Source organism: Megascapheus bottae, chromosome 17, assembly GCF_031878675.1.
Source record: "Megascapheus bottae isolate mThoBot1 chromosome 17, mThoBot2.hap1, whole genome shotgun sequence".
NCBI lineage: Eukaryota > Metazoa > Chordata > Mammalia > Rodentia > Geomyidae > Megascapheus > Megascapheus bottae.
The window spans coordinates 18,482,140-18,583,439 of NC_143525.1; the positions used below are offsets into that span (position 1 = coordinate 18,482,140).

Here is a 101,300-nt window from a genome sequence, read left to right on the forward strand (position 1 = left end):
TCACAAACATTGATACCCTTTCCCATGTCTTGGTCCCCATTTTCCTCTACTTACCCCGCCCCTCAACTTGTTTTCCCCCTTCCCTATCCTATTTCAAATAACCAAATAAGCATGTATACAATATATCAGATAACAAGGTGAAATAACAATGTGAGATAACCAAGGGACAGCATAAGAGATGAGAGATAGGGGCCAGGAGTTTGGCCTAGTGGTGGAGTGCTTGCCTAGCATGCGTGAAGGCCCGGGTTCGATTCCTTGGTACCACATACATAGAGAAAAGCCAGAAATGGTGCTGAGTCTCAAATGGTAGAGCTCTAGCCTTGAGAAAGCCCAAGGACAGTGCTTAGGCCCTGGGCCCAAGCCTAGGACTGGCAAAAAAAAAGAAAAAACCAACAACAAAAAAAGAGATGAAAGATAATATAGTACATTAAGGACAACAATCACTCCATTATGTGGCTGTTGTTTCTACATCCTGGAGGTCCTTTCATAGCATCATTTTATATGGCCTTATGTATCTAGGTTTTGTTTTATTGTAAATCTCTGCTAGGAGAGCCCAAGGTTTCTACTGATTATGACAAATGAGGGAAACCATTGAGCCTATGTTCCTTTGAGTCTGGCTTACTTCACTTAATATGATTTTTTCTAAATCTATCCATTTCCTTACAAATGGGGATATGTCGTTATTTCTTACAAAAGCACAGAATTCCATTGTGTATAAATACCTCATCTTGTGGATCTACTCAGCAACGGAGGGACATCTGGGTTGGTTCCGTATCTTTGCTATGGTAAATAGTGCTGCAGTGAACATCGTTGTGCTAGTGATTTTAGTATGTCCTTGTTTCTGGATGAGTGGGTAAATGCCAAGTAGTGGAATTGCTGGGTCACAGGGAAGTCTTTTGAGGAACTTCCATGCTGTTTCCATAGTAGTTTACACTCCTCCCAACAGTGTAGTAATGATCCCTCCTGGCCACATCCCCTCCAGCATCTGTTGTTATTGGATTTCTTGATCATGGCAAGTCTAACTGGACTCAGGTAGAATCTTGGAGTTGTTTTGATTTGCATTTATTTTATGGCCAGAAATGTTGAGCATTTCTTCATGTGTCTATAGGCCATTCTTATTCTTCAGAGAAGACTCTCTTTAAGTCTTTGGCCTTTTAATGGGATGTTTGTTTCTTTGGAGATTAGTTTTGGAGTGATTCAATTTTTTGAGCTGTTGATGTATTTTAGATATGCTGCATTTCTCCTGAGGACTTTAAAATAAGAACAACACTAAATTACCTTAAGGGTGCCTGCATTATAGATCATGCATCCTTTTCCTATAAGTGTGGAACAATGGAAAGTATGTAGCCCAATGATAGTGATCACTGTGTTACAACTCCATACTAAAAATGGTCAGGAAATCTAGAGAAAAGCTTCCCTCAGAAGACCTGTGTCTCACCTGAATGGACCATAAATCAGGGAACAGGATGTTCTTGCTGACTGGCCATGGATATGGGCATACCCTGGGGTAGGGCTTTAACCCAGCAATTCAGTCACAACAGAATCACAGGAAGTGGTGGTTCATCCAAAACTAAAGGGGAAGTTCTGTTACCAGAAACTCTGGTAAGATTAGGAAAAGGGGATCAAAGACTGAAATTGAACTAAAGTTTAAGCACCAAATTAATAGTTATTCACCTGTTCGTGGATGCCATAAACCTAGAAACCAATCAAATTCTCTTCATCCATAGCACTTTGCCAATGCTTTTTTTTTTCCATCTGCAGTCTCAGTGGGATCCTAGGCCCTGGCTCCATCCTCAGGAGGCGGGACCCAAATGTGGAGGTGATGCCAGAGGCCCAGGCCGCGGCTTCCCTTTGGTGGTGGCCTGGAAACCGCGGGTAGCCTGCCTTAGGGTGGGGCTGCGGACTGCGGTGGGGAGCGTTTGGGGCCCACTCCCTGCGCATCTCCCTGCTTTCCCTGGCCCCTGGCTACCCGAAGACAGCCTGGCATCTCGAGCCCGCAGCTCTTCTTCCTAAGCTGCGCCCCAAAACCCGCCCTCAGCGCACCCACCCGCAGCTGAGAGCCCCGCCCCCACTCCGCCCCCCTCCTAATCTGACCTCAGCCTGCACCACCATTAGATGCACCTCCACCACTTTAGTCACAGCTCTGCTTCTGGCTTTTTGGTGATTCATAAAAGATAAAAGTCTCGCGGAATTCTACCTGGCTAGGCTTTGGGCCCCGACCCTCAGGTCTCAGTTCTCCTGAGTAGCTAGGATTACAAGCATGAGCTAGGGGCTCTGAGCTTGACTTCTCTAGTTAAACCTCCTGAAAAGAATCGTGAATCAAACGTCACTTTCCACAAGCACCTACAACCTCAGTCTCTGGGAATGAAGCTGAAGCCCTCCACCCTGTCAGCCCACCCTCAGGACTGTCCTCAAAATGCACAAGCAGAGAAGCTCTAGACTCTGTGGCCATGTGGCTGGTTAAAGGGATTATGCTCAGAGATAGGCCTTCTGGGTCAGATGGAGGGGCTGGGCGGAGTCGCCCGCCCCCAGCCTGCCGCGTGGCTCCACCCCCAGCGTATCACGTAGCCCCGCCCCTCGCAGGCCCCGCCTCTCGCTCCCTTTGAAACGCGCGGGCGCGCCTCGCGCAAGCGCAGTACCGCCCAGCCCGGTGGCTCCTGTGAGGTACCTGCCGGATGGCGGAGTTGGTACCTTTCGCGGTTCCCACCGAGAGCTACAAAACCTTGTTGGTGTGGGCGCTGAGCCCCGGCCCCACGGCCGAGGCCTTGCAAGTGAGCCGGGCCCAGGTGGAGGGAGGAGTGGAGAACCGCCCACCCGCTGACTGGGGGACCCGGGGCCGCAGTCCTGCCTCTGCCCCCGGTGCCTCAGCGCCTCCACGCAGGGGCCTTGGGGCCGGGGACCCCACGGCCTCGACGGACACCCAGAGGCGTGGCTCGTGTTGCTTCTCGGCCACAGGTTGCTGCCCTGTAGTCAGAGGAGAAGTCGCTCCCGCGGTGGTGGCTCAGGGTTTGGGGAGGGGTGTGGTTCTGAGGTGGGGGTGAGATGTCGTGCACTAACTGGGCGTGGGGACCCCCCCCCCAGCTTTCTCTGTTCACAGTGTTCTCCCGGTTTGGCCTTCTGTATTCAGTGCGGGTCTTCCCAAACGCTGCAGTGGCCTCTCCTGGGTTCTCTGCCATCATCAAGTTTTATTCAGCCGGCGAGGCCCAAAGAGCCCAAAAGGCTTGTGATGGAAAGCTGCTTTTTCAGGCCTCTCCTGTGAAGGTGGGTCCGATCTCGTGTGTGCACGTTTAAGTGGATATACTTAGGTTTGCACCCAAGGCCTACTGCCTGCTAACTCTACTACTTGTGCTGTGTTCCCAACAAAGATAAAAATATCGAATTCTAACTCCACAAGAACGAAGAGTTAAATTCAATAATAAGCTAGTATTCCTGTGGCATTTTGCTCTGCAGAATGCTTCCATCTGTATTACCACATGGATTCTCTAGTCCCAGCTTTTTTTAGATGAAGAAATGCAAACCCCAGGGGACCGTGAATTTGGCTTAGTGGTTGAGTGCTTGCCTAGCATGCATGAAGGCCTGGGTTTGATTCCTCAGTGCTACATAAACAGAAAAAAGCCATAATGTTGCTGTGGCTCAAATGGTGGAGTTCTAGCCTTGAGCAAAAGAAGCTCAGGGACAGTGCTCAGGCCCTGAGCTCAAGCCCAGGACTGGCAAAAAAACAAAGTTACTGATATAAAGATGGATGGCACTTTTTGTTGCCTTTTCATGTAGGAAATCTTCACCAGACACCTTCTTTTATTTCATGTGGATTTAAGATGTGAGTTGAATAACTTGGTTGTTACTCAGAACATAAAGGATACTTTATTATCATTTCACTGAAAACTGTCAGAAATCCCATCAATCCCCCCAAAAGAGAAACCTTCCTTAATGTGTTAAAGAAATGTTTGTTAGCATGCCAAATGATTCCAATTTTCAGAGTTCCAGAAAAACATCTCTTCATGTGCAACCTCCTTTCTCTTTCATAAATATTCAAGTGGTTTCATTCAATATGTCAGTTTATGAGTATAATATGACAGTTTATAAGTACAATTCATCTTAGTGTCACCTCTTCCATGATTCTGCACCATCTCTTCCAGCCCCACCTATTCCCTAGTTACACATATGCACATTGAATGTTTTCACTGTATTTATCCACGTTTCTCTCCATTTCTCTGCCCTCCTCTTAGTGACCCTCCCCCTTCAATCTCTTTCCCCCCCCTGGTATTACATGTTTTGGCTACCTGATACTCATTTTGTTTTTCACGGTCCTAGTAATTCCTAAACAACTGTTCCTGACTTGGCTGCCTGCTCTTGTCTATATTGTTTTTCTTACCAGTTCAACTGACTGAATCAACTATTCTCAGTACTGGCCTTGAGAATTCTTCCTCCATGGCTGTACACAGATTTCTTAATTTATGTCCAAAGAGTGAAATCTTCATCAGATTTTCCTTAAATTTTGTAATGAGATGCCTATTTTTGTCTCTGACCATGTCTCATAGCCACTTAAACTTAAAAATGGTACCAGAAAGATTACAGAATAAGCAGTACAGACTTTTTTAGGTGTTCTTTGGACACTGAGATCATATCATAAGCTTTAGGTTTTAAGGAATTTACAGGTAAAACCTATTACTGCTATAGTGATAAAGAAAATGTTCAAGTCAGTATATAGTTGGAGAAACCATTCATATTAAACACTGAGGTTACTACTTCACATTTTTCTTTTCTTTTCTTCTTTCTTTTTCTTTCTTTCTTTTTTTTTTCTTGTCATTTGTGGGGCTTAAACCCTGGACCTGAGCACTGTCCCTGAGCTCTCCAGCTGAAGGCTAGTGGTCTACCACTTTGAGGCTCAGCACTACTTCCGGTTTCCAGGTGCTTAACTGGAGATGTTATCTCATGGACTTTTACTGCCTGGGCTGGCTTTGAACAGTGATTCTCAGATCTCAGCCTCCTGCATAGCTAGAATTGCAGGTGTGAGTGACCAGTGCCTGGCTTAGCTCACATTTTTATCTAGTTTCACTAGTAATATTTTTTATACTTGTCAAGTAATGTTTTTCCATTCTCTCTCTCTCTCTCTCTCTCTCTCTCTCTGTCTCTGTCTCTGTCTCTCTCTCCCTCTCCTTCCTTCCCTCCCTCCCTCCCTCCGTCCTTCTCTCTCTTCCTGCCTCCCTCCATCCCCCCTTCTGTCTCTGCTTTTGATAAATACAGAAAACGCAAAGATGTTTTAAAATAAGATCAGTGAATAACTTAAGACACCTTAAGAGGGCTCCGTGCGTCCTCTGAGGCACAGAGGAAAAAGGTCATCCTGAAGGACTTTGCAAAGCTATTGAGGGTGACAACATCTATATGTTAATGTACCATCAAGAGGCTCTGAGTCACTCTGACGCTTCCTGGTTGTCCATAAAATCTCCTTTGTGACTCCCCATACACATCAGCCTAACAACAGTACTGCATATTAGCCAAAGTTTTCTCCTTTATAATGTGCAGCTTCGGTTGGAGATTCTTTATTTTTTTTCTTTTGTTTTTTTTTTTTTTTTTGGCCAGTCCTGGGCTTGAACTCAGGGCCTGAGCACTGTCCTTGGACTCTCTCAAGGCCAGAGCGCTACCGCTTGAGCCTCAGCACCACTTCCAGCTTTTTTCTATATATGTGGTACCAAGGAATCAAACCTGGGTCTTCGTGCATGCTAGGCAAGCACTCTACCACTAGGCCAAACTCCTGGCCCGATGATTTCACATTTTTAATATACATTCTTCATTCATTCACCCAATCAGTGCCTTGTCATCCTCTGTTAGATGGCATGAATTTCTTACTTGATCCTTAGAATAATTAAAGAATGTGATAGTGGTACCTTAGCTTATAAAACAGTGCTTGAGGAAAATGATTCACAAACAAATCAATGAGAATTTAATGCTGTGACCTTATTTGTGTTCTTCAAATTTTATGATAATAATAATTCAATATTTAAGATGGAACTCATGACTGGGCACTGGTGACTCAAGCCTGTAATCCTCCCTACTCAGGAGGTTGAGATCTGAGGATCACAGTTCAAAGCCAGCCTGGGCTTGAAAATCTGTGAGACTCTTATCTCCAATTAACCAACAGAAAATTGGCAGTGGCACTGTGGCTCAAAGTGGTAAAGCACTCTGTTTGAGCTGAAGAGCTCAGGGACAGTGCCTAGGCCCAGGGTTCAAGCCTCACTACCAGCCAAAGAAAATGAATGAGAGAGAGAGAAGGGCGGGGAAGAGGGAGAGAGAGAAGGAAGTAGTGAGAGTTTAACCGTAAAGTTATCTTCATTAAAAAAAAGAACTTTCTTAGTACAGTTGATCTAATATTTTCAGTTATATAAGAATATTATTTCTTATAGAGGGGATTAATATTGGGGAGTGGGGCAGCTTGAACTCTGGGCCTGGGTGCTGTCCCTAAGCTCTTCAACTCAAGGCTACTGCCCTACCCCTTGAGCCTCAGCACCACTTCCTGTTTTCTAGAGGTTAATTGGAGATAAGAGTCTTGGTCTTTAGTTAGTGCCTGGGCTGGCTTTGAATCTTGATCCTCAGATCTCAGCTTCCTGAGTAGCTAGGGTTACAGGCTTGAGCCACCACATCCGGCTTCACGTCTGCTTTTTAGGTCCTTAACCTGGAGTTACTGAATGAATAGGCTGAAACAATTGCATTTCTTTGCTTACTTGCAGCCTATATGTTTCCTGCATGGATTCTTTTTTTTTTAGTTGCTTTCATCATCACTGTTAATCATCCATGCTCAGAAAATCCTTCCAATTAATCATGGACCCTACTAATGATGATGGACTATACTGTGGAATTAGAGCAATAAAGAACATTTATTTAGGGCCCATGTGTATGCAAAATAATATGCTTTTCCTATCCCATGCAGTACTCACATCCATTCTATGAAATCAAGATGAATTTCAAGTGTATCCCAAATGAAAAGTCTGGCAGACTGTATTTATGGCTGTATCTTTTGAAACTACAGGTTCGTCTTGGTACTAGACATAAGGCAGTTCTACATCATACTCTTCCCTTGACCAGCTCACGATGCCAAGAACTGGCAAATTACTACTTTGGTTTCCAAGGATGGTCAAAAAGGATCATCAAGGTAAATCTTGTAAATTTTTCTTGCCTAAAATCCCTTTGCAGTATATTTAATTCTGGGACGTCAGACAAAAAAGGATGAACTGGGCTGTGAGGAGTACATGTAAGAGGGCACCTACACTTGAGGGTGAATAGATACTTCTGAGTGGACTCATTATACACAATTTTCAATGATCATATCAGTCAGTTAACCTGTAAATCATATAACATTCCTGTAGAGTATAATAATAATAATAAAGATGCCTGTATCTATTAATTCATTTGTAAATCTTTCTTAATTTTGTACTAAAAGACAACTCAGCCACTAGCTGAGATCCCTGGAGTTTAGTTTTATTTCTCTACAGTGAAATCCTCACAGGTCCAAAGGATGTGGCTCAGTGGTAGAACACTTTGCCTAATATGTATGAGGCCCTGAGTTTGATCCCCAGCACCATAAACACAAAAGAAAAGTCCTAGGAATGACATGTAATTTTTATTCCTAATAGCTTCAAGAGCTTTCTGACCTTGAAGAAAGGGAAAATGATGACCTTGTGGTACCACTGGAGAAGCCAAGCCTGAAATTCTTCTGTGTTGTGGAGGTGGTGCTACCTCTGTATGAGTGCAGGAGTTATGGAGTTGGCATTGCAGAGGAGACTCTGGAAGAAGGTCAGCTTCCTGAGCAGGGAGGGAAGAAGGGATGATCTCACTTTTTTTCTTCTTTCTGTTTGTTTTGTTTTGTTTTGTTTGTCTTTCATGGGGCTTGAACCCTGGGCCTGGGCGTTGTCCCTGAGTTCTTCAGCTAAAGGCTACTGCCTTATCCCTTGAGCCACAGCGCCACTTTCATTTTCTCCTGGTTAATTGAAGATGAGAGTCCCACCAACTTTAGTGCCCAGGCTGGCTTTGAACTGTGATCTCAGCCTCCTGAGTAGCTAGAATTACAGGCATGAGCCACTACACCCAGCTTCTTTCTGTCTTAAAGTCACTTTTCAGCTATGTATTAGGTCCTTATTAAGCTACTAAAGTCCTAGGTAGGCTTTCTATGCCTTCCAATATAGTTTCACCTTAGGCAGTACCTGACAATCTTTGCAACTAAAACCTGAGATCTGGCCTTCTGCCAAGAGCTTAAGAAGACAATGGAAAGACTATTTCTGTAGTTCTTGATTAGAACTTGCTTTATGCTGAAATAATTATTCCATACAGATTTCTTGTACTTATTGCAGCAAAATAATTATCTCAACCAAATCATGATCTAACGATTTTAATAAGCATTTGTATAAATGTTATTTGCCTAGCCCTAGAAGGGCTTGAGCTAAAAAAAAAGTCAAATATGGATACCTAGAAAGGAAATTTCTAGTGATGCTGAATGTAGTCTAAAATCTGTGGCCTTCCACGTAAGGTTTTTAAATTTTCTTATATAAAGAATTTATTAACATTGATTTTTATATCACATGTCAAGTGACGTATTTACCAAACAAGTATTCAAGAAGGGAATCAGTGTTGTAAGACAGAGGCAAAGATGTTTGTGAGCAGTGCAGAGCAGAGCAGAGCAGAGCAGGCTCCTAGGGCTGATGCGTAGGTCCTAGCCTAGTCATAGGCTCTTCCACAGAATCTTTTAATTTGTGTGATTCCAGCCTGATTCAAGAAGGTAAGGTTGTGTAGAAAATATGCTTTCTATCTGTCACTTTTCAGTCTGTCATTAATGTGAGGTTGGTACAAAGTCTTGACTTGGATCCTCATTCAAAAACATCAGGAACTTCCAGCATAGGGTGAGGCAGTGAAAATAGGTCCCACCAAGATGTACCTCCAGTGGAGCCATTCAGCCACACTTGGTGTTGTATCTACTTTTTATTATCAAGAGAATGATCCAGATATTTATTTATATAAATATATTTCTCTGTATAAGATCATACAAATAATATATATATATGTGATTATGTATCATGTACTATGGTACATAATAGATTGTATACAATGTATATAGTTTATGTATCATATATTTAATGTTTTATGTAGAATGTATATTACATATAAATATATCCATGACAATATATCATGAATATATTTTTATTTTTAAAACAGAATAATTATCACTCATGGGTATTTTGTCTGTTTGGCTGGATGTAGGACCCTTAACATTCCTTATGAAAAGAAAGGCAGCACAGAAGCATGCTATTCAGAGGGCTCTGTCAGATGCCTTCCAGAAGCTGTGCATTGTGGTTTTAGGTAAGACACTCTTGATTGTTGTTGGAGAACTTCATTTTGAAAAGCTAATTGGATAAAAATATGTTAATGTTTCCATTTACTAAGTAATTTCATAACAAGGTTCTCAAAGTTGTCTTTTTTGGATTTTTTTTAAAGGCAACAACAAATATACCCAATTTGTAGATGTAGGATAGCCTTCCATGGTTCATGGAGAAAGTGTTTGACTTAGCTAAGTCTTCTTCCTCAGTGGCTCATCTGTCATACAGAATAGTGATTATAAGATTTGTACAGCTCACTCTGCTTCTTACATTTTTAATACATTTTAATATGTGTTGATACTGGGGCTTTACTCAGGCCTTCATGCTCTCACTTGGCTTGTTCATGTCTAGCTGGTGCTTTATTACTGGAGCCTCATCTCCATTTCTGAGTTTTTGCTGGTTCATTGGAGGGAAGAGTCTTACGGAGTTTTCAGGCTAGCTCTGAACCTTAAATCTCAGAGGCTTATGTCTCTTGAATATCTGAGATTAGTGGTGTGAGCCACCAGCACTTGATACAACCTATAAAATTTTACATTTAGAACTGATTTGTTAGGTATCTCTAAAGACGAATTCTTTAATCTGAGAATAAGTCTAGAACCTTATCTATATTATAAATTATTACTTTTTTTTTTGCTAGTCCTGGGGCTTGAACTCAGGGCCTGAGCACTGTCCTTAGGCCTTTTCCTCAAGGGTAACGCTCTATCACATGAGCCACAGCGCCACTTCCGGCTTTTTGTTGTTTTTGGTACCAAGGAATTGAACTCAGGTCTTGTTTCATGGTAGGCAAGCACTCTACCATTAGGCCAAACTCCAGGACCTACATTATGCATTATTTTGTAAGAATAAGTAAGATGGTTTATCATGTGTATGTATTAAAATATAATTTTCATTTTACTCTCTGAATAGATAAATATATCCTGCTGAATCTAACTCAGTTTCAGCAGATATGGTGGCACATGGTATTATGCCAAAATTTAGGAGACAGCTGTGATTGGAGTATTAGGAGTTCAGGACCAGCTGGGGCTATATCACAAATTCAAACCACTATATGCTTCTAAGCAATAATAATAATACATGTCAGCTTCCATTTTCATTTATGACACTGACAAATTGGATGGATGAATACAGTTCTTATAATAATGAGTTGATTTATGTGAGCCCTGAGAGTGGTCATGCTGTTGAATGATTTTCTACTCCCTAGTTCTGTACGGGTAGGAATGTTACAGGCTGTGCCAAAAGGAATTTTAGGATTAACAGAAAAGTATCAAACAGTCGGGCACAGTGGCTCACGCCTGTTATCCTAGCTACTCAAGAGGCTGAGATCTGAGGATCTTGGTTCAAAGCCAGCCCAGGCACTAAGTAAAGACCAAGACTCTTATCCCCAATTAATCACTAGAAAAGGGGAAGTGGGGCCATGTCTCAAGGGGTAGGGCAGTAGTCTTGAGCTGGAGAGCTCAAGGACAATTCCTAGTCCCAGGGGTAGAGTGGTGGCCTTAAGCCAAAGAGCTCAGGGACAGTGTCCAGACCCAGAGTTCAAACCCTATGATTCATGAAAGAAAGAAAGAAAGCATGAGAGAGAGAGAGAGAGAGGGGGAGGGGAGAGAGGGGGGGAGGGAGGGAGGGGAGAGAGGGAGATAAGGAAAAAGAAAAGTATCAAACAATGATTTTTCCCACTTCACAAGTCCTGAAAGCTTAGATTGAGAAATCCTACTGAATTATCAGAGCCCTATTTGCTTCTAAGAGGTAGCCTTGATTGGCTTCAGCCTTTCAACCTGGGCAGCTACCTCTTTCAGTGAAAGTCTGATTTATCTAGTCAAAGGTAGAATTTCCATCAATAGCCTCTCCCTTAATCTTTAAGAACTTCCCCCCACACACACACACACACAAAAGGAGTCTAGTTTATACCAGACATGGTAGTATACACCCCTAATCCCAGTACTCAGGAGACTGAAATAAGATCAAGAGTTCAGGGGCCAGGAGCGTGGCCTAGTGGCAGAGTGCTTACCTAGCATACACAAAACCCTGTGTTCAATTCCTTGGTACCACATACACTGAAAAAGTCAGAAGTGGTGCTGTGGCTCAAGTGGTAGAGTGCTAGCCTTCAGAAAGTTCTAAGACAGTGCCCAGCCCCTGAGTTGAAGCCCCAGGACTGGCCCCCCCAAAAAAGATCAAGGGTTTGAGGACAATTTGGGAGTGACTCCCAGGTTAGTTTGGACTACATGATGAGACACTGTTTACAAAAAAAAGAAAAAAGAAAACAAAATCACTGGATGGTGGTGTCTCATACCTATAATCTACTAAAGCGATTAAGATCCAAACATCACAGTTTGAATCCAGCCAAGTAATAAAGATCTTCTATCTCCAAAATAACCAGCAAAAAATCAGACTGGAGTTGTATCTCAAATGATAGAGCACCAGCTGAACAACCAGATTAAGAAAGCACAAAGCCCTGAGTTTAAATCTTTCTAGGTAGTTTACTTTTCCCTGTTTTGTAATGGTATTCCTTGTGTAAAATGAAATCACATTAGACCAAAAACTTCATAGCTATAGTTTAAGGAAAATTGCATTGTGTATTATTTATGAGGTAGTGTAGTTTCTGCCAATGAAACTTTCCATTGCTTTTTATAAATATCTGTGCATTTTTCCCAGGGGAATTTTGGTACTTTGGGAGTTGAACATTGTTCCATTGTTCTAACATGGATTATCTACTAGTCTAGTGGAATCTATATCAGTTCTGAATTCACTTAGACCTTCACCTAATACCTTATTTTTCAATTATTTGACCTTTTTAATATTCCATTGTCATTTTTATGGCTTCTTATTGCTAAGATTACAAAGTTTTGGAACCATACATAGTTGATAATCATTTGTATTTCAAAACAAATAGCTATGTTATAAGTTAGTAAGATGGTGATATTTTTAGCAAAATGCTTTCCTTCTCTGCTTTTTGAAATCACTGCCTGATGACAGGCATAGTGGTATACACTTACAATTTCAGAAATCAAGGAGTTCAGGAAGGCTGTTCAAGGCCAGAATAAGCTGGACCCTTGGATCCTATATCAGAGAAGAAAAAAATAAAGTCATCAGTGAGGGGATGACCCCTTAGACATAAAGCTTTAGAACAAGAAAAATTCTAAACTAAACATCATTAACTTTCTTTCAGAAAGTGGTAAAATAGCTGTGGAGTACAAACCCAGTGAAGAGATGGAAGATGTCGGAAATGAAGAACATGATTTAATTCAAGTAGGTGGAAAGGAAATCTCAAGGGTTCAATAAGTAATGTAGCCATAATTCAAAACAAGCATCAGATTTAGAAGGTTGAAAAGTGGTGCCACAATTAGGTTAAGGCTGTGTTGATACAAGGTGAAATGGGGATTTTTTTCCTAGGGAAATGTGAAGGGCTATCTCAAAATCAAATTCTCTGTCACAGACTGAGTTGACTGTCTGCCCAAACTCCTCCTGCGGGAGTTTTGGAGTCATCACTAATTCTCTGCTAGACCTAGCTAACAAAGTAGTGTATTATCATACCTGTTTGTGAGACTTCAGAGGAAATGACAACATAATGTGTATTCTTTTGCCTGCACCATAACTTGCTCTCATTTTGCAGGTCAATTGTAATTCTTGGAAGCCATATTGCCATGGGGAGGAAGATCTTTCTGATTTCAGCTTGGAAGAAGAGGACCTGAGCTGCCAGGATTGGACCAGCACTGCTGAATGTCCCTAGAGGCCCTGCCCGAAACTGTGTTGGGAAGTTCTGCCATGGCCAACCAAATGGGCTTTTGGCATCAAGGGACATCCTGATCTGTAGCCCAAATCCTGCCTTCCTGTGGTGGACTGTTCCTGCAGGAGGCCAGTGGTCTTTCTGCTTAGAGAAGATGGGATTCAGAACTTTCACTAGTGTAGAATCCAACTAGGTACAAACATGAAAAAGATTTCTGTTTCATAAACAAAGGTGACAGTTTCAGTGTCATCAACCAGTGACCAAGCAGAGTGAGGGACCCCAGGTTGTCAGGTCACCATAAAGAACCTGCCATAATGGTTTGTCTCTTGCAAATACCATGTCCTTTGACCTACTTTCCCTTGCTGCATCCCTTCACTACAAAACTGCCCCAATGGGCCTGAAATCTGACGTAGCCAAACTCCAATCCCACTGGACCTACTGAGCCCTGGTCTTCATCCTCTGCTCATCTCCCACAACAATGATGAATGACATGGCAGACCACAGCAGCTATGATTACCTGGGAAACTCAGCTCCCACCCATATGTTTGCTCTCGCCTCAGGAGTTCACTGACAGTTTGCTCTCATTCCTGAGAATGGATTCTGCTGGACAGCTACCTCCAGGCCACATCTGTTTCTCATCTAGGTCTGCCAGACAAGCTGAAGCTGCAGGACAGATTCCCAGGATGCTGCCAGTGCTAGGTGAGGATCACATGCAGGCAAACCTCTGGCTCACCTCCTCAAAAGTAATACACAGACTTTTGCTATAGAAGAGTTTGAAAATCACAGCACATTTGAATCACTTATTCAATCAAGACACAGAATTCAAAAGGAAAATGATTCACCATTTAGCTCTATGATCTGAAGAATGACCTACTTTGGCATCAGCAGTGTCAACAAGTTCATGAGTATATGATTTCATGGTAGAAACCGGAAAACACTGCCAAATCTCAGTTTCAGAAACACCTGTTGCAAAATAATTTTTGAGATCTAAGTATGAATATGATTTATCAAGAACATCCTGGTATACAACCCAAATCCCTCCTTGATGGGGAATAGGAGCCCTGTAGGAAGACGTCCCTTCTCGCCGGAAAGGATTGTAGAGATCCAATTCCAGTACTCAGCCTTTTAAAATAAAAGTTTCCATTTTCTGAACAAACATTACCATGTCATAAGCCAATGGCCTGGTAGAGATCTCAGGACCACAAGTAATAACCTACCAAAATACTTAGTCTCTTACTACTAGCACTGACTTCGTCCCTATGATGTATTTGATGTATCACTTCTCATGACAAAGCTGCTATTCATAACACTACAGTGTGGCTGTGAGTTCAGAACAAGCCAGTTCCACTGTCCATTCACAGTCAGTTCTGACCTAACTCTGATCTTGCTGGACCTACTGAGTCAGAGTGCCTTCATATTTCACCTATCTTTCACTCATGTTGAAACACTAGGTTAACCTGGGAGGCTTTGTTTTCCTAGGATTCTCTGCTCCATCTCAGATGTCTGCGGGAACTCAGGAGCCGACTCCCAGAATGCTCACATTACGCAGGACAGATGCTGCTGCACAGCGACCTCCTGGGTCAGGTCAGTTTCCTGCTTCTCCTCAGGATCTCCCAGAGGAGTTGAGTCTGCAGGACAAACTCCCAGAGACAGTGCCAGAGCCAGGTGAGGACCACAAGCAGGCCATGCCTCGTCCACTCAAAAGTGACACACAGCACATTGCTCTAGCTGAGGTTTCAGAACAGCCATCACTGCAAATGCATGTTCCACCTCTGTACACTCAGAGAGCACAAGAAAAACCATTTGTTTTTTCACCCCAGACCTTGAAAAAGGATCTAGTCAGGACGTGGCTACATAGGCAGAGACGGCAAGTACATGAGCTTCTGGTAGGAACTGAAAACCAATTTGCAGAATCACAGCTAGATCCCAGTATAAATATGGCTTATGGTGACAGCATGCCTCAGAAAGCCCAAGAGAAGGTAGATGAACTTCTAGAACTCCTCGAGCAAGGTGAATCTTCTCAGTTCCAGCTGCACACCCATTCTCAAAACCTGGGGACTCCTGAGAAGCTCCAGTCCCTTGTGGCTCAGGCAGAAACCCTAGCACAACAGCGTGTTAACAAAGAGGTTATTATGCCATTGGTGCATGAGGATGGACGTGTTCCATTTCCAAGCAGCAATAAAACTCAGCATTCAACCTCACCAAATGTTACAGTTCAGCCTGCAGTTGTGCAGTTTACCTTCCCCACTCCCATGAGACCTAATGAAATCATAGTTCAGTCTCCACGATGTCATCTGTACCATTACAGGACAATCCTGGCAAACCTCCAGGGATGAATGATGTTGAGATTACAAGTTAAACTGAACAGGAGGTCCTCAGTTGTCTCTCTCTGGTGCTTTGAAAGAGGTCAAAGCTCAGCAATAGATGAACAATCTCTATCAAGGAATCTCACCACAGCCTGAAGAGTTTCCTCAGTGACCCTCTCTTAAGTCAGCAAGAGATCACAACTCTGCTCCCCGAAGCCCCTGAGTGTGCTGAACTTCCACCAAGCCCACAAGGACTCCCAGGTCAGTCACCAGAATTCAGTATAGACTATAATTTTCTTCCACCTTCAGATAGCTGGGGATTTTCAGCTCTAGGTCTGGATTTGATATTTAGAAGTCATAATGAACTAAATTCTCCTAAATCACAGTGAAACATGGATCTGGAGTTGACAATAACTCCACAGACTACAATTGCTAATGAACAAGTTGAATTTTCTCTAACCTAGTCTGGTTTCCCTTCCCATGCTCCTAAAGTCCCTTAAAATGTTCAACCCCTTTAAGTGCAGCAAGAGACTACAACTCAGACTTCAGGAAGATGCTTGTATACGTCCTCCAGTGACCTCATGTCATTTTGCAGAACTTCCTGAATATGTTGAATATTCTGCACTTCAGCAAGAGACTACAATGCAAATTGCCATTTCCCACAAGCAGGAAAATACTTCCATGACCCCCTCCAATGACCTTTCTCAGAACTTTCTGAGAAGGCGGAACTCTTTAGTGCTGCACCCAGTTTCATTCAGCCTTTAGTGCTCCCAGTGTACATAGAACATTCTTCCACTCAAAATATGGGTCTGTCTCAGCCTGCAAACTCCCTGAGAAGGTGAAACCCTCTTCAGTGCCTTCCATTGGATGTAGAATTTTCTTCAGGATGTGGGTCCAGCTCAGCTTCATTGCCACCTCACGAGACGGCAGCACAACTGGCAGTGCATTATGAGATGACAGTTCCCATACCAGACCCAGATCCAGCTCAGAGCCCAGTATTGCCCAGTGAAGGAGACAACAATTCCTTCTGCAGAACACCCTGATAAGATACACACAGATAAGATTCAGTCTCAGCATCCAAATCTGAAGTCCATCCAAATCTTACTGAAGTCACAGTTCAGCCTTTTGATGTGGAAATTACCTTAACCCCAGAATCTAATATGGAGGTTGGATTTTCTCCAACCATACAGGAGACCTTAACTGACCATTCAACACCATCCACGAAGTTTACATCCTACACCCCTTTTTCCATCACAGTTCCTGCTGTAACCTAGAGTCTAATGACACGCAAGGTCACATTTCAACCAATGGGCCTACTGCTTTCCACAACTTCTGGAAACACTACTGAGGCTAAATATTCTTCATCCCTGAAGAAGACTACAGTTCCTCAAGTGACATTTCCACTTCAGATTAAGCATCCAAACCTGAATCCACAATGGACTAAAAGATTAAATTTTCTTCAACTATGTATCTCTGGAGGAGATCACAACTAAGCTGCTACAGGAGAGCACAGCACAGTCCCTGCAGGAGATTTCATCTCAGCCTGGGTCTTTTTTGCTTTTGTTTTTTAAGAAATCTTGGTTACAGTTTACTTTCATAACTGGCACATTTCAGCCTTTACATACAATACAGTTTTTATAGCACATGTAAGTGAAATTAAGATAAATATATGTTAAATAAAATTTTATTTGTTAGAAACCTAATAACTTTATTGGTCAATGGAGTATAAAAAGTATGAAATCTGAAAAGTATATCTTTAGGATTTGTTTTTCTTTTTTAACTGAGGTAATTAAATAAGGTACACGAAGCCAGGAGACTTATGTGACTTACGTATGATAGGCACTGTTTTACTAATCTGAACTTTTCATGAACAATACAAGATATCACACAAGTAAATTTCAAGTTAGCCGATGATAGCTCTGATATGTCCAGTTAACATTCATTGCATTCACTTGAAGAGTGAGCGCCTAACTGCTTAAATATCTGCAAGGGAGAGCTGCAAAGAGCAACACTGAAGGACCGGGAGTGTGGCCTAGTGATTGAGTTCCTGCCTAGCATGCATGAAGATCTAGGTTCAATTATTGGGTACCACATATATAGAAAAGGTGGAAGTGGTGCTGTGGCTCAAGGTGTAGAACACTAGCTTTGAAAAAAAGCCCAAGAACAGTGTTCAGGCCCTGAGTTCACTCCCCCAAGACTGGCAAAAAAAAAAAAAAGAGAGAGAAATATTGATTACCAAGTGCTTCAGGGAGCAAAGAGTGGTTGCTTTTTCAATGTCAGTCTTTTCTAATGGTGAAACTTAAAAAAATTCCTGACAATATTACACAGGGTACTTCACTTAATCAGCCAGAACTTTATTCTTTATTTTCCAGCAGTATATATACCTCTGAAGGTATGAGTTAGCTGTGGGCAATATGAACCTTTGAGGAATAAAAGTGTCAAGCTAAGTGTGTATGTGTACACACATACATACACATGTATATATTTACACACACACACACACACACACACACACACACACAGTTTTTGCTTTTGTTGTTGTTGTTGTTAATCATGGGGCTTGAACTCATGGCCTGGACTCAAGGTTAGAGCTCTATCACTTTGAGCCACAGTACCACTTCCAGTTTTCTGGTGGATAATTGAAGATAAAAGTCTGATGGACTTTCAGGCTGGCTTTCAAGCACAATCCTTAGATCTCAGCTTTCTGAGTAGGATTATATGTGTCAGCCACCTGCACCCAGCTTTGCTTCATTTTTGTCCTTTGTCGATGGGGTCCAGAGATCTATACTTATACGTTAATGTTTACATTGCTTTCTAAACTAATGAACTACATTTTCACATAATTGTTTCAAATATATAAATGAGTATACAGAACATCACTACATGGCATGAAAAATAATTATGTGATTCATCAGACCTTCTAGGCTCTAAGGCAATGACCAATTATGTATTGATTTATTGTGGTCCCGCTACCATTCAGGCTCTCAAACATTTCAAATATATCTTTGAAGAAAATAGGAAACTCTTCATGGAATCAGCTTTTTGCTTCTTCTATCATGAAATACATTACAATCTCTCTCTCTCTCTCTCTCTCTCTCTCTCTCTCTCTCTCTCTCTCTCTCTCTTTCTTTCTCTCTTTCCCTCTAGATAGATAGATAGATAGATATGTATGCATATATATATCTCACATTAGCATGTTTTTTTTTTCTGCTGGTCCCGGGCTTGAACTCAGGGCATGAGCCCTGTCCTTGAACTTTCTCAAGGCTAGAGCTCTACCTCTTGAGCCTCAGCACCACTTCTGGCTTTTTTCTATGTATGTGGTACCGAGGAATCGAACCTATGTCTTCGTGCATGCTAGGCAAGCACTCTACCACTAGGCCAAACTCCCGGGCCCTCACATTAGCATGTTTACCACCATTCTTTTTTTAAAAAAATGTGTACCAATAATAAAGAGATAAACCGTGCCCAAACACTATGCCTGGATTGGAGCAACAAGATGATGAGTAAGACAGGGACCTACTCTCTAAGACCTAATCAGTATATTGATGTATATACATACATTCATATACATATATATACACACATATACATAGCTTAAACTTTGAGCTTATATTTGATGAGAATACACAAGAGTATCTAACTATTCTCCTTCTTTCTTGAATTACTTCCAAAATCTACCAGTAGCTATAGTTGTATGTTTCATTGATAATGATAATTGAAGATGAGTCTTTTAAATGTGGGCAGAGTTAATTGAGTAAGCAAGTCCAAATCCAAAAGTTTATTATATATATATATGTATATATATATACTATGTCCTGCAGTCTACTATGTATTCATCCTCATTAGATATCTATTAGATTTGAATAGATTGTCAGTGCAGTATTTTCCTCCTTCTAGAGATTTGTCCTATGATAAAATACAATCTTTTAGAAGATGTGCTTTGAACCTTCGCCTTTTTTGAAGTTTATGTGTGTTGCAAATAGAACATCATTAAATATTGAACTCATTTTTAAATACAATGAAAAATTTGCTAGTGGAAAGTTAGTAAAAGTATGTAGCATATCTTTTTAACTCTAGAGAAGATGAACATGAGAATCATTACAGGTCATACAGAATCACTACAAAGCAGCAATTCTTGGTCAGTGGACTTTGTACCCAGGAGACATTTGACAACTGTGGCTGTGCTATGGGCAGCTAGCCAATGGGCAGACATATCTAGAGGGATGTTGGTGTTCCTTCTTGTGTTCCACAATATACTGGACAGGACTCTTTAGCAAAGAACTTTGCAGCCTCAAATGTCATATGAAAATCTGCTCTCCATAAACAAAGATTACTTGACACTGCATGTGCAAATGTGAAAGTGTAAATCACAAGCCAGTATTGTCCACAGGAAGAGTTCTTTAAACCATGGGGAAAATAACAAACTTATGGTTCCTTGCATGCAAATCACTGAAATAAATATTTTGAAAGAATGTCCTTTTCTCCTTCTTTGGCTTATGTGTTTTTCTTTCTTTCTGTAGAAATTCTGGTTGCAAGTGACTCACAAAACTGAGCTGTGGAACATTTCAGGCGTGACATAGGATAGAATTTTTATACCAGAGGTAAGTGAAATAGAAGATAAATGGATACTTGATAAAACCATATTTATGTGTTAGAAATCTAATATCCTTATTAGCTGGGCATAAGGTCTATGTGAACTCTAAAATACGTGGCTTTGTGCATTCATGAGGCTGGGAGACTTGTATGACTTACAAATACATGCTCTGTTTCCCTAATCCTGAACTTTTCATAGACAACAGCAGGTACCACTCAAGTAAACTTCAAGTTAGCTCTGTCATGGGAACTGATAGCAGCTCTGGTATGTGTGAAGCTAACATTCATTGCCTCTCTGATATGTGTGGTGCTAGCATTCATTGCCTCTCACTTGAAGAGTGAGCGCCTAACTGCTTCAATGTCTGTAAGGCAGAGCTGCAAAGAGCAGCAGTGAACATCAAGTTCTCCAGGGAGCAAAAGGGTAGCTGCTGCTTCTCAGTGTCAGTCTCACCATTAGAATGGTGAAGCAGAAATATTTCCTGACAATATGCCATAGGCACTTCTCTCCCCAGTCAACCAGAACTTATTGTTCAATAAGTATACACCTCAGAAGTTGACTTACCTATGAGCAACAGGAACCTTTGAGGAACATAAGTGTTCATGATAAACTATGTAATTGAGGAAAAAAATCCGGAGCCAGTGCTAGTGGCCCAAACTGTAGACCTGGCAACTAAAGCTAAGATCCGAGAAAATAATTTAAAGCCAGTCCAGGTAGGAAAATCCATAATACTCTTATTAACCACAAAAGGCCAGAAGTGGGGCTGTGAATCAAATGGTACAGTGCTAGCCTTGAGCAAAAAGACTAAGGAATAGAGCCCAGACCCTGTTTTCAAGCCCAGTACTGACACAATAAAATAAATATTTAACATAAAAAAATTGGGCTTGGTATTCTGGAAAGCAATGTGGAGGTTTCTTAAAGAACTAAAAATAGACCTTCCCTATAATCCTGCCATACCACTCCTGGGCATCTATCCTGAACATCATAACCCAGGATATGATAAGGACACCTGCTCAGCTATGTTCATCTCTGCACTATTCACAGTAGCCAGGTAATAGAAACAATCCAGATTCCCTACTGCAGATGAATGGATACAAAAAATGTGAGACACACACACACACACACACACACACACACACTCACACAATGGAATTCTACATAGCCAGCAGACAAGATAAAATAATGGCATTTGCAGGGAAGTGGATAAATCTGGAGCGAATCATGTTGAGTGAGACAAGTAAAGACCAAAGGAACAAAAGGCACATGGTATCCTTATATGTGGCTATTAGATCCACACAATATTTCTGTACCCAATGCTATGGACATGGTGGTATTGGAAATATAAACACAACTACATAGACATAAAAATGTATGACTCTATAGACAAATTTTTTTTTGCCAGTCTTGGGCTTAGACTTAGGGCCTGAGCCCTTTCCTTAGGCTTTCTCAAGGCTAGAGCTCTACCACTTGAGCCTCAGCACCATTTCTGGCTTTTTTCTATGTATGTGGTACCGAGGAATTGAACCTGTGTCTTCATGCATGCTAGGCAAGCACTCTACCCCTAGACCAAACTCCTGGCCGACAAAATGTTTTATTACATAGATTAATATGTATCTATGACATATAAAACCCTCAGCCTAATTTTAAATATGTTCTAAAATCTAAGTGCCAGTGATTGTATATGGATATTTCCTTCTTGAATACTTGTTTATTAAACACATCATTTGAAATATGATGTAAAAATCAAGGTTAATAAAGTCTTTTATAAAAAAAAAAATTGGGCTTGGGAATGTGGCTTGGTGGTAGAATGCTTGCATTTAGCCCTGAGTTCCATTCCCCAGTACCACATAAACAGAAAAGGCCAGATGTGACACTGTGGCTCAAGTGGCAGAGGGCTAGGCCTTGAGCAAAGAAGCTCAAAGACAGTGCGTAGGCCCTGAGTTCAAGCCCCAGGACTAGTTAAAAAAGAAAGAAAATGTGTTCAATGTTAAAAAAAAAGAATGTCAAATGGGGGAAGAGGGAAAGGCTGTCAATTAGAGGGGCCAGTGGACAACAGGCCAGATGTTAGTAATGAAGGGGCATTGCACTGGGAGGAAAACGCTCCAGGAACTGGGTCAAGTGTGTTGGACAAGAGGTATTGAGTAGAAAACAGGAGCCATGTCCTTTTCAATCACAGAGAAATGAAAGTTCCACTGGTTAGGTCTGTCACATTCCTGCTGGATGATAAGATGCATCTAGGATGAAATAGGACTCCTGTCCTCATTTGCACATTCTTTATTTCTTCCTGTTGCCACCACTTCATGTTATTTTCTTCTTTTCTCATTCATAAGCAAAGCTGTCCAGAGTGTAGGGGTAAGTTCCTTTTTGAGATCTCTCTCCCCCCCTCTCTCTTTCTCTCTCTCTCTTTCTCCCTCCCACTTCACTCTCCTCTCTCTCTCTCTCTCTCTCTCTCTCTCTCTCTCTCTCTCTCTCTCTCTCTCTCTCTCTCTCTCTCTCTCTCTCTGCCAGTCCTGGGGTTTGAACTCAGGGCCTGGGCACTGTCCTTGAGCACTAGCCTTACTACCCTTGAGGCTAGTGCTCTACCACTTGAGCCACAGCACCAGTGCTGGCTTTTTCTGTATATGTAGTAACCAAGGAATTGAACCCAGGTCTTCCTGCATGCTCGGCAAGCACTCTACTGCTAGACCAAACTCCCAGCCTAGAGTTCTTCTCTTGCTTATCAAGCCCAGTTCCTTCATTACTGACTTTCATTTGCAAACTGAGGACCAGAATAAAGAAATGTGTGTGTGTGTGTGTGTGTGTGTGTGTGTGTGTGTGTGTGCGCGCGCGCGTGTGCATGTGTGTGTCTTCTTAAAGCAGTTCCTGAGCAAAGAAAACAGGGGTTTAGTCTTTCCACATAAATTTGTAGACTCAATAAGAATGTGCTAAGTGCTAGAAGAAAGAAAAGCATAGCTTTTCCCTTTAGGCATTCAAATAAAGCTAGAGTAGCAGAGATATCAAAAGTATTATAATGTATAGTGAACTTATGGAGAGACTTAATATGAGTATCAAGATCAGAGAGAGGATCAGATCTTTGTAATTCTTCCATACACATTATTTTGGAAGTAAAAGAGATAGCTCAGGATCTGGGAGCATGTCCTAGTGGTAGAGCATGGCTTAGCATTTGCAAAGTCCTGGATCCAATTTCTTGGTACCACATACACAGAAAAAGCAGGAAGTGGTGCTATGGGTCAGGTGGTAGAGTGCTAGCCTTGAGAAAGCCCAAGGACAGTGCTCAGGTTCTGAAGAGGAGGAGGAGGAGGAGGAGGAGGAGGAGGAGGAGGAGGAGGAGGAGGAGGAGGAAGAAGAGGAAGAGGAGGAAGAGGAGGAGGAGAAGGAGAAAGAGAAAATGGAAGAGGAAGAGGAAGAGAAAGAGAAAGTGGAAGAGAAAGAAAGAGAAAGAGAAAGCTCAGGACATAGCCTAGTGGTAGAGTGATTGACTAGTATGCTATTGAATCTGGGTTGTCACCTTGACCAAAGAAAAGAAAAAATGAGTGAGATTAAGGGTCTGATAAAGAGAGAGAAAGTAATGATGGAATGAAAACATAATGCCAGATTCTAATCATTTTTGTCTACTTTGGGAAAATGTGCTACAATCGAGGTGACTAAAAAATACCTGTACAGAGCCAGGAGTATGACCTAGCAGTAGCCTGCCCCACAACCAACAATAACAAAAATAAAATAAAAGCTAAAAAATAAAAGACACTATCAAAGGAATGCCCTGCAAATTGGCACCATCAATAATGTCTGAACAACAGTTGTTATCCTGGACCACTTATGGCTCTGTGAACTGTAACCATGTCATTTGACAAGTTTGAATACTCACTAGTTTCTACATATGTATTTCACAGGCCAGTAAAAAGGCAACAAAAGTTAAAACAGATTTCTAGCTTTTAATGTGAATGCTTTTAAGTAAAATTATAAAACCACTCACCTGTATTTGAGCACCATTTCCTAAGCAATTTTTTTTACCAACAAAAATGTAGATTAGGGCTGGTCCAAGGAGCACACAGCTATAATCCAAAAACACTTGACAAGACAGAAATTGAGGATATTAGGTTCTGCATTTTAAGGCCAGCCTAGAAAAACCAGTTGTCTAGACCCTATCTGAAAAAAATCACGAAAAGTCAAAAGGGCAGAGAACATGCCTCAAGCAATAGAGCTGAGTTCATAGCCCTAGTATACCTACCCAAATCAAAATAAAACAAAACTGAAAAGAGAGCAGATATAGACAAAAATAAAATAGAATATATTTTATGGGATTTAAGGTATTAGTCTTTCACTCATTTTGGTGGACACATATCGAGTAGCACATATCGAGATGTTCACTCTGAGTGAATAGCCTGCTCTCTCCACCACCAAACTATTCTTGAGGAAACTTTGGAGTCATCACTGACTATGGTAAACCCAGCTAACACAGTAGCATATTATCAATCATGGAGCCAGATGATAGGACTTTAGACATTGTGGATAAATTCTCAAGCTTACCACCCTAATAAGCTCACTTATGCCGGGGCCAACCAGCAGCAAACCAGGGTTCGCAGATTGGGGTTCCTGAAATAGGGGGCAAGGACTAGGAAGAAATAGAAGAGAGACAGACACACGGGGTCCAGGATGTCCGCAGTCCAGGTAAAGACTGCCGCGTTTATTTTTTTTCTCCAGCTTCTTCCCTCCTTGAGACCCAGGGAACTTCCAGGTGTTACATTCATATGGTAAATCTCAGGTCATTTAAACAGAATAAGGCCAGAAAACAATAAGACAATAAAGCCATTGTCTGATGCAAATCAAGGTACAGTTTGATTCCACTCTGGCTCCCAACATATCCCCCGTTTTTATTTTAAAAGAAACACAAGTGCAAGTTTTACTCTTTTCTATACCTCTAATTTATCCTGTCACATTTTCCAAAAATGACTTTGGTCCCTTCGTCTAACGGGGATTGATGGGCGGAGATTCAGCTTCTGTGACTTCTTCAAGCTGACTTAGGGGCGTTATCTCTGTGCTTGACCAGGGACCTTAAGAAGCCTAGCCTGTTTTGTTAAGGGGTTGCAAGGATTAGATATTAGGAACAATAATTTACTCCAAACTAGAGATCATATTTAACATTTAACAACTGCACAAACCATCTTTGGCTACAATAGTGTAGCTTACATAGCACCCATTTGCAAAGGCTTTTTCTTGATTGGGGAACTAAATTTCTGCAACCTTAACAATGCTTCAGTTGTCAGATCTAAACAGATTAATAGAGACACAAGCCTCAGATCCACAAACTTTTCCTGAATTTGTGGCTGGTGCCAAAAAAAAATAAAATAAAATAAAAATTTCGCTCAATTAGGACTTTAAACTACCCACTATCACAGAAGATTGACAAGTTCCTGCCCAGTTATGAAAGGCACGGGAATTAGTAAGGCATGCTTACAAACTATTCTATGACCTCCCGGTGATACTCAATATCTACTGGTTGTTGTTCCCTTTTCAAGATCTCACTTAGACTCTCTTGGGCTGCGGCATATGGCTCAGCCTCAGGTTTTTCAGAAGAGTCCTTTAACTCATAAATTTCCCTTAATTCAAGATTAAGTTCAGCATTCTCATGTTGAGGATCTATGCATTCACTTACTAAATTCCATACATTAATAGCCTCTACTGGGGTCTTTTCGGGCCATATACATTATAATATTCTTGAATTCTTTTTCCTATCTGCTGCCAGGTTTTTTGGAATTCCTCCTCTATAAACCTCGGGCATGCCTCCTCGACAAACTGTAGGAAGCTCTGAAGCACCCCTTTTTTCACCCACGTTCCGTGGGCTTCAAGTAGGCCTGTTAAGATCGGTACATATGACCTATGGCTATTAACTTGACCCATAATTTTTACTCCTGACTATACACTCTCTTAAGATCCTCTCTTAATAGTCCTATGATGTGTTACTCACCACAGGGAGGGGTCCTTCACCTTCGTCCCAGATTTTCAGGGTCCCTGTTCGGGCGCCAGTTGCCAGGGCCAACCGGCAGCAAACCAGGGTTCGCAGATTGGGGTTCCTGAAATAGGGGGCAAGGACTAGGAAGAAATAGAAGAGAGACAGACACACCGGCTCCGGGATGTCCGCAGTCCAGGTAAAGACTGCGGCGTTTATTTTTTTCTCCAGCTTCTTCCCTCCTTGAGACCCAGGGAACTTCCAGGTGTTACATTCATATGGTAAATCTCAGGTCATTTAAACAGAATAAGGCCAGAAAACAATAAGACAATAAAGCCATTGTCTGATGCAAATCAAGGTACAGTTTGATTCCACTCTGGCTCCCAACACACGTATTTTCTGGAAACCTACAATGAAGGGGAGAAAAATAATATCTCAGAAAGGGACTTTAGGCTCCCAGAACTGGACTGGCATTTCTGCATAATTCCTGAGATCCCAACCATGTCATTTCCTTGGGTAGTCTGTCATGCCCCCACCTCACCAGATGCTGGCATCTGGGGACATCCAGGTCTGCAGCCCAAATGCAGCCTAGCTGAGGGAAGAGGGACCCTACAGGAAGAAGTGACCCCTGCTCTCAGGAAGAGGAGATCCGGGCCCTGGCCCTGTAAGAAAAGACTTGCTGCCATCCAAAAGCCTAAGCCTTTCTGTTTTATGAACAAAGGTATCAGTTTCATAAACAAACATGTCATAAACCAGGGGTGGGGCAGAGAACTCAGGGCACCAGATAGGAATCTACCAAAATACTTTGTATATTGCCACTATTAGTGACTTCCCTTGACATATCCCTATTGCCTACAAGGTGCCTTTTGCCTACCATTTCCCCGATGTATACCTTTGCAGCAGAGCTGCTATTCATATTGCTACAGTTGTGGCTGTCAGTTCAGACCAGGCCGATTCCACAGTGGACCCACAATCGGTTCTGGCCTAACATTGATCGTGCTGGACCTACCGAGCCCGGGTCTTCACCCTCTTCTTACATCTCACCTGAACTTTCTCCCATGCTAAAACGCCAGGTGGACCTGGGAGGCTTTGATTATCTAGGATCCTCTGCTCCATCTCAGATGTCTGCGGGACCTCAGGAGCCCACTCCTAGGATGCTCACATTGCGCAGGACAGATGCTGCTGCACAGCAACCTCCTGGGTCAGGTCAGTTTCCTGCTTCTCCTCAGGATCTCCCAGAGGAGTTGAGTCTGCAGGACAGACTCCCAGAGACAGTGCCAGAGCCAGGTGAGGACCACAAGCAGGCCATGCCTCGTCCACTCCAAAGTGACACACAGCACATTGCTCTAGCTGAGGCTTCAGAACAGCCCTCACTGCAAATGCATGTTCCACCTCTGTACACTCAGAGAGCACAAGAAAAACCATTTGTTCTTTCACTCCAGACCTGGAAAAAGGATCTAGTCAGGACGGGGCTACTTAGGCAGAGACGGCAAGTACATGAGCTTCTGGTAGGAACTGAAAACCAATTTGCAGAATCCCAGCTAGATCCCAGTATAAATATGGCTTATGGTGACAGCATGCCTCAGAAAGCCCAAGAGAAGGCAGATGAACTTCCAGAACCCCTCGAAGAAGGTGAATCTTCTCAGTTCCAGCTGCACACCCATACTCAAAACCCGGGGACTCCTGAGAAGCTCCAGTCCCTTGTGGCTCAGGAAGAAACCCTAGCACAACAGCATGTTAACGAAGAGGTTATTATGCCATTGGTGCATGAGGATGGACGTGTTCCATTTCCAAGCAGCAATAAAACTCAGCATTCAACCTCACCAAATGTCACAGTTCAGCCTGCAGATGTGCAGATTACCTTCACCACTCCACGTCAGCAACAGACCCCAGCCCAGCCTCCAGGGAGACCTCAGCAGGAAGAACTGTCAACTACCCAGCAAGAGGTGCCAGGTCAGCCTTCAGAGCTCCCAGGGTTTGGAGAACTTTTGGAAAGCCACCTGGAAGCCCCAGCTCAGCCTGAAAAGCCTTTGGAGGAAGTCACACCTCCAGTTGAGCATGAGGCTCCTGTTCAAGCTCCTGAGTCCCCCGTGGAGGGAATAGATACAAGTCGACCAAACCACCAGCTGACAGTTCACTCTCCAGGAGAGGCCCAAGCTCACCATGCCAACGTCTCCTATGTTACAGATAAGCCCCCAGATGTGACAATTACCTTCACTTCAGTGCCTACCCAGGAGATTGAGTCGTCTCTGGCCCCCAGTGAGGCTCTGGCTGGTCCTGCAGGTTATGGAGAAGAGGTAGAACCCTCTTTCAGTGAGCAAGAGCAAGCATCTCAGCCTTCTGAGCCTCTTGGGGAGAATCAGCCTTCTGGAATGCAGCCTGCAGCCCCACCTCAGGCTTCAGAGCATGATGGGGAGTTTGAATCTTCTCTAACCCAGCAGGAACAACCAGCTCAGTCTTCTGAGCAGCATGAATGGACAGTTTCACCTTCAGGTCTGAATGAATCTCAGCATTCAAACTTGGGTGTGACTGGTAAACCTCCAGATGTGGTGATTACCATAACACCACAGCGGATGGTTGAGTGGGGGAGTTCTCCAAACCCCAATGAGGCCCAAGCTTATCCCTCTGTGCCAGTGAATGATATGGGATTTTCTGTAACCCAGCAGGAGCTCCCAACTCTGCCACCAGAGCCTTCAGAAGTAGTTGTACCTGTATCACTTCAAGAAGAGACTGTACCTCCAGTTGCACAGGAGAAGCCCTCTGTCCAACTGGAAGCCACAGCAGAGAATACACAGACCTCTGATGAGGTTAAACCTCCATTCCAGCCTGTAGGGGTGGAAGTGCCACCTCAGCCTCCAGAGTTTCCTAATGAAATTATAGGTCATCAAGAACAAGTTCCACCTACAACGTTGCAGCACAATATTGTTAAGCCTCCAGAGATGAATGATGTTGAGATTACAACTTCAAATGAACAGGACGTTTCTGATCAGTCCTCGTTGATCTCTGAACAGTCTGGTAGTTTGAAAGATCAGAATGAAATCATAACTCATGAGCCAAAACCCCCTGCAATGGACGAACAATCTCCAGACTATCAAGGAATGTTGCCACAGCCTGAAGAGCTTCCTGAGGAACCCTCTCCAGGCCTGCAAGAGATCACCACTCAGCTCCCCAAACCCCCTGAGAATCCTGGACCTTCATCTAGCCTGCAAATACTGCCAGTACCCCATATGGACTATAGTTATCCTCGACCTTCAGGTAACTGGGAAATTTCACCTCTGGATCTGGAAATGATGTTCAAAGTTCATAATGAACTAATGTCACCTAAAACCACAGTGAAACATGTGGATCTGGAGTTGACCATAACTCCACAGACTACAGTTGCTTATGAACAAGTTCAACTTTCTCCAACTCAGTCTGGTCTCCCTTCCCAGCCTCCTAAAGTCCCTGAAAATGTTGAACCTCCTTCAGTCCAGCAAGAGACTGCAACTCACACTCCAGATTTCCACAAGCAGGAAAATACTTCTGCAACTCTTCTAGTCGCTCCATCTCAGCCTGCACAACTCCCTGAGAACATGGAACCCTCTCCAGTGCTGCAGCCAGCTTTATCTCAGTCTTTAGAGACATCAGTAGATGTAGAACTCTCTTCAACTCAAGATGTCAGTCCAAATTTGGCAGCACAACCTCCAGTACATTTTGATATGACAGTTCCCACACCAAATCCAGAACTAACTCTGAGCCCAGTATTGCCCAGTGTCACATCTCAACCTTTGGACGTGGAACTCACAATTACTCCAGAACTCTCTACTACTGGTAAACCTTCTAAGAACTTGAAAAAGCGTCCTCAGATAACAATTCAACCTGTGGACATCCAACTGACAGTAACTGTACAAGCTATTGTTGAAGATGAACTTTCACCAACAGTAGATGAGGCCCCAAGTCAGTCTACAAAGCCACCTACGGAGGTTGTATCACAACCAGAAGAAAATCAGGGGCTGACAGTTCTCATAACAGGTGAGAATGAAACTCAGCATTCCACATTGCCCAATGTGACATTCCAACAATTTGATGTGGAAGTTACAGTAACTCCAAACCCTGCCACAGAGTATGAACATTTTTCATCTGTGAAGGAGACAGCAACTCCTTCTGCAGAACCCTCCGAGGTAACCCTTCTACACCCAGATAAGATTCAGTCTCAGCATCCAAATCTGACTGAAGTCACAGTTCAACCTTTTGATGTGGAAATTACCTTAACCCCAGAATCTAATATGGAGGTTGGACTTTCTCCAACCATACAGGAGACCTTAACTGACCATTCAACACCACCCACGAAGTTTACATCCCCAGCCCCATTTTCCATCACAGCTCCTGCAACAACCCAGAGTCCAGTGACACACAAGGTCACATTTGAACCAGTGGACCTACTGCTTTCCGTAATTTCAGAACCCACTTCTGAGGCTGAATATTCTCCATCTTTGTCGGAGACTACAGCTCCTCCTCAAGTGACATTTCCACTTCACATCCAGGATGGAAATCTAACTTCACAACCTACAACAAAGATTAAACTTCCTTCAACTATGCAGAAGGTCCCAACTGAGCCTTTGCAGGAAACCTCAAGTGAGGCTCTGCAGGAGACCACTACACAGCCCTGGCAGGAGATTTCAACTCAATCTCTGCTGGAGACTCCAACTCAGCATGTGCAAGAGATCCCAACCCAGACTACTGAGAAGCTTCTGTCTCACCATCTGCAGGAGACCACAACTCACCATCCACAGGCAACTCCAACTCACCATCCACTGGAGATTTCAACTCACCATCCGCAGGGGACCCCAACTCACCATCCACAGGGGACCCCAACTCACCATCCACTAGAGACCCCAATTCAGCATCTGCAGGAGACTTCAACTCACCATCCACAGGGGACCCCAACTCACCATCCACAGTGGATCCCAATTCACCATGCACTGGAGACCCCAACTCAATATCTGCAGGAGACTTCAACTCAACATCTGCAGGAGACCCCAACTCAGTATCTGCAGGAGACCCCAATTCAACATCTGCAGGATACCCCAACTCAGCATCTGCAGGAGACCCCAACTCACTATCTGCTGGAGACCCCAACTTATCATTTGCAGGAGACCCCAACTCAGCATCTGCAGGAGACCCCAACTCAGCATCTGCAGGAGACCCCAACTCACTATCTGCTGGAGACCCCAACTTATCATTTGCAGGAGACCCCAACTCAGCATCTGCAGGAGACCCCAACTCAACATTTGCAGGAGACCCCAACTCAGCATCTGCAGGAGACTTCAACTCACCATCCACAGGGGCCCCCAACTCACCATCCACTGGAGATTTCAACTCACCATCCACAGGGGACCCCAACTCATCATCCACAGGGGACCCCAACTCATCATCCACAGGGAACCCCAACTCACCATCCACTGGAGACCCTAACTCAGCATCTGCAGGAGACTTCAACTCACCATCCGCAGGGGACCCCAACTCACCATCCACTGGAGACCCCAACTCAGCATCTGCAGGAGACTTCAACTCACCATCCACAAGGGACCCCAACTCACCATCCACTGGAGACCCCAACTCAGCATCTGCAGGTGCCTTCAACTCACCATCCGCAGGGGACCCCAACTCACCATCCACTGGAGACCCCAACTCAACATCTGCAGGAGATTTCAACTCACCATCCACAGGGGACCCCAACTCACCATCCACAGTGGATCCCAATTCACCATCCACTGGAGACCCCAACTCAACATCTGCAGGAGATTTCAACTCACCATCTGCAGGAGACCCCAACTCAGCATGTGCAGGAGACCCCAATTCAATATCTGCAGGACACCCCAACTCAACATCTGCAGGAGACCCCAACTCAGCATGTGCAGGAGACCCCAACTCAATATCTGCAGGAGACCCCAACTCAACTTTTGCAGGAGACCCCAACTCCGCATCTGCAGGAGACCCCAACTCCGCATCTGCAGGAGACCACAACTTACCATCTGCAGGAGACCACAACTTACCATCTACAGGACACCCCATCTCAGTATCTGCAGGAGACCCCAACTCAATCTCTGCAGGAGACTCCAACTCAACCTCTGCAGGAGACCCCAACTCAGCATATGCTGGAGATTTCAACTCAGCATCTGCAGGAGACCCCAACTCAGCATGTGCTGGAGACCTCAAATCAGCCTGTAGAGGCAATCCCAACTAAGCATCTTCAGAAGACCACAAGTCAACATCTGCAAGAGACCCCAACTCAGCCTGTAGAGTCAATCCCAACTCAGCCTGCAGAGGAGATCTCAACTCAGCCTGTAGAGGAGATCTCAACTCAGCCTATAGAGGAAATCCCAACTCAGGAGATGACAAGTCAACATCTGCTGGAGACTTCAACTCAGCATCTGCAGGAGATTTCAACTCAGCTTGTAGAAGTGATCCCAACTCAGCCTGTAGAGGAGATCTCAACTCAGCCTATAGAGGAAATCCCAACTCAGGAGATGACAAGTCATCATCTGCTGGAGACTTCAACTCAGCATCTGCAGACTTTCACTCAGCATCTGCAGGAGATTTCAACTCAGCCTGTAGAGGTGATCCCAACTCAGCCTGTAGAGGAGATCTCAACTCAGCATCTGCAAGGGACTCTAACTCAGCATTTAGAGGAGATCCCAGCTCAGCCTTTGGAGGAGACCACAATTCAGCATCTACAGGAGGTGCCAACTAAACTTCTGTGGAACACTACAACTCAGGCTAAGCAAACAACCCCAATAAAGCCTCAGCTGAAAACCTCAACTCAGGCTAGGCAGAAGACCTCATCTCAGCCGCTGTTGAAGCCCTCAACTGAACCTCAGTGGAAGACCCCAGCTCAGCCTCCACAGCCACAGTTGGAGACTGTGGCTAAACCTCCAACATCAGAATTTCAGCCAATGTCACCAACTACAAAGGCTGCACCTGGTACCACCCTGAAGAATACTGCAACTCTTCCTCCAAAGCACAGGGAGGTGACACTGCCACATCCACACCAGTTTCACACTCAGCATCCAACCCTGACTCAAGTCACAGCTAAACCTTTGAGTCTGGAACGACGTACTAGAACTCATTTTTCAACAACATCCACCACAGAAAATGCTTTAGCTGTGCAAACTGAACAGAATGCTCTTCCAAGCACCAACTTATGTGAGCTCTGTAACTGCCAAGACCAGACACTGTCCTGTGTGGATCTCAGCCCAGGGCAGAAGCTCCGCCACGTTCCCGTGCCAGATATCAACCCCAAGAAGCAACTTTTCACTGTCTTGCAAGTATCACTTACCTCCTCTGTGCTGGGCATTCTGCCTGACATTCTTGTCTCAAGATCTTCCTCTTCTCTCCAAACCACATTGAGTAATGTTTACCTTTGTTTTTTTCTTTTCTTATTATGTTTGGTCAGTCCTAGGGCTTTGATCTCAGAGCCTGGGCACTGTTCCTGAGCTCCTCTGCTCAAGACTACTGCTTTACAACTTTGAGCCACAGTGCCTCTTCCAGTTTTCTAGTGATTAATGGAGATAAGAAGGTCATGGGCTTTTCTGCCTGGGCTGGCTTCAAACTTCAATCCTCAGATCTCAGCTTCCTGAGTAACTAGGATTACAGGCATAAGCCACCCTTACCAAGCTGGCTTTTACTTTTCTCCTTTCCTCCTCCTCCTCCTCCTCCTCCTCCTCCTCCTCCTCCTCCTCCTCCTCCTCCTCCTCCTCCTCCTTCTCCTCCTCCTCTTCCTCCTCCTCCTCCTTCCTTCCTTCCTTCCAGTTGTGGGGCCTGGGCTCTGTCCCTAAGCACTTTGTGTTCAAGACTAGCTTTCTACCACTTTGAACAATAACACTACTTCCTATTTTTCACTACTCAGCTTTCCTTGTTCTCCTCTTTGTATTGTATTCATTCTCCAGATTTTTGTTTGAGGTTGTCCTTTGTCTTTTTCCAAGAAGATACTGAGTCACAGAAATTCTCATGCACATAGAAAATCATAGCATTCTTCTCATAGAGAGGAATCACTCTCTGACAAAATTTCAGTGGGAGTATAGCAAACAGTACTGCACACTTTCTGTCCTGAATGACGATGACAGTGCTAGAAGCAAAGCAGTCAGGAAGGAAAACAAATTTTTAATAATGAGATCAGTGTTGGATATTTTTATTGGTAAACAGAAGGCTAAGGTTGAATGAAAAAGTCCACCTAGGCAGATGAACAGACTTAAATTTTCTGCACTTCACTACCAAACAAAGTATATACAAACTGAGCAGACTGATATTTTTAGTACTGAGAAGAGTTGGGTAGATTAAGATATTTGAATAGCTAGTACTAAACATGTGCTTTTGCCAAACAGTGGTATTGGTGAGGCTCAGATGTGAGGATCATGAACAAAAAGCCAGCTACAGTTGGAAACTTTGTGAGGCTTGTATTTCAAAATGACTACTAGTGAGCCAGAAGTGATAGAATACTATTCTTGAGCAAAACAAGAGCTTAGAGACAGGGCGGAGGCCCCAAGTTTAAGACCCAACAGGAGCACAAAGTTTTTTTCAACCCATGTTTGTTTTTCTTTTTTTTTTTGTTTTGGTCAACAATGGGGCTGGAACTCAAGTTATGGGAGCTGTCACTAAGCTCTTTTACTCGAGGCTAGTGCTTTACCACTTTGAGCCAAAGCTCCATGTCTGGTTGGAGATAAGAGTCTCACACAGTTCCCTCTGCAGGCTGGCATCAAATGATGATCCTCACATCTCAGCCTCCTGGGTTTCTCAGATTACAGGCATGAGCCACCAGTGTGCGGCCCACACATGATTTTATGAGTACATTCCATCTTCCAAAACAAAATCACAAAAGCTGGGTTTTGCACTACATGCCTTCATTATGCACATTTGAGAGGGAGAAAAGGAATCTAGAGTTCAGGGCCAGTCTGGACTTTATCAGGTCTTGTCTCAAAATCCAAGGGCTAAGCGGAAAGCTTAGTACAAGGCCTTGTACACACAAGAATCTGAGTTCAATCACCAGCACTCAGACATGCACATGCAATAATACACACATACACACATAATTTATAGAACTATATGGAATAAAATATAAAAGCATGCAGTTCTTCCATCTACATTTTATCACTCCATCTTACCTGCCATACCTCAAATAAGATTAAACGCTCTTAACATTTTCATGTGCATTGTTCTTTCCGATGTCTGGCATTTTATTTTTCTGATGAGTCAATAAAACTTAACTCTTATCTCATTGAATCCTGCTTTCCCCTCTATGCAGCATGTTTCAGAGATCATCTTTCCTCAACAACACTCATTCCTCTAATTTCTAATATTCCTTACATCTACAAATCTACTTCCTTCTACCACCTCACCTTTTTTAAGAGCACTTAAGCAAAGCTTTGGTACTATTTGACAAAAGGATTTTATTTCTATTTGCTAATAATAACATTTGCTCCTTTTTTTCCGTTACCATTTTCTAATTGATTTAGAAGTTACTTTAAGCACAAATGATTTGGGAAAATATTATCTAGGGTCATTGGAACTATATATGCAAGAGATTGAACAAACAGAAAATTAAGCTTCTGTTGAGGAGTCTCTTGTTCCAGTGGGTCCACTTTTTTTCTTTATTGGGCAAACTGGGAAGCTCATAGCTTCAGAAAATAGAAAAATTTTTTCTGTATTTGATGCCTCATGAGGTTACAATGATTTATTCTGATCTTTCTTTTCCTACTTATTTATGAATATAAACTGTTTCTCCATAGAATTTTCCAAGGAAATGATATTTCTTATATTGAAGAAAAGGTATGGAGATGGTACCGTTGGACAGAGAAACTGTGAGTATATTCTTCCAAATATAAATACAACACTGTACTGTTGGACCCTTCTTGGTCCAGAATTTTGAAGAGAATACCTCTGAGAAAATCCATTGCTCCTCTATACCCTAATCAACCTCTACTGACTGAAATTCTGCAGTTGTTTTAAACATTAAATCTATAGGTACTCAGGGTATTAATAAGTGGCAGAGTGCTAGTCTTGCATGCATGATGAAGCCTTATAGCTATCATGCAAAATAAGTTTCATGGATCCTCTTTGAATTAAGTATATGGCAAGTTGAAGTTATTCTCTGTTGTACAAGTGAGGCATTCTTGCATTCATCATGGATACAAATGAAATAACAGAGGAAAAAGTATACCTGAAATGAGTATAGTAGAAAAATCTATTTTCCCAGGCAGTTTTGTACTATTTTATTATATATAATTTATTACATTTACATATAGTAGAATAGGTTTGTGGTATCATTTTCTTACTGCCTGTTTACTTCTTATAGAAATGGTAACATCGTGCATCTTGCATATATCATGCTATCTGCTTTAAATGTTAACATTCCTGTACATATATAAAAGATTATCCTATTCCTTTCATCTTCTGCATGATATTTCATAGTGTGGATGTCTCATGCTTGATTTAGTACCTCCCATAGTATTTATAGACCATGCCCAGTTAGCTTGTTGCATTCATGGCTACAATGAACATTCACATACATGCTACTTTGTGAACCATCATTCTGTGGACATGAAATGGTAATTGTCCTCAAGAAAGTTGTGCCACAATATACTCTAGGCAACAGAAAATGCCAGCCTTCTTTTTTCCATACTTTCTCTATTCAATATAGTCCCCAATGCTCGATGAATTTAGATCCAGAAATGACCTTTTTATCTTCCAGAATTCTCAGCGAAAATCGCCTCACTGAATTACATAAGGATACATTTGAAGGCCTCCTATCCCTTGAATATTTGTAAGTTAGTAAGTTTATCACATCATTAATATTTGTGACTAATTATGTATAAAATACATATTCAAATTAATTACTGAAATCTCTGTAAGTTGTGGAAGTAATTCTGTCTGTCTCAGCTCATCTCTAATAAATACTTGCTATTCATTATGAGTTTAACTATACAGACACCACATAGATGGGGGAAAAGTGTCCTGAGAAAAATGGTAATAAGACCTCGGCAATGGCTCAGCAATTGCTGATACTCATAAGAGAATGGTCTAAAAATACACAGATTGTCCAGGCACCGGTGGCTCATGCCTGTACTCCCAGCTAATCAGGAGGCTGAGCTATGAGGATCTTGATTCAAAGCCAGCTGGCACAAGAAATTCCGTGAGACTATTATCTCCAATTAACCACTAGAAAACTGGAAGCGGTCCTGTGGCTCAGTGGTAAGGCACTAGCCTTGTTAAAGCTCAAATACAGTGCTCAGGCTCTGAGTTCAAGCCCCAGGACTGGCCAAAAAAAAATAGAAGAGAGTATCAAGAGATTTAGATAACACACAAAAAAATTATTTGCATTATCAACCCTTCTATGTTCTAAGGTGATGTCCAGTTTGTTTTTGTTTTGTTTTTGCCAGTCCTGGGGCTTAAAGTCTGGGACTAGGCCCGGCCTATCCCTGATCTTTGTTTTCTCCAGGCTAGCATTCTACTAATTTGAGCCACAACACCACTTCTGGCTTTGTCTGTTTATGTGGTACTGAGGGATCTGACCTATGGCTTTCTGAATACTAAGCAAGCACTCTAACACTAAGCCACATTTCCAGCCTGATGGCCAGTTTTTTGTTTGTTTGTTTGTTTGTATTTTGTCAGTCCTGGCTTGAACTCAGGGCCTGCACACTGTCCTTGGGCTCTTTCAAGACTAGAGCTCTGCCACTGGAGCCCCAGCACCACTTCTGGCTTTTTCTATGTATGTGGTACCAAGAAATCGATCCTAGGTCTTTACGCAAGCTAGGCAAGCACGCTACAACTAGGCCAAACTCTCAGCCTCCCAATGGCAAGTTTTATATTGACTTTTTGAGGCCTTTCTGCCCCAAATCTTTCAAATATGGTTTAGAGGAAAATTTCTGTGAATTCATCCATCTGCTTTTCCTACCATGAAATGCATTACAAGATATTTATATCACACTAGCATGTATATCATCATCATTCACCAATGAAAAGGAGATAAAATTGACTGTGCCTAGATTGGCACACAAAGATGAGTAAATCAGGGACCTACTCTAAGAATTCACGGGTTTAAATGCTCAAACCACAGTGCATGCAGCAGAGGGCAAAAAAGGTGGACTTCCAGCAAAGAGCTGAATGTGGGGTATGGTTCAAGTGGTAGAACATTAGATTCTGAGTAAAAAAGCCTAGCCACAGACCAAGGCCCTGAGTTCAAGCCCTAGTATAGGCCTATATATTATACATAGAAGAGGAATGCAAGGAATATGTTACCTGTCTTATATATACAATATGTATAAAAAATAGGACTTGCTGGGTAGATTAGCTCATACCTGTAGTCCTAGCTACTCAGGAGGCTGAGATCTGAGGGCCAGGGTTCAAGCCCCACACCTCCCCTGCTCCCCAGCACAAGAGGACAAACATCACACACTGCCGTGAGTCTGTTGCCTGATATTTATGTTTTCATTTTTAACTGTCCCTCAGCGGTGATTTCTAAATAATTATTGTTTTCATTGAGCATGGTGGCTCAGACCTGTAATACTAGCTACTCAGTAGGCTGAGACCTCACGATCAAAGTTCAAAGCTAGTCCAAGAACTCACTGAAGATTGAGAGAAGCTTTTCTCCACTTAACCTCCAAAAAATGGGAAATGAGGCGTGGCTCACGGGTAAGGCAGTAGCCTTGAGCTGAATGGCTCAGGGACAACGTCCAAGCCCAGGGGTAGGGTGGTAGCCTTCAGCTGAAGCAGCTTAAGAGTTCAGGCTCAGAGTTCAAGCCTCATGACCCACAAAAAACAGTATCTAGGACTTTACAGTATAATTATATACGGAACTCAAACCTTTGGACTTATAAAATCAAGTCTGATGAGAATATAAAATATTATCTAATTCTTCTACTCTTTTCATTATCTAAAATTTTTCATTATCTAAAATTATATATTTCCTTGATGGTAATCACTATAAAGAAGTGTAACTCCTTTAGGTGTGCTCAAACTTAAGGAAGTTCAAATCCAAATCCAAACATTTATTGTTTAAAACTGTTGTAGGTTCAATATTATATGACCTAAAGTTTCATACTTATTCACTCTCAGTAGTATCTAATAGTTTTGAGTGCAATATTTTCCTCTTGCTTTTTTCTAGAGATTTGTCCTGCAATAAAATACAGTCAATTGAAAGATATACATTTGAACCATTGCCTTTTCTGAAGTTTGTGTAAGTTGCAAAGAGAACTTTATAATATCACATATTTCAGCTCATTTTGCAACAGAATTAAAATGGTGAGAGTGAAAGGTCACTATATATATGTGTGTGTGTGTATATATTTGTGTGTGTGTATATATGTGTGTGTGTCTGTGTGTCTGTGTCTGTGTCTGTGTCTGTGTGTCCGTGTCTGAAATTGTTTTAGACCAGCAAAGTTGAATATGAATACCATTACAAGTCAGACAAAAGTCATTGCAGTGGTTCTCAGTGAGTCGACTGCACTCAGAAGACATTTGGCAACTGTGGATATGTTATAGACATCTAGTGGGCACACATGTCTACAGGGATGCATGTGTCCTACTTGCATGTATAGGATAAGGCCCAAAGAACTATACAGCCCATTATGTAATGGGAAACCTGTTCTTTGTAAATGAAAGTCACTTCACACTGCATGTGTAAATATGGAGGCATAAATAACCAGCTAGCATTGTCCATAGGAAGATTTCTTTAAAGCATGGGGAAGTAAAGAATCATGTTTCATTGTCTGTAAATTAGAATCACTGTGATACGAAAAAGTTCTGAAAGAATGTCTCTTTTCTTTCTCCTGTGGTTTATGTCCTTTTTTTGTTTTTTAGAAATCTTGGTTGCAATCTAATCACAGAACTGAGCTTTGGAACATTCCAGGCATGGCATGGAATGCCATTTTTACACCACATGTAAGTGCTATAGAAGATAAGCATGCAAATTAGACCCTATTTATGTGTTGAAAACCTAATATCCTTATAATCTGGGTGTAAGAACTACATGAACTCTGAAGGTATGTCTTTAGGATCCAGTCACTTTTTCCAATTTTTAAAAGTATGTTCATTGTTATTATTACTTAGTTTTTTTGTTTTTTAGATTTTTTTTGGGGTGTCATGGGGCTTGAACTCAGCCTGGGCTGAAGGCTACCACCCTACCCCTGGACCTGGGCAATGCCCCAAAGCTCTTCAGCTCAAGGCTACTGCCCTACCCTTGAGCCAAGTCCCACTTCCCCTTTTCTAGAGGTTAACTTCACATGAGTCTCAGGTTCTTTTTTTGCCTGGGCTGGCTTTGAACCGTGATGCTCAGATCTCAGCCTCCTGTGCAGCTAGGATTACAGGTGTGAGCCACCGCTTCTGACTTATTAAGTAGTTTTACTAAAGTGTTGCAGTTCCATGTCAGGTTAGGAGGATAGTGCTTCTTGACAATGTCACCCCTTCCTTAGTTCTCCCCCACTTTCCCCCTCTCACCTATAGTCACCTGTTACATAGTTTATAGTTTACATTGTATACTCTGAATACAATGACTGCATTTGTTCACTCCTCCAACCAAAGCATAACAAAATTTGTTTCCATTTCAATGGTATTGGTTTTGATGAACAGTACTTTAGTTGTTCAGAGGAGGTATCCCACCTGCCTTTAGTCAGTTTTTGTGTGTGTAAATGCATTCATTCCCATACATGTTATCATGCCTAGTTATATTTTTACGTCTAATTTCCACATATGAGAGACAACTTGTGTGCTATCTCTCTGAGCCTGGCTTACTTCATTCAACTTTGTTTATCTAGGTCCATCTATTTCCCTGCAAATGACACAACCTTATTCTCTCTAATGATGAGTAAAATTCTATTGTGTGTAAATGCCACATTTTCTTGATCGCTACTCATCTGTTGAAGAACATTTGGGCTGTTTCCATAACTTGGCTATTGTGCAGCAGAGAAAATGAATGTGCAAGTGTCCTTACCATATGCTGACTTGTGATGTTCTGGGTAGTTGCCCCCAAATGATAATCATTCATTATTTTTTTTTCAAATAAGGGAACAAAATAAGGTATACAAGACTAGGAAGCTACAGCAGAAGACAGCAAGCAAGTAATCTTCAAATGGTCTCTGACATGGGAGGCAATGGCTGCTCTAATATGTGTGAAGCTAGCATTCATTGCTTTTGCATGGTCGAATGAATGCCTGACTGCTGAAATGTCTGGGAGGCAGGCATGCAGAGAGAAACACTGATGAATAATTCCTCCCTGTTCTCTAGCATTGCTTTTCTATTGAGAACTGTAGGTGCACAGACTTAGCATGCTTCTGGTCATCACTTTTGGTTTGTACTAGGATCCTGACTTACTTTCTGCTATCAGTGCCTTTTCTACTCCTATACTCTCCACAGACTTTCCTAGAATTGTGAGCAGTTTCCACAGGAACTCTCCTTTAGGGATTGTAGTATTGACTTAGAGTAAGGACACGTTTCAAACCAAATAAATGAATATAAACTTTACATGAAGATGAATTCATACTGAAAATGTTGATAATATCAATTTCACTTCATTTATCAGAATTCTCAACCGTAATCCTCTAACAGCTGTTGAAGATTCCTATCTTTTTAAATTGGCAGCATTAAAATACCTGTAAGTATTTCAGAGATGATTTTCATTCTTCTTGATTATGTTTTTCAAAGGCTAAATATTTTTCAGTGAGCCTAAGAAGTAGCACTGTGGTTTTCTTTTTTTTTCTTTCGTGCTGCATTTAAGGCTTGAAATCAGGGTCTGGGTGCTTTCCCCAAGTTGTTTCTGCTTAAGGCCACTACTCTACAACCACAGCTCCACTTCTAGATTTTTTTGGTAGTTTAGTAGAGGTAATAGTCTCACAAAATTTACTGCCCACATTGGCTTCCAACCCTGATTCTCAGATCTCAGCTTCCTGAGTAGCTAGGATTACAATGATAGGCCAGCAGCACCAAACTTGAAAGTCAGTTTAGTTAATAGGTAATTAATTTTACCTAATATGTAATTAAATAAAATGCTATTGGCAAAGGAAAATTCTAAAAAAGTATAAAGGACAAAACAGTTAGAAGGACAAACACTTGTAGAAACATAACTTTTCACAGAAAGCAAAGAAGAATAAATGCTATATTATTTTTATCTTTATCTTTATCTTTTCTTTTCTCTTTCTTTCTTTCTTTCTTTCTTTCTTTCTTTCTTTCTTTCTTTCTTTCTTTCTTTCTTTCTTTTTTGCCAGTCCTCTGGGCCTGGGCACTGTCCTTGAGATTTTCCAAGACTAGGGCTCTAACCTTTGAGCCACAGAACCACTTCTGTTTTTTTCTGTATATGTAGTACCAGGGAATTGAAAGATATTTCTTTTTGCCAGTCCTGGCAATGAGCTCAGGGCCTGAGCAATGTCCTTGAAGTTTCTCAAGATTAGAGCTCTACCACTTGAGCCTTGGCGCTACTTCCAGCTTTTTTCTATGTATGTGGCACCAAGGAATGGAACCCCGGTCTTTGCGCATGCTGAGGCACGCACTCTACCACTAGGCCAAACTCCTGGCTCCTGAAGGATCTTTTATAAGAACAGAATATTTGAGTTGGGGTTTCATCACAAATATCTGGCTTTCTCCTGCAGAGACATGGGAACAACCCAGGTACAACTTACAACAGTGGAGAATGTCCTCATGTTGACTCTTGCATTGGAAAAACTGTAAGTCAATTGCTTTTAGGTTTGTATCACTTTGTTGTTTTTATCAGGTTTATTTTATTGCTTTCTAAGGTCAGGTTTATCAAGGTGACATTTTGGTACAGTTAACTTCACACTTTTTTTTTTTTTGCCAGTCCTGGGCTTGAGCTGAGGGCCTGAGCACTGTCTTTGGATTTTCTCAAGGCTAGAGCTCTACCACTTGAGCCTCAGCACTATTTCTGGCTTTTTTCTATATATGTAGTACCAAGGAATCAAACCCGCGTCTTCGTGCATGGTAGGCAAGCACTCTACCACTAGGCCAAACGCCCTGCCAAAACTTCACATTTTTTTGTTTGTTTTTTAAGAATTTATTAATGTTGATTTTTACATCATATTTTAAATGACAAGTTTAACAAACAAGTGTTCAAGGAGGGAATCTCTATTTATAATCACTGGGACTTAGTATTTAGAACTTAATCAAAATTAGGCTAAGGGTTTGTATGTCATAGAAACATATTAATTTAAGAAATAAAATAGTATGTCTATAGAGTCAATGGTTTTTATGTTTATATAGTTATGTTTATATTTCCATTACCATGTCCATAGTTTTGGGTATGCAGTTATTGAGTCCTCGCTCTTGTACTCTTTGGATTTAATAGCCACATATTAGGGATACCATGCACCTTTTGTTCCTTAGGTCTTGACTTGTCTCACTCAACATGATTCGCTCTAGGTTCATCCATTTCCCTGGGAATGCTATTATTTTATCTTGTCTGTTGGCTATGTAGAATTCCATTGTGTATATATACCACATTTTCTGTATCCATTCATCTGCAGTAGGGCATCTGCATTGTTTCCATCGCCTGGCTATTGTGAATAGTGCAGAGATGAACATAGCTGAGCAGGTGTCCTTGTAATATCTTGGGTCACGATGTTTAGGATAGATGCCCAGAAGTGGTATGGCGGGATCGTAGGGAAGGTCTATTTTCAGGTCTTTAAGAAACCTCCACACTGCTTTCCAGAGTTGCTGAACTAGTCTACATTCCCATCAGCAGTGTAGTAGGTTTCCTTTTTCTCCACAACCCCGCCAGCAATTGTCTGAGTTCAAAATCTTGGCCATTCTTGTTGGGGTACGGTGGTATCTTAGGGTTGTTTTTATTTGCATTTCCTTTATGGCCATGGATGATGACATTTTCTCGTATGCTTTTCTGCCATTTTAATCTCTTCTTCTGATAAGTCTCTCCTTAGTTCCCTTGTCCATTTAGTGAATGGTTTATCGGGTTTTCGGGGGATTAGTTTCTTGAGTTCCCTGTAGATACTAGATATTAAGCATTTGTCAGATGTATTGTTGGTGAATATCTTTTCCCAGTTGGTTGGCTGTCTCCCTACTTTTGCAACTATGTTTTTGTCTGTACAGAAACTTTTTTTTTTTTTTTGCCAGTCCTGGGCTTGAGCTCAGGGCCTGAGCACTGTCCTTGGACTTTCTCAAGGCTAGAGCTCTACCACTTGCCTCAGCACCACTTCCGGCTTTTTTCTATGTATGTGGTACCGAGGAATCGAACCTGGGTCTTCATGCATGCTAGGCAAGCACTTTACAACTAGGCCAAACTCCCGGCCCCTGTACAGAAACTTTTTATTTTTAGGTAGTCCCATTTATCGAGTCTCTCTCCAATCTGTTGTGACCCTGGGATTCTGTTCAGAAATCTTTTGCCTATGCCTACAAGTTCCAGTGTCTCTCCTACTTTATCATGTAGCAGTTTCACGGTTTCCAGTCTGACGTTGAGGTCTTTGATCCACTTTGAATTAATGCTTGTGCATGGCGACAGGCTAGGGTCAATTTTTAGTTTTCTGCATGTGGTTGTCCAGTTTTGCCAGCACCAATAATTGAATAGGCTGTGTTTGTTGCACTGTATATCTTTGGCTGCTTTGTCAAATACAAGTTGACTATAGGTATGTGGTTCTGTTTCTGGGTCTTCTATTCTGTTCCACTGATCTTCTGGTCTGTTTTTGTGCCAATACCAAGCAGTTTTTGTTATTATGGCTCTATAGTAGAGTTTGAAGTCTGGTATTGTAATACCACCAGCATTGCTCTTTTTGCCTAGAATTGTTTTGTCTATTCTATGTCTTTTCTTGTTCCATATGAAACTTTGGATTATATCTTCTATTTCCGTAAAGAATGTCTTTGGGATTTTGATGGGGATTGCATTGAATTTGTATATCAATTTTGGGAGTATAGCCATTTTCACTATGTTGGTTCTCCCTAGACATGAGCATGGGATGTCTTTCCATTTCCTAGTGTCCTCTTTAATTTCTTTCGTTAGGCTTTTATAGTTTTCATAGAATAATTCCTTTACATCTTTGGTTAAGTGTATTCCTAAGTATTTTATTCTCTTGGGGGCTATTGCGAATGGGATCATTTTCTTGATTTGGCCTTCTGTTTGTGTATTGTTGGTGTACAAGAAGGCTACTGACTTCTGAAGGTTAATTTTGTATCCTGCCACTTTGCTAAAGTACAAAACTTCACACGTTTTAAGTGTAAAGTTTGATGCGTTCACCTAACTATAACCATTATCACCTTCCCATCACCCACAAAAGGCACACAGTCAGGCCTTTTGCAGTCAATCCACTCCACCCACTACCACTCCTGGAAACCTCCTATCTTATCAGCCACTGCAGTTCCACCTTGTCTAGAACATCTTGGAAAGGAAAACATAGAATTTGTAGTTTGGGAAGATTTGGCTTCTGTCACATCACAAAATCCTTAGCATGTCCCACTCGCAGTTTATAGGATTGCAATTGCTCCTATCTTGCCCTGATCCTTCAATTTCATTTTCCATTGCCAAAATTGCATAGCCAAATGACCCCCAAATCCCTAAAAGCTGACTATCATATTCTTTAATCTGTGAGCCACTCCCAGTCACTGTCCTGTCATATGGGTTATTTGCTAGACATCAGAGTGAACTGATACTCTACAGCCTGAGCTATTTACACAGAGGAGACTCAGTCTTTTGTTTTCAGAAATGGACTTTGAGAATGAAGTTGCTGGCAACTTCTAAATCCTGACCCAAGAGCTTTCTCTCTGTGTTCCTCTGATAGTAGCCTATGACCTGGGCCCAGATGGGGTATCTCAGCCATCAGGCTCATTCCCAAAGCTTCCCTCATTGTGATCTCTTTGCTAGTGTAATCAGTGTAAAGTGACCACTCAGTAATCATGACCCTCTTCAGCAGAAGCTAGATCCTTTATTTTCTGAAATGGCTGTCTGGCAATGAAGTTGCTCTCCTTGGGCAGAAGGCCAACTCTTTCTGCTCTGTGCCTATGTGTGTGGGCTGCCAGCCTCTTGGAAACAAGCTGGGTGTCACAGAACACACTGAGGGCTTCTCTATTTCCAAGCCTGGATGCAGGCTGTTTGAACCTAGATAATGTAATCTAATTGGTCCCAGGCACAAGATGGAAGATCAGTGTTCCCCAAGACATGGAAAGCAAAACAGGCTCGTGCCTAATGCTGCCCTGTAAAGATTATTGCTGGGGGGGGGGGAGGAGTGTGGCCTAATGGGAGAATACTTGACTAGCATGCATGACGCGCTGGGTTGGATTCCTTGGTACCACACACACAGAAAAAGCCAGAAGTAGCACTGTGATTTAAGTGGAAGAGCACTAGCCTTGCACAAAAAGTGTCCAAGGACAGTGCCCAGGCCCTGAGTTCAAGCACCAGGACTAGTTTATTCTGTTCATGTGGTACTGAGGAATCAAACCCAGGGCTTTGTGCATGCTAGGCAAAAACTCTACCACTAAGCTGCATTCTAATTCTATCATTCCTCTGCATAGATTAGGTTGCATTATTATATTACAGGAGACCACCCAATCTTTTTAAGTATCACAGTGTATTAATGGATTCTTCTTTACATTATTTATACCCTAGTAACATTTTATTTTATTTTATTACAATTTATTATTATTATGGTAATATTGACATTCAGTGGAAGCACAGTTACAAGAATCAGGAATGAATCATGAGTGTTCTTTTTAAACCATGTCACCACTTCTATCATTCTCTCCAGGTCTATTATCAATTAGTCTGTGTATGTGGGAAGCAAGCATTCTATTATTGAGCTGCATGTATAGCGTTCCTTGACCTTCTTAAATTTGGTGTGTGTGTGTGTATGTTTGTGTCTGCATATGCACAGACCCCACCTGGGTCTTTAACTCAGTGGCTGGGCACAGTTTTCTTCATTTGTGCTCCAGGCTAGAGAACTACCACCTCAGCCACAGCTCTGCTTCTAGTTTGTTGTTTTTTTTTTTCAGTGTTTAGTTGGAGTCTTAGAGACTTTCCTCTCAAAGTTGGTTTGGAACCTTGAATTACAGATCTTAGCTTGGATTATGGGCATGGGCCATTGCCCCTGCCATTTATTCCTTTATGTGCTCAGTTACTACTTTTTGGACAATGTGATCCTTTCCTTTCTAAGCACATAATATGGAAGAGCTAAGCAGTTTTTACCCTGTCTCATTTCTAATACTACTTCAAACAGAAACCAAAACAGGGATCTCTGAGGTTGACGGCTTTGCCAACTCTTCTTAGACATCCTCCTTCCTGTGCCCTCACAACTCAGAGGCCTTTGAGTTGATAGGAGATGCTTCTGAGATGAACTTACAAAGCTAAGTGTAGCAGTTCTAATCTGTTAGTTTATGTGCTTTAGAAGCACATCCATTCCTATGCTGAACCTTCTGCTGGGTGCCTCTCTCTTCCTTCCTGTATGTTTTCAATATTAAAGGGATGTTGTTTACCAAAGGGGTCCTCTTCAACTATCCAGGCCATGTTTTATTGGTTTTTTTCTTGCCAGTTTTGGCTTGAACTCAGGGCCTGAGCACTGTCCTTGGGCTTTCTCAAGGCTAGAGCTCTACCACTTGAACCTCAGCACCACTGCCAGCTTTTTTTTTTCTATGTACATGGTATCGAGGAATCAAACCCAGGTCTTCATGCATGCTTGGCAAGCACTCTACCACTAGGCTATACTCCCAGCCCATAGGCTCTGTTCTTTAACAGCTCTTTCCTGTATTATTGAAAAGAGTTATTTGGTGAGCAAATACAACAGTTGTAGTCCTTAGACACTGTGTTCAAAATCAACTATGCCACTTGTGGGTAGAGACAGGAGGGAAAAATGAGAAGATAGTGAGGGAAAGAGTGATATTGTCCAAAAAGAATGTATTTATTTCTGACTTATGTAATTATAAGATCTCTATACATCACCTTTATAATAACCATTCAAAAAAACTTAAGACAAAAAACCCTTAAACCCAGAAGGGTTTATTGGCTTTGCTCTGGCTCTTCTCTCACTTAGTAGCCCCTTCCCCATTAACTAAATTCTTGGTGTTTCCAATTATAGGGTCTTGCCATATAATATGGCAAGCTGTCTCTGCCAATTTAAAAAGAATATTGAGGTTATCTGCAAGACAGTCAAGCTACATTGTGACAGTGCCTTGCTGACAAACATCACACACTGCCGTGAGTCTGTTGCCTGATATTTATTTTTTCATTTTTAACTTTCCCTCAGTGATGATTTCTAAATAATGATTGTTTTCGCTGAGCATGGTGGCTCAGACCTGTAATCCTAGCTACTCAGTAGGCTGAGACCTGAGGATTAAAGTTCAAAGGGAGCCCGGGCACTCATTAAAGACTGAGAGACTTTTATTTCCAATTCACCTCTAGAAAATGTAAAGTGGGCTTATGGCTCAGGAGTAAGGTGGTAGCCTTGAGCTGAGGAGCTCAGAGATAACGACCAGGCCAAGTTCATGCCCCATGACCCACCAAAAAAATGTTTTCTTTTGATTCATTTATTTAGTAATCTTACCTGTTTCTTTGCTTAACATCATGTATTCAGTAGTGATTATATAGTAGAATAATTTAATTGTCCATATGCATAAGAGCCAAGAAAAGGAAATACAAGAAAAAATGGAGATGATTGAGGGCTACATTCCGGATACTGTTGTCTCTGCCTGGTCCTCTGCATTCCAATAATTATTTATTCAAATGGTGCAAAGTAGACTGTACAATTCTTTAAGTCTCAAAAGTTCTTTGCCTCTGTGACAGGTACTTGCTTCAATTTCAGCCTATCTACAGAATAGTAAGGTGTTCAAAACAGTTTCTCTGAATATTGATAGAATTAAGTCTCCAAAAACATGACTGATGTCATATGCAGTAGCTCAATGCAGGTTTTCACAGGTGATTGAGGGCAAACTATGTCATACACTCTCTATTTAGATACCATTATTGCTAAGTTTTCAAAACCATTTTTCACTACCACCATTATTTCCTTCCATATCTGTGATGGGCAAAGCATGGAGTTTTTTTTTATGTTTTACGGCTGAAGGAAAATATTAGTTCAGAGAAATCCAGTACCAAGACCCATGCCCAAGACTTTAATCCCCAAATGCGCACTCACCAGAGTCCAGAGTTCTTCCTTCTTCACCACCTAACCTCCTTCTGTGACCTTCACTACCAACAAAAATAGTTTAATTCTTCTAGGCACAGGATGGCACACTAAATTTTCCTGTTCTTTAATGCTTTGGATGCTTCCTAAATAACACTGGAGGGTTTCAAATGAAAAGTAGCTTTTTCAGCCCCATGTTGTAATTTATGCCAATAACCACAGCTACTCAGAAAAGAGAGATAAGGGTATTCATGGTCCCAAGTAAGCTTGGAAAAACATCTAGCAAGATCCCACCACAGATCACTCTTGTGGCATATGCCTGTTATCCTCAGCTATAAACAGGAAGACTGATGTTAGAGGCCAGCTTGGGCTAAGAGAAACAGAAAACTCCAACCAAACAGTACTAAACCCAAAAGGACACCGGTGAGATTGGAGCGGCTAATGCCGCCGAGCCAGCACAGAGACATGAGTTCAAATCCCAGTAATGCAAAACAAAAATGTATCTTTTTCCTTTGTATAATTCAAGCCATATTTAGTCAGAGTTGCTATTACTCTATTGGTTTCTTACCCATGGTACAGCCACATACAACCCAGGAACTGAAAATCAGTTAGCATATCCCAACCCTCTGTCCAAATTGTATTCCTACAGTGTAGAGCCTATTATTAGGGAAACAGGACATATAGAATCAAGAGCTAAAGTGAAGGTACTGGGCAGGTAGGTGGAACAAAGTCCAGTTAACGACCTCTTATTAAGAAGAGCTGGACCTGTAGGCTACCATCTGCCCTTGCTATCCTAAGGACCATGCTTTGTCATGGTTGCCTGTGTGGTAGGAAGAAAACAGCACATGGAAGAAGTGCAGAGAAGAAGCCTGTCCTCCTGCAGCTGTGGCAGGACAGGATATGGGGGATGTGCATGTGGAGAGGCATGGCTCTTCTACAGAGAAGCTACTTGGGATGAATATTCATTTTGACTACTAGGCATGTGGGATGTTCTTTTCTAACAGAATTCCTATATTTCATACAAAATTATGTGTTCAGATGTTCTGAGTGAGTAACTACTTTGTTAAGGCTTGTCTAATTTCTCCTTGTTGTTGCCATTTCATAGGCTTAAGTTTGGGCTTATTTTTACCCCAGTATGTGACACTCCAATCTTTCTGACCCTTAATGTATTCAACTGGGTTGTGAGGTGATGGAGTGACAAGAAACTATTAGCCTTCTCTTTTCAAAGCAGTGTCTTCCTTTCTGACAGTTGAAGAAGCATCAATAGGGAACCCAGAAGGAACATTCATGAAGGTGCTAAAATCCCGCAAGAAGAATACCAGCACCGAGCTGACTATTGAACCAGAAAGGGAATATTCTGACAAAAATTATGTTTCATACTCAGGACTCATGAATGAGCAGACAGAAATTACTGACAGGAATGATATTTTTACTGCACTAAGTTATATATTGGCCTATTTCTCACAAGGACATGTAGGAGATAAACATTCAACAGAATTACCCTTAATTAAACTGCTTTTCTCAAATGTGCAAAATGAAGACAACTTCAAAAATGATTTAAAACTCAATACAGAGATTGCCCCAGTTGTGCAGGCATCTGACACCTCTATGTATAAAACTAAACTAACGAAGTGGCCAAAAAGCATACAGAAAAGGCACTTCAAGGAAGTGAGCAGGTGGATAAAACAGAGTGCCCAGAATCCTGGGGAGAACACGGTTAAAAAAAAAAGAAGACTTAAGAAACCTCCATCAGGGGAGCTGGAGCCACCTCATGTGGCTCAGGAGCCCAAGAAATTGTTGGGAAACTCGTTGCACACAGAGCTCTCATTCATGAAACATAAGGCAGTAGGATCTTCTCTCCAGAATCATGACTCACACAGCAGCGACTCCTTTTCCACCACTCTAAAATCCCCACATGAGGTCAGAAAAAAAGACAGAGAGTTAGCCTACAGTATGTTTGTTTTGGAAGAGGCAAATTCTAAAGTTAAAAATATGGAGCATTCTAATCCAGTCATCTATTCCAAGAAAAATTTCCGTTTTCATAAGACTGGCTCTCCTGTGGCCCACAGAATACCCAAGGCCAAACTGAGTAGAAAGGTCAGAAAGAAAACTTCACGCTTCAGACCAGTGCTTGCAAACAGGCCTCCATTTTCTGCAGTAAGAAGCCTCATAAATTCCCCTTCAGGAGGAGACTCGTCATCATGGGCAGAGCTGAGTTCTCAAAAGCACCCCTTGCCTGAATTCTATGGTCTTTCAAAGCCTTCTATAGACAACATTCCTGTAAAACACCAGATTGTAAATGCTTTGGTAGGAAATATTCCTGCACAAAATGTTCCTGTGCCAGTAGGAAGTCTCCCTAAAAACACAGTTCAGGAAAATCTTATTAATCCGGGATCCACTGTGACTGCATTAAAGGTAATGCTGCCAATTGAAGGCAAGGAAGCACAATGGGAATACCTCAGCATAAGCACTGACTCACCTGTCAAAGCCGTAGTCACCCATTCCCAATTTCCATCCTTTGCTGATCATTTTGAAATGCAGTTAAACCAGCAGCTGAGGCCCCTCATTCCCAATAATGATGTAAGGAAGCTCCTATCTCATGTTATCCGGACCCTGAAAATTGACTGCTCTGAGACTGAAGTGCAGATGGCTTGTTCCACGCTCATCTCCAAAACAGGCTTGCTGATGAAGCTTCTCAGTGAACAGCAAGAAATCAAGGTGTCAAGAGCTGATTGGGATACGGACCAGTGGAAAACTGATAACTATATCAGTGAGAGCTCTGAAATTCAAGGTGAAAGAAAGGAGTCAAGTGAGGTGAGCACAGCTATAGACCTGTAAACCCTGACTTCCCCATCCTTTAGATACACTTTGAAGGAGGACTGCCCCGGTTTTAGTCCAGTCCAAAGTCATTTGGCCAGTCATGAGACAGTTTTCTGCACTCTTCTTCATAGAGTGAAGTAGGTCTAAAGAATGTGAAATATATAGAAATTTTGCACATTAGTAAGACATAGAACACATTAAATTTAACATATCCCTTAAGAACCTGCCAGATCCTGTCCTGAAAGAATTGGGGTTTGCATGGTTTCTTCCTCCTAATCTCTCTCTCTCTCTCTCCTCTCTCTCTCTCTCTCTCTCTCTCTCTCTCTCTCTCTCTCTCTCTCTCTCTCTCTCTCTCTCTCTCTCTCTCTCTCTCTCTCTCTCTCTCTCTGGACAGTCCTGGGGGCTTGAACTCAGAGCTGTCTTAGGCTTTCTGCAGGCTAGAGCTTTTCCACTTGATCCACAGCACCATTTCCAGCTTTTTCTATGTACGTGGTACTAAGGAGTTGAGCCCAGGCCTTCGTTTATGCTAGACAAGCATTCTACAACTAGGCCAAACTCCCAGTCCCCTAATCTGTTTTACTTGACAAAATTTTTCTTTTGTTGGTTTGTTTTCAGCTAACACAAGAAGTTCCGGGATATGGATATAACAACAAAATCATCTTGGCAATATCTGTGACTGTAGTAGTAATGATTTTGATTATAATTTTCTGTCTCATTGAGGTAGGTACCAACATGCATGTATATTTCCCAAATATATCATGTTTCTGTAACCAAAGCTATTTTCCCTTTTTCCAGATGGTAATTCTTTGACTGTACCTAGTGTTTTCCAGATAGAATAGTATATCTCATTGTTAGTCCTGTGCTAACAAAGTATGAGGAAGTAGGTTCTCTTCTTAGTACAGAGTTGAATATGATAGCATAGGGTCAGTGGGCAAAGGCCATTAGTAATTGATCACTGCACAAGCAGACCTTCTGAATCTCCCAGTGGTTCACTGTTTATCTAGAAGTTTCTATAAACTCCTATACTGCCTTTAATTTACATATATATATCATTATTTTCTTTACCTTCAAGGAAAATGCGATGTTTTCCTTGCCATTGATAGTAATGGTCAAAAAAGGAGATGAGGTGGTGGAGGGTGAATGTGGCACAAGCTAACCATGTGCTCTACTTTGTTCTTAATGCACTATGTTATTTTTTTCTTTTATTCCCCTTATGTTTAATCTTATGTGTTTACTGTATCTGACTTTGTTACCTGGTATATTGTATATATGTTTGTTTGAAATAGGGAAGGAAAGGGGGGAAAACAAGATGATTGGGAGTGGGTAGAGGGAGGGAAATGGGGACAAAAACCTGAGAAAACAAGTGTGAGAAGTAATGCACCCACTACCTGACAAATGTAACTGTAACCCCTCTATATATTACCCCAACAATAAAATAAAATTTTAAAAAATTGAAGCAAGGCTTTTAAGAAACATTTTTGCAATGTCATTTTTCAATATTCTACTTAATTGGAGAAAAGAAACAAATGTTAAAGCTTCCAAACTCTTTTGTGAGGAGTAAGGGGCAAAAGATTCATGTCTCTCACCTAAAGACATATATTTCAGTAAATGTAAAAAGAGAAAGAGAGAATGAAAGAGAGATCCTAAAAGCATTAGGAAAAAATGTGGGCAATATTTTCTTTTAATAATCTTGTGCTAGAAAAGAGGTTTCTATACCTGATGCTTTAGTCAGGAGCCTTTGGTTCCTATGGTCACATGTTCCTGGAGGTCCATGTCATTATGGATACTTAGTATGGTTCAAAATGGTTTCCATAGATTGTCCCATCCAACCCTTACAAAAGACCTAGGAGGAAGATCTCATCCATCCTCTTCTACAGATGAAAGAGATCAACCAAGTACCAAAACACAAATTCACCAGATGATAAAGTCTGCAGTCCTTATTTGCTCTGTTCAGGTCTTTTCCCCTTAAAGAAAATACCAGAAAATATTTCGAACATGAAAATGCAATGTAAAGCATCCCAAGACATTGAAAACACTAACATGGTTAATGTAAAAGAGAGATTTGTAAAACTAGGAAAAAAGACAGCAATCAGTGGAGGGGCCAGGACTGGGAACAGTTTCTAGTTAGCATCACCACCTGTGCCAGACCCGACCCTTCTCTCTTAGTGCTCTTGATGGAGAACTCTTGTTACCTCATGAAATACAGGTGGACTCTCATGATTTCCTAAGCTGCTCTTGTTACAGCCTTAATTCATATTTTAGTATGGTTGAGACACAGATTTTTTTTCACTCTAAAAGAATATGCAATTGTCATAAGACAATTCTTACTAAATGGTTCATTCTTCACTGTTTTAAAATACCATATGGAACTCTTCCATTGATCTGTGTTTCCTGTACCTTAAATAGTGCCTGCTATTAATTAATAACTGTCCAAGTAGTTTCATAACAGTTCTTTTAGCACCTTACTAAATTGGGTAAAGATAAGGTAATCAATCTTGTTTAGATCTTGCTCTTAGATCTTTCTTTACATATATTTGATAGTTTCTCTTTCATACCTTATCTGCCCAAAAAAGGGCCTAATCGAGTTTGTTTGCAAAAAATTTCTTTAATGGCCTTGAATTTGAAAACAAGATATTAAAATTGTAGGTTGATATTTCTGCTAAATGTTTCTTGTGGTAATGACTTTTGAACTTAGAACCTCATATTTGCTAGGTAGTTGCCTACTATTTAATCTATCACCTCACAGTATTTCTGTTTGTGTTTTTTAGGTAGAGTCCATCCTGAGACCACAGGTCTCTTATTTCTGCCTCATAAATAGGTTATGCTTTGTTTGCTTTTTTTTTTTTTGCCAGTCCTGGGCTTAAGCTCAGGGCCTGAGCATTGTCCTTGGATTTTCTCAAGGTTAGAACTCTACCACTTGAGCCTCAGCACCACTTCTGACTTTTTTCTATGTATGTAGTACTGAGGAATCAAACCCAGGTCTACGTGCATGCTGGGGCAAGCACTCTACCACTAGGCCAAACTCCTGGCCCTGCTTTGTTTTTTTTTGTCCTTCTTGGGGCTTGAACTCAGGCACTACATGCCATCCTTTAGCTTTCTCATTCAAGGTTAGTGCTTTCTACCACTTTGAGCCATAGCTCTACTTCTGGTACTTAATTGCAGCTTAAAGTCTTATGTATTTTTCTGCCCAGGCTGGCTTTGAACCATGGTGCTCAGATCTCAGCCTCCTGAGTAGCTAGGCTTTGAGGTACTAATAACCAGGTTCACAAACAGTTTTGACTAAAGCTGTGACACCATGCATGGCACTAGGTTTTTGTTGTCGTTATTGTTTTGTTTTTGTATTTTTATTTTGAACTCAGGACATGCACCCTGTCCCTGAGCTTTCCCCCTCCAACCTAACACCCTCCACTTTGAGCCACATTGCCACTTCTGGTTTTCTGGTGGCTACCTAGAGATAATAGTCTCATGGACTTTCCTGCCTGGGCTGACTTGGAACCATAATTATCAGATCTCAGCCTCCTGAGTAGCTAGAATTACAAGAATGAGCCATCCGCACCCAGTGATGTTGAGGTTTTATCCAAGATTTTTACTATTGTTTATTCTTCTTACTTTCTATTATTTTTTAGCCAGTTCTGAGGTTGAAACTCAGAGCCTGAGCACTGACCTTGGGCTTTCCTCAAGGCTAGCACTCTGTCACTTGAGCCACAGCACTGCTTCCAGCTTTTTCTGTGTATTTGTTACTGAGGAGTCAAACCCAGCACTTCATGTTTGCTAGGCAAGCACTCTTCCAGTAGGCAATGCTCCATCTTCTGTTGTTTATTCTAAGATGCTTTTCTATACCTTTATTGCTATTATAAGTTGTATCTTTCCTTATCTCTAATTCCCATGGGTACCTAGGAAAGCTATTGTTTGGGTGCTGATCTCCATATTTTGTTTCTGCCACTTCACTGAATTTTCATGTTATTAGTCCAATAATATTTCCTGATTCTCTTGGGCTTTGTTTTTTTCTACATTCGGCTTTTCTCCGGTTAATTGGAAGTCAGAGTCTCATGTACTTTCCTGCCCAGGCTGGCTTCAAACTTTCATCCTCAGATCCTAGCCTCTTTATTACCTAGGATTTCAAGTCTGAGACACAGTGCCTGCCTCTCTAAGGCATTTTTTAGTTATCCATCATTTCATATACAAATAAAAATAGTTTGGTTCCTTTCCAACATTTGTGCTCTATTTATGTCTTCATTACATTGGTTGTCTTCAATAGGAGTGCCTCCTGACAGTAATAATTGTAATAAAGACAGTAATCTTCTCTTTGATTTGATAATAATACTGGTGTTTTGGTCTTGAGGCAAGTCTGCAATCAGTTAAAGGGCATTTCCTGTACTTTTTAAAGAGCTATCATGAGGAATTTTCTGTTGGATTTTATATAAAATAGTAAATGCCACGTATTAAAATTCTAGCTTCAGACAAGACCCTCAGCTAGGTCCTGTGGAAGAGAAAAAGATCTATTAGTGGAGCAGAATTCTTGGGGTCATAAAGCCACCTCCTGGGTAGATAAAATATATAAATAAAGGAATAAGCAGTTGAAAGTACTTAATGTTGGTGGATAATCCTGATTGTGCTTTCTTCCCAAACAGATTTATTCCCACAGAACATCAGCAGAAGGAAGTGAAGAGTCCTCAAGGTAAAGGGAGTTTAAATTTTTAGTGAGGATCTGAGAACTGGAAGGAGCCTAGAACTCATCAGTTTCTATCTCCTAGCCTTACAATGAGGGCTCTATGCAAGTTAGAGAGAACTCTTGCTTCCTGAGGTCTCATCTAGCTGCAGGAAAGTAGTTGCCCAGGGGCCACGAGTTTGGCCTAGTGGTAGAGTGCTTGCCTAGCATGCACGAAGACCAAGTTTCGATTCCTTGGTACCACATACATAGTAAAAAGCTGGAAGTGATGTTGAGGCTCAGGTGGTAGAGTGCTAGCCTTAATGAAGTCCAAGTACGGTGCTCAGGTCCTGAGCTCAAGCCCAGGACTGACAAAAAAAAAAAGTAGTTGCATAGCGAGGCAGAGGTGGTCAGTACTTGCATGGATAACTCTCTGTCAACAGTCCTTCAGTGCCGGGGCCTACCGGGAGCAAATTGGGGTTCCTGAAATAGGGGGCAGGGACTGGAAAAAATAGAAGAGAGACAAACACATCGGGTCTGGGAGGTCTGCAGCCCAGGCAAAAACTGCAGCGCCCCGTTTATTCTCAACTCAAAGCTTATATCCCTTCTTGAGACCAGGGCACTGCCAGGTGTTACATCCAGATGGTTAATCAGGGAACTGTTGGGGGTTACATTCATATGGTAAATCTCAGATCAATTGAACAGGAGAAGGCCAAAAAACAATAAGACAATCAAGCAATTATCTGATGCAAATCAAAGTACAGTTTGATTCCACTCTTGCTCCCGACACTTCAGGATTCCCTAGTTGCATTGTAGAGACCTTTGGGATTGGCATGAGAATCTCCTACAACCTCTGTCTGCATGCATGGAATTGTTTTCAAGCCCCAGGTTAGGAGAGCCTTTGCTCATTGTCTTATGAACCAAAGCACAGGTGTTTATTTCTGTGAGAGACATGGAAAATGGCACAAATCACTCACTGTCTGCTTCCTCTTCCCCCAAGGAGCTTTTTTGGATTTCTGCGAAGGAAATGTTCATCAGAATCTGCAAGTCAGGCAAGTACTTCTTTCTGTACCCAGAAAAGGAAAGTGAATGCTCAATTAACATTTCTCCTGTATTTCCTAGGACTGCTTCTTCTTCTTAAAGCAGCCAATTTGGCTGAGGGATATGTACAGACCTCTCAATGCCACACGAAAGAAAAACATGGCCAAGAAGCTACATGACGGAGACTCTTCTGATGAGGATGATATTTCCCATAAGAAGAAAAAAGAGTAAATGGATGGGGGCAATTTCAACATTCCTAGCTCCAAGGGGAGGGAAGCAAGGGAAAGTTGGGTTGCTTCCTTCAATATTGAAAGGCTGCTATTGTTCTTTCCACAGGGAGCAGAGTGAAACCAATGTAGAAGTTCCACCACCATCACCACCACCACCAGATACACAAGCCCCACCATCTGCTGCAAATGATGAGACTGGCGATCCTGGGTGTTGTGGCAACTTTCCTCCCTCATAACTGATACTGTTACACTTAGCCTCTCAGCATCGCTTATTACATACCCATTTTTCTAACAGGCTAATATTTTTATATACAATTTTCTTGGATTATATTGTATATAATTCATAACCATTTCCATGTGTGGTACTAACATATATATATATATATATATATATATATGAAGATAAAAGGGTCATAGCAGAAAGGGTAGGACTATGGTGAGGGCTGCTGTTGGAGTCAAGCTTTCAGCAGGCTTCTAAACTCTTTCACTCAGTCCCCTAAAGAGGACATCCTACCCACATTCCCCCAGTGTAATCAATTTCTGACAAACCAGAAACATACCTTGAATGTGTGGGATGTGAGGTTAAAAAGAAAGAATAAACATGGAGGCACAGCCTACCTTTTTAAGCTCTAAATCTAGAAAATCCAGGCTGATATGGACTGTATGAAGGAGGGTCAATGGAATCCTCAAGGGGACAAAAACCATGTGGAAAGGCCCTTCAAGGAAGTGAATAAACAGAATATCTGGAGGAAACAGAGTATCCAGATCTTATGGAGACTATTGTTAAGAATGAAGGTTTAGGAAAGTTCCTCCAAGGGAGCTGGAGCCGCTCACTTCACGTGGTTCAGGAGCCCAGGAAATGGATGGGAAACTGCTTGCATAGAGGAACTAAAAGCAGCAGTCTCTTCTGTCCTGAAACCAGACTCAGTGGGCAGCACTGCTCTGTCCAGCACTGTATGTATGAGGTCAGAAATAGAAAACCTTACCTAAATTCTAGTGTTAAAACATGGAGACTTCTAATCTGATCATATCTTTCCTCCAAAATGGCTGCTTTTGTAAGACTGGCTCTCCTGGGGCCCGCAGAATACCCTGGGCTAAACAGAGTCAAAATTCAGGGGAAAAATTTCACACTTTAGACCAGAGCTTGCAAATAAGCCTCGGGAAGGGGACTTTTCATTGTGGGGAGAGCTGAGTTCTCAGGAGAACTCTTGTTCCAGTCCTCTATGGTCTTTCAAAGCCTCTATAGACAGCATTTCTGTAAAACACAAGATTATAACAAATGCTTTGTTAGGAAATATCCCTGCATAAAACATCTTTGTGCTGGAAGGAAATCTCCCTAAAGACAATTTAGGAAAATCTTGCTGCTCTAGGATCCAGTGTGACTGCATTCAATTTAATGCCATCTATTCAATAAACAAGGAAACACAATGGGAATATCTTAATTTGGGCATTGATTCACTTGTCAAGCCTGCAGACTCACAATTCCAATTTTCATCCTTTGTTGATCATTTTGAAATGCAACTAAGTCAGTAGCTGCACCTGTCTTATCTGGACCTTGAAAATGGGACTGCTCTGATACTGATGTGCAGATAGTCTGTTCCAAGCTAATCTCTAGATCTAGCCTCCTGCTGAAGCTTCTCAGCAAATCTCAAGGCAAATTGTCCAGAGCAGAGACCAGTGCAAAACAGGAAACTGCATCAATGAGAGCATTGAAGTTCAAAGTGAACAGAAGAAGTCAAGTGAGGTGAGCACAGCGATAAAACTTCAGGCCTCAAATTTAGATACACTTTGAAGGAGGAAGACCTGGGGCTTTAGTCTAGTCCAAAGTGTTATGTCTTGTTTCCCACATTCCTCCTCCATAGAGTGCAGTGGAGTAAAAACACAGTAAGATATAGAGGAACTACAAATTAAGAAAGCATTTTAATGCATTAAATTGGCATGTGATTTAACAATCTGCAAGAACCTCACCTTGAAGAATGGGAGTTTGAATCATTTTTATCTTTTCCATCCCTTCATTATTTAACAAAATTATCCTCTATTTCCCTGTAGCTCCCAAAGGAATTTCCGGGACATGGCTTTAACAACAAAATCATCTATCAATATTGGTGTCTTTAGTAGTTATGATGTTGAGTATAATTTTGTGTCTCATTGAGGTAAGGTCCACAATAAAGTCAGGTCTCTATAATATATCCTGTCTTCATAATAGATTCAGAATGCACAACCTGAACAACAAAGCCATTTTCCTACTCTCTAGAACATAATTCCTTGATAGTACAGACAAATTTCTACTGTAAAACAGTATTTCTCATTGTTATTTCTGTAATATCAATTGGGACCACTCTTAGGGAAGAAGTGACTTTTATTGTTGAGTACTGTCCAAATTTGTGCCAAGGAGTCAGTGATCAGCATGGGGTCAGTTTGCAAAGGCTTGGGGGAAGTTATACCTGGCTACATAAATACAGGAGAATATCCCATTTCTCAGATGTTCATGACCAGTCTTAGTATTTCTATATACTCCTGTGCTGATTCTATTTTCTTTGTACTTCATTCAACTTTGTATTTATATGTACGTGAATGTGTGCATGTGTGCTTGTCTAGGGTGTTTTATTTGTAGTATCTAGAAATGGTCAAAGTGAGAGAGGTGAAACATTACTTGAATTCCACAATGAGATATAATACCACTCAGTATTTATTTAATTTAGAATACATAGGCTACCATTGGATAGACCAAATGTTAAGAGGGGTGTGTGTGTGTGTGTGTGTGTGTGTGTGTGTGTGTGTGTGTGTGTGTGTGTTGAGTGCATACTTGAGTACCTTCTTATCCCCACTCTCTCTTTTACCCCAAACTTTATATCATTTTATGTAGGGTAAAATCAGAAATTAGTTTATTATTTCCATTGTTTACATAAAGAAACGTGTTTCATGGAGCCAGGAGTTTGGCCTAGTGGTAGAGTGCTTGCCTAGCATGCACAAAGACCCAGGTTCAATACCTTGGAGCAACATACATAGAAAAAACCAAAAGTGTGCTGTGGCTCAAGTGGGCAGGGATCTAGTCTTGAGAAAGCTCAAGGACAGTGATCAGGCACTGAGTTCACACCCCCATGGCAATGAAAAAAAAAGAAAAGAAACTAGTTTCTTTATTTCCATAATGAAATGGAGGAGAAAAGAACACTATTTTGTAGCACTGCTGGTGAGTTTTAGGAGACCATGGAATCCTTCTTATTACGTGATGTATACACATATCAAAAAGATATCTACTGTCTTAGAAAAACAAACTGATTTTTGTTCTGTTTTCACTCAGAACTACTAGCTTGTTTTTTGTTTTTTGAATTTTTTTGAGACATCTTAGGTAACTTTAATGAAAGTGTCCACATCCTTTTTTTTCCCAGGGCGGGGTATATAGACAACTGACCTCATAAACACGATCACAGCTGCTAAGAGACCAGCTATCCACCAAAGGAAGGACAGGCTGCGGCAAGCTGTGCTTGCTCTGCCTGGACTCAGGGTGGTCAAAAGGGCTCTAGAGTTTTTCCCAGAGCTGAGACCTCCTGATTCCAGAAGAATCACTATATTTTCCTGGCCCTGTGAAGCTTTGTTCACTCACACACAGGCTGGCAAAGCGTGAGATGGGAAAATGGGGGCAGCCTCAGTTCTGAAGCAATCACCATTACCACCACAGTGGCCTGGTAGTGAGGGAACACTTTATAACTACAGAGTGGTCATTCCATCATGAAAGAGCACACGTCCCATATAAATAAAAGGCAAAAGGAGGGGGGTGGGTGAAGAAATGGGAATTGGCACAGACGCTGAGATATTGTAATAGCTTGTTTTTAAGTATTCGTCATGCCCTGATTTTATGCGTCAGTCATCATGGTAGCCTTTCAGAGATGAAAATCTCTAAACCTATGCTTTCAATTTATGCAGTGGCTTGCTGTGATTCAACTTGTATGATAAAGCAGCTAGGAGAAAACAGACAGCTCTCCCTCTCCTCTTTCATCCTTCCTTCCTTCAGCCCAACAAATGACCTATGGGAGATTAAATCCAAAGAGAAGTGAGTGAAAGGCTGTGGAGGAGAATAAATACTTCTGCTTAGTATGATTATGCAGGTGGTTATGCACAGGGACTTTTGGGGGAAAAAAGGTAAGATGGGCTGACAAGTATAGCTATGTTGCAGGCCAAGTCACATGCAAAATTCTCCCTAGAGGTACTGTAGGGACCTTCGGGACAGGCTTGGAGAGCTCCTGCAGGTCCTGTCTGTGTGCATGGAATTGATTCCACAGATTCAGAATGAGGGAGCCTTTGGTTATTGTGATAATGAGCAGGTGTTTGTGATAATGAACAGGTGTTTGTTCCAGTAACACATGAGATGTACATAGTGGCACACATAAAATAGCATGAGCTGTCAGTAATTGTCTATTTCTTTTCCCCTAAGGGGCTCCTCGGAATCTGAGGGGCAAGTTAATTGGAGAGGATGTGGTGCTATGGCCAGAAAATTATGTTCCCCTTGACTTTCCTAGGAGGGCTTCTTTTTAACTTTGGCTGAGGGATATGTACAGACCTCTTATTGATACAAGCAAGAAAAACATGGCCAAGAAGCTACATGACAAGGACTCCTCTGATGAAGATGAGGTTTTCCAGAAGAAACAAGGGGGAATATCAAGTAAGTTAACAATCCTAGCTAAGAAGGCATAGATTGGGAGAGAAGGGTGCAAGGGAAAGTCTGGTTGTTCCCTTCAAGACTAAAAGCTTGGCATTGCTTTTTTCCCCCAGGAAACCAATCAGAATTTCCATAGAGATGTCACCACCACCACCACCACCACCACCACCACCACCACCACCCCCATCACCTCTTCCACAAACTGGGGTTCAGAGAGGGAAAGTGCTGGGTGTTATGGGATCTTTTCTTCCACAAAAACTTGGAAATGTTAACCTCTGACAAAGGCTTCAACTCTTCCTTTTCAGAGAAAAGATGTACTGATTAAACAGGGACAGAAGAGTCCAAGTGGCTCTGTTCAAAAGGCCAACTCCTGGATCATTGGCTTCCAGTCTGTAACTGCACATCCTGACAGGGTCAGTCACAACAAGTGCTCTAAAAGCAGGTGTGGCCCAGGCTGTTTGCAGAGCAAATAAATCCTGCCTTCCAAAAGTAAAATGATTTTATCATTCTAGATGTCTGTGTTTACTATGTAGGTATGGTATTTAAACCTTATGACTACCTGGGTGGTCAGTCTTATTCTTCCCAAATAACAGGTAACTAAGGCCCCAGGGACTAAAGAACTTCCACAAGTTCAAAAACAATATTACTTAGGTTTTAATTTGCTTGTGAAAGAAATCCTAACTAAAATATAATGAAACCTGAAGTGGTAGAAAAGGTGGGGTGGCAGTTGATAGTACCACGTGGGATATGATGGAAAGAAGACCATGATTTCTAGACCAACCTGGGCTATATAATAAGAGATTGTCTCAAAAATATGATAGACTTTATGTAGGCTCACCTATAGAGGACACTAAAGGACTTAAGGGTGCCTGTGCATCCTCTTCCTTCCCATCTGCTTTACTCAATCATTATTTGGCAAGTGTCAAAACAATGGCAAGACATTGTTAAAGACAGTGATCATTAATTCCCACTCTATAATAATGGTCAGGAAATAACTCAGAAAGAAAAAAAAAAACAGTTTCCCTCAGAAGGCCTGTCACCTAATTGGACCACAGAACAGGGAAGAGAATGCTGTCACTGTCTGACCATGGTTCTATGCAAAATCTGAGATGGGGCTTTAAACCAGTAATTCAAACCCAACAGAACCACAGGATGTAGAGGATCATCTAAAAACAAACCAAGAGGGAGGTTCTGTTATCAGAAACCCTTGTAAAACAAAGACAGGGGATCAAAGACTGAACTTAAACTAAACTTTGAGCCCCTAATTGCTATTCACCTATTCACAGATGACATAAACCTAGAAACTAATCAGCTTTTCTTCATCCCATAGCATTTTGCTGGTGCTTTTATTTCATTCAAGTCACATGGTAACATGTGGCTTTTTTGTTCTGGACCCTTATTGGCTATCTCATGGTTCATGTATGAAATCTTTTGTGGAAAAGTATATGTACATTTGTGAGTTGATCATTTCTGATTCTCTCACCTCATTGCAGGACCCATGCCAGAACACTCAGAGGAGATAAATGTACTATAGACCTTTCAGAGAGCCCAAGAGCCTGGAAAGTAAGAGACCACGAGACCAGGAAACATAGCATCCTGCAAAGCAGATGAGGGATTGTTTTGTGGGGTTTCTCATGGCTCCACGTTTTAGTACCTATGCACAACTTCAGTGGACACAGAGAAGGTACATTAAGTGTGGTAGGTTTCGAAGCAAGGCGAGCTTGTCCTATGCCACTAATTCTCTACCTGGGCCAGTTGTGTCCAGAAACACTATACTCTTCTTTGGGAGGGAAGGAGACATTGATTTTTATTTGGGCTTCTCACAGTGACTAGAACTGCTCTGCTTCAGAATCATTGTTCTTTTGCCAAGATGTTCATAGAAGAAAAACAAGAAAGCACCCAAAACAAGCTATATTTCCCATCTTGTTTAAAATGAATTTGCCACCAAGACAATATATAATCTTACCTGTTTTGTTCCTGTTCAACTATCCACTGTACCAAACATCCTCAGACTCACCTAGTCTAAAACCAGTTCTGCAGAAATACCAAACTGAAAACCCCCAAAAAGGGAAGGGACACACACTTAACGGACAGTAGATGCTAAGGGACACAGGACACAGGTCAATGAATTGGCCTATTTCCAGCCCTACCTCCCTCCCCTCTGGGCACTTGCTTTCTGAATTCAATCCAGCCCAGAGGCCAGGGCTGAATTTTTTTTTGTGCCAGACCTGGGGCTTGAACTCAGGGCCTGGGCACTGTCCCTGAGCTCCTTTTTGGCTCTATCCCTTGAGCCACAGTGTCACTTCCAGCCTTTTCTGTTTATGTGGTAGTGAGGAATCAAACCCAGAATTTTATGCATTCTAGGCAAGTACTCTATCACTAAACTAGGCTGCATTTGACCTCAATACAAGCCTGTACCTCCTGTCCTGCCCCTCTAATGGCTGCAAGCTGCTACATTCCAGTATGTTTCTCTTCCTGATGGAAAGAACAATGTGCCCTCTGCCATGAGAAGTGTAAGCCCAACACCAGCCTTGCATACACACACACACACACACACACACACACACACACACACACACACACACACACACTAAATCACTCCTCGCTGCTTTGAATCCAGTCGGGAAAAGGTCTTAAGAATCCATCTCCAAAATAAATAGCAAAAAAGCTAGGCTAGAAATGTGACTCAAGGAAGTAGTGGCACTGTGGCTGAAGTGGTAGGGTGGTAACTTGAGCTGAAGAGCTCAGGGACAGCACCCAGGTCCAGAGTCCAAGTCCCACGACCTACAACAAATGTGAGTCCTGTGCGGAGGTGCTCTCGGTGGTGGTGGTTTCTCGAGCAGCCACAGCTCTCACTACAGCGCCAGGACGAGTCCGGTTCGTGTTCGTCCGCTGGGATCTCTCTCATCTCGATAGGCTGCGGGAAATCGGGCTGAAGCGACTGAATGCGCCATGGAGAGAGAACAGGAACAGTTCCGTAAACTCTTTATTGGTGGCTTAAGCTTTGAAACCACAGAAGAAAGTTTGAGAAACTACTATGAGCTATGGGGAAAGCTCACAGACTGTGTGGTTATGAGGGATCCCGCAAACAAAAGATCAAGAGGATTTGGTTTTGTAACTTTCTCATCTATGGCTGAAGTTGATGCTGCCATGGCCGCCAGGCCTCATTCAATTTGATGGGAGAGTGGTTGAGCCAAAACGTGCTGTAGCAAGAGAGGAGTCTGGAAAACCAGGGGCTCATGTGACTGTGAAGAAACTGTTTGTTGGTGGAATTAAAGAAGATACTGAGGAATATCACTTTAGGGATTTACTTTGAAGAATATGGAAAAATTGATACCATTGAAATAATTACTGATAGAGAGTCTGGACAGAAAAGAGGGTTTGGCTTTGTTACTTTTGATGACCATGATCCTGTGGATAAAATTGTGTGGCAAAAATACCACACTATCAATGGTCATAATGCAGAAGTAAGAAAGGTGTTGTCTAAACAAGAAATGCGGGAGGTCCAAAGTTCTAAGAGTTGAAGAGGAGATGGATATGGAAGTGGATGTGGATTTGGGGATGGCTATAATGGGTATGGAGGAGGACCTGGAGGTGGCAATTTTGGAGGTAGCCCTGGTTATGGAGGAGGAAGAGGAGGATGTGGTGGAGGACCTGGATATGGCAACCAGGGTGGGGGCTACGGAGGTGGTTATGACAATTATGGAGGAAGAAATTATGGAAGTGGAAATTACAATGATTTTGGAAATTACAACCAGCAACCTTCTAACTATGGTCCAATGAAGAGTGAAAACTATGGTGGTAGCAGGAATATGGGGGGACCATATGGTGGAGAAAACTATGGTCCTGGAGGCAGTGGTGGAAGTGGTGGTTATGGTGGGAGGAGCCAATACTGAGCTTCTTCCTTTACATGGGTAAGTAGTTTTTGAGTTTTACAATTATTATCTTGGGAGTCCTAGCAGCAAGAGTAAAAGCTTTTTATGATCATGTTATCTTTCCTTAAAATCTGGTTAGATGGATAATTTCATAACCTATTTTTTTACTCTTTATTTCTGTTGAAACAGGCTTCACTGTATAAATAGGAGAGGATGAGAGCCCAGAGGTAACAGAACAGCTTCAGGTTATCGAAATAACAATGTTAAGGAAACTCTTATCTCAGTCATGCATAAATATGCAGTGATATGGCAGAAGACACCAGAGCAGATGCAGAGAGCCATTTTGTGAATGGATTTGATTATTTAATAACCTTACTGTGGAGGAAGGATTGTAAAAAACAAAAACAAATGCCTTTGAGACAGTTTCTTAGCTTTATACTTGTTGTTTCTTTCTAGTGGTCTTTGTAAGAGTTTAGAAGCATTCCTTCTTTGATAATGTTAAATTTGTAAGTTTGAGGTGACATGTGAAACCTTTTTTAAAATTTTTCCCAAAAGTTTTGAGAAGCTATTAGCCAGGTTCATGGTGTAATAAGACATAACATAGGGCCGGGAGTTTGGCCTAGTGGTTAAAGTGCTTGCCTAGCATGCATGAAGACCCAGGTTCGATTCGTCGGTACCACATTCATAGAAAAAAAGCTGGAAGTGGTGCTGAGGCTCAAGTGGTAGAGCTCTAGCCTTGAGAAAATCCAAGGACAGTGCTCAGGCCCTGAGCTCAAGCCCAGGACTGGCAAAAAAAAAAAAAGACATAACGTTTTTCCTTTAAAAATTTAAGTGCATGTGTAGAGTTAAGAAGCTGTTGTACATTTATGATTTAATAAAATAATTCTAAAGGAAATTTGTGTAATTATAGACTTTTGTTTTAAATAAGTTAAGGAGTGGGTAGTATAATTAAGGTCCATTGTTATGTCTCTGTAAGATAAATGCTGGTCAGATGTAAGTGTGTTGTCTGCAATTCATCAGGATTAAATTATCTAGATAACTTAAGGGATATCTTTGCAAGGAGAAACACCTTTTTAGATCTTTTAGATGCTGCTTCTTCAATGCAAGGAAAGCAAATAACCCCAACAAGGTACTCTTCAGGGACACAAGTGTAGTACAAGAGAACTCTTGACGGCTACTAAATTCCGCCAGTCTTAAAAAACTGTGCTGCTTCAACAAAGCTGTTACTACAGTAGTTTATAAGGATGCCAACAAAAGCTGAGGGGTAGAGCAAGATAGTTCTAAGCTTCAGTTAAACTCCTTTAGGTAAGGTCTTATTTACTTTTTCTTTCTTAATTTTCTTCCCTAAAAGATAAACTAATAACTCTTCAATGGTCTTTCATTAGTATAGTGGTTCTTACGTAGTTTAACATAGCTATAAATTGAGTTTAACAATGTATAAACACAAACAGGTTTAATTCTATAAACCCCGTTTTCCAATTTGTCATACTTAAATTATTTTGGTTGTTTTTCCCTTTTGTTCCTTCTTTCTCCCCCCTCCCCTCTCCATGAAGATTTGGGTGCTTAACATATCATTTTTTTCCCTGCTGGAATTTTAGCATTGATAGGAACCATGGACAAGTATATTCTGCTGCCACAAAGACTATAAAGTGCTTCATTTCAACAGCTGAGGCAAGCCAAGTGATCATTAATAAAGCTTTTCTTGGTTCCTTCAGTGGTGTTGGTAGTAAGGAAGGTGTTTTGCTGCTGCAGGTAACTAATGAAGAAGTGGTCAACCACAGAGTCTTCAAGAAATAAGAAATTCTGTACCATCTGAAAGTAGTTCTTGTTGGTGTCTTCATTTAAGAAGCACTCTATAAGAAAAGGGAAATGCTTTCTGATAAAACAAAAACTTCTTTAGTACAGGTTCTTAATAAAAAATAATAAGTGAGTATTGTTTGTAAAGCATAGCATCAAATCAGCTAGAGAGAAATGTATCATGTTTTAAATTAGATTTTGTGAGTAGACAGATGAAAAGTTTATTTTAAATACCAATTTCATAAAATAAATACTTTTGTATCCAAAAAAATGTGACTAAGCTAAACAGGTTAACAAGTACAAAATCCTGACTTTACACAGCAGTACAGGAAAGAAAATCATTCCTTCTAGATTGCTGATAATCTCTAATGTGCCATACTGTTCTTTTCTAACATCAAATCAATATCCTGCTTTAAAGAAAAATGCATCTTATATGTAATATAATATGAATATATATGTTATATATACACAAGTTTATGTATATATATGTATATATGAGTGCGGCGCCCGGCACCCCTGACCAGCAGGGAAGAACGGACACCACCCGAGGATCCTTCTCGTATCACGCTTTATTGAAGAGCAACTTGATTAAAGGGAGAGCTGAAGCAGAGGGGCCCGGGGCAGGGAAATGCAGCTGCTTATAAACAATCAAGGAACACGGGGCTTTTGCCATTGGCTGCTCTGTTGCCAGGGTCATTTTAAAACTCGGGATTGGTCAGGCCTCTGACGTCATACGCGCAGACTCAGTGGAACGAGCAAAGGCTCCGCACTCACATACCAAATAAGGAGAACTAAGAAGTTGTTCACAAAGAGCGAGGCAGGGGACAGGCGCCGTCTTGTAATGTCGGCCGCTCCGGCTCCCCACATCTCCCCCTTTCTGTTTTAATGCAGCAGGCCAACATACCTGTTGTGAAGAGAGCAGAGGTGCTGTCCTCCAAAGTAAAACTTGAGGTCCTACTCTAGAGGAGTGACCCAGGCGATCAACTCTGGATCCCTCCCCTTCAGGTCCTCTTTTCCCTTTGTGGAGATGGGCTAGGGGCGCAGACCCATATGCTGACGCACATGCTCTCCCTGACCTGTTAGGGTCAGGAGTGGTACTTTGTCCATCATTTCACAACTCTTGGCTGCCTATACTCCTATTCCTCGTGCAATAGACTAAGGTCTCGAGGGTGCAAAGGCAGTACAGGACAGTTTTAGTTGACCTTTAAAGCTGCAAGCCAAATTTTGGGGGAGTGTCCCTGCTCCAAGGCAGTGAGTGCATGAACAAGCATTGCTCTCTCTCTCTTATTGCGAGACCTCATTCGGCAGAGCAACCAAAGGCTAAAGACACAAAACCCAAAACAAACTGCAACAAACATTCACAGGAACTGGAACAAATGTAGGCAACGGCTCCAGCATTGACTCAATTTACACTCTATGGCAGAACAATTTAAAATACTATCATTACTTGAAGCTTTAAAGAGTAAAAACATAAACAGGAAGGTCCACCTCTGGAACAAGTGCAGAAAACCCCACAACCCTTCCCTTGCCAGAACTATACATTAATCAGAGCGACCCAATTTTTGAGAAACCAGCCTAACACAGAAGGACAGATTTTTTGACAGGGTAAGGCATAGGGAACCTTGCAGTCCTAGGGAAGTTGCAAGGAAGAATTGGTGGCACAAAGGGGAAAACGGAAGAAGCATTAGTCACAGGCATTGGTAATGGAAAGGTCTTCATCACTGCCCACATCGTCTTTTCCTTGTTGCTTTTTCCCTTCTGTCTCTTCATCCAAAGTCGTGGCAGCAGAAGAATTATTAACAGGGTTATTCCCAGGATTTTGTTTCGCATCGTCCTCTTTAGGCGTTTGATTTTCCTCCAATATCCTTACGAGGCGCTGCGGCACCCAATGGGGGGATTCCTGTCCCTGTGGAAAAACACAAACAGCTCCCCTGGATCTCTGAATTACAGGATCCGGTCCATACCATTTATTATCGATAACATTTTTCAACATTACTTTTTGTGTGGGTGGTATTGCCATTTTGCCAGCATGCCGATCAGCAGCTGATTGTCCATTGTCATCCACTGTTACATAATTTAAGGTAAACAGTGCAATGGCCAGCCTTTCTCTGGGGGAGGCATCTCGGCCTATTCCCTCCTTTTGTTTAAATAAAAGTTGTTTAAGTGTTCTATTGGCGCGTTCCACAATTCCCTGACCCTGGGGATTGTAAGGGAGGCCAGTAGAATGAACTACCTGCATTTGAGTGCAAAAGGAGCGAAATCCGGCAGAGGCATAAGCAGGGCCATTATCTGTTTTCAATTTTAATGGTTTTCCCCATGCTGCCCAGGCTTCCAAGCAATGGACTTTGACATGTGACACCTTTTCTCCAGTAAGGGCGGTGGCATGCATTATGCCAGAGAAGGTATCCACAGAGACATGTATATATTTTACTCGGCCAAATTCAGGTACATGAGTAACATCCATTTGCCACAGGGCATTAGAACAAAGTCCTCTAGGATTAACCCCAATTATAAAAGAGGGGTGATAAACCACACAGGATTGACAAGCTTTAACAATTTCTCTAGCCTGTTGGCGTGAAATGGAAAACTTATAACGAAGGGTTTTTGCAGAAACATGATAAAGCTGATGAAAATCTCGTGCTAATTGAACAGAATTATGGGAAAGGCCCACCAGGGCTCTGGCAGTCAAATCCACTAAGGCATTGGCCTCTGACATAGGACCAGGCAAGCCAGTATGTGCCCGAATATGACCAATGAAAAAAGGATTTTTCCTTTGTAAAATTAAACTCTGAAGTTGGGATAATATATTTGAAACTGTACTGCTACCTTTTATGGAGGCGGCGACTTCCAGGGATGCCACTGCATTAACTACATATTGTGAATCAGAATATAGGTTAAAAGGCTCAGGAAATTTCCCGAATACTTCTAAAACTGTTAGACATTCAACTACTTGTGGAGTTTCTGGTCGAAAATTTAAAGTTACTGGCTCTTTTCCTTGAACTACATAGGCACCTCGGCCTGTTTTTGACCCATCTGTAAATATAATTAGGGCATTACTCAGAGGCAGTTTTTCCGTAACTTTGGGGAAATACACCCAATCTTCACGCACAAAATTCAGCAGTGGATGTTTGGGATAATGATTGTCAATTATATTTGGAAAGGAGCACACCAAAACTGCCCACCAGTCAACAGAGGCAGCCAATATTTGTACTTGTTGCCGGGTATAAGGAATAATTAATTTGTCAGGAAATTTTGCAAAGTGAGTCAAACACGCCTTGCAACCTGTAAGAGCTAACAAAGCAACTAATTCTGGAAAATACTGAATAGTTTTTAAGCCATAAGAATTTCCATGCAACCATAACAATGGGCCTTCTTGCCATAATACTCCTGTAGGATAATTCTTTGTTTTAAAAATGCACAATAAGATTGGCGCTGATGGATTTACACGCAAAAGTTGTGCATTTTCTATGGCCTGTTCAAGACGCTGAATGGAACTCTTAGCCTGAACAGTCAATTTTCTAGGTGAGGTAACATCCGGGTCTCCCTCCAATAAGGAAAAGAGGGGCAACAATTCAGAGCGAGGGACATTAAGAAAATTTCGGACCCAATTTACGTCCCCCATTAATTTTTGAAAATCATGAAGGGTATGCAAATGCTTTGTCTTTAATACCACCTTTTGAGGTGTAACAACTGTGGGAGAAATTATGGAACCTAAAAACTGAACCTTTTCTGAAAATTGCACCTTTTCTGGTGCCAAGTTTAAGCCTGCCTTTGCAAGGAGTTTAGATAATTTACTAAACGTCAGGAACTCGCCCAACAAAATCAGTAAAAGGTTCGACAGGCTTCTGGATGATTTTTGTAAGGCCACCTCGAAGCTCTCCCTTGTTAGAGAGGGACTTCCAAGCCCTATAAAATATATCATTAACCTGGCGATACACTTCCATGGGATAGTTCATTTGATCTGCCACATAAAGGCCTTGTCCAAAGAGCATGTCCGCCGTCCATTCAGGATGGCCATTAGCAACATTTTGGCCATGCCGGGCCACAGCCAAATCCGCTGCTGAGGCACTAAATGCCAGGAATTGGCCATGCGTTAGGCAAGAGCGTCCAATTTCGTACCAGTCTGTGGGAGTCATGGCCATGGCTTTAAGCCTACGCACTAGTGCAGTACTGTTGAGCGGAGGCCATAAGATCTTTTAAAGTTTTCAGCCGAGACCAGGTAGGAGCACCGATAAGGGAGTTCCCTGTCTTAGGGACGCAGGGGGGCGGGGCAGAAGGGGTAGGTCGGGAAACGCCCTGGCCATTGTCTGCACCAAATCCTCCCCTGGGGCCGTATCTATCAGCCTCATACCTGGCAGCTTGCTCCTCTAATTCTCCCTCTTCATTTGAACTTAGCTCCTCCGGGGACCCTTCCCCCTCATTTTCTGTGCTTTGATCTGACTCTCCTGCATCCTGATCATGTAAAGTCAGGGCAGAGAACTGGTTATCATCCTGAAATTCCTTCAAGGACGGGTAGAGGGAGCTCCTTGGTCCCTCCTGTTTTTTCTTCTCTCCTCTCTCCTCCTCCTGCACTGTACTTTGTGAGGGCTGCAGTCCCTCAATCCTTTTCTTTTGTTTTCTCTTATATTTTACCCCACTCTTGGTGGTCTCTCCTTCCCTGTACGATGACTCCGAGAGACTATCCTGGTGCTTAATTAAGCACCCAGACAGGAATCTCCCAGAACAACATACCTAGGAGTCCTCTTCACGAGTCAAGTTCTGGATCCTCTTCGGCCCCTCCGCAGGTCCCGGGTCTCGGCACCAGTTGCGGCGCCCGGCACCCCTGACCAGCAGGGAAGAACGGGACCTCAGGAGCCCACTCCTAGGATGCTCACATTGCGCAGGACAGATGCTGCTGCACAGCAACCTCCTGGGTCAGGTCAGTTTCCTGCTTCTCGTCAGGATCTGCCAGAGGAGTTGAGTCTGCAGGACAGACTCCCAGAGACAGTGCCAGAGCCAGGTGAGGACCACAAGCAGGCCATGCCTCGTCCACTTCAAAGGGACACACAGCACATTGCTCTAGCTGAGGCTTCAGAACAGCCATCACTGCAAATGCATGTTCCACCTCTGTACACTCCGAGTGCACAAGAAAAACCATTTGTTCTTTCACCCCAGACCCGGAAAAAGGATCTAGTCAGGACGTGGCTACTGTGAGAAATATAAAATCTCCCCATAATGTAATAGTAACCAATAGCAACCACTCGAAAGTACTTTCACAACACAAACATAATCCAAAGTCTTAAAAGAATGGCCTTTAGAATAGTACAAGTAGCTGCAGTTTATACAATGGGCTGGAAAAACAGCCAACAGGATGTGCAGTTTGAATTGGTTCGAGTCAGTGAAACTGTATACCTTATGAACCTGAATAAGAGGAGGAAATTCCAGGAATAAAACAATAAAATATGGCCAGAAACAAGACATGCAGTCAACTGCCTGTTTAACCAAGTGGAAATTCAATAAACCCCTAGCTGAGTCTTACCTAATGTGATTATAATCAATCATTACTCTGTAACTATGCTTCTGCTTCTGTAACCTGCTTCAGCCACCCATAAATATCCCCCTCTCCCCAGCCTAGGTGCGCAAGTCTCCTAGGAGATCTTGTTGCCCCGGGCGCCTGTGTTCCCAAATAAACCTCTTGCTGATTGCATCCGACTGCGTGGACTCGCTGTTCCTTGGGAAGGGGGCTCCGTCTAGAAGACATCCCGCCGAGTCGGGGGTCTAACATTTGGAGGCCCCAGCGAGATAGGAGACCCCCACCCAGGGACCACCGACCCACCTTCGGGAGGTAAGCTGGCCAGCAAATTTCTGTTGTCCTTTGTATGTCTTGTCTTATGTTAAGAGTATTTCTGGCATGTTGTCTTTTGTATGTCTTGTCCTATGTTAAGAGTATTTCTGGAATCTGTGACTCGGCCGTGTCAATCTGTATCTGGCGGACCCGTGGAGGAGCTGACGAGCTCGTACTCCCGACCGCAGCCCCTGGGAGACGTCCCTGAGGCATCTGGGGTCAGATTTCTGACCCGTCTGGTTTCCCCTTTTGGGGCTTCGCCCCAGTCTGAGGACTCTTCAGTCCAGCTGGTAAGGGAAACGTCTGGGTTTCTTCCATTGGGGGCCCGATTTTTCGGTGCCCCCAGTGTATCGGAAGGATACGTTCCTCTGTTGGTCGAGGGAACGGCTTTTGCCCCTCCCCGACCGTCTGAAAGCCGCGCGGTAGGTTAAGGGACCAGTCTGTTTGTTTTGTTTCTTGTATGTCTGTTTTGTTATGTTTTACTCGGAGTCTAAAATGGAACAGTCTGAGACTGCTGCCATGCATGCCATCAAAATTTGGAGTACTTAAAGGTCTCTGCTTCTGTCTTATTTTGTGAGATGTTTTTTTGTTGTCTAGTTTTGTTTTCAAAATTGGTACCAGTCTTAAATATGGATCCTTGCAATTTTTGTGTGTGTATTCTGGGCAGTTGTAACAAGCCCTAGAGAAATAAATCACTGCTAAGTTGCCTTGTAAAAAGTTTTGTTCTGAACCTGGTTCTCACCTGCAAGAGTAAAATTGGCAAAGCTCTCTTGACACAAACTTCCGGAAAATGAACGGCCGATATTAATTTTGCGCGCTTCAAGATCTTTAAGTATGAATGTATGAATGAGTAAGTGAACATGTTCAAGGTTAAATTGTCAGCATGCTGTATAAAACAATGGATAAATTTATACTTGAAACAAAAAGGCAATTGGGTAAATCTAAGTCTAAACTTCAAGAAAATTATTAGATTAAAATGTTTTACAATGTCTCAAAGGGTTATTGCATTGCTTTAAAGAGAAACTGGTAAAAAGTATTTTTCTAAAGTAGAAAAAGTATTTTCTAAATGAAATTTGCATTAAAAATAATCTGATATTGAAATGCATAGAGCTGTTTACATTGTAAACATTGTATCCTGTTTAACCCAGAGGTATCAGGGAATTTAGAATCTATTTCCTTAAGTTAAAATTTGGAGATAAATATTAGGAATTAAAATGTAAATTTATTTATTTCAGAGACCTTACCTATCTTTCAAAACTGTCTAGGTAATCAAATGCTAAGAGAAAGGATGGGAAAACTTAGAATAGTCCTATGTGACCATCTTTGGGGGTGAGAGGTGAACTGGCAAAGGTGCAGCTCTGGGTAAATAAGCTGGAATGAAGGCTGTTCACTTAACCTGGTCAGGTGGACTGAGATCCACATCTTTGCTCTTTTTCTTTGCAGACTGACACTGAAAATCTGATGGTAAAATCTGGGTAATATAATTAGTATTTTAAAAGGAATGAATGTTTAAAAATTTATCTCTGTATAATTTGGGTTCATGCTACTGCATTGCAATTGGATGTATTCTAGAAAAAGAAGGAAACTAAGTCCAGATTTAGACTTTTGGTGCACTGATGATGTTTACAGTTCTTGCATTGAGGAAAAAAACTTATTTGAGTTTAAACTGTTGCTGGAGTTTTAGGCAGTAACCTAAACTGCAGGAAAAAAAAATGCCTCTCCAAAAAGGAAACCTGGAAGCAAAGGGAGTGCCTTGACCCCTAGGGGGTCTGGGGGCAAAGGGAGTTCCTTGAGCCCTTAAAAATCTTTCAAATGCACATAAAGGCTAAAGTGTTAATTGTTTAAGCAAATATCAGTAAAAGTTTTAAAGAACATTGGAAATGGATTTCTGAACAAAGTTTGAAATTGAAGTTGTCCTAAATGTTTGTTTCAAGAAAAAAAAAGAAAACAAGAAAAATTAGGACTACCAAAATGGTTGCTTAATTGCTATTTCAGCTTATTCTTGTAAGTTACTCTATAGCAATCTGCAGCAGGCCCATGGAGGACAGCAGATCCTCATTCAGATGTAAATTTGGCCCTCACCAAGTTCCAGGTAAGATCATGCTTAGAGACTATTTCTGAGTTGACCACCTTGTTGCTTCTAATTGGAGTAAAGTGGCCTTTGTAGGACTCACTGATCTGAAAGCCGCAGTTTTGAGCCAGCCCGGGCAAGGCAAAGTCCCTGTGAGACTGTGGTGTCTAATCTGTCAGAGTGCTATTAAGAGTTGCTATGGAGCTCGAAGTGGCAGGGTGTTAGCCTTGAGCTGGAGAGCTGAGAGACAGCACCCAGACCCTGAGTTCAAGTCCAGCAACCAACAAAGTGAAATGCCAATGGGACATTTATTCCTGTGTGGAGAGACACTACTGGGACAATGAAGCATCCAGATGCAGTAAGCCACAGCTTGGATGGCAGAGGTGGTGTCAGATCCTAGAGTCATTTGTGCTTGGCCATTCAAAATTAATCAGAGCCGGGAGGTCATAGAATAGTTTGTAAGCGTGCCTTACTAATGCCCATGCCTTTCATACCTGGGCAGGAACTTGTCAATCATCTGTAATAGAGGATGGTTTAAAATCCTAACTGAGTGAAGTTTGATTTGACACCAGCCACAAATTCAGGGTGGATGTGATGCTTGCGCCCCTATTATATGTTTAGATATGGCAACTGAAGCATAGAGTGCAGGGATTAAGTTCCCCAGAAAATCAGGAAAATGTAAATCAGGAAAAGTAAGCTACACTGTTGTAGCCAAAGAAAAAGTTTGTGCAGTTGTTAAATGCTTTACATGACCTCCAATTTGGAGTAGAATATATGTAATCTTGACAGCCTCTTGGTAAAATAGGCTAAGTTTTCAGGGTCCCTGGCTAGGTATAGAGACAACGCCCCTGAGTCAGCCTGAAGAAGTTATAGAAGATGGATCGTCGCCCATCAGTCCTCTTTAGATAAAGGGACCAAAAAGTTGTTTCTTAAAAATTAAGACAGCATAAGTTAGAGGCATGGAAAAAAATAGTAGTAACAAATGTGCAAGAATGGAGACTGCACTTGTGGGGAACGGCTACAGTTTCGAGTCTTCTGTGCCTGTCTAGAGAGTGCTAAGCCTTGTTCAATCTGGTTACTAAAAGTTGCCACCCTGGTATTACTTTGGATTCTCAATCCTATACTGTCTTAAAAACCAACGGGTGCCAGCCTGCAAAAATGAGTGTGCTCGGGTAAAGCAACTAGAAAAGCATTGGGAGAATTCACCAGAGTCAGGCCTTAGGTTAAGCTTCTTTAGAAATTTTGTAGGTGACCCAGCAGGAGGTGTGACATTCCATTGGAGCTGCTGTGCTGCCGGATTCAACCACCACCTTACAATTGTTTACTGAGAGGACTGGAACTAAACTCTTGGTGATGGGACCTGACCTGATTTGACAGACCACCCCCTTCAGGATGCTGAGCTCACCTGGTTCACGGATGGCAGTAGCCTTCTGGAAAATGGAGAGCGGAAGGCAGGGGCAGCTGTTACCACTGAGACTGAGGTAATTTGGGCCGAAGGGCTACCTCCTGGGACATCAGCTCAGAAAGCCGAACTCATTGCCATGACCAAGGCTCTCCAAATGGCTGAAGGTAAGAGGCTCAACATTTACACTGATAGTCGATATGCCTTTGCTACTGCTCACATACATGGAGAAATCTATAACCAAAAAGACTGAGCATTATGCATTGCCCGGGCCACCAAAAGGGGGAATCAATGGAGGCCAGAGGTAACCGCCTAGCAGACAAAGCGGCCCGGGAAGCTGCACTCCAGGGTAAGAGAACTCCACAAGTGCGAGTCCTCCCAATGACAGAAAAGTCCCTCTGTAACCTTCCTCCACTCCCATACACCCCAGAGGACATTGAGTGTCTTAAGAAAATGGGGGCGGCCTATGACTCCAAACAAGGACAATGGACTTTTGATGGAAAAAGTTTGGCCCAAAAAGTGGACTTTTAAAATGAAGACTCTCATAGAGCGGCAGGAAAACTGTACACTCAGAGAGCACAAGAAAAACCATTTGTTCTTTCACTCCAGACCCGGAAAAAGGATCTAGTCAGGAGGTGGCTACATAGGCAGAGACGGCAAGTACATGAGCTTCTGGTAGGAACTGAAAACCAGTTTGCAGAATCCCAGCTAGATCAAGTAAAAATATGGCTTATGGTGACAGCATGCCTCAGAAAGCACAAGAGAAGGCAGATGAACTTCCAGAACTGCTCGAACAAGGTGAATCTTCTCAGTTCCAGCTGCACACCCATACTCAAAACCCGGGGACTCCTGAGAAGCTCCAGTCCCTTGTGGCTCAGGAAGAAACCCTAGCACAACAGCTTGTTAACAAAGAGGTTATTATGCCATCGGTGCATGAGGATGGACGGGTTCCATTTCCAAGCAGCAATAAAACTCAGCATTCAACCTCACCAAATGTCACAGTTCAGCCTGCAGATGTGCAGATTACCTTCACCACTCCACGTCAGCAACAGACCCCAGCCCAGCCTCCAGGGAGACCTCAGCAGGAAGAACTGTCAACTACCCAGCAAGAGGTGCCAGGTCAGCCTTCAGAGCTCCCAGGGTTTGGAGAACTTTTGGAAAGCCACCTGGAAGCCCCAGCTCAGCCTGAAAAGCCTTTGGAGGAAGTCACACCTCCAGTTGAGCATGAGGCTCCTATTCAAGCTCCTGAGTCCCCCATGGATGCAAGTCGACCAAACCACCAGCTGACAGTTCACTCTCCAGGAGAGGCCCAAGCTCACCATGCCAATGTCTCCTATGTTACAGATAAGCCCCCAGATGTGACAATTACCTTCACTTCAGTGCCTAACCAGGAGACCAGTGCCTAACGGGACCTCAGGAGCCCACTCCTAGGATGCTCACATTGCGCAGGACAGATGCTGCTGCACAGCAACCTCCTGGGTCAGGTCAGTTTCCTGCTTCTCGTCAGGATCTGCCAGAGGAGTTGAGTCTGCAGGACAGACTCCCAGAGACAGTGCCAGAGCCAGGTGAGGACCACAAGGAGGCCATGCCTCGTCCACTCAAAAGTGACACACAGCACATTGCTCTAGCTGAGGCTTCAGAACAGCCATCACTGCAAATGCATGTTCCACCTCTGTACACTCCGAGTGCACAAGAAAACCATTTGTTCTTTCACCCCAGACCCGGAAAAAGGATCCTAGAGTCATTTGTGCTTGGCCATTCAAAATTAATCAGAGCCGGGAGGTCATAGAATAGTTTGTAAGCGTGCCTTACTAATGCCCATGCCTTTCATACCTGGGCAGGAACTTGTCAATCATCTGTAATAGAGGATGGTTTAAAATCCTAACTGAGTGAAGTTTGATTTGACACCAGCCACAAATTCAGGGTGGATGTGACGCTTGCGCCCCTATTATATGTTTAGATATGGCAACTGAAGCATAGAGTGCAGGGATTAAGTTCCCCAGAAAATCAGGAAAATGTAAATCTGGAAATGATGTTCAAAGGTTCTAATGAACTAATGTCACCTAAAACCACAGTGAAACATGTGGACCTGGAGTTGACCATAACTCCACAGACTACAGTTGCTAACTTTTCTCCAACTCAGTCTGGTTTCCCTTCCCAGCCTCCTAAAGTCCCTGAAAATGTTGACCCTCCTTCACTCCAGCAAGAGACTGCAACTCACACTCCAGATTTCCACAAGCAGGAAAATACCTCTGCAACTTTTCCAGTGGCTCCATCTCAGCCTGCCCAACTCCCTGAGAAGGTGGAACCCTCTCCAGTGCTGCAGCCAGCTTTACTTCAGCCTTTAGAGACTCCAGTAGACATAGAACTCTCTTCAACTCAAGATGCAGGTCCAGCTCAGCTTCCATTGCCACCTCATGAGACAGCAGCACCTCCAGTGAATTATGAGATGACAGTTCCCACACCAGATCCAGATTCAGCTCAGAGCCCAGTATTACCCAGTGTCACATCTCAACCTTTGGACGTGGAACTCACAATTATTCCAGAACTCTCTACTACAGCTAAACTTGTTAAAAACTTGAAAAAGCGCTCTCGGGTAACAATTCAACCTGTGGACATCCAACTGACAGTAACTGTACAAGCTATTGTAGAAGATGAACTTTCACCAACAGTAGATGAGACCCCAAGTCAGTCTACAAAGCCCCTACGAAGGTTGTATCACAACCAGAAGAATATCAGGGGCTGACAGTTCTCATAACAGATGAGAATGAAACTCAGCATTCTGCATTGCCCAATGTGACATTCCAACAATTTGTTGTGGAAGTTACAGTAATTCCAAACCCTGCCACAGAGTATGAACATTTTTCATCTGTGAAGGAGACAACAAGTCCTTCTGCAGAACACCCCGAGGTAACCCTTCTACACACAGAGATGATTCAGTCTCAGCATCCAAATCTGACTGAAGTCACAGTTCAACCTTTTGATGTGGAAATTACCTTAACCCCAGAATCTAATATGGAGGTTGGACTTTCTCCAACCATACAGGAGACCTTAACTGACCATTCAACACCACCCACGAAGTTTACATCCCCAGCCCCATTTTCCATCACAGCTCCTGCAACAACCCAGAGTCCAGTGACACACAAGGTCACATTTGAACCAGTGGACCTACTGCTTTCCGTAATTTCAGAACCCACTTCTGAGGCTGAATATTCTCCATCCGTGTCGGAGACTACAGCTCCTCCTCAAATGACATTTCCACTTCACATCCAGGATGGAAATCTAACTTCACAACCTACAACAAAGATCAAACTTCCTTCAACTATGCAGAAGGTCCCAACTGAGCCTTTGCAGGAAACCTCAAGTGAGGCTCTGCAGGAGACCACTACACAGCCCTGGCAGGAGATTTCAACTCAATCTCTGCTGGAGACTCCAACTCAGCATGTGCAAGAGATCCCAACCCAGACTACTGAGAAGCTTCTGTCTCACCATCTGCAGGAGACCACAACTCACCATCCACAGGCAACTCCAACTCACCATCCACTGGAGATTTCAACTCACCATCCGCAGGGGACCCCAACTCACCATCCACAGGGGACCCCAACTCACCATCCACTGGAGACTATAACTCAGTATCTGCAGGAGACTTCAACTCACCATCCACTGGAGATTTCAACTCACCATCCGCAGGGGACCCCAACTCACCATCCACAGGCGACCCCAACTCACCATCTCTAGGAGATTTCAACTCAATATCTGCAGGAGACCCCAACTCAGAATTTGCAGGAGACTTTAACACACCATCCACAGGCGACCCCAACTCACCATCCACAGGGGACCCCAACTCACCATCCACAAGGGACCCCAACTCACCATCCACAGTGGACCCCAACTCAATATCTGCAGGAGACTTCAACTCTATTTTCACAGGAGATTCCCACTCCACCTCTACAGGAGTCCCTAACACTACCTCTGCAGGAGATTCCAGCACAGTCTTTGCAGGCCACTGTAGAACAATCCCTGCAGGGGACTCCAGCACAGCCTGGGCAAAAGACTCCAACTCAAAACCTGCAGGAAAACAAAACTCAGCTTCTACAGGAGACCCCAACTCAGCATCTGCAGGAAACCAAAACAAAGCTTCCACAAGATACCACAACTCAGCATCAGCAGGAGACACTGGCCCAGCCTATATGGAAGGCTGTAACTCAGCCTAAACAGAAGGCCCCAACTATGGCTCAGCCAAAGACTCCAACTCCGGCTAGGCAGAGGACCTCAACTCAGCCTCACTGGAAGAATGTAACTCATCCTACAACATCAGGACGTCAGCCAATGTCATCATCTACAAAGGCTGCACATGGTACTACCCTGAAGAATGCTACAACTCTTCCTCCAAAGCAAAGGCCGGTGACACTTCCACATCCACACCAGATTCAGACTCAGCATCCAACCCTGACTCAAGTCACAGCTAAAACTTTGAGTCTGCAACAACGTACTACAACTCATTTTTCAACATCCACCACAGAAAATGCTTTAGCGGTGCACACTGAACACAATGCTCTTCCAAGCACCAACTTATGTTCACTCTGTAACTGCCAAGACCAGACACTGTCCTGTGTGGATCTCAGCCCAGGGCAGAAGCTCCGCCACGTTCCCGTGCCAGATATCGACCCCAAGAAGCAACTTTTCACTGTCTTGCAAGTATCACTTACCTCCTTTGTGCTGGGCATTCTGCCTGACATTCTTGTCTCAAGATCTTCCTCTTCTCTCCAAACGTGATTGAGTGATGTTTACCTCTGTTTTCTTCTTTTATGTTTGGTCAGTCCTAGGGCTTTGATCTCAGGGCCTGGCACTGTTCCTGAGCTCTTCTGCTCAAGACTACTGCTTTAAAACTTTCAGTCACAGTGTTCCACTTTTCTAGTGATTAATGGAGATAAGAAGGTCATGGGCTTTTCTGCCTGGGCTGGCTTTGAACTGCAGTCCTCAGATCTCAGCTTCCTGAGTAGGTAGGATTACAGGCCTGAGCCACGCTGTGCCCTGTTGGCTTTTACTTTACACTTCTCAACTTTCCTTGTCCTCCTCTTTGTATTGTATTCATTCTCCAGACTTTTATTTGAGATTGCCCTTTGTCTTTATCCAAGAAGATACTGATTCAAAGAAATTCACATGCACATAGAAAATCATAGCATGCTCTAAAAGGAAGAACAGAGAAGAAGCAGGTACACACAAAATTTTTTTTCAACCAATATTTTTATCTTTTCCTTTCCTTTCCTTCCTCCTCCTCTTCTTCTTCCTCCTCCTCATGCTGCTGCTCCTCTTCCTCCTCCTCTCCTCCTCCTCCTCTTCGTCCTCCTCTTCCTCCTCCTCCTCCTCCTCCTCCTCCTTCTTCCTCTCTTTCTTGTTGACAAACATATCGCTGAGCTATTTCACTCAATGCTAGTTGCACTCCAGTACTTGGAGCCATTGTGCCATTTCCAGGTTTTCTTGGTGGTTATTTGGAATTGAGTCTCACAGTTTCTTGCCTAGGCTAGCTTACAAGGTGATCATGAGATCTCAGCGTCTTGAGTGGCTAGGATTACAGGTATAAGCCACTGGTGACTGGTCACTCTGTTTCTTTATTATTGTATAAACTGTGAGGAAACTCGGGGCTTCATAATATAGAAAATGTGGGGTCTTTCTTCTGCATTTAATCACGCCTTCTGAGTTAGCAATGACTCTCTCATTCTGATCTTTCTATTCCTGCTTATTTATGGATATAAATTATTTCTCAATAGAATTTTCCAAGGAAATGATATTTCTTATATTGAAGAAAATATATGGAGATTGTACTGTTGGACTGAGAAACTGTGAGTATATTCTCTCCAAATATAAATAAAACACTGTACTGTTGAGCCCCTGTTGGTCTAGAATTATTTTTTTGTAGGTCATCTGCCTGGGCCATGTCCCTGAGCTCTTTAGCTCAAAGCTGTTGCCCTACAACTGGGCCTTGGCAATGTCCCTGAGCTCTTCTGCTCAAGGCTACTGCTCTACTCCTTGAGCCTCAGCCTATCTTTGTTTTTTCTAGTGACTAATTAGAGATAAGAGTCTCACGGACTTTAGTACCTGGGCTGGCTTTGACTCATGATCCTCAGATCTCAGCCTCCTGAGTAGCTAGGCTTACAGGTGTGAGGCACTGTGCTTAGCTTTGGTCCCAAATTTTGAAGAGAATTCCTCTGAGAGAACCTCTACACCCTGATCAACCTCTACTGACTGAAATTCTGTAATTGTTTGAAACATTAAGCTTTATGGGTACTCAGGGTATTATTAAGTGGCAGAGTACTTGTCTCACATGCATGATGAAGCCTTATTTTCTATCATGCAAAATAAATTTCATGGACCCTCTTTGAATTAAGTATATGGCAAGTTGAAGTTATTATCTATTGTACAAGTGAGGCATGCTTATTTTCATCATATATGCAAATGAAATAACATAGTAAAAAGTATACCTGAAATGACTATAGTAGATCTATTTTCCCAGGCAGTTTTATACCATTTTGTTCTATATATATGTATATATATATATTACTTTTGCATATAGTAGAATAGGTTTGTGGTATCATTTTCTTACTGCCTGTTTACTTCTTATAGAAATGGTAACATCGTGCATCTTGCATATATCATGCTATCTGCTTTGAATGGTAACATTCCTGTATATATATAAAAGATTATCCTATTCCTTTCATCTTCTGCATGATATTTCTTAGTGTGGATGTCTCATGCTTGATTTAGTACCTCCCATAGTATTTATAGACCATGCCCAGTTGCATGTTGACCTGCATTTATAGACCTACAGTTGCAGATTGTTGCAGTCATGGCTACAATGAACATTCACATACATACTACTTTGTGAACCATCATTCTGTGGACATGAAATGGTAATTGTCCTCAAGAAAGTTGTGCCACAATATACTCTAGGCAACAGAAAATGCCAGCCTTCTTTTTTCCATACTTTCTCTATTCAATATAGTCCCCAATGCTAGATGAATTTAGATCCAGAAATGACCTTTTTATCTTCCAGAATTCTCAGCGAAAATCGCCTCACTGAATTACATAAGGATACATTTGAAGGCCTCCTATCCCTTGAATATTTGTAAGTTAGTAAGTTTATCACATCATTAATATTTGTGACTAATTATGTATAAAATACATATTCAAATTAATTACTGAAATCTCTGTGAGTTGTGGAAGTAATTCTGTCTGTCTCAGCTCATCTCAAATAAATACTTGCTTTTCATTATGAGTTTAACTATACAGACACCACATAGATGGGGGAAAAGTGTCCTGAGAAAAATGGTAATAAGACCTCGGCAATGGCTCAGCAATTGCTGATACTCATAAGAGAATGGTCTAAAAATACACAGACTGCCAGGCACAGGTGGCTCATGCCTGTACTCCCAGCTAATCAGGAGGCTGAGCTATGAGGATCTTGATTCAAAGCCAGCTGGCACAAGAAATTCCGTGAGACTATTATCTCCAATTAACCACTAGAAAACTGGAAGCGGTCCTGTGGCTCAGTGGTAAGGCACTAGCCTTGTTAAAGCTCAAATACAGTGCTCAGGCTCTGAGTTCAAGCCCCAGGACTGGCCAAAAAAAATAGAAGAGAGTATCAAGAGATTTAGATAACACACAAAAAAATTATTTGCATTATCAACCCTTCTATGTTCTAAGGTGATGTTTTTGGTTTGTTTTTGCCAGTCCTAGGGTTTAAAGTCCGGGACTAGGCTCTGCGTATCCCTGATCTTCGTTTTCTCTAGACTAGCACTCTACTAAATTGAGGCACAGCACTACTTCTAGGTTTGTCTGTTTATGTGGTACTGAGGGATCTGACCTATGGCTTTCTGAATGCTAAGCAAGCACTCTAACACTAAGCCACCTTCCCAGCCTGATGGACAGTTTTTGTTGTTGGTAGTTTGTTTGTTTTTAGTCAGACATGGCTTGAACTCAGGGCCTGAGCACTGTCCTTGGTCTTTTTCAAGCCTAGAGCTCTGCCACTGGAGCCCCAGCACCACTTCTGGCTTTTTCTATGTATGTGGTACTAAGGAATCAAACCCAGGACTTCATGAATGCTAGGCAACCACGCTACCATTAAGCCAAACTCTCAGCCCCCTGATGGCAAGTTTTATATTGACTTTTTGAGGCCTTTCTGCCCCACACCTTTCAAACATGGTTTAGAAGAAAACTTCCGTGAATTCATCCCTCTGGCTTTCCTACCCTGAAATGCATTACAAGATATTTATATCACACTAGCATGTATATCGTCATCATTCACGAATGAAAAGGAGATGAAATTGACTGTGCCTAGATTGGCACACAAAGATGAGTAAATCAGGGACCTACCTTTAAGAATTCACAGGCTTCATTGCTCAAACCACAGTGCATGCAGCAGAGGGCAAAAAAAGGTGTACTTCCAGCAAATAGCTGAAAGTGGGGTATGGTTCAAGTGGTAGAACACCAGATTCTGAGTGAATAAGCCAAGCAACAGTCCAACGCTCTGAGTTTAAGCCCCAGGATAGGCCTATATGTTATACATAGAACAGGAATGCAATGAATATGTTACATGTCATATATATATAATATGTACAAAATATAGGACTTGCTGGGTGGAGTGGCTCATGCCTGTAATCCTAGCTACTCAGGATTTATGATCTGAGGGACAAGGTTCAAACCACCTGTGCACAAAAGGACCTGAGACTCTTATCTCCAATTAACCTCCAGAAAATGCGAAGTAAGGCTTGGCTCGCAGGTAGGGGAGTAGCCTTGAGCTGAAATGCTCAGGAACAATGCCCAGGCCCAGGGGTAGGGTGGTAGCCTTGAGCTGATAGAGCTCAAGAGTTCAGGCTCAGAGTCCAAGCCCCATGACCCACAAAAAACAATATCTAGGACTTTACAGTATAATTATATACAGAACTCAAACCTTTGGACTTATAGAATCAAGTCTGATGAGAATATAAAATATTACCTAATTGTACTTCTGCTCTCTTGAAAGATTATCCAAAATTTTCAGAATCTAAAGTTATGTATTTCATTGATGGTAATCAATCCTTCAGGTGTGCTCAGATGTAAGGAAGTTCAAATCCAAATCCAAAGGTTTGTTGTTTAAAACTGTTGCATATTCAATATTTTCTGTCCTAAAGTTTACTACTTATTCACCCTCATTGGTATCTAATAGTTTTGAGTGCACTATTTTCCTCTGTCTTTTTTCTAGAGGTTTGTCCTGCAATAAAATACAGTCAATTGAAAGACGCACATTTGAACCATTGCCTTTTCTGAAGTTTGTGTAAGTTGCAAATAGAACTTTATAATATCACATATATCATCTTATTTTGCAGCAGGATTAAAATGTTGCTAGCGAAAAGTCACTATACATATATATGTGTGTGTGTGTGTGTGTATGCATGTGTGTTTGTGTGTGTGTGTGTGTGTGTATGTGAAATTGTTTTAGACCAGCAAAGTTGAATGTAAGAACCATTACAAGTCAGACAAGAATCATTGCAATGGTTCTCAGCGAGTGGACTGCACCCACAAGACATTTGGAAACTGTGGATATGTTACAGATATCTAGTGGGCACACATGTCTACAGGGATACAGGTGTCCTACTTGCATGTACAGGACAAGGCCCAAGGAATTGTACAGCCCATTATGTGATGGGAAAACCTGTTCTCCGTAAGTGAAAATCACTTGATACTGAATGTGTAAATATGGAGGCATAAATAACCAGCCAGTGTTGTCCATAGGAAGATTTCTTTAAAGCATGGGGAAGTAACAGAATCATGTTTCATTGTCTGTAAATTAGAATCACTGTGAAATGGGCCTTGTGCCTGAGCTTTGTACTCAAGACTAGTGTTCTGCCCCTTGAACCATAGCACCACACCCAGTGTTTTGGTAGCTAATTGGAGATGAGTCTCATGAACTTTCCTGCACAGCCTGGCTTCTAAGTGTGATCCTCAGATCTCAGTCTTCATAGTAACTTGGATTACAGGGATGAGCTCTTGGTGTCCAGCTAATTTTCTAATTTGATCATTCCTCTACATTGATTATGCTGCATTATTCTATCACAGGATAGCATCTCTCTCTCTCTCTCTCTCTCTCTCTCTCTCTCTCTCTCTCTCTCTCTCTCTCTCTCTCTCTCTCTCTGCCACTTCTGGGGCTTGAATTTGACAGGGCCTGGGCACTGTCCTTGGGCTTTCTCAAAGCTAGCGATCTACCATGTAAGCCACAGCACCACTTCCAGCATTTCTGCATGTGGGGTACCCAGGAATTGAACCCAGAACTTCATGCATGCTAAGCAAGCAATCTACCACAAGGCCATACTCTCAGTTTTTAAGTATCACAATAGATTAATGGATTCTTCTTTACATTATTTATAACCCATTATCATTTTGTTTTAGTTTGTATAATCTTTGTACAATTGATATACAGAGCGGTTGCAGTTTCAGCAATCAGGAATGAGTCATGAATACATTTCTTCTCCTCCCACTCACCCCGGTCTTGGGACTTGAACTCTGGGTCTGGGCTTGTCCCTGAGATCTTAAGCTCAAGGCCACAGCCCTACCACTTGAGCCTCAGCCCCACTTCATTTTCTGGTGGTTAATTGGAGATGAGTCTCACAGGGCCAGGAGTCTGTCCTAGTGGTAGAGTGCTTGCCTCGCATACACGACCTAGATGGGGGAAAATGGAGTTATTGGCTTTGCTTTGGCTCATCTATCACTTAGTAACCCTTTGCCCATTAACTTAATTCTCGGGTTTCCATTTATAGGGTCTTACCTCACACTATGGCAAGCTGTCTCTGCCAATTTAAAAACAATATTGAGGTTATCTGCAAGACAGTCAAGCTACATTGTGACAGTGCCTTGCTGACAAACATCACACACTGCCGTGAGTCTGTTGCCTGATATTTATTGTGTTCATTTTTAACTTTTCCTCAGTGATGATTTCTAAACAATTACAATTTTTATTCGTTTATCCAGTTAATCTCTGCATTTCTGAACTGCTTAAAGTCATGTTTTCAGTAGTGATTGTATACTTAAATAATTTAATTGTACATACGCATAAGAGCCAAGAGAAGGAAATAGACTGTGGTCTTTGCTTAATGCTTTGCCTTCCTATAATTATTCATTCAGATGGTGAAAAGGAGTCTGTAAGATTCTTTAAGTTTCAAGTGTTCTTTGTCTCTGTGACACTCCAATCTTTGCTGACCCCTAATGTATTCAACTGAGTTGTGAGGTGATAGAGTGACAAGAAGCGATCAGCCTTCTCTTATCAGTTTCTTCCTTTCTGACAGTTGAAGAAGCATCAATAGGGAACCCAGAAGGAACATTCATGAAAGTGCTAAAATCCCGCAAGGAGAAAACCAGCACCGAGCTGACTATTGAACCAGAGAGGGAACATTCTGACAAAAATTATGTATCATACTCAGGACTGATGAATGAGCAGCAAGAAATTGCTGAGGAGACTGATATTTTTACTGCACTAAGTTATATATTGGCCTATTTCACACAAGGACATGAAATAGATACACATTCAACAGAATTACCATTCATTAAACTGCTTTTCTCAAATGTACCAAATGGAGACAACTCCATAAATGATTTAAAACTCAATACAGAGATTACCCCAGTTGTGCAGGCATCTGATGTCTCTATGTATAAAACTAAACTAAAGAAGATTCATCAGCTAAAAAATGTGTTTGGTACAAAAAGGCAGAGGAAATACAATAAAGTTAAAAAGAAAGACAAAGCATCAAGATTCAGGCAACCTAACCTTTTAGGCCCTAAATTTAAACGTCAAATCTTTCCCCACAAAGTGCAAAGTGTTAAACCACAGGTAGGCATCTGGGAAGAAATGGAGAGTGAAGAAGAAAGACTGCCAAGGCCCAACAGAGACCACAAGTGGCCAAAAAGCATACAGAAAAGGCACTACAAGGAAGTGAGCAGCTGGATAAAACAGAGTGCCCAAAATCTTGTGGAGAGCCCTGGTAAAAAAAAAAAGAAGACTTGAGAAACCTCTATCAAGGGAGCTGGAGCCACCTCATGTGGCTCAAGAGCCCAGGAAATTGTTGGGAAACTCCTTGCACACAGAGCTCTCATTCATAAAGAAACATAAGGCAGTAGGCTCTTCTTTGCAGAATCATCACTCACAGAGCAGAGACTCCTTTTCCACCACTCTAAAAATCCCACATGAGTTCAGAAAAAAAGACAGAGAGTTAGCCTACAGTATGTTTGTTTTAGAAGAGGCAAATTCTAAAGTTAAAAACATGGAGCGTTCTAATCCAGTCATCTATTCCAAGAAAAATTACCATTTTCATAAGAATGGCTCTCCTGTGGCCCACAGAATACCCAAGGCCAAACTGAATAGAAAGGTCAGAAAGAAAACTTCACACTTCAGACCAGTGCTTGTAAATAGGCCTCCATTTTCTGCAGTAAGAAGCCTCATGAATTTCCCTTCAGAAGGAGACATTTCATCATGGGGAGAGCTGAGTTCTCGAGAGAACCCTTTTCAAGAATTCTATGCTGTTTCAACACCTTCTATGGACAACACTCCTGTAAAACACCAGATTGTAACAAATGCTTTGGTAGGAAATATTCTTGCACAAAATGTTCTTGTACCAGTAGGAATTCTCCCTAAAAACACCATTCCTGAAAATCTTGTTGCTCCAGGGTCCAGTGTGACTGCATTCAACTTAATGCCGTCTATCCAACAAAGCAAGGAGACTCAATGGGAATACCTCAGCATGGGTACTGACTCACCTGTCAAGGCCATAATCACCCATTCACAATCTCCCTCATATTCTGACCACTTTGAAATGCAGTTAAACCAACAGCTAAAGCCACTTATTCCCAATAATGATGTGAGAAAGCTCCTGTCTCATCTCATCCGGATCTTGAGAATGGACTGCTCTAGAGCTGAAGTACAGGTACCCTGTTCCAACCTCATCTCCAGAACAGGCCTGCTGATGAAGCTTCTCAGTGAACAGCAAGAAGTAAAGGTATCGAGATCTGATTGGGATATGGACCAGTGGAAAATGGATAACTACATCAATGAGAACACTGAAGTTCAAAGTGAACAGCAAGAGTCAAGTGAGGTGAGTACAGCTGTAGAACTGCAAGCCCTGACTTCCCCATCCTTTAGATACAGCCAGGACTTGGTCCAGTCCAAAGTCATGTGACCATGACAGATTTCCCCACTGTTCTCCTTTACAGAGTGGAGTTAACCTTAAACTACAGGTAAGTTGTAGAGAAACTGCAAATTAGTAAGGCATAGAGTACATTAAATTTAACATACGCTTTGAGAAAGTTCCATGGTCTTCTTCTGGAAGAATGGGGTTTGAATAGTTTTCTTCCTCCTAATCTCTTTGTAAATTAACAAAATTATCCTTGTGTGTTTTTCTTTTTAGCTAACACAAGAAGTTCTGGGATATGAGTATAATAACAAACTCATCTTGGCAATATCTGTTTCCTGATAGAACCCTCTTTATCATTTTTAGTCTTGTGCTAACAAGTTATCACTTCTCCAACAGGAAGAAATGAGTTCACTTGATAAAGTTGAATTTGATGCTTACTAAGTGGGAACCAGCATAGGGTCGGTGGGCAAAGGTCATTAGTAATTGATCCCTGGCCTTTGTACAGGCAGGCCACCTGAATCTCATAATGGTTCACTATTTTTCTAGAGATTTCTATAAAGTCCTATACTGCTGTTAATTTTTCTGTACAGTTCAACATTATCTTTACATTTATATATTTTCATTATTTGCTACATTGATAAGCTCTTTGAGAACAGTAACATGCAGTGGTCTCTTCACACTTGATAGTAATGGTCAAAAAAAGAATTTAGGCCATTGCCAGTCCTGGTGGCTCATGTCTGTCATACTAGCTACTTAAGAGGCTAAGATCTGAGGTTAGAGGTTCAAAGCCACCCCCCAGAATTCAATCACCTTAACCAAAAAAAGAAAAAAAAAGAATTGAGGCATTGTGCTAAGCAATCTTGTATGAATGTTACACCAGCTAACAATTGCTCTGTTACTAAGCTACACTTCTAGCCTAAGATTTTGGAAATCTCACATTTCAGTAAATGTAAGCAAACAGACAAAGAAATCCTAAAAGTATTAGGAGAAAATAAAAGCAATATTTTCTTTTTATAATTTTGCAATTGGAGAGAGCTTTCTGTGCCTGGTGCTTTAAGCAGAAATCTTTGATACCTATGGACACCATGACCCTGAGGTCCATGTCATTATGGATACTAAGTGTAGGGACAAAAAGGTTTCCATAGATTGTCTCATCCAACCCTGGGGGAAGATCTCACTCATCTTGTTTTACAGATGAAAGAGATGAACTTATAATCCCAATGGCAAAACTAATTCATTAGGCTATTAATAAAGTCTTCAGTCTTTTTTGTTCTGTTCCCCTTAGAGAAAATAATACCAGGAGATATTTCAAACATGAAAATCCAGTGTGAACCATCCCAAACCATTGAAAACACTAAGATTGTTAATGTAAAAGAGAGATTTGTCAAACTAAGAAAAAGACAACAATCCAGTGGAGGAGCCAGGACTGGGAACAGCATGTGCATTTTTCTAGTTTCCAACACCACTTGTGCCAACCCCCAACCTTTTCTCTTACTTTATAATTTGGGCTCTCTTTCATGCTGTCCTATGCCTGCTTGTTATTTATACCTTTGATCCTTTTGGAATTTGTTCATGTTTTTGTATGGCTGAGATAGAGAATCTTTTTTTCATCCTAAATGAATATCCATTTGTAATAAAAACAATTCTTATTAAATGGCTCATTCATTTTTCACTGATCTAAAATACCATATTGACTTCTTCCATTGATCCAACTGTCTTTGCTGCACCAGTACCAGTGTTTGCTGTTAATTTATAACAGAGCAAATAAGGATGGTTAATCCAAGTAGTTAGCTTCATAATGCTTCCTTTTAAAACATCTTAAGTTGTGTAATGGTAGCATGATCAATCTTCTGCTCATCGATCTTCTTTTCTGTCCACTTCATATCTCTTCTTGAATACCTTCCCTTCCCAAAGAGAGCCTGTTGGATTTTCTTTTATAGGTCCGTTAATTTGAAACAATATAGTGGTTAGTTGGAGAAAAGAGTCTTGGGGACTTTTCTGCCGAGGCTGCACTCCTGAGTATATTATTTTTAGGTGTGAGCCACCAGGAACTGGCTTTACAGTTTTGATTAAAGGCATGACATCATGCCTGGTCCTAGGTTTTTTTTTAATTTTTTATTGTAATTAATAGAAGAGTTACAGTTACAGTCGCCAGGCAGAAGGAGCATTACTTCATGCACATTGATACCCCTTCTGGTCCTAGGTTTTTAGGTTTTTGCTTTTTTTTTTTTTGTCTGTCATAGAGCGTGTACTCAGGCCCTGGATGCCATACCTTAACATTCGTTTTTTTTTGTTTGTTTGTTTGTTTTTTTGTTTTTTTGCTCAAGGCTAGTGCTCCACTACTATAACCACAGTTTCATTTCCAGTTTTCAGATAATGAAATGGAGATAAGAAGGTTACTGAGTTTCCTCCCTCAGCAGGCTTTGAACTGTGATCCTCAGATCTCAGCCTCCTGAGTAGCTAGAATTACAGGTGTGAGCCACCAGCGCCCAGTGATTTTGAGGTTTTATCTCATAGATTTTCTTACTTTCCGATTCCTTTATTGCTATTATAAGTTGTATCTTTCCTTATCTCTAATTCCTATGGGGACATAGGAAAGCTATTGTTTTTGTGCTGATCTCCATATTTTGTTTCCGCCCACGTCACTGAATTTTCATGCTATTAGTCCAATAATATTTGCTGATTCTCTGGGCTTTGTTTATTTTTTTCTACATCCGGATTTTCTATCCCATCTAGGTACTGACGTCTTGTTTGCTTTTGAGAGTAGCAATTTACCAAAGGGTCCCTCACACTACCCCTAGTCCAGGCCATATTCCCCCACAACTTCTTTCTGCACAGGGGAAACCAATTGGTGGCCTTGGCCTACTTCTTTTACCCTCAGTAACCCCTTTTCCATTAATTTAATTCTCTTGTGTTTCAATTTATAGGATCTTGCCTCACCAAATTGCCGGCTGCCTTTGCCAATATAAAAATAATATTGAGGTTATCTGCAAGACAGTCAAGCTGCACTGTGACAGTATATTGCTGATGAACATCACATATTGTCGTGAGTCTGTTGCCTAATGAGGCAGTTTTTCATTTTTCACTTTCCCTTAGTGATAATTTTGAACAGATAGTACAATTGCCTTATTTCTATTCATTTATCCAGTGTCAAATGCCAGGAATTTCTGAACTACTCCTTTGCTCATACTCAAGTTCTTAATATTCCCTCAAACTCAAGCTTTCCCATATACAGATCACTCAGGTTATGTTTGGACAGGGTCTAACACTTTTATCTGGGCCAGCCTCTAGCAATTTTTCTGTATAATAGGTTTACATGACATTTAAAAAGGTATTGTATGAAGAAACTGATATAAAACACACACACACACACACACACACACACACACGCACACTACTACCATCACCAAAAACAAACAAATGGCACTATGACTCAGAACATTAGAGCACTAGCCTTGAGTTGAAGAACTCAGGGACAGTGCCCAGGCCCAGAGTTCAAGCCCCATGACCCAACCAAAGAACCAACCAGCACAGAATGGTTAGAGTTACATAAGTCAGGTAAACAGTATATTTGTTTTTCGGCAATGTCCCCCCTTCCCTCACTCTCTTCCAGTTTTTCCCTCCAATGCCCACACATAAATTGTATAGTTCATTTTCCACATAGGATCTAGTGTACCGTTGCTCCATGTGCTTACCCTTTGTCCCTCCATTTCTGTGCTATAGAACTTTTTGGCTTCTAAAACATGGCTGAATATAATGAATGATTGTTGTCCTTAATGTACTATGTTATCTTTCATCTCCTTTGCTGTCTCTTGGGTATCTCATATTGTTACAGTATCTCACTTTGTTATCTGATATATTGAATTTATTTGTATTTGGTTATTTGAAATTTGATAGGGAAGGGGGGAAACCCAAGATGGGGGGTGGGTGGTGGGTGGGGGGGGGTGATGGGTACCAAGACATGTGAAAGGGTATCAATGTATGTGAATTAATGTACCTTCTATCTGGCAAATATCATGTAACCCTTTTATTAATTACAATAAAAAAATTATTGATTTAGTATCAAGAAGCTTGAATACATGTTTCTCCTGGTGATCTAGGGCTTTGTTTCCCCCCACAGATAATGTTATTCCCTTCTTCTCGAAGGTAGGGACAGCAAGAACCTTTCATTTCCTTTCAAGGTAAGGAAAATAACATGAGACTTACTTTTTTAATTTTTATTTTAATATATAGAGGTGTTACAGCTATATTCACCAGATAGAAGGTGCATTATTTCTCACACATTGATACCCCTTTCTCATGTTTTTTTTTTCCCACTTCCATCCCTCCCACCACCTCTATGTCCAGGTCTTATGTCCCCAATTCTGGGAATTCCCAAGTTCCTCCTTTTTCAAAGTACTGACTTCCTCCTATGAGCCTTACTACTACTAAAATACTCCACTTATTCGAAAGAAGATATAGACAGATACATAATGACACAATCATGACAGTTATGTGATCAGAAGCTTTGGATCATTTCCAAGGAAAGCCAAAAATGTTTTAAGTGAAAACAATTACTGCCTAAAACGAAAAAGAAAAAATCTTTTTCAGCATTTCATTTTTTTAAAGTGACTTTTTCAGCCCCACTTATAATCCAAGTTACTCCGGGTATTTTAAGAATCACGTTTCTAAGCAAGTCACCATTCTAATTAATAGTCAGGGATCAAAGCACTCTTGTGATAGCACCTATATAAGATGAATCCCTAGCCAAATAGGAGTATTTTATCCACAAACTGCCATCTTATTATCTTGATTTGTTGTACATTGAAAATTAGCACACCAGATCCTTGCCCAAATTTACCAGGATGTTCTACTGTTTGCGTAGAGTATCCTGTCATCAGGTACAGTGATAGAAACTGGGTGTGTAAGTAAAAAAGAACTTTATGATAATTAAGGACTTATTATCAGAAGCTGAGGGACCTCTGGGCTAACATCTCTGCCTTGCTATCCTGAGGACTGGGCTTTGTCCTCTTGAACAGCTCGTGAGGATAGCAAGAACACTGAAGCACCCTGAAGGCATGGGGAAAGAGAGTCTTGTACTCCAGCTACATTTGAGACAGGACAATTTGGGGTATGTGAGCAAGAAGATGCAGGGCTCTTCTGCATAGAAGCTTCAGAAGAGCTGTTAATTGAATACTGAGAAACTGGCTATCCTAAATAGAATCCTGTACTTCATGCAGAAAAACCCTACTCAGAATACTCTAATAGTTACTGAGTAGAAAAGAAAATAAAATTCTTTGCATTTTTTTTCAATTGCCATTTCATAGGCCTACATTTGGGTTGATTTCCCCTCACTGCTCTTTATAACACCCAAATCTTTTCTGACTCCTCATCTGTTTGGGTAGGTTGTAAGGTAGTAGACTGACAAGGATGGGCCCATTGCTCTTATCAAAGCAGTTTCTTCTTTTCTGACAGTTGAAGAAGAATCAATAGGGAACCCAGAGGGAACATTCATGAAGGTGCTAAAGGTCCGGAAGAGAAACAATAGCACTGAGCTGATTATTGAACCAGAAAGAGAATATTTGGACAAAAATGATGCCAGCTACTCAGGCTTCATGAATGAGCATATAGAGCTTAACAATGAAAATGAAATTAGTAGTGCACTCAACAACATATTGCCCTATTTATCACAAGGACATCTATATGATGCAAGGGCGACATTGTTACCATTCATTAAACTGTTGTTGTCCAATGAGAAAAATGGGGATAATTACATGGATAATACAAAAACCAATATAAGAAGACCCCCTGTTAAGCCAGAATCTAACAAAAATAATCTGAATAAGCTTAATATTCTGGAAAATCTGTTAAATTCAGAAATTAAAAAAAATTAGTGAGGTTAGAAAGAAAGAAGACATAAATGTGGATACACAGCCTATCACCCATTTGGGTCCTAAATTTAAACGCCAAATCTTTCCCAAAAAAGTGCAAAGTGTTAAACCATAAAAAGGTATCTGGAAAAAAATGGGAGGTACAGAGAAAAGACTGCCAAGACTCAACAGAGTCTTCAGGGAGCCAAAAAGCATACAGAAAAGACACTTCAAGAAAGTGAACAAACAGAACATCTGGATGAAACAGAGTGGCCAGCCTGTTGTGGAGAATATTGCTAAAGAAAGGTTTAGGAGACTACCCCTAAGAGAGCTTCATGTGTCTCAGAAGCCCAGGAAATTGATAGGGGACTCCTTGCCCACAGAACCCTCCTTCACGAAGGGATTTAAGGCAGCAGCCTCTTCTCTCCTGAAACCAGACCCAGTGGGCAGCAGGGCCTCCACATTCACCATTGAGAAACCCCTAGATGAAGTACAAAATAGAGCAAAAACATTATCCTACACCAGGTTTGCTTTAGATGGTGTAAATTCTAGAGTTAAAAGCATAAAGGCTTCTAATCCAATCTTAGCTTCCCCTCAGAATGATGACATTCATAAGACTGGCTCTCCTGTGGCCCACAGAATACCAAAAGCGAAACGGAATCGAAAGTTCAGAAAGAAAACTTTACTCTTTAGACCAGTGCATGCCAACAGGCCTCCGTTTTCTGGAGCAAGGAGCCTTATAAATTCCCCTTCAGGAGGAGACTTTTCATCATTGGGAGAGCTGAACTCTCAGGAGAACACGTTTCCAGAATTCTATGCCATTTCAAATCCTTCTATAGATATCACTCTTCCAAAACGGCAGATTACAACAAATGCTTTTGTTAAAAATATTCCTGTGCTAGGAGGAAGTCTCCCTAAAAACACAATTCATGAAAATTTTGCTGCTCCAGGTTCCAGTGTGACTGCACTCAACTTAATGCCGCCTGCCCAACAAACCGACGAGACAGTATGGGAACACTTGGGCATTGATTCATCACTTAAGGCTATAGACTCCCAATCCCAGTTTACATCCTTTGGTGATCATTTTGAAATGCAGTTAAACCAGCAGCTGAAGCCCCTTATTCCTAACAATGATGTAAGAAAACTCTTATCTCAGCTCATCTGGGCCTTGAAAATGGACTGCTCTGAGTCTGGCATGCAGGCTGCCTGTACCAAGCTCATCTCAAGATCTGGCCTCCTGATGAAGCTTCTCAGCAAATCTCAAGAAGTCAAGTTGTCCAAGGCTGAGTGGGATACAGATCAGTGGAAAACAGATAACTACATTAATGAGAGCACTGAAGTTCAGGGTATACCAAAGGAGTCAAGTGAGGTGAGGACAGCTACTGAACTCCAGGCCCACTTCCTCATCCTTTAGATACCCCTTGTAGGAGGAAGACCTGAGGTTTCTGTCAAGTCCGAAGGCATATGACCAGGACAGCATTCCCTACTCTTCTCTTTTATAGAATGAAGTGGGCCTAAAACACAGATACGATATAGAAAAACACAAATTAATAAGTCATTTTTAACACATTAGATTAGGTGCGTGCTTTAAGAATCTGCAAGAACCTGGTGCTGTGGCTCATATCTGTAATGCTAGCTACTCAGGAGGCTGAGATCTGAGGATCATAGTTCAGAGTCAGCCTAGGTATGCAAGACTGTGAGACTCTGATCTCCAATTAACCACCAGAATACCAGAAGTGGGGCTGTGGCTCAAAGTAGTAGAGCATAAGCCTTGAGCAGCTCCAGGACAGCACCAAGGCCCAGAGCCCAAGCCCCACGACCAACTTCTTCCCCGCCCCCCCAAGAAAAAGAAACCACAAAAAATTACAAGATCCTCAACTTGAAGAAAAGGATTTTGAATATTTTTATATTTCTCACCTCTTTATTATTTAACAAAATTGTCTTTTTTTAAAATTCTTTTTTAGCTCATACAAGAAGTTCCTGGATATGGCTTTAACAACAAAATCATCTTGGCAGTAGCTGTGGTTTTAGTAGTGATGATGTTGATAATAATTTTCTGTCTAATTGAGGTAAGGCCCACAATTCATTCAGGTCTCCATAATATATCTTGTCTTTGTAATACATTCTGAATCCACAACCTAAAAAGCAAAGCCATTTTCCTACTCTCTAGAAGATAATTCCTGAATGATTTACAGGTTTTTTTTTGTCTATGAAACAGTATTTCTCATTTTTATTTCTGTGATATCAATCAGTTGGGACCATTCTTAAAGGAAGAAGGGACTTTTTTTCAAATGTTTTTATTGTAATTAATAGAAGGGTTACATTATATTCACCAGATAGAAGGTGCATTATTTCACATACATTGATACCCTTTGTCATGTTTTGGTCCCCATTTCCCTCCTCCCACCCCCACTTCTCATCTTGTTTTCCTCCCTTCCCTATCTGATTCAAATAACCAAATATACATATAAACAATATATCAGATAACAAGGTAAAATACTGTAAGAATATGAAAAAAAACAAGGACAGAAAAAGAGATTAGAGATAACATAGTATATTAAAGACAACAATCACTCGTTATATGGCTTTTGTTTCCATATCCTGGAGGTCCTTTCATTTAGCATCATTCTATATGGCCTATGTATGTAAGTTTTGTTTTATTGTAAATCTCTGCTAGGAGAGCCCAAGGTTTCTACTGATTATGACAAATGAGGGAAACCATTGAGCCTATGTTCCTTTGAGTCTGGCTTACTTCACTTAATATGATTTTTTCTAAGTCTTTCCATTTCCTTACAAATGGGGCTATGTCATTGTTTCTGACAGCAGCACAGAATTCCATTGTGTATAAATACCACATCTCATGGATCCACTCATCAACTTAGGGGCATCTGGGTTGGTTCCATATTTTTGCTATGGTAAATAGTGCTGCAATAAACATTATTGTTGTAATAGTGGATTTAGTATGTCCTTGTTTCTGGATGGTTGGGTAAATTCCTAGTAGTGGAACTGCTGGGTCATAGGGGAGCTCTATGTTTAGTCTTTTGAGGAACTGCCATACTGCTTTCCATAGTGGTTGAATGAGTTTGCACTCCCACCAACAGTGTAGTAGTGATCCCTCCTGGCCACATCCCCTCCAGCATCTGTTGTTATTGGATTTCTTGATCATGGCAAGTCTAACAGGACTCAGGTGGAATCTTAGAGTTTTTTGATTTGCATTTTTTTTTATGGCCAGAGATGTTGAGAATTTCATTTGTCTATAGGCCATTCTTATTTCTTCTTCAGAGAAGACTCTCTTTAAGTCTTTGGCCCATCTTTTAATGGGATGATTGTTTCTTTGGAGATTAGTTTTGGAGTGATTCAATTTTTTGAACTGTTGTTATATTTTATATATGAGGCCTCTGTCTGTTGTATAGTTAGTGAAGATCTTCAGAAGGGACTGTTATTGTTGAGTACTGTCCAAATTTGTGCCAAGGAGTCAGTGATCAGCATGGTGTCAGTTTGCAAATGCTTTGGGGAAGTTACGCCTGGGTACATACTCACAGGTATACAGGTAGCACATTCTGAGCTCTCAATAGTTCACAAACTGCATAGGTCTATGCAGTTCAACCTTGTATTTGAATACATAAACATATATGCATGTATGTTCATATATATGTATATGTATATTTTCTCTGCCTCATTAGATGATAGTTTCTGAGAGGGCAGGAAGTTTAAAGTGTTTTATTTGTATTATCTAGTATGGTAGTCAAAGGAGAAAAGACGAGGCATTAATTTCACAATGAGTAATAATACAAACCAGTATTTCAGTTAGAGTACACATTGTAGCAATGGACAGACCAGATGTTTCTAAGTTTGTGTGTGTGTGTGTGTGTGTGTGTGTGTGTGTGTGTGAGAATCACTGTACCACTAACTGCTTTTTCTGTGTATGTGGTACTGAGGAATTGAACCCAGGGCTTCATGCATGCTAGGCAAGCACTATACTACTAGGCCACAGTTCTGGCCCCTAAAACACTTTATTTAGATCCTTCCATGATCCATCTGTCTTTCCTACTCAAGTACCAATGTCACAATCCTTAATCTCAGTTTTTGTTTTTGTTTTGTTATTTTTATCAGTCATGGAACTTGAACTCTGGGCCTTGGCATTGTTCCTGAGCTCAGCTCAAGGCTACTGCCCTACCCCTTGCACCACAACCCCACTTCCTGTTTTCTAGTGATTAATTGAAGATAAGAGTCAGATATTTTTTAGTGCCTTGCCTAGCTTTGAACTCTGATCCTCGGATGTGAGCCTCCTGAGTAGCTAGGATTACAGGCATGAGCCCCTGAGCCAGGCTAATCTCAGTTGTTTTATGACATTTTTTTCAAGTGCAAGATCTCAGATCTTCTTTTCCATGTATTTCAGTTATTCTTGCATGTTTTTCCCTCAGAAGTTCAAAAAAATTGGATTATGACTACATAGAATATTCTAGGAAGAACATTCTCTTCTAGGAAGAAAGAATCTCAACCTACACATTTCATTTCTTATTCACCTTAGAATAAGAAAAGTTTGTGATTTTTTTGTTGTTGTTGGACGTTAGGCTTAAACTCTGGGCCTGGGCGCTGTCCCTGAGCTCCTCAGCTCAAGGCTACTGACCTAGCCTTGAGCCAAGGCCCATTTCCCTTTTTCTAGGGGTTAGAGTCACAGGTCCTTTTGTGCTAGGGCTGGCTTTCAACCTTGATCCTCAGATCTCAGCCTCCTGAGTAGCTAGGATAATAGGCGTGAGCCACCACGCCCAGCTTGAGGGTTTTTTTTTTAAATTATTTTTTCGCCAGTCCTAGGGCTTGAACTCAGGGTCTAAGCACTATCCTTGAGTTTTCTCAAGGCTAGAGCTCTACCACTTAATCCACAACACTACTTGAGGGTTTTTCTATGTAA

At 41.8% G+C, this 101,300-nt stretch overlaps 3 protein-coding genes, 3 long non-coding RNA genes and 1 pseudogene across 21 annotated transcripts; 5 read left to right on the forward strand and 2 right to left on the reverse strand.

Moving 5' to 3' along the window:
• The first annotated feature begins 2,626 nt into the window (after positions 1-2,626).
• Positions 2,627-26,913, forward strand: LOC150051230 (RAD52 motif-containing protein 1-like). 3 transcript variants are annotated; one of them, XM_090350108.1, is made up of 8 exons: positions 2,627-2,771; positions 3,082-3,261; positions 7,025-7,147; positions 7,629-7,788; positions 9,247-9,345; positions 12,526-12,605; positions 19,910-19,990; positions 26,854-26,913. In XM_090350108.1, exons 1-7 carry the CDS (start codon positions 2,676-2,678, stop codon positions 19,967-19,969), a joined length of 798 nt encoding a protein of 265 aa, XP_090206234.1. In that variant the 5' UTR covers positions 2,627-2,675; the 3' UTR covers positions 19,970-19,990; positions 26,854-26,913. The 3 variants fall into 3 exon arrangements, with proteins under 3 accessions (XP_090206234.1, XP_090206232.1, XP_090206233.1); XM_090350106.1 differs by lacking the exon at positions 26,854-26,913 and adding an exon at positions 12,970-17,035 and having other exon boundaries at positions 19,910-19,991; XM_090350107.1 differs by lacking the exon at positions 26,854-26,913 and adding an exon at positions 12,970-15,650 and having other exon boundaries at positions 19,910-19,991.
• On the reverse strand, positions 7,594-26,675 carry LOC150051231 (uncharacterized). 5 transcript variants are annotated; one of them, XR_016538301.1, is made up of 5 exons: positions 26,464-26,675; positions 25,946-26,334; positions 12,353-12,416; positions 9,497-9,881; positions 9,324-9,389 (listed from the first exon to the last, which is right to left on the reverse strand). It is a non-coding gene; the product is annotated as an uncharacterized LOC150051231 (long non-coding RNA). The 5 variants fall into 5 exon arrangements; XR_016538298.1 differs by lacking the exons at positions 9,324-9,389; positions 9,497-9,881 and adding an exon at positions 7,594-7,797 and having other exon boundaries at positions 26,464-26,668; XR_016538299.1 differs by lacking the exons at positions 9,324-9,389; positions 9,497-9,881 and adding an exon at positions 7,594-7,972 and having other exon boundaries at positions 26,464-26,668.
• On the forward strand, positions 26,330-58,073 carry LOC150051232 (uncharacterized). Of its 7 annotated transcripts, none has more exons than XM_090350028.1 (14): positions 26,330-33,230; positions 35,692-35,763; positions 36,654-36,725; positions 39,066-39,137; positions 39,761-39,841; positions 40,963-41,016; positions 42,541-42,615; positions 47,974-48,092; positions 50,267-51,831; positions 52,453-52,557; positions 56,469-56,515; positions 57,486-57,537; positions 57,608-57,753; positions 57,863-58,073. In XM_090350028.1, exons 1-14 carry the CDS (start codon positions 26,812-26,814, stop codon positions 57,990-57,992), a joined length of 9,009 nt encoding a protein of 3,002 aa, XP_090206154.1. In that variant the 5' UTR covers positions 26,330-26,811; the 3' UTR covers positions 57,993-58,073. The 7 variants fall into 7 exon arrangements, with proteins under 7 accessions (XP_090206154.1, XP_090206153.1, XP_090206158.1 ...); XM_090350027.1 differs by lacking the exon at positions 40,963-41,016 and adding an exon at positions 41,478-41,549; XM_090350032.1 differs by lacking the exon at positions 40,963-41,016.
• A 1,990-nt stretch (positions 58,074-60,063) lies between these two features.
• On the forward strand, positions 60,064-62,926 carry LOC150051233 (uncharacterized). Of its 3 annotated transcripts, none has more exons than XR_016538294.1 (3): positions 60,064-61,377; positions 62,189-62,416; positions 62,527-62,926. It is a non-coding gene; the product is annotated as an uncharacterized LOC150051233 (long non-coding RNA). The 3 variants fall into 3 exon arrangements; XR_016538295.1 differs by lacking the exon at positions 60,064-61,377 and adding an exon at positions 61,385-61,896; XR_016538293.1 differs by lacking the exon at positions 60,064-61,377 and having other exon boundaries at positions 61,385-62,416.
• A 2,419-nt stretch (positions 62,927-65,345) lies between these two features.
• Positions 65,346-66,902, forward strand: LOC150051234 (heterogeneous nuclear ribonucleoproteins A2/B1 pseudogene; annotated as a pseudogene).
• Positions 66,903-68,636: 1,734 nt separating this feature from the next.
• On the reverse strand, positions 68,637-82,694 carry LOC150051235 (uncharacterized). Of its 2 annotated transcripts, none has more exons than XR_016538313.1 (2): positions 82,092-82,694; positions 68,637-69,991 (listed from the first exon to the last, which is right to left on the reverse strand). It is a non-coding gene; the product is annotated as an uncharacterized LOC150051235 (long non-coding RNA). The 2 variants fall into 2 exon arrangements; XR_016538312.1 differs by lacking the exon at positions 82,092-82,694 and adding an exon at positions 70,912-72,811.
• A 5,462-nt stretch (positions 82,695-88,156) lies between these two features.
• Positions 88,157-97,464, forward strand: LOC150051236 (leucine-rich repeat-containing protein 37B-like). The gene is made up of 5 exons (XM_090350123.1): positions 88,157-88,294; positions 88,701-90,500; positions 93,467-93,585; positions 94,660-94,720; positions 95,994-97,464. The coding sequence occupies exons 2-5, from the start codon at positions 90,457-90,459 to the stop codon at positions 95,995-95,997; spliced, it is 228 nt and encodes a 75-aa protein (XP_090206249.1). The 5' UTR covers positions 88,157-88,294; positions 88,701-90,456; the 3' UTR covers positions 95,998-97,464.
• The last annotated feature ends 3,836 nt before the right edge of the window (positions 97,465-101,300 follow it).

Excerpts from the sequence above, each read along its gene's own strand:
- LOC150051230 (XM_090350106.1), top strand. The coding sequence starts at position 2,676 with ATGGCGGAGTTGGTACCTTTCGCGGTTCCCACCGAGAGCTACAAAACC. Across the intron at positions 3,262-7,024 it reads TTCAGGCCTCTCCTGTGAAG|GTTCGTCTTGGTACTAGACA; the intron begins GTGGGTCCGATC and ends TTGAAACTACAG. Across the intron at positions 7,148-7,628 it reads GGTCAAAAAGGATCATCAAG|CTTCAAGAGCTTTCTGACCT; the intron begins GTAAATCTTGTA and ends TATTCCTAATAG.
- LOC150051232 (XM_090350027.1), top strand. The coding sequence starts at position 26,812 with ATGTATACCTTTGCAGCAGAGCTGCTATTCATATTGCTACAGTTGTGG. Across the intron at positions 35,764-36,653 it reads TACCGTTGGACAGAGAAACT|AATTCTCAGCGAAAATCGCC; the intron begins GTGAGTATATTC and ends TTTATCTTCCAG. Across the intron at positions 57,754-57,862 it reads TCCCATAAGAAGAAAAAAGA|GGAGCAGAGTGAAACCAATG; the intron begins GTAAATGGATGG and ends TTCTTTCCACAG.
- LOC150051236 (XM_090350123.1), top strand. The coding sequence starts at position 90,457 with ATGAGAACACTGAAGTTCAAAGTGAACAGCAAGAGTCAAGTGAG. Across the intron at positions 90,501-93,466 it reads AACAGCAAGAGTCAAGTGAG|GATCTTGCCTCACCAAATTG; the intron begins GTGAGTACAGCT and ends TTCAATTTATAG. Across the intron at positions 93,586-94,659 it reads GATGAACATCACATATTGTC|ATAATGTTATTCCCTTCTTC; the intron begins GTGAGTCTGTTG and ends TTCCCCCCACAG.